A 144,179-nucleotide genomic window follows, 5' to 3' on the forward strand; every position below is an offset into this window, starting at 1 on the left:
CAGTTCTCTTCATCACATGCATGGAGGGTCCTACAGATATGACAGACCAAGGCTGTAAAGAACTTTGTATGTGATAGCCAGTATCTTGAATTGAGCCTAGTAACTAATAGGTAGCCAGTGGAGTGCTTCAGAATGGGAGTAATATGCATGCTCCTCTGTAAGGATGCCAATCAACTCTTAAATTTTTTTCACTATAAGTAGTAAAAGTTCTTTATTGATAAGCTGTCAGTATCATACACTTATGCCATCTTTGCTGGGAATAACAGTTGCAGGGGCGCATCTACATATATAGGCTTTCTCATCCCGGATAGTTTCAAACCTCCTCCCCCTCCCCAATGATCAGCAAAGTGGAAAAATTCCTACCCCCCCCCCTTTCTCTGTCAGCCAAGCAGGAAAAGAACCAGGGATGATGTAGTAGTCTCCGAGTCCAAGGCCATCTAGGTGCCTCTCCTCAGGGAAGGAGAAAGGACTCAGAGAAGTTCATAGATAACAGTGGGAATGTGTTCCTCCCTGGCATAGTTCCACACCTCAGGTTCAATTGACAATGCAAGTAACATGTGCTCCAACACGTATTCATGACATACAGCATAAGCACACAGTAAGCAGACCAGGTATGACAGGTGAATGCAAGCACCTGATGTCCTCCTACCTTCCAATAACAACCAAGCTTTAGCATTCTGCACCAATTGGAGTCTCTGTGTAAACTTAGAGGGGAGACTTATGCATGGCATGGATCCAGGTAGCCAGATCGAAGGTGATGAAGTAGGGGGCTGTCTTCCAGGCTAGACCGAGTTTATAGGAAGAACTTTTTTGCAGCAGACTTGTTTTTCTAGCAGGCAGTTAAGTTTCATAGTACCCCCCAAAGCCTGTGTCCCATATCAAAACTTTAAATATGGGCTAAGGATTAGGACTCCACTGTCTTGGTACTACAAAGAACTCTGTACATGCTCTGATGAACTTGCTACAATCTAGCTAAAGTGTATTTAGCTGAGTTATACCAACTTTTTTGTTTTTATTTGAGAGACTGTATGTGCGATCATCTGCTCTTCCCTGTGTTTTGTATTTTGTCCCCTGCTCCTTTTGAATCCATCCACCATTTCCTTCCTTTATAATAAAGCTTTCTATAAAGACATTTTTTGGCTTCCTTAGTACAATACATTTATCTGATATATTTATTTGAACCTCTTCTCTACATGCCAAACTGCCTGATATTATCTGTATTAAGGTTAGCACTTCTTAAATGGATGTTACTGAGAATAATGGTATTATTTTCTCTCCCAAATTATTAAAACACTGATTTTGAGGAGTTCTGTTGTCTTGACTAAAAAATAATAATCTTGCAGTATTTCACAAATTCTGGATTTCAGCACAGTATATGGCATTTGGAAGGAACAGAAACTTGTCAAATCTTGATCTCTTTTCACAAGGCCACTGCCCTCCATAAATTTTCTCTGTAACTTACTACTGCCTAGGGAAGTGGATAATGCAAAAAATACCAAACACTTTCTCCTCCTTTATATACAGCTTATGCTAACAAAGGTTAAGCTGTATGAATACACACACCTTAACTACAAAATGCATGCTTAGTTACCAATCGCTACATCTTTTCCATATCAAAAGTCTCCCACAAAGAGGTATACATTCCTTTCTCCTGAAATAACTTGTTATATGTAACAGCGAAACGATTATTTATACAGGGAGTCAAAAATTGCTGTTACTTCTAAAACATTCTCATATAAATGTTTCTACAAATTACAAACACACACTTTGGGAAGACTTACAAGACAGGTTGGTTTCTTGCTAGTTCTTTGCAGTATCTCTAATGCACAAAGGTTTTCATAACTAGAACATTTTATGTATTTATTTATGATAATTATATTCTACCTTTCTCACTGAGACAAGGTTGATTACGCAATATAAGTCAATATGATCAACGTCTGGAACACATCATCAACCATAAGCTGTCATGTAAGGTCAAACTTTCCCCTTCTTTTCCTCACACAGAGGAATCTCAGTCTGGCCCTCTCTGATCATCTTCCAAGCTTAGACTCTGTCCTGACAGCCCCCTTCTTGGTTATCATCTATCTTACTGATGGCAGGAGAACCCAGAAAAAGGACTTCTCTTAATGAAAAGGCACTCCTAATACACTGAATGACTTCCAAAGAATGGAATGGTATTAGTAAATAGGGGCAAGAAGATATGCCCAAGAAATCCAGGGTTCACTATGGGAATGGGAATATTTATTTCTTTACATTATTATAATCCACTGAGACTCAAGGTGGATTACACAGTATAAATCAATACAATCATTATTGGACATCCAATAACAATACGATAGGATTTGCATTGCAGAAATCTGAAAGACAATTGAAACAAACCATAAGCATTAACATGACATGTTAAATGATGCAGAAATAAAATGGCAGAATAATACACACAACAACGGACTGTAGAAACTATATACGGTAGTACAGTGCACAAATATATGAACTTTTAAAGAAACTTCACCACTAGCAATTAGGTAGTTTTTCTCTGATTTTTTTTCTAGTTTTGGTACCAAGGAAAAGCTCACTGCCATAGTAAGATTGTGACTAGACATGGGCATGAACCAAAAAAAATTAATGAACCAGTGGATAGTGGTTCGGTGCAGACGACGATCCCGAATTAGTGAACCGCAACGAACGTCTCCTGTTGCCAAACTGGTTCGTGGTTCATGGAGGCCAAAGTGGAGCACGCTGGTGTTCCCAACGAAACAGCCCTGGCACCAGAGGGAGGGAGGGACTAGAGCCCTAGCCTACCACTTTCACAGACCTGAACAGATCAGGCACTGATTAATAATAATGTGAGCCCTCAGCTGAGGTGCCCACCGAGCTTGGCCCCAGGGCCTAGCAGCAGCCTTGGCACCAGAGGGAAGGAGGGACTAGAGCCCTAGCCCACCACTCCCACAGACCTGACCCAATCAGGCTCTGATCAATAATCAATGTGAGCCCTCAGCCGAGGTGCCCACTGAGCTTGGCCCCAGAGCCAGGCAGCAGCCCTGGAACCAGAGGAGATAGATCCCTATCCCCCAAAGCTAAGCTCAATTGTACTCTCAGTCTCTCTCCCCAAAGGCTAGCAAGTGGCAAGCAAGAGCTCTGTCCCACTCCACTGCTTGCAGAAAGTGAAACCCAGCCTGGGAGACCAAGGCTATTTATAAACATGGGTCCCATTCAGCAACACAGGAGGTCTGTGTTTGGCCGTCAGAGCTGCTCATCAGGGTTTGCAGGGACGAGATTGGAGTGCCCATGGCTACAGAACACCCCCTTCCCCCTCCCTCCCCTGGGTGTCTTCTCCCAACTTGTAACTGCTTTGCAGCTCCGTGGTTGGAAGGAAGCCCTGCTGATCAAGGAAAGCTGGGCTTCCATTCAGGTTTCCAGGGCAACAGAAGGAGGGCAGACAGAGCTCAGGCATTCCCCTGGCTCCGTTGCCAGGGGAATAGATTGCTGGTGCCTGAGTGTCTGGCTTCCCGAACCGCGCCCGAATGCAACAAACCAGGCCTCTCCCAACCGCTGGTTTGTTGGCCGTGGACAATCACGAACCGCCGGGTCATGATCACGTGATCGCCATTTTCGTGGGGTTTTGAGGTTCGTAATGCGGTTCGTGCCCATCTCTAATTGTGACATCTCTCTGCACAGCAACTAACGAGATATATAGCAGCCAATCATTTCTCTTTGCCCTTCTGCTCTATTTCTTGCAAGTGGCTTTTAACATTCAGGAAAAAAGAACTACGAGAGGTAAGTTTGACACCCGACATAAATTTTTTTTCATTATTTTAAAAGATAGTTCTTGTTCTTTCTTGCATCCAGACATCAGACATGTTTCACTCTCTTCTCTGCTTCAAATGTATCCTGTAGCTTATCAAATGGCTCACATGTCTTAATATGCTTGGAAGAAGCTTTCTAAAGACCAGACTTGACTTCTGATAATAATTATGCTTCCAAACATAATGGCTACAGTCCAAACCAGAGTTAAGCCTGAATAAGCCTACTGATCTCATTGAGCTTAAGCACATTATTTATAGCTATATCCACTGTGTGGTATAGTGATTAAAGTGTTAGATAAGAATCTGAAAGATCCAGGTTCAAGTCTCCACTCTGCCATGATGCTCACTAAGTGGCTCTGGGCCAACCACTCTCTGTCAGTCTAACATAATTCACAGGGTTATTTTGAGAATAAAATAGAATTGGGAGAACCATGTACACTGCTTCAAGCTCTCTGGAGGAAGGGCAGCAAAAAATGAACTAAAACAAATAAATAAAGGATGATGAATTTCCAAAACTGTTATCTCACTGAAAATGTGAGAACTTGTTAAATTATTTCTGATAATTATCTGGACTTTGTTACAAGGTTTACTAAGCATTTGAACAAATAATGAATAATGAAGGTACACCTTGATGTAGACCTATTATAGGAAAGCAAGGTTTTTCTTGGGGGGGGGGGCTAATCTCAAGAAACTGAGAATCTTTGGAATGTGTGATATCCTTAAAAAGTTTATGGCAGTCTATGACACGGCATCATATACATTTAACCTATTCCGTATAACCCTCCTCTCTTTTTACTGTGACAAATGATAACAGCAGCTTTGCTTTCTCCTGGGGTATAGGACAATTAACAGTGCATTACACGCTGGTTTGTAGTAGGTCCATTTAATCATCTATATCACAAATCTACCATGAAATATTATTAAACATTGTTAAAGGGAGCTTGCTGTTAATTTAAATATTATGTAAGTATTGAAAATTTTTACAGCGGCTGAATAACGCTCAGTCCAGCTATGGCCTGTTTCAAACTGTACCAATTAATTACCAGCCCTCAGAGCTGTATCCCACACAGCTACCAATAACTTGGTTACTTTCCACGGCTGTGTGTTCTGTTGACATGAGAAATAACCAAGTTACTGGTTCCTTCTAGGGTTGTCAACTCTTGGCTGGGAAATTCCTGGAGATTTGGGGGCAGAGCCTGGGGAGGGGAAGGAATTCAGTAGAGATGTGATTCTATAGAGTCCACCCTCCACAGTTACCATTTTCTTCATGGGAACTGATCTTTGTAGTCTGGAGGTCAGATATAATTCTGAGATAACTGCAAGCCTCATGTGTAGGTTGGCAACTCTAGTTTCTTCCTGATGACCACCTTCATTTTAATGTTTCTGGAACAACATGAAATAGAACTGTGGGATAAGAGGGCAGCCATACTACTCCAATAACATAAGAACTGGTCTTGAATAAATTTTTCAGTTCTAATAACTAGCCAACAAACATCCTGAAGTCAGATTAGCAATGCCACCATTTCACGTCTTTGGGATGAGAGCAACATTTAGCCACTAAATATATTTAAGCTACAGAGATAAGCACTCCTGAAACTTGAGCATGTCATGTCCTTAAATGTGGAGGGGCTACTGCTACCTCTTCCCTCCTGAAATGGTACCTCTGCAGGCCAGATGATTGATTCCAGTTCTACAAAACTGTTAGAACACAACTGATAATCACACTTTTAAATAAAATAAATAAAAATACTACTTTGAGCAGCCTTTTTGCAAAAATATTCCATAACTAAAAGAAAGGTTTAAACTGTATTCCTTCATGGATTAACCCTCTCACATCTGCTTCACAGTCATATGAAACCTGTATGTCTATTTCTTAAGTATAAAATATCCACTTTTTTCCAGCATTCTCTTTTCAAACTACTGAATCTATATACTGATTCATTAACTACCACACAATATACAGGGGGGAAATTCCATTTTTACCTATGTATTCATCTCTGGACCCAGCTTCCTATAATTGATATTTCATCTAGGTCAGACCAAATACTTTGAAGATACTGGGAAACATTACAGCTACAAAGGCAGTCACTTATCCATGTTGTTTTGTGAGGACTGTTCCGCCTTTAAATCATGTCATGTTTAATTGCTGCTAATTATAAACCAATGTTTGACTAGGCAATCATGTACCAAAAATGTCATCCCTAGATTTGTCTAGGGTGCTTTCCTGCCACCTGTGAAAAAACAGTGCGATGTGCTTGTAAATCATACTGCTGAATCAAATGTAAATTGTTTTCTGCATTCACATATCTATGGGACCACTTCTCTCCCTCTGTTCCATCATGGCAGCTACGTTCATCTGAACAGGGCCTTCTGCTGGTGCCACCTTGCACATGGGCAAAATCAACAGCTGCCCATACACATGCAGTCTCTGTGGTGGACCCCATCTCATGGAAAAGCCTACCTGAAGATGTCAGGAAAGTTCCCACTCACCTGGCTTTCTGCAAACTATGCAAAACTGAATTACTCAAGATGACTTTTTTTACTCTTGTAAGGAAGTGATCTCAAAGACATCTATCAGTAAAGGGATAGGGAAGGACCATAGACCTTACAATTATTGCTGTAGGTATGATAGACTATAGACTCTATTACTATTGCTCTAAGCATGATCCTACTGGGTAGCTCCTATGTTGTTTAATATGTTAGTCTTAGAATTGCCTATGCTCTTTTTCAATATTTCAGGTCCGAGTTGGATTTCTGCTGGGTTTAAATCTTTGCAAATTTGCATGCATATACCCTATTATGTGTTTATTAAAATGTCTTTGAAAGGGACTGTACTGACTCACACTGTATAATTCGCCTTGAGTCTCAGGGCGAAGCTACAAGTGACGAATGACATTTGAACAGCAAGTGTATTTCTCCCTGTTCACTTGCCCTCCACTCAATCCACTTGCTGTCCAAGTGTCATTCGTCACTTGTAGCTTGGCCCTCAGTGAGAAAGGTGAACTATAAATAATACAAAGAAAAATCATATTTCAGTTTTCCTGTATTTTACAATATACCTGCATATTTGGTCTTACAGAACATGAAAAAGTAGCTTGTTCTGATAGAAGATCACTTTTGCATCAAAAAGAATGGCCAAAGATAGCAGGAAGAAGGCTATAAGGATAGACCAAGTTGTACAGGAAATACTAGTAATGATAAACACTTCTCAAGGGATTTGTTGCCATCACGAGTGAAAATAACTTAGTAACTTGCTTTTTTTAACTAGTACTTTCTCTTTAAGAAGGCTCAATGCAGAAGATAGGAAGTAAGACTTCAGAGCTACTGTATACAGGCCCATTCCCCTTTACTTTTGCACCTGGTTGCCATGTGATTTTGTAAGGTTTTAATGGTTCCATTTCATGATGATGCATTTTGGAAAATACAATCAACTTCTGGCAACTGTAATTTCCATTTTTTTTTAAAGTAGAGGTAGAGATTAGGTGCTAAGTAGATCAGCTCTTCACAATAAGCTCACAATATAGAAAGCCTAACAGTAAGCATAGACTTTAACAGGTGACACCATTCTTGATGGAGTATGTAGGTATATAAAAACAGGCATATTGTCCGCATGTTTCTGTTTCTTAGGGCTGGGGGGAAGGAGGAGGCAAGCTCCAGCCTGCACCATAGACATGTTTTAAGGGCTACCTTTAAGTATATTGCCACCCCAAACAGTTAATGCTGTGTATTATAACAATTTATATATACTGTCCTTCAGGATGACTTAACACCCACTCAGAGCAGTTTACAAACTATGTTATCATTATCCCCACAACAATCACCCTGTGAGGTGGGTAGGGCTGAGAGAGCTCCTAGAAGCTGTGACTGACCCAAGGTCACCTAGCTGGTTACAAGTAGAGGAGTGGGGAATCAAACCAGTTCTCTAGATTAGAGTCCTGTGCTCTTAACCACTACACCAAACTGGCTTATAAGAGTAGGCTAAGTAACATTGGTGCTAGCAGCACTGCAGAGATTTGGCTCAGACCCATGTAGCAGTAGCACAGGTCTTGGAGGTGACAATGGGTGCAAGAGGTTGCCTCCTCCTGTGTTGCTTGTGGCCAGGAGCCAGAGGCACTTGCCTTGGACCTGGCAGGTGGCAACAAGAGGTGGTCACACCATGTCCTCCTGCTGAGCCTCTTTTCTGACTGTCTCGTCCTTTCATTTGCCAGTTCCACACAGGAATTAGATACCACTGGAACATCATAGGATCAAATGTGCTGAATCTTCTGTCACTCTTTGTACTGATATACCACCCTCAAGCATATTAATCAAGGACTGTACTTAGAATATTATGCAAGCAGAAATGTTATCTGATTACTATATAAATTATTAATCACATCACTTAACTATGTAACAAAATATAGTAGTGACTATAGAACATTGTCTTTATGCTAATTGTTTTCCTTGCATTACTTGAGAAGACCTGGATTTTATAAAGTGCATTTGGAGTTCACATACATTATTTCAGTAGCTCAGAAGGAGGCCTGTGGCTCAACTAGTTGAACTGATGGAAGACATGAAACCTGAATGGGATTTACCAGTTTGTATTCTTAGCCACTGTGCTATAACAATTCTTTATGTGAAAACAGAGACTCTTCTCAAATCCCATCAGTTCAGAAAACCAAACAAAAAAGTACGTGCCAATCTCTTGCTGATATCTGATTAACCATATTATGAAATCAATCCAAATCTTGCATCTTGAACACAGAAATCTACATTGTGTCCAAAAAGTGATTTAGATTGTGAACTTAGATGTTTCTGCACAAAAAAGTTTTACAATATACATATATATTCATAGTCACAAAATGAAGCATGCATGTCAACAAATACCACCCTTGTTGCAAAATGACACCATCTCTGGAAGTCTTTATAGAATGACATCACAATGATCCATTCTCTGCTGTGTGTCAGACTTTCAAGGGACCGGTTGGCATCCTAAACCAATAGTTTGGCTACAATTCAAATAGTGAGTTCGGTTTTGGAGATTCCTCAACTGTTGTATTATTTTTAAGCAGACCAAGTATAAAGGAAAGTAGAATGTGATGAACAGCAGCTGCAGTAATCCTCGGGGCTGAAGGCTAAATATGAATGAAGGCCAGTGAAAGGGGAAAGAACGTCAGGTAGTGAGGGGAGCGAAGAATGCAATGACTGAGGTATAAAAGAAGAAAAAGAAATAACCATTAGAGGAAACTGCTAGTAGAAAATCAGATCTGGTAAAGCGCCACAGCCAAGTGCCTGAACCTGAAAGCAGCAAAGCAGCCTAGAAACAGCACCAGAGCCTGCCATAGTGCGGTGCACAAAAACGGGAAGTGCCCGAGTCCAGTCTAGAAACTGCGGTGGGCCCGAAGCAGGCAGAGCAGCAGGATCGGGAGAAATCCAGCAGTAAGTTGGGAGGGGAACAAGGGAAGCGCGCTCGTCGTGGGTCTGGCAGCACTAGCAGCCGATGCTGCTCTCGTCTCTCCGGCTGGGCAGAGCAGCCGGGCCAAGCGGTTCCTCTGGGCGGGCTGTGCCCGACAGAGGCGGCTTGTGAGTCAGCGGGAGGAAGAGGGCAAAGCGGAGCAGATCCGCAGCCTCCCGTGCGTCAACCTCACTCCCTTCCCTCCCTGGCGGAGGCGGGGGCAGCCTTCCTGCGAGAGTGTCCAGCCCAGACCCCTCCCTCTCGGGCTGCTCGCGCGGTGCGAGGCTCTCCTGGGGACGCCCGGAAACGCCGCCTGGGCCCAAAGGCCGCAACTGCCACCCGGGCCGATTCCTTCCCCTTAAACCTCCTTTTCCGACTCCCGCTGCAGGTTCAATGTAGCCCCCGGAATCGGGCGGGGAGGTTTACAGAAACATGGCGGGTAGGTAGCGCCTCCCTTCCGCCCCCTACCCCGTCCCAATCTAGCGCGAGAGTCACCTCAGGACCCCCCTCCGCCGGCTCGAAGCGCCTTGGCGAGCCACTCGCCACCTAGCAGAGCCCCCGCTTTCGAAAAACAGCCCTCGGGCCTTTGACTCTGGCGTGTACAAGTGCGGGAAACTACGGTGAAGGAGTCTGGCGTGAAGAGGGTTTGTTGTTACTGGTGCCGATCGCTGGCCAGGAGCAAACCGAGCCTCAGTTTGGCGGTAGGACGGGCTTGTGGGATTTGTTGCCAGATGGAGGCGTCCCCTTTCCCTCCCCCCCCCCTCCAGCATGAATGTGAGGAGGGGGCTGTAGGATGCTGCAAGCGCGTGTGTTTACGTGCTGGAGGAGGAGAGCACGGCAGCGTAAGGTGCTCTTATGGTTTTCAAAAGGGAGAGCTGAAGGGGCTTAAGGAGGGGCAGGGTCAGACCGACCCGGGGCTTCGATAGAGAACTCCTCCGGCTACAGTTCACATCGTCGGTCTCTCTTTTCCCCCCGCCTGTAGATCTGTCGCTGCTCCAGGAAGACCTGCAGGAGGAGATAGACGGATGTAAGTAGTGCCAGCGGCTTTCCTTTTCTTCTGTCTCCAAGGAGGGTGTGGAGTGGGGGCTCGGAGGGGCAGGGGCGGTCCCATTTCACTCCCACCCGGAAACTCCGAGTATCCCGCGTCCGGAATGAAATGTGGAAATGCAACCCGTCCCTCCGCGGCGGCGTTTCCTTTCATAAAATACAGCGGGGTGGGGAGAGAGACGGGCTGAGCGCGCGCGCACACGTATGCCCAGCTCTTGTTTGGATTTGCTTCACTGAATAAATGGCTTGATAGCGTGGAGGCGCAAATTGCATTGTGGGAGGAAGCAGCCATGCTCAGCTGTCCTTGCTCGTTTTCTCACATACAGACATTTAAGTGTATGGTTTGCAAAGGGTTGTGTTTTTCAGGAAAAAAGTTTTTGGTCTTATTTTCTTACGTTTACGTGCCTGGAGAGCAGGAAGTGGAAATGGGGAAAGCCATGAGTTGGATGGGTTGGTTGTACTGTTATTCTCATCATGTGGTACTTTTTAAGCAGAAGAGGCCAGTAGTAATATCTAATAGAATTTTCTGTATTATTGTTTATAACATACTGATTGTGTCATGTAGGAATGGAGCCCTTTTCAGAATTCTGTTACCTTTTGGACAGGCTGCTGAAGTTAGAAAATTATTTAGATAAAAAACTAATAAGAGTGGTAATGTCTAATATGGACGTAGCATTAGATATTAATATTATTTTGAATAAATGCAATAGTGGGTCTGCAACTAAGCAACAGGTTTGTGTGGTTTTCTGGAACTGCTAATACAATGCAGTGGCAATGGGGCTTCCATGTGGCATTCCACATTTTTCTTGATCCCTGTAGCAACTGTTTCCCCATTCCACCAGTTTCCCTGTTTCACCTGAGCGCTTTTTCAGGGTTTTCTTAAAAAATGGCAATTCGCTTACTGTTATAACAATCTGTATATCAGATTCTTTGGATTCCCCATTTTCAATTTTTAAAAGTATTTAGATCGTTTTGTTGCCAAATTAAAACAGAACCCTTAGGTAATAATGGGGAATGGCTGCTGGGCAAGAGCAGGAAAACCTGGACTTTGCTGTCCGTATGAGCACTGTCCTGAATTTCCCAAAACATTGCAGCATAGCAGGTTTGTGAAATATAGAAAGATGTAGAAAACCTGGAAACTCCATAGAACCACCATAGTTCTGTGGGGAAGTAGAGAACAGCCTGCTTTCCAATAGCATCCAAGCCTGGGCAAACAGCTCATATATAAACTGTATAAGGCTTCAACATTCAAACCATGGTGCTCTGTTAGTTAAAGGTCTTGGGTAGCTTGGCTGTGAGTTCTAACTAAGACTTTGGAGATCTGCTGTCTTTTAGAATGGATAACATAAGGGTGGATAAATTGTATGGCATTAAATAAAAGTGTTGATGTCCATTTAAGCATTCATGTGAAGCTCACCTATGTAATTCAGTGTATTTTTTCTAGTTACTAATAATGTACATGTGGTTTAGGCTTTTTATTTAAAAAACAGCAAATGCTGTGCTAGGTAGTCTATACAGGCTTCTATGTTTGCATCACATATTCTTTGAACTCTGATATAAAAGGTATTCTGAGGAATAAGGATCTCTGTGATATAAAAGGTATTGCTAAGGCTCCTGAATGATGTAAAAACTGTCCCTTATGCTATTGGCTCACATTGGTCCCCACATCCTGTTACTTTTTCCTTAAGTTCCCAGTCTGCATATGTGTAAGTTTAACTTTTAACTTTTGGATTTGAACAACTTCATCATACAGAATTTCTCTTGTGAGGCTCTAAATCTTTCTAGTCAGTGAGGATGACATGAGAGGAAAGCTTAACTTCTGTTGTAAGCTGTGCTGTAGCATTCATTGCTATGCAGCTGTATACAAATTAATATTCATTCGGCTGTTTTCTTCTCTTTTAATGTCCCCAAGAAGCAGTGCTTGTAATATGAGTCCTCGTGCCTTTAATTCCTTGATGGTTAAGATTACAGTGGGAAAGTTTTGTCAAAAAAGAGTACCTTTCAATGAGCAATAGGAGTGTTTAGATTCTATATTAGCTTCATTTCCTGTAGAAGTCCTTTTTTGTGCCAAAGTTCTGCATCTGAGAACACTTCGTTTCTTGTTCTCACATGTTTCCTCCTGAACTTTGTACCCTGTGTATTCATGGAGTAGTGCAGCTGTCTTGTCCCTTCATAGAAGGAAATGAGTTATCAAAAGATCTGATTTTTACCAATAGCTTTGAGGATTGAGATGAACTGGCTATAAACGACATGTTGACAGACCTACAAACTGAATTCCTTGTGAAAAGCTAATGTCTAAGGCTACCATATATCTTATTTTAGGTACTAGCTCATTGTTCTTTCAGTGACAAACTTAAAATACAGTAAGCTATGGTGATCTAGTTTATGATAACTTCTTAAATGCTTGACTGAAAGCAAAGGCTTCAAGTTCTTATATAAACTGTTAGCAACACAGGTAATATTTTAATTATAGCAGTGGAGGAGGAAGCCAGTGATTTGTGATTTTCCTAGATTTCTCGTATAAAGTCCAGCATTTTGTTTTAAGTTCTCTACTTAGGACTTCACTGTTAACTGCTTGTAAGTTTTATAAGCAGCTAAAATGCTTATATTGCTCTAGAAGAAAAATGACCAGTTATGTAATTCTAGCTAGGTGAACCTCTTAAATATAATTGTTTCTTTTTAAGAAAAATGACTTGCTCAGTGGTTGAGTCTGGGAGCAGAAAAGATATTTTTACCTTACAGTAATAAATGAGAAAGGAGGAATTTAAACATGACACATCTGCTGTCTAAATATTTTCCCTCAAGAGAATTTAGAACCATATTCTGGTAAGGTTTTGTAGTTGTTTCTGTATAGAACTTAACAGTTCTTCAAGCTTGTCTTGCTTGCTAGATGCTCCCACCTTGAAGATTTATTTTTATAAAAATCACAGGGAAATAGATTGAAACTGTAGAAAAAAGAATGGATTGTTATGAGGAAGTTACGGAATAAGGGAGTAATGAACACAGGCAATTAAATTTATTTTAGTATTCTAAAAATGTCATTTAATATGGCCACTTGTGGAACAGGAAGCATTGTGTCCATTTGAGTTGTCTGAAACAGTCTTTTAGGCTGAAGCAGTGCTAAAGGAAATTTGCATCTATATAGCATTCTTTTGAACTGTGTGTGTCAGTTCACACTGATACACTGGTCTCCCTTGCTCCAGAATGAACAACTGTTTTCTTGGCATTCCTGGTGCTTCAAATTGGTACCCTTTGCTTGCTCCCCAGAAAGGAAATTATAAATACCCATCAGCAAGCAGCAGAAAGAGCAGAAATTGTACCACGGTCCATAGCTCCCTATCAAACATCCAGGAGTCATGGAGGGGTATGCTGTTGATGCCCCATGACAGACAGATTGGGATAGCCAGTCAGGTCATGGTAATGCACCCATCACTCCCTCATGTGAGAGTGCTGCTGCCAATATGTGGGGAATATACTAAGGGTGGGAAGAACCACCCTCTCATGGAAGGAGTTCCATGGTATGACTGGTAGAGGCTTTGGAGTGAACATACCCCAGGAAGTTGTGCAGATGTGTATTTTGAGTTCCGACCTGCGGCTAAGTTCTATTTTACGACTTGTGCATGCACATACTGGGAAGGATATGTGGCTGCTTCAGCAACAGCATTCATGTGCATCTGTAGCTCGCTCAATAGAGCAAACCCTGATGAAATACTCTGGATTCCTTCTTGTGGGGTTCAGGGACATCCCTACCCTCAGTAGCTCCCTTTTCAATCATGCCTTCTTCTGCTCTGTTTTGGGTTGGCACAGCCTCAGAACTGGAGAAAGGAATAGAGGAAAGGGAAACCTTACACACTTGGGTGCAATTTTCTAACCACTTAACAGATTGGTTGGTGTACGCACAAGGCGCAGCATTAGGCATCCCCCAGCAGTCTTGTCTTTGACAACAGTCATATTGAGAATGCAAAGAGAGGCATAGCACGTGGAAAGGCAGGGTATAGTATATGCTAGGCTCATGATTCAAATCCAAAAGACAGGTTTAACAGAGTAGGACGCACAGCTGAGATTTTTCCCTGTCAAACAGAATAGTGTGAAACAGGCTGCTCATACTGATTGGCTGCTCAACCTGCAATTCCACGCACTGTCTCTGTACTGTACTAGAGAGTATTCCTGTTCACACGTTGGACGACATCCTCGGCCCCCTTCTGGTGTGAGCTGTATGCCAAAGACAGCTGCAGGTTGGAATAAGCAGGGGAAGGAGGGACTGAGCCTAATCTATTGTTTCCCCAATCAAACAGAAACATGGCTCTAGAGGTCTCCACACATTTAGTGAATAGCATCCAGATACACTGAAGGCAATTCTGTTAAATGGGGTTGTCAGCCTTCTTCTTCTAGCAAAGCTCCTGTGTCTTTGCAAGCTATGGTGACAACCTGTAGTTACAGGTAGACCTGGTTCGTTTACTGTGTGCCATGAGAGGGACAACTGGGCTTGTCAAACAATTGTCTATTAAGTAGCTTGCAGTGGTGCAGGAACTAGGCTAGAAAAAGACAGATGGCAACTCCATTGCAGAGTAACTAGATGCATGCTTTGCTGTTGGTCATATCATAGCTCCATTAGATGGTTGGCACTGGTATCCTTCCTAGCTTCTCTTTCCCATGGATAGCTGCCTCTCTCTGCATTCTCCAGAGACTCCCAAAGGCTATACTGAGTAATGTTCTACAGTTATAGCAAAGAGCAAGTAGGATTCTGGCAGGGTTCTCATGCAGCCTTTCTAGGGGAGGGGTCCTATAGGGTGGGCAGTTGATGTTGGAGGATATGATGTAACTGCTGGACTGACACTTTATCCATCTATTGTGGGGAGTAACTCTGGGACTGTGTCTGCATGTTTTGCTGGGGCTGCTCCATGGTGGTCAGATACTTCCAAGGCAATAGGCTTTATAAGTATTCAGCCAGTAATAGCAGGTTGGAGTCATCGCGCAGGAGCATCCCCCTCAGCTGAGGTGGGTGGCAGCAGCAAAGACGCAGGGAGGCGGCACGCTTCCCTGCTTGCTGCCATGCCGCCTGGGCACCAGCCGAGCCGAGGCAGGCGGCAGTGGCGAAGGGGCGGAGAAGTGAGCAGGGACGTGGCCCACTTCCAGATCGGGGGAGTTGTCGGGGGCCAGCACAGCGCCTCCTTCACAGTTCGGCACTCAAGGCGGCTGCCAGCACTGCCTCCATGGACATGCCAGGCCTGGGTAGGTAATTGCCTTATGTTGCTGTTGTGCTCCCTGTGTCCTCTACTTAGAGTGGGGAGGGTTTGACCAGCATGGTATTGTGGTCACAGTAGGGTGCTGGTATATCTGCTAACCCCCTTGCACCCCTGCTGCAGAGTTCATGCTTATTGCTAGCAACTGTTGTGGGAGGCAAGTTTATTGAGGCAATATGCACAGTGGGTATGGGGGGCAGGGTGAAACATCTGTAGCAGCCCCAATATGGGGCAGTGACCTCTGCTCCTCTGCTTACTTCTGAGGGTATGTTGTTCCTTGCACCCCCAGCTGGGGAGCAGAGTCTGCCCTTCAGTATGTCCTAAGGTGAAATATTTGAAAGAGTTCTGAGCAGGGTGGTGTTAGACGTACACAGTATCTGCATTTATTCTCTTCTTTGGCTGTTTGTACTCAGTGCCCATGTGTGTGCCTTTTCCTTGGGGTTAGCATCACCACAGTCTCCCCATGTGTGCCCAAAGTTTGCATGAGGCCACATTGATAATGGCCTGTTGCCATCTACCCTGTTGTCTGTACTATGGGTATCCTGGCTGGGGTTTATGCAGGTTTTGGGAAAGCCATGATTGGCTGTTTTGTAGGGCTGGGATTGGCCACAAGCTTAATCAATATTCTAAGCTGTACTGGTATTTTGGAACAGGCTGGGAAGGTGGCATTTGGTGTCCCCCTCTTCACATGGGCCTCTTCAGGATGTTTTTGAGATTTGTAGGGTTTGGGGTAGTGTAACATAGTGGCAAGTGTTCGAGTGCTGTAGGGGCTTAGTCATTTTCTCACCATGACACACCTGTGATGCTGCCCATTTCTGTGCCAGTATAGGAGTTACACTTTACTTGCCATCAGCTGACAACAGAATAGACATCCTAAGCCCTTTTTGATCCAGGGCCTATGTTGGGGCTGTCAGTTTCTGAATTTGTACATTAGTTAGGCAAAGTGCGATAGATCATGAAAAGAAACTTCCTAGTTAGACATTACAGTAGTATTCTTGGGCAGAGTTATTCCCTTCTAAGTCTGTTGAAGTCAATACACTTACGAGAATGGCACTATTAGCCAAACAACTAAACTGCCCTATGTAATTAGTATATTCTTTTGAGCTTTCTTTATGTTGTAAATTTATATTTTGTTGAGTATTTGCATTCTGTTAACAATACAGTATAATCTCTTTGCTCTTATTCCACTCCTGCAGTGACATAATCATTAATATCATCATTAATAAAGTTCTGTGTTTAAATTTGGATTCATTGTATTGTTCAAAAACAGAACTATTAACAGATTAAGGGGAAAAGATGAAAAGGAGAAACAATTTTTGATCCCTTGAACTCCCTTCTATTTCTCCCCCTTTCTTATGTTTTATTCCTTTCCCATTATAGTCTGTCTGTCTTAGATTGTAAACCTGGGCAGGGCTCCTTCTCTTGCTTTTAAATAGCAGCTTCATGTTTTGAAGTTCTTTAGAAGTAATTCTAAAATATAAGTAATCAACATGTCTAATTCTCAACATGGCCAAATCTGTGGATACTTAAAATTCACAGACAGGAGCCATGAACAAACTAAATAGATCTTTCTACAAACTTGAAAAATGCCCAGGTTTGCAGGAAAATCTGAAATCTAAAAAAGAAAATATATGTTGTGGGTTAAAAACATCCAAAAATAATAGAAACAGCACCTGTACCGTTAAGAAATGAATGCCCTCAATGACCATTGCTAGGCAACCACTACCATATTGCCAACCTTCAAGCCTTTGTGTCTGTCAGTAAAAGTCTGGGAAGGGCTCCTGTCTCTTGAATTTCTAGGACTGGTTTCTAGGGCTGTTTTGGCCTTTAGAGGCTACGGCCAGCAGCAACCACTGGGTAACTTGCTACCACCCAGCGTTTATGACTCATCTAGGACTGATCTAGGATCAGCCACCCCACAAAAGCCAGTTTGGTGTAATGGTACAATCCAGCACACAGTACAGATACAGGCGAAAATGAGGTGCTCCTCACAAATCTTTGCAGCTGGATCTTGGTCAGCAAGTTGACCATAGTTATCCTAGGTAGAGGCTGCAGGGGCAGAGAAGGTGGGAAAGGTGAAGGCAGGCGGTAGATTGGTAGGTTAGCTGGTAAAGTAGGCTAGCTGGTAAGGAGATAGGAAAGTAGAAAAAGGGGGAAAGCTATGGGGTCTTTCAGGGAAGGGAAAGAGTAAATAGTGGGGAAAGGGGATATATAAGTCCTTGTGGGTCCCCCCCCCCTTGTTGTTTTATAATGAAGCTGGAAAGTGAATTGGTCAAGAGATATGTACGTGTTTTCTGCATAATGTCACTCGTGACTGATTGTCCTTCTGGACTCATTTTTGTAATAGCTTTTCCCTCCATTTTTAGTACAAAAGTGTGTATGTATATGTGAAATATATATTTGGACCCTGACAACTAAGAATAATGTTTTATGCACCCGAAAAAGGGGGCCCTGTCATCAAAAACTTATGTAAAAATAGATTAACAAATCTTTAAGGTGCTGTGAGATCTTTTGTTTTGGTTACAACAGACTAAAATGCCAATTGTTTGACATTTCACTATTTTATAGTAGTTTCTGTACAATTGTTAATATTTTTTCCTCTACAGGTGTTGTATTACAGTGGAAAATACTTCTGACTCTTTTAGCATTGTTAAATCAGAAAATCAAAAACACTTAGAACTAATAGTGTAATTTGTCTTGTTGTAGCACAGAAATATAGTAAGAATAAATATTTACACCATTCTCTGAAGATGAGAGATTATGAAGATCTAAGGTGTGACTGTAAATGTAGTTTGTATATTGATAGGTTGGAAATAAATTCAAAACCTAACATTAACAATGTTGGCACTCTCAGAATTTGACTCAGGAGGCACAGGGCCTTCTCAGTAATAAGCAGGTCCACTCTGTTTGACAAGGTGGTTTAAAATTACTTTATTCCAGCAGCATTTGAAATGGATTTTTTTAAGAAGCCCATTAACCATATTACTGGTATTACTAGAGTTCTTTTGACATGTTCAATACGTGCTGTTTTACTAATTGGAGAATCGGTTTTAATAGTTTTACCTGTTACTTTTAGTGATTGGTTTTTATGCATGTTTTGCTATGTTCATTTCCCAGTATCTGATAGAGTAAAAAAACACTCACAGAGCAATCCTAAGCAGAGTTACACCAGTCTAAGCCCATTGAAATCAATGGGCTTAGACTGGTGTAACTTTGCTTAGGATTGCACTGTCAGTGTAGTGCCAGAAAGCCCTAATCCTACCTCAGAGATCCCATTGTGATGTGTACAGTATAAGCAAGTTACAAAGTCAATTGTTATCAACACAGTAGAGAAACTGTAAAATAAGAGAGCATGTAGCAACCACTGGAGTATTAACCTTTTAGAGAAGAGGTTAGATAGGAGAATGACTGACTCTTCTTCCTAGTGTGTAATATAAACAGAAGGAAGCAATGAAGGATGCTTCCTCTGGCTTTCTGCAAATACTGTTGTTGTAAGAAGAATGTGTTGGTCTTTGCAAGATTGAATCTTCCACTGAAGGCAGGGGAAGTAACAGTACAGCTTCTGTTACCATGGCAGAAGAGCATACCATTGATGGCAGACCACTAATGAAGGCAGAGTCGTTTGTGCTTTTGGAGACAGCGGGTACTTTCAAGTCTATCTTAATTGTCTGTGACTGAACTTTGAAAATGCTTAAAACCATATATAGAATTATTGGTAATGAAGCTTAATAGAATCACTGTTGACATGATGCAACAAATCAGAAAATAAAATAGTAGTTTCTATTTTTATTTGTGCTGTTCTTGAAGGCTCAGGCTAGATTAGAATCTACTTAAAACTAGCAAGCAAAGTGAGCTCAGAGGTACAGTCCACCATCTAGATTATACTGTACTGTGTGCTGGATTGTACCAATAGATTGCAGTGCTGAAGGATCATGCATAAGTAATCGGTGCATGCATTTAAAGTTTTTCATAGAATTATCTCTAACATTAGCTCCCAGCTGGTGTATTCAAGAGAACTAAGAAACTGTTAAAGTACAAGTAAGATGGTTGGTAGTGCCTGCCAGAAAAATCATTGCAGAAAGCGTTGTGTGCTTGTGTGTCACTATATATAAAGTGTTACAAGAACAATATCACTTGCAAACATTATTACTATTTAAACTAAAACTATTAATACCATTGTAATGCTGATAATTAATAACCAGTTAAAGCAGACAGTTTCTTATGAAAGATATTGGGGTTGCTGTGACTTTATATGTGGGTTCCATCTTTCTCTGGAGTAGCTCCCAAAAATGATGTTTTCTGCACATTCAACTTGTTCCTTACTTTCTTAGCAGTCAATCCCCAAGCACTGGAATTAGACTGAATGTGGCTCTTCCAGACATCTGTCCTCCCTTCGCAATTTTACAGTTGCAGAGTCAGTTTATTTTTGTTCTGCACGTTCCTTAAATAATCAGGATTTTCAAATGAGGGCACTTTTGTTATCAGTGGCATCATCAGTGATGTCACAACACCCCCTCCTTTTATATTTATGCATAGGCTTATAATTTTATATCGATATAAGGGCTGATTTTTTTACAAAAGATAAAAAAATGAACAAACAGGAAGTTTTTGCATGGGAAAGCCTAAAAGGGAGCAGCTCCACCACCCATACCTAAGTCCTCTCTTTGGAAGTCCAAACCGGAGAGCCCCACCTGGGCTGACCCTGAGCTAGGAGATGGAGGCTGGAACCAGCCAAGCAAATCTACTTCTGTTGGGATGGCGGCTGGAACCGTGGTGTCTATGTTCTTTTCAAACCGCACTGTTTTTTCTGGCAGCAGAAGTGGCCACTACCCCCTTCCGGGGGCCCCAATGCTTCTGCATTTTTTTTAAAAAAAATCATTATTTTCATAGCATTATATCAACCAACTGTTGTAACAATACATGCAGCAGATTTTAATTTTTAAAAAGTAAGTCTCTAGTCCTTCCTTTGTAGAGATATAAAGAAAAAGGCATATCTCCATGATGAAATGGGCTAGAGACCTTTTTTTTTTTAAAGGAAAGCTGGGAAATCAGAGAATCTGCTGTATATATTGTATCATCAACAGTAGGTGGATACAAGGCTGTGAAAACAACAATTTTTAATAAAGCAAACAAAACCAGGAGAAGAGGGGAAGGTAGGTGAGCAGTGTGGAGTGAGTGGTTCAATGATGATGAATGCTCAATCGTCAAAAAATGGGTTGGAGGTTGGTGGGAAGGATTAGGCAGGTCAACTAACATTGGAAAAAAATATTACACACGAGGAGCAAATTGACTCAGAATCTGCTTCCAGAAAAAGATTGGTGTAAAAGTGGTCTCAAAAGAACTGGGAAAAATTGGGGGAGGGGAGCAAAAAAACCTGTAGCAAAAACTAAAGGCAAAAAAATGTGTTTGGAAATCAGGTGATAAATCAAATCAGCATGGGGCCAAAACTGATGGGAAAAACCCATCCAAAGAACTCCAGTATCACTCTGCTCTTATGCTCAGCCTACTTCATAGTTGGTAACGTCAAAATGATGCTCAGTACATTAGATATTTCAGTGGGAGATATAAAGGAAACAGGATTTCGTTTAGAACTGAGATAACCAAAGCTTCTGTATGTGCTGCAGTGAGGACTACAGAATTGGAACTATTTGCTCATCTAAAAATAGAGTACTCTTTTACTTTGTTTCTTTAAAAGAAGATAGTCAAGCATAATAGACATACCATGAAAAACAGATATTGAGCTTATGACTTTTACATGTTATGTACCATGATACCCTGATCTGAATTGTCTACATAAAATGGCAATAGTCTATAAAGACAACAGCATTGAAGCTTTATAACTAATATGAGGTGATTTTAAATCCCTAGAAAGACTCATGTAGCCAAAGGGCTCACCTGTGTAACTTTCCATGAGTAATTGATAAATGAAAAATCTGCAATGTGCACCTGAATAGTACTGCTTCTTCAGTTCTGAAAACATGCAAGATTTGTGTCTCTATTACATGGCTCTATTAAGATGCTGCATGATGGCGTGAACCTGGCTTATTGTCATGCTTGCGTGCCCCCTCCCCTCATGCACAGAACAGGACTCTCTGGCTTCAGAAGTCTTTAATTATAATATGTGTGGTTGCACTTGGGTGAAATGTAGTTGGTTTCTTCCACACAAGCTAGGTTTCTAAACTAAGGAATTCTGGTTTGAGGAGATGAAACAATCTCGTTTATCTAGCACCAGTATTCAGTATTCACAACAAATTGGTGCTAGATTCCTGGTTTCAGTGGTCTTCACTTAAATTCTATACGTGAGGACAGGAGAAATGAAGTGCATGAGCATGACGACAAACCTTTGCTCAAAATATCTGAATACAGCCTGAGAGTAATTTTGCTGTTTAAGTAATAACAGCAGTCTGCTTATATGCCTCAGCCTTTTGACTTACCCAGGGCTGGTTTGTGGGCTGCAGAGGGTGGCGCACAGGGCCGGGGCTTTTGCTGCACTTTCCAGGTTCAGGTGGCTTCCAGAGGCCCTGCATAACTATGGGGGAGCCAGTCAGTTTAAACTGCCCAGCCAGCCAATTGGAAGCAGGTTGGCTGGGCCTGGGGGGGGGGGGGAGGTCTTGGCCAGTGGACCTGAGCTGAGTGTCATTTAGTCAGGTTCACTAGGCAGGCATACAAGGAGGGGCTGCCCATGTGCAGTCGTTGGGCAGCATCCCACCCAGCCTGCCCTCAGTTTTGGTGGGAGACCCTTGCCTTGTATGGGGAATGGCATGAACAAGTGTGTTCTTGGTTACTGTTTGTATTTTGTCACAACTTTGGGGTAGCGGTTTGGGCATTGGGCATGGATCCTTTGGGGGAAAACAAGACCTGTGTGCACTGTTTCCCCATAGCTTGGGATCTTGGGGGCAATGCAGGACAGGGACAAGCGCAGCTCAGGGGCTGTCAGGGCATGCTTGCTCCCAAGTGACAGGGGAACCATACAGAGGCATACACCCAGATGAAATCCCACTTACTGTCACCCCATGGTGCCTCCCCTTACCTGGCAGACTAAGAATGTGAGGGGGTCATCTGCTAGCAGGCAGGTCAGCCAGTCTTGGGTCTGTGCCCTATGCAGCACCAAGGCTCCTGTGAGCTGTAAGCAATAAAGTTGTGATCTTTCAAACTCTAGCTGTGGTCTCCGTGTCTTCATATCCCCTGCCCTTGCCTTCACCCCTTGAGCTGGCCCTGCAAACCACTCTTCTAGACAGATTAGTGTCCAACTCAAAGCGGGGAACAACGTCAGTATTTCACCCAAAATGAATATATAAAAATTAGGTTTTTTGTTTTTTTTAAAAAATTAGCTGTAATTTCTAGTCAAAAAACAAAGTGAAATCTGAACTTCATGCATCTCTTAAAACTGAATTTATGATCTACTTATGAAAGTCTGGTTTTCTTTACAAAGAGAGAGCTATGAGGAAGTGGCTTGGTCTGTCATATGGCACAACAGTTCATGTAACTATAGTTTGATACTGGGGCCAGCAGCTGGCTCATAACCATCTGGCAAGTGTCCATCTAGGTGACTTTTTACTCGTATTTTGTACCCAGCATCTTTGCAGCTGGCTCTGTTCTCTAATTATAACTATCAAAGAACATAGACGTTTACCTTCTATTTCATAAACAACCGTGATTTCCCCAGTAATCAGGTTTTGTTTCTGATTGGGATTTACCTTTTTGCATGGTGAGAGTGGGATAGAACAGGAAAGGGCAGTTATATAAAGGAAAGCACAGGGAAGAAGAAACACCTTCTGTTGAGTCTAACCAGCACCTACAAAGCACCTATCATCGCTGCAAGTAGTAAATGTGTTCCTGTTTGTGATAAGGAACAGTATCTGTAAACAAGCATATTGTATATAATTTTCAAAAATATTTAAGAGATGTATGTTCCCTTTTGAAGTTATATAAAGGACTTACATTTTATAGTAATAGCAAATCATTAGTATGCAGTTTTATTTAGGCAGTATCTAAATATCAGTTATTTAAACAGCATTGACATATATCATTCTACCATGATTTCCCCACTTCAGGTGTTTGTAAACTGTTGGCTAGAGATGGAAATACTCTGTGATTTGTTTTTCCTTGATCAGTTCTTTGATGTCTTATATTTGAGGCGGTCAGTCATGATGTCAAACTCTTAAGTGGTACTGCCACCAAGTTTGTTGCCTGATATTTTTGTTCTCATTTGTTTCATGGTGTAACGAAGCTATAGCAACAAATGGAAAAGTGTGTATAGAATGTGACAGAGTTTTATAGCTACTAGAAAAAGGCTACATGCTTACAAGGAAGGAATGACTGGCTGCCACTTGAGCAAATAAAAGCATAGGGATGAGGGGAATGGCTGGAACGCCACCACCCTGAATCTTTGTTTTAACTTGAAAGCCACCGTTGGCCATGATGCTTTATGGAGGCAAAGTGATGTTACTCTGTTCTCTGGCGTCTTTATGCTGAAAGCCATTATATACTTGTTTTGGAAATGCTAGTGTAGCCCTTTCAGTAACCACAGGTTTGGGTCCTAACAATTTGATGCTAACTCTTAGGAATTCTAAATATTTTCATGACCCATGAAATATTAGTCCTGCTGGATGCTGGTAACTTCTTGCATATTCAGCCATAGGAAAATGTAAATTGATAACTTTAGAACTCTTTATACTGTTTTTTTTCTGTTTTCTGTTTGAACCAGTATAATACAGTATTTTAAAAAGTTTTATAGAAAGTTCAGACAACTTTTTTGTCACTTGCTTTAATAAGCATAGTGTGTAAAGGCCTTCCCAATTTGTGATGGGGGAAAAAGTCAGGGTTAACTAACATTCATGCATTTGTATGTTATTAGTGTTTAACTGAGATTCTCTGTGAAAGGAGGATGGATACATGTGCAAACAGGGCAACAAACTGGGCTTCTGCACAGGTTTGATTAAAGTAATGCCTGAATGTAGTTGGTGTATTTATTTGCTGAGACTAAAAGGTGTAACTCAGTTGAGTGAAGTACAACTAGAAAGTTGCTAGTAACTTGGAGTCTGCACAAGTGTCTTTTCTGTAATTGTTTGGTAAACTGCTAGATCATGGGAAATTAGAGAACTGTATACAAGTGAGCGCTGCTTTCAAGGACAATTACAGAGAGTTGCTTTAAAAAAGTGAAGCATTGTAAAGGAAAATGAGGTTTTAATATTTGCATAGTCTTGCCTTTCATAGCAGTAGACATCCTTTTTGTGATAAATATCATATTGTGACTATTAAGGAATATTTCTGATGTCTCTGATAGTTGGTGTGGATGACTACAGCTCAGAGTCTGATGTGATTATTATACCTTCAGCCGTGGACTTTGTCTCACAAGATGAAATGTTGACGCCTCTAGGAAGATTGGACAAGTACGCCGCAAGTGAGAACATTTTTAATAGGTATGATGTTTAAGCCTATTGAACTGAATGCATATTTTGTAAGATATGATTTTAACATGTATTTAATTCATGTGTGCAAGACAATACTAGTAGCTCCTTTTTCAAAGGGCAGTTATGAATTAAATATATACTATTCCTTTACTATTTGAGATCTCTGCCCTTTAAGGGCTACTTTGTACTTTTTAAAAAAGAATATACATACATATTTCAAATGCATGCTGTGTTCACACTAAAAAGTCATGTTTGAAGAGGCTAAATGCTTCTTTGAACTACGTGTTTGCTTTGGGCATGCACAATTATAGATTGGCAGCTACATCAAATGTATTTTTAGTGGGTACTCAAAGCAGGACTATAACATGTACCCATTTTCAAAGGTGAGTCCATCATATGATATCAGAATAAATATACATTACAAAAACCATCTTGGTCATTGAATTCCATGGCAGAGGGTTTTTGCCGTTGTTGTTTTTTTAATAGTGATCATATGGCACAGCACAGGATTTGATGTAATCTCAGTGAGTCTCTTCAGTAGTTCAAAATGGTTCACTTCAGTTTTCTAATTCTAGATAAACATCTAATTCTAGATGTTTATGGCAATGTTTATCCTGTGGAAAGGAGGCTAAGTGTCTTGAGAGTAGAAAGTGAGGATCAGAATCTTTAAGTCAGATCCCTCAGCCTAACCTATTTCTTACAGTATTGTTATGATGACAAAATAGGATAACTTCATGTTGTCCACCTGGAACTCTTTGGAAGAGACTCAAGACAGAATTGTGACAAGTCTCTCTCAAATCAATTATCTTGTGGTATAAAAGTAATAGAGCTGTCACAATATTGCAATGTGCTTTATTCCCCCCTGTTCTAGGCAAATGGTGGCTCGAAGTTTGTTGGATACTTTAAAAGAAGTGAGTGAGGATGAGAGAGATTGTATTGCTGTACTGGAAAGAGTCAGCAGGCTAGCAGATGATTCCGGTATGTAGTATGAAAAATCATTATGGGCTAAAAAGAAAGCTAGGACATTTAGTTGGTTGGTAGTGGAGAGACAAATGAAAGTAGGCTATTATACAGAGGTATCTGTCACCTGTTCTTCTCTGAGCATGTTTTTCTGTCTCTTTGGTAGTTCTTTAACAAGTATTCTTGTTGAATTGTGTGGACGTTTTTCTACGAAGTCCAAAGAGAGATGGACTGTCCACTCCCACAGACCACTAGGTCACTTAGAAGACACAAGGGAGGGAAGGAATTGGTCTTAACCCAGAATAATGGCAGATCAAGTCAAAATTTTTGAGTAGCCATCTATAAGATTTTTTTTAAAAAAAATCTGTATTAGCATTTGGTCCGATAGCACATAGTTACATGCATATCTGCATCTCGTGGACAATTTACCCTTAGCCTTAATGTTGTAGATATCTATCACCACTATTAATTCTTTTTTTTTTGAAATTTTTTTATTGGATTAGAAATCTCTATAATATCTATTACAATCAATTCCCTTTAAATATTCCAGTTCTAACCCCCTCCCTTCCCCCCCCTTTTGTTGACTTCCAACAGTTTTCCAACCCCTTATCCGTTTTTTCCCCTTACTCATTTCAAACTTACTTTATTCTATTTAACATATACTTTCACTCTCTTCTAAGCTTCTATTATAACACAGTGCTATCTCTATTCCCTTTCCCACTTAACTTATCGACTAAATGTTACATTCCTGGCATATATTCTTTAATAATAACAGTCATTTGTCTACTTTTGTACTCCATATTCTATCTTATTTCTTATCTCGTCAATATGGGGCAAACAATTTGTCCCTTATTCTGCATAACCTTAAGTACTTCTATAAGCATTGTATACATTCACTGTAAGTCAATCAATTTAACTCATACTCTATATATTGCTCTTTACTTCCTTCTATCTTATATTCATTCTATCTTAGTTATATAATTTCTCCATTATACAATTATCTGCCAGAAATAAAATTAGTTAATTTCTATCCTTATAATTCTTATAGTAACACCTCTATTACTTAGTACTATGTATAGTAGTCAAATAAAATATTTGCTTAGAATTTCTCATTTAACTCTCCTCCCCTCAGTAAAGTCACTTCCCTCTTCTTTTGTTGTATTTCAGTAATTTTCAAACTGCTACAGTTCTCCTCCCACCTCCCATTTTTTCACCAAATATTGCTTCAACTTTTCCCAATCCATGTTGAACTGTCCTGGATCAAGGTCTCTCAGTTTCCTTGTCATTTTGTCCATTTCCGCCATGTACAGCAATTTGTAAATCCAGTCCTCGATAGTTGGCACTTCTTTTACTTTCCACTTTTGCGCATACAAAAGTCTAGCCGCTGCTGTCATGTAAAATAACAATGTCCTGTATTGTGCCGGAATATCCTCCATTCCCAAGTTCAGTAGCAGGAGTTCTGGGTTCTTATTAACTTGAAATTGTAAAATCTCACTTATCACTCTTATTATTTCCCCCCAGTACTGCCTAGCTACCTCACAAGTCCACCACATGTGGTACAGCGATCCTTCATGCTTTTTACATTTCCAGCATTTATTAGACATGTTCAAATTCCCTAACGCAATTTTCTTTGGTGTCAAATACCAACGATAAATCATTTTATAAACGTTCTCTTTAATGTTAGTGCATGTCGTGATCTTCAATGTATTCTTCCACAAGTATTCCCACGCCTTCATTGTTATTTCTTTATTAAAGTTTATAGCCCACTTCACCATTTGCACTTTAACTGTCTCATCTTCTGTGTACCATTTTAGCAACACTTTATAAGTCTTAGAGATTTCCTTTTTATCCTCTTGTAAAATTACCTCCTCTAATTCCGAATTCTCCATTCTTACCCCTCCTTTCACACAGTCCGAGTTATAGAGATCTCTAATCTGTCTATATTGAAACCAATCATAGCTTGGAGACAACTCGTCTTGCGTCTTTATTCTTAGTTTGGAAAATTCTATTCGTGTTATCTCCTTATATGTTAAACACTGTTGTTCATTATCGACAGTTCTCGGATCTATTACTTCATAAGGAACCACCCAGGAGGGAATTCCTTTCTGTAGGTAATCTCTATACTTCTTCCAAATTGTGAAGAGGCTTCTCCGAATGTAATGGTGTAAAACCATAGAGTCTGCTTTTACTTTGTCATACCACAGATATGCATGCCATCCAAATATTTTTTTATATCCTTCTAAGGCCAGTAGTTTGTGGTTTTTGAGCGTCATCCAGTCTTTCAGGCACACCAAACAGATTGCATCGTAGTAGAGTCTTAGATTGGGCAGTTGCATTCCCCCTCTCTCTTTTGCGTCTTGTAATACTTTCATTTTCACTCAAGGCTTCTTGCCTGCCCAAACAAAGTCCGATATTTTCCTCTGCCATTTTTCAAAATGCTTAGAGTCCCGAATAATTGGTATTGTTTGTAACAAAAACATCACTCTTAGCAGCACATTCATCTTAACTACTGCAATTCTTCCCAACCATGACAAATTCAATCTATTCCATTTAATCAAATCTTGCTCTATCTGAGTCCACAGTTTCTCATAATTATTCTTGAATAGATCTATATTCTTTGCAGTCAGTTCAATTCCCAAATATTTCACCTTACTTGTTACTTCACAATCTGTTATTTCCGTTAATAACTGTTGTTTTTGTTTGGTCATGTTTTTGCATAATATCTTGGACTTCTTTTTATTTACATAGAATCCTGCCAAATCTCCAAATTCCTTGATTTTCTCTATTACCTTTGGCATATTCTCAATTGGATCTTCCACAATTAACATTATGTCGTCCGCAAATGCTCTGACCTTGTAGGAAAAGTCTTTTATTTTTATTCCACGGATTGCATTATCTTCTCGAATCTGTATCATCAATATTTCCAAAACCAAAATAAACAACAGTGGAGACAACGGGCAACCTTGTCTTGTACCTTTACCTATAGTCAGTTTCTTAGTCACCTCATCATTCACCACAATTGCTGCACTCTGGTCTCTGTAGATTTCTTTCACTGCTCTTATGAATCTTTCCCCCATTTGTAGCTGTTCCATAGTGGCAAACATAAAATCCCAGTTCAAATTGTCAAATGCTTTTTCAGCGTCCACAAAGAAGAAACCAACCTCCTTATCACAACGCTTGTCATAGTATTCAGTAGCATTTATAACTCTCCTTAAATTGTCTTTAATTTGTCTGTTTGGTAAAAAAACCAGCTTGTTCCTCCTCAATAACTTCGGAAAGCCATCCCTTTACTCTTTCTGCCGATATCTTCGCAAAGATTTTATAGTCATTATTAAGTAGTGAAATAGGTCTGTAATTTTTAACATTAGTCAAATCTTGTCCTTCTTTGGGGATCAATGATATATTAGCTTCACTCCAAGTGTCAGGAATCCTTTGATCCCTCAAGACACCATTGATGACTTCTTTTAGGAATGGCACCAGTTCATTGACCATTACCTTGTAAAATTTGGCTGTAAGTCCATCAGGTCCTGGCGCCTTTCCCAGATTTGTTGACTGTATTGCCTTCCTTATCTCTTCCTCCGTTACTTCACTGTTCAGTTTATCTCTCCATCTTTCCGAAATTACTGGGAGCTTCATTTTCCCCAAATACGTCGCTATTGAGTCTTTATTCACTTCTTTTTTATTGTACAGTTTAGCATAAAATTTGTAAAAGGCTCTGCTAATAGCTGTCTGTTCCAGATATACTTTATTGTCCTCACATATTTTATTTATTGTCTTCTTCTCCTTTCTCTTCTTCAATTGCCACGCCAAATATTTCCCAGGTTTATTTGCACCTTCAAACGACTTTTGGTTCATTCTCTTAAGATTCCATTCCAGTTCTTTATTATTCATTGCCGTCAACTGCTCTTGAAGGATTTTAATATCCTGGTATATTTTCTTTAATTGTATTTCTTTGGCTTTTATTTTCTCCATAATCTCCTGTCTCTTCTCCTCTTTTTTTTCCCTAGCTCTTCCATTTAAGTCCATTAGTATACCTCTAATTACTGCCTTATAGGTATCCCATACCTTATTAGTTGGTACTTCTCTATTAATGTTATGTTGTATGAAGAACATCTCCATATTTTCTCCCTCTTGTAACAAGTCCTCATTTATTCTCCATCCTTTCCTTTTGGGTCTTTTTCCAAACTTCCACATAATTGGATTATGATCTGAGCCTACCATGGGCATTATTTCTACGTCCTTAGTCCAAAGCGCTAAGTCTTTTGAGGCCCAGATCATATCAATTCATGATAACGTAGAGTGTCTCGCAGAATAAAACGTATATTGTCTGCCTTTAGGATTCTGTCTTCTCCATACATCTTCCAAAATTTCCTGTTGCATTAATACAAAAAAAGTCTTTGGTAGTAATCCTCTTTTCTTTTGTACAGTTGATGATTTTTTGTCCTGTTCCAAGTTTGTAACTCCATTGAAGTCTCCTGCAAGAATTATCTGGTCGTAAGAAAGTTCATCTAATTGCTTCCTTAAATCCTCAAAGAAGCTTTCTTTTGCTCCATTAGGTGCATAAATTCCAATCACCAACACTCTCTTTAAATTCCATGTACATTCCACTGCTAAAAATCTGGCTTCCACATCTCTCATCACTAATTTTGGCTGTAGCTCCTCTTTTATATACAATGCCACTCCCCTTTTTTTCTTTTTTGAGGCCGCTACAAAGTCATTGCCCAATTTGTTCAATTTAAGATATTTTACATCCTGCTTTCTGATATGAGTCTCTTGCAAACACACAATATCACATTTTTGTTTTAATAGCCAGTGGAAAATACTTTTTCTCTTATTCGGTGAGTTAAGTCCATTTACGTTCCAAGATAACACTTTACACTCCATATTCATAACCTTGTTGTTGGTAAGTCCTTTTCATTGTCCCTCATAAACTTTTCCATTTCTAGTTCCGATCTGATACGCTTTTTCACTCCTGCAAATTCAAAGGACACTCCTTCTGGTAATTCCCATCTGTACCTTATTTTCATGTCCTTCAGAGTCTGGACTAAGGCTTTGTATTTTTTCCGATCTAGCAACACCGATCTGGGTAACTCCTTCATAATAATAACCATCTTGCCATCAACCTCCAATGGTTCTTGAAATTGTTTACTCAAAATCATTTCTCTTATATTTCTAGTCGTAAATTGCACAATCATGTCTCTTGGTAATTTCCTTTGGGTTGCAATTCTTGAATTTATTCGATACACCACATCTAGAATAGCCACAGTTTCCTCCTCCTCCTTTCCCGGTATTCAGCTAACACCTCAGTAATCTGTTCTTGGGCCGTCTTTCCTTCTACCTCTGGCAAGCCGCGAAACCTCAGCTGCTTCTCCATATGCTTGCTCTCCGCAACCGCCATTCTTCCCCTCATCACCCTCATCTCTGTTCGTTGCATGTCTGCAAGGTTCTCCACCGCATTTTCCAATACATTGACTCTTTGATGTGTCGCCTGCAGGTCATTTTGTATTGTTTCCATTCCCTTCTTCACTTCTGCCAGTTCATTCTTTACTGTCTCTTTAACCTCTTTCACCAGCTCAGGTTTCATATCCTTGAGTTCTTTAATCGCTTCTGAAAGTTTTTTATCCAAGTTCTCTATAGCCGTTTGCCACTCTTTTTTCGACATCGTGGGGCTTGCTTTACCTCGCTCCCACGTGTCTGCTCGCTTCCTTAACTCCGTGGCGCTTGGCTTAGTGTTCTTTTGTTTTAAATGTCCCGGTCTTTTTGCAAAAAAGTTGTTTAAAGAGTCCAAAATGTCGGGCGTCTTTTCTCTATGGTTCCTCTATGGTTTTTGTAATCCAGTATGGCTTACTTTCTCTTCCGCTGAAGCCGCAGCTCTTCCCCTTTCAAAAATGGCGATTCCCTTCTTCCTGTCATCCGGCAAGGGCCGCTCCTCTCCAGCAACTCTATCACTATTACGTACTTCCTGTTTCCCGACTTCCCACAGCAGTTCTCGCGATGGTAAAGCTTTCTCACAGCCTGATATCTCCTTGTGACCACAGGTATGTAAAACAATAGTCCAATTTCTTTAATAACAGCGTTTAACTTAGTCTAATATAGTTCTTGCCGGATCCTCCCCTCCTTCTAATCAATCTGTTGCAGTTTAAAAGTCTACTTTAATGTTTCCTTGCTTTAAGTAATCTGTCCCGTTTCAAGAGATAGTGATCTTTACCTTCTCCAGCGCTTTTCGCGGGTTGTAATCGCTGTTTCAATCTCAGATTCCCATCAATTCTTCTTGTCCCTGTTGAAGCTTGGGCATGTAGGTCCTATGCCAACCGCATTGGCTCCAGAACTGCCGCAGAGATTTTAGCCGCCCTGTCTTCGGGTGGGACCTCAAGGGTCGGGAGAGAGTTCGTTGCGTAGGACCCCCCCTTGCCTGAGATCAACGCGCCCTGAGGTACTTGAGCGTTCTATGCCTGTTCTCCGCCTGAGAACAGTTGGCCGCGGGGGTCTTTTTGCCCCGCCGGCCGTTGAAACGGCAGTCCGGTCAGCTCAGCACTTAGAGCTGCGTTAGACCTTCATGGATCCCAAACCGGAAGTCCTCCACTATTAATTCTTTTGATAGTAAGGGCTTCTATAGATAACATCTAGTAAAATAATCAAAGTAAACTTTTCATACTATGGAAATTAGTACCTAATTGATTCGAAGGTTTTCCAAAATATTACTATCGGACTAATAATTAAACATTTGAAATTGTTGTCCTTTCACATATAACTATTTTTTGTTTTATGCAAAATCAGTTCTACAATGGAGTGAGCTTTCTTGAACTAATATACACTGTGCCACACTCTTAGCTCTGTGTCTTCTTTTCCACAGTAACCCATATTTTAGGACTGCCAACAGATCAATGGCTAGTTTGTTGCAATGCCTTCTCTTAATTGTTTAGTCGGTAAATGTTTAAACTGCTTTAACTCAAAGAGTAAAAGACTCGGTCCTCTTTTTAAAACTGAAATTATTAGTCATTGTGTTTGAAAACTTCTGATAAAGTGATCTTTTTGTTGCAAGATGATTCCTTTTTCACTAGTTATAAGTAATTTATGAGTACCACACTGTGCTAAGAGTTTGGTTGTTGACCAGCATCATTATGATGCATACAAATTAATTTATTTCTGTATTTTAACATTCTAATTGATAGAGCCAACAGTTCGAGCTGAATTGATGGAGCAGGTGCCTCATATTGCTTTGTTTTGTCAAGAAAACAGGCCTTCAATTCCATATGCTTTTTCAAAATATTTATTGCCTATTGTGGTGAGGTACCTTGCAGATCAGAATAACCAGGTGAGAATCACTTAAAATTATTGAATGATACAAATAAGTTAATACAAAACTACTAGAGTGGCCTTTGATGTTCACATTTTCCTGCACTATCTTTAATGTGCAACAATAAAACCTATTTATTGCTGTAGATTAGACCTAGTCAAGATTTTATAGGGTAGTCTTTGTTATATTGATGAACCCTTATTCAATTTTCCTTTCTCCTTTGCTGCTTTTTAAAATTAACACAGGTGAGAAAAACAAGCCAGGCAGCATTACTTGTTCTGTTAGAGCAAGAACTTATTGAACGATATGATGTGGAGACCAAAGTATGCCCAGTTCTTGTAGAGTTGACTGCTCCAGATAGTCATGATGATGTGAAGACAGAGGCTGTGGCCGTAAGTAGCCTTGTTTTAAATATTATTTAATTTATTTAAAACGTTTTGTATGCCACCTTGCCTCCCATATAGGGCCCCCACGTCAGTTAACACCAAGGTATTAAAAACATTAAAACATACATAAAATATTTAATAATTTAGTAAAAACAAAAACAACCAGGGAGGAGGGACAATATGAGTTTACTGGGGATATGCTAAACAAAATAGAAAAGTAGTTGGATAGGTTCACATGGGAAAAGGTCGTCCTTAAGGTATGTTGACCCCAAGCTATATAGGGCTTTTCCAGAACCTTAAGTTGGGCATGGAAACAAATTGGGAGCTATTGTAGAGAGAACAGGAGTGGAGCGTTATGGTTCCTGCAACCCATTCCAGTCAATATTTGGGCAGCAGCATTCTGTACCAACTGTAGTTTCCAAGACAGTCTTTAAGGGGTGTCCCTTGTAGAGTGCATTGCAGTAATCTAAACAAGATGTTACTAAGGCATGCGCCACAATGGCAAAATCTTTCTAACCCAGGAAGGGCCATAGCTGGTGAAAGGCACCCCTGGCCAGTGCTGCTACCTATTTATCCAGCAGAGGGCCCGAGTCCAGCAGCACCTCCAAACTACAAAGTAGGATCAAAACTACCACAAAACAGTGCCTCCCAGTCCCAGTCTGAAAGGAGCCCAAAAGGGTTCCATGATCAATTGTCTCAAAAGCCATTGAGAGGTGCAGGAGAATTTAACAGTGTTGCACACCCTCCTGTCCATCTCTCGGCACAGATCATCCACCAGGGTGAAAGTCTGTTTCAGTCTCATTACCAGGCCTGAAACCAGATTGGAATGGAGCCAAAACAATCCACTCCATTCAGAAATCTTTGAAGTTGGCCAGCCACCACTCATTAATTACCTTGCTCAACACTCCAGAGTAGGTTTTGTCAGGAGTGGATGTACCACAGCCTGCTCTCTCAGGGAGGCATTTACTGAATCACTTTCAGAGACTGGATCCAGACTGAATTTTCCAAAGGCAGTATAGAGTTTTCCTGCCTCCTCCCTTCCACTGAGCTCCATGAAATGTTGCTCCTGGGGAGCCAGGGAGCCAGGGAGCCAGAAGAATGAAATAAAGGGGGTCTGCAGCAAGCAGGAGGAATTGATAGAAATTTTCTGTGTAGTTTGGTTCCAACCCCCTAGTATGCAATAAATACGGATATTTTTATCATGGTGAGCAGGATGAAGAGTTTTTTATCCTCAGATATGTCATAATTATGGGAATAAGATTGTTGTAAATATCAACATAATGTTTGCATTGAGAACATTTATTGGAGTGGAAATGGAAAAGCAACAACAGTGAATGTAGTCCTGCATAATAGGTTGCTTAATTTCAGTTAGGTTCCATAAGGAAGCCTTCTCAAAGGAGTCTTCCCCCGATACAAGATGCTCGGAAGACTTTATTCACTAGAGGACAATGTCTCTCCTAGTAGAATGGAAGTGCGGGATCCAATGTGCTATTTCTTCTGTGTGTGTAAAATGCACTAATAAACAGAATTCTTAGGAGGGAATTATGGGTTGAACTGTTTTAATCAGCAGATTGAGTTAAAAACGGACTGGTTTCTCAACTTTTGGCATATTTCTCCATTCCTTTCTAAATTATTTTTATATTGAAAAATAAATTGTTCATATTTTAAACCAGATTGTTTTAGGAATATTAAGGTTTTTAAATTTTCATTTAGGTTTTTCAGTAACTTTTAAAAAATTCAATGAAAGAGTTGTCTTTTAATTTGGATAACTTTTGTAAACATCAGTGTTGCCTGATGTCTTTGTTTGCCTGAGCGATGTAACATAGTAACCTGTAGTTCAAGGATGAAAACCATGGCAACGCTTGCAACAATCAAAATTGTATTTCTGGCTTGCACGGTATGTGCTTACGGAAATGTGGACAGTGAAGATGTGAGAAAACATGAAAACTAGGCCTTGGCATTCTTAGAGTGCAGCATTCCTTTCTTTGTAGCATATAGTAACCATGTATGTTTGTGTGAAGAAAGCACTTCTCGGTATGATTCCTTCTCTTACTAGGTTTGGGCCAGGAAGAGCATTTTATTTTCATTCACCAATGATGCAAGATATATCAGTGATTAAAAGTGTGTGTCACATTTTCATTTTTTTTCTTTTTAGGAATGTAATGTGATTAGCATTAGAATATTTTGCTGAGTTAATGATGTTTGGTAGGTTATCTTGTATTCCTAATTGGTGTTTTTTTACAATTAGATAATGTGCAAAATGGCCACTATGGTAGGAAAGGACATCACAGAGAGGCTCATTCTTTCTAGATTTTGTGAGATGTGCTGTGACTGCAGAACATTTCATGTTCGTAAGGTATTTACCCTTCGTAAATCTCTATTGCTATTTTTCCCATTAATGTTGACCATAATACCTGTGGAAAAGTATTTATACAAATGTGTATTTTGCAGTTGCTCACACGTAGGTTGTTACAGGATAAATAATTCATACCAGAGCCTCGGGGTTTTTTTTTCAAGATCAAAATTCCAGAGGGGACTTGTAAATCAGAGCAGATTGACATACCCCAAGAGTCCTTTTCACTGGTGGTGGTGGTGGGTGTCTCTAGGTTACTACAGACATACCCCAGTCCAAAGAACAGTGTGTATTTTCATGCATATGTGGCTGTCAGAGATCTGGGCTGGCCATAGTGGCAAGGACACTTGAGAGGTGGGCTGGTTGTCAGGATGTCCAGAGGCAGACACAGGGATGCTAAAAGGAACAGAGAGGAACTTTTTAAAAAATCAGTATTTGGCAGGGTTGGAACATATATTTGATCAATTGGTTGGTCAAATATTGGTACAAATACACCATTAATTTATTGGACCTTAACAGAGATGTGACTTTTAGAAACAGCGAGGTCAATCCAAGCTTCCTCCAGGGTGCCTTCCTTTGATCTTTCTCCAATTTGAGTGGCTGTTTCACAATTTGTATCATTAGTTTATAGCCCCATTTTTTGAAAAAAAAAAGCTGGCTACGTGTCAAAGCAAAGACTGTAATGAGCACTAAATCTGAGGTCCAGTAAATAGACGTGATGTTAATTATGAAGTACTGCATGGTGGAACACTGGAGAAATGCAGTCTTATTTTTTTAATAACTTAGAATCCTTAAATAATTCTTTAATGTTATTTGCAAGTCTAATACATGTATTTTCACTCAGGTTTGTGCTGCCAATTTTGGTGATATATGTAGTGTGGTCGGACAGCAAGCCACTGAAGAAATGCTGGTAAGTAAGATGAGAAATTACAGAATAAGGTTCTTGTGCAAGCTTTGGTACTTTATCAACATACTGCAGTCCAATATAATTGCAATGGCCTACAGTCTAAGTATTTGAAACAGTGCTAGATTCAGGCAATGGTGTAATTTGTTTGAGATTTTAAATAAAATGAGAAAACAGGTTTGGGTTGCTCATTTGGCAATTGATCATAAAAGCTGGAGTCCATAGGGAAATTTGGTGGATAGGGGATTAAATTCCCCCCTCTATATCTTCCTTCTCACCATAGCCCTGAACCTCAACAATCCAGATAGAGAAATGCTGTGAATGCAAAGGATTGGGCCATGGTGAGCAGGAAGCTGCTCATCTACCCTGATTGTAACATACATGGTGCAGGAGCAGGATATTTTCATCTCCCTTTTCCCTTGCTGTTTGGGTGGGATTGAAAATGCATATTTCATGGCATGATCCATCTCCCACCATTGGAAGAAACGGTAAACTATTCAGAACTCTTTCAGGAGTGTATTTATGCATGCACACATTATTAGTTAGAATCACAGGAAGTGCATTTCCTTTAATCCTAATTAACCCCACCATTAAGGCTATTTTAGTTTCAAAGTTTTAAAAGGCACTACAAGTTTATAGCATCTAAAAAGACTGGCAGAAAGGAAAGGGTAGAGGGGATTCACACTGGGAAGCCAGCTCCTTAATCTTACACATGTTCAGAAGAGTATAAACTGTGGAGAGATTAGGCAACCCAGTTTGCTGCCTCCTTTTCTCATTTTTTTTCTTTGAACACCAAAATTAACTGATGCTCCATTGGCCTCAGTAGTCCTGACTCTTGGAGGCCAGTGAGTAACTGGGCTGTTTAAGGCAGAGGGCTATAGTGCTTCTGTGACAGAGTGGGCATTAAGTGCAAGAATTACCAAATGTTGTGGAGGTTTGAGAGTTAAAACAGCTGCTTGGAGGAGGATGATTGGCATACTACTCTCCCCTCTCTGTGACTGGCCAGTGAAATGGTAACAAATTGGAGACGACAGGATTGTCAAAGGGAGTCTAAGCTTGGAATCTGACCAGGGAGGGTCAGACTGTGTTTCCTCTCTGAGGAAAAGGAGGGGAAAAGTTTGCCCTTTCTGGGACTGCTTAAGGTTGATAAAAACTTTTAGTTGAAGAACTAAAGTGGGAAAACCAGCACTAATATTACTCAGACAAGCTAGAACTGGAAGTGTGCGGTTGGCAGAGGAAGTGGGTGGTAAAAGGAGACTCCTCTTCAGCCAAAAGAACAGGGTTATGTCTTTAGTGGAAGAATAATTCCTGCCCAGTGTACGGAAAGGGTTTTTTTGACTCTGTGGAGTACCCTGGGTCTGCAGAAAAAAGAAAAGAGTGCTGTGTATAAAAGTCTGTACACCTAAGCTGTGAAGTAAAATCAATGAAGGAACTTTGCTTTAAGTAATTTAAGTTTGTAACTACAAACCTCTCACATCTAAGATCTGTAAATATTTGAAACTAAGCTTGAAGAAGACTATTGTGCCTCATGCTAGTGAAGTATTGTGATCAACAAACAAGAATTTATTTCAGATTTCCTTTCCCTGTCTATCTTCATACCAGCCCTGCCTGTTGAATACATATGCTGTTCCTTTTTGAACCTTACTTAGCCTCTAGTGCCATTTCATTTTAAAGGAGCATGAGCTTCTGTTTTTCCTCTACTTAAACTTGGGCTGGGTAATAAAACAACTATATATATGTGCTTGAAGTGTGGAACAAGTTACACCCAAATACACACTACCACAGGCTTTCCAGCCCCAGTAAACAATCTCGTCGGTTTTGGAGGGAAAATCTATCTCTTAGTGGGGGAGTAAGTGGGGATGGCCAGGCTAGCACGAGCCAGGCCTTTGTACGTTATAGCTTCCTTTTTAAGTTTATAAAGTAATATTTTCTGCGTACTTCAGGAGTTCCTTAAGTGCATTGTCTGTTACTGGCCCTGTTTTGGTATCCTATATATAGCTACAAAGTTAATGTTTGCTATCCAAAGGTGTGATATTGCTGGGAAAAATAGAAATTATCTTGTAACCAGACACTTTTTCATTTTTCATAGACATCAAGTATTATGAACTGAGGCATACTTTCTGTCTTTTATACATACATACTTGCCACAATTACTGGGATTTTACTTGTTTATTCACTAAATCTAGTAGTTGAGTACCTGACCGAGATGGATAATGAAAACTGCTCTGTGGTGCTATCCAGAGACACACTAGGAATTTCTGCCTTGTGTGATATTGTAAATTAAACAAAGAAGAAAAATCCTCAAAACTAGCCTGTTGAGGACCAAAAATGTCCCAGAAGGAATGGAATGAAGAGAACTACTGAATGGCAGTTGAGGATTGGGGCGAGGAAGAAGAGGAGCAGTCAGCCCACTCCTGTCTCTTGAGAGAATCCTAGAAAGTGGGAAATTTCCAGATTGTTCTTCCCTTCCCATGATTTCTTATAGGGGTCAGAGTTTACACTCTTCTTTATCAACATTTAGTGCATTTTTTAAAGAGAGACAACTGTATTATATGTATACTAGTAACAGAGCCCGTTGTGAGAAAAAATACAACGGGCTGTAGAAAACTGCTGCGGGTCCTTGGGAGGGCAGTACTCCCATGCCAGGCCTATCTGCCACCTTTATGGCTTGCATCAGGTGGCTCTGGAGGCTTGAAGCGCTGCTGGGGGCTAAAAGGGCCCTGGAGCACTCCTGTGCCTCACAGCCACCCGATTCGGCCCCATGGCTGGCTGCAGAGGCGGGGAGAGCTGCCAGGGGGGTGGCAAGGGCCCCACTGTGCTTCAGCGCCCCGCAGTCAGATGCAGAACGGGGAGCATTGCAGGTGGGAGCAAGAGCCCTGGCATGCTCCTGCACCATGCAACTGGCTGCGGAGGCAGGGTGTGCTACCGGGGGAGGGTGCAGCAAAGGTCCTGGCATGGTCCTGTGTCCCGCAGCCAGCTGCTGCGGGGGCGGCAAGCACCTTGGTATACTCCTGCTTCCTGCAGATGCCCGATTTGGCTGAGAATGGGGCAGAAACAGGCACTTGGAGAGGTGGGGAGAGCTGTGGGGGGGCAGCAAGCCCCCTGGTGTGCTCCTGCACCCTGCAACCCCCGATTCCACCCGATTGGGGCAGAATCAGGCAGCTGGAGAGGCATGGAGCACTGCCAGGGGGGCAGGAAGCCCCCTGGTATGCTCCTGCATCCAGCTGCAGAGGTGGGAACCACTGCTGGTGGGCGGCAAGGGCCCTGGCATGCTCAGCGTAGAGTTGCCAGCCTCCAGGTAGTAGTTGGAGATCTCCCGGAATTACAACTGATCTCCAGGCCAGAGATCAGTTCACCTGGAGAAAATGGCTGCTTTTAGGGGGTGGACTCTATGGAATTATGTCATGCTGAGGTCCTTTCCCTCCCCAAACCCCACTTTCTCCAGGTTTCACCCCCCAGATCTCCAAGAATTTCCCAACTTGGACCTGGCGCACCCCACAACCGGCTGCAGCGTGGGGGGTGGAAGGATGGCAGGGGCCCTGGTGTGCTCCTACTCCCCACAGACACCCGATTGTGGCAGAAACAGATGGCTGGAGATGCAGGGAGTGCTGTCAGGGGGCAGCAAGCCCTCTGGTGCACTCCTGTACCCCACAGCTGCCCAATTCATCCCCGATTGGGGCTAAATTGGGTGCCTGCAGAGTGCTGTGCGTGTGTGGGGGGCAGACCTGGCTTCTGCAAGTCTGACCCTGTGGAGGTAGGGCTGGCCTCCAGGAATACAGAGGCCAGGTCTACTGGCCCTGCAAAGGAAAGGAAAGGTTGACCTGGTCTCTGGGCCATGGTGGGTAGACCTGGCCTCCACAGGTCCCGAAGCCTGGTCTACCAGCTTACGGAAGGAAGGAAGAAGGTGACCCTGTTCTGAGGGAGCAGAGGCCAGGTCTACAGCACTGACAATGCTTTGGGTGATAGACCTGGTGTCCGGGAGTACAGCGGCAAGGTCTACCAATCCAGCAGAGTCATAGTAGGTAGACATGGCCTCCTTGAGTCCAGAGGCCAGGTCTACCTGCCCAGACAAGGAAGGGAAAGGTTGACCTGGTCTCTGAGGAAACGGGAAAGGCCAGGAGCGGGGAGCGGGCGGGGAGAGAGGAGGCAGGTGCCCAGCGCTCCTGCGCCCAATCTAGCTGGAAGGGCCAGGGGCGGGGGGGGGGGGGGAGGAGGCAGACGCCTGTTGCTCCGGGGCCCAATCGGGTTGGAAGGGTGAGAAGCGGGGGGGGGGGGGGGAGGAGGCAGGCACCCTTCGCTCCGGTGCTCAATTCAGCTGGGCCAGGAGGGTGGGGGGTAGGGGGGAGGAAGCAGGCGCCTGGTGAGCTTCTGAGCTCGATCAGGTTGGAAGGACGGGGGGGGGGGAGGCAGGCAGGCGCACGTTGCTCCTGGGCCCGATTGGGCTGGAAAGGCCAGAAGCGCAGAGGGAGGGGGAAGGAGTCAGGCGCCTGGCGAGCTTTTGTACTCAGCCTGGTTTGGCTTCAATGCTGGCTTAACTCCCAGCTTATCTCCGCTAGGGGCGCTGGAGAGCATGCCTGCGCTGTAGAATCCATGCACATTGTCGGAAAGACAATTATGTTATAGGGTTGTCTTCATTGGGGTGCTATATGAACTTATATGAACTTATCAGATGAACTTATATGAACTTATCAGATACATGTATTGATATGACAGAAATAAGTGGGAAACCCCCTTCCCTCTCCCAGAGGGTATTAGTTGTGTTGAACCACCTAATCATTATTTCCCCAGCAACATCCCCTAAGCCATCCTTCTTTCAGATGTGATTCCTGCCACTTTTGAGAAATTAGAGTGAAATTGTTCCAGTCATTCTTCAATGATATTAGGTGGCACCTTAGAGACCAACAAGACATTCAGAGTATAAGCTTTCAAGAGTCAGAACTCCCTTCTTCAGACATGGGTAGAAATGGAAGTCCCTGGTCCTTTTTATCCCAGCCAGAGGCGAGTGGGGTGTTAAAAGGAAGGGCATCAGGATGTAAAGATACCATACCACTTGATTAGATGGGAGGTGGGTGTAGCAGGGGTGTCAGGATATAAATGTACTATTCAACTTGCTTAGGGCAGAAATAGGCATCTGCAGTGAGATATGAATCTCAAGTCTCTCTTCAGTTGCTGGGGGGGCATTATTCTGAATTTGTGAATAAACTTTATTTCAGCTATCTTTAATTATATTAGTAATAGTTAAAAGCAGCTGTATAACAGAGTAATTCCAGCAGCAATAATCTTAGTCTTAGTATCAAAAACAGATAGTTTGTTGTTCTTAAAATACTTCAAAAACTTATGAGCGATCATTCCATCATAAGAAGAAAATACCAGTCAGTTCATAAAAGTTTATATAATGTCTTGAATTCTTCAGCTGCCTAGATTTTTCCAGCTTTGTTCTGATAATGTATGGGGTGTGCGGAAGGCTTGTGCAGAATGCTTCATGGCTGTTTCATGTGCCACATCACAAGAAGTCCGTCGAACAAAGCTGTCAACTCTTTTTATTAACCTTATCAGTGATCCTTCGCGATGGGTAAGAAAATAGTTAAACTCCCATTATTATTTAAAGTTCTTGAACTGTGTGTGGTTTCAGTTACTTAGAACCCAGTTTTATGTTCAAAGCACAGCTGATATTGTTGACGAGAAAATGGAATGTTGTTTGGATTCTGGAGTAATCTATGTAGATTACATGCTTTCAAATATATCTCTGTAACTATTTATTCAAAAGTTATACTACACTTTTTCCACCCCCCTTCAGAGGGGCCCCAAACTTTAAAAAAAAATTAAAGCTGAACTTTTGCCCTTGTTACTGGATTCTGTTTCAAATATCTTATTCTATGGATTCTGCATGTTTGGGATCTCAGAAGACACCCTTATAATGCCTTTCCAAATGTTAATAGAACAGATACATTGCATTTTTTAAAATTGCTGGATATTTAATTCTGAGATTTTCAGTGTAACCCTAAGCAGAGTTAACTCAATGAGCTTAGAGTGGAGCAACTCTGTTTAGGATCGCACTGTTTGTCCCATAATTTAAAAAAATTAGAAAATGTTTTCAACATGTCTTCAAACCAGCATAAGAGCTGATGGCATCTATTTGGTGCATTTTTATCCCACCCTTTCTCCAAGGAGTTCAGAACGATGTACATTGTCCTCCCTTTGATTCCCAGAATTAAAAGTAAGACTAGTGTTATTAAAAATACCTTGGCTACGAAAGCAAACTGTATAACTCAGAATGAAAGTACTGTTGCAATACAGACGTATTTGAGGTGGTCTAATGAGTACAATGGGTGGAAAATAGTAATCAGAAAAGGCAAACAAATACATGTGTGAGGTTCTTTTTGACCAAATCCAAGTCCTGAAAATTTAATATGCAACATACTTTCCTATTAATTACTTGATTCCAGTATTAATTTTTAAAACCTGTGTGTATATGAGTATTTATGGATTTCTTTTAAAGATGTGTGACATATTGTAAGTTCTTAATATAGTTGTAAATATAATGTGAGAATTTAAATACAACTATATATCACATATAATATAGGTCCTCTGAATGACATCTAGAGCTAATAGGTCTTCTGCTGAAGATTCGTGTGTGTGTGTGTGTGTGTGTGTGTGTGTGTGTGTGTGTGTGTGTGTGTGTGTGTTCAGATACTAGTGTGACTGAAAAACGCATACCCATTCAAAAGCAATGTTGGAGCAATTCTCTATTCGTATTCTTGAGTTATTCTTCTTCTTGAGCACATTCTTATATTTTACTTGTTGGCCCCATTCCAAGATGCTAGATTCCCCTGCAACATACTCTTAGGAACTTACTACTTTTCCACTCCTGACAGCCGGAGTGTTCAGTACAGGCAGCTGTATTTAAAGGAACTCTCTGGAACACATTACTCTAGGTCCGCCAAGCTGCCTTTCAGTCCCTGGGGCCTTTTATATCGACGTTTGCTAACCCATCCAGCAGTGGTCAGTTTTTTAAAGAAGAAGAATGTAAGAATGCTGAGGATCAGAACATTGCAGAGGAACATAGGTATGGATTGATAAATTATTTTCATTTTTAAGTTAAGTTTGTTATTTATTATTGATTTGTTAATTATTAATTTATATTAATTTATAAAACACCAAAGATTTTTGAGTATTGTACAAGAATTAAACATATACTTACCTGCATGTTTATGAAGAATATTTCATATCCCCAGTACCTTTTTTAAAAAAGACTTCTTAAATAATCAAGGTATGTTGGGTTATGGTCCATTCCACATTGGTGATTTCTGTGTTTGTGTTTGAGCCTGCTGGTGTGGGGAGGGCGGAATACAAATCGAATAAAATAAAATAAATAAATAAGTACCTTGACAATTTTGCCCTTGACGTTGTGTGATATAGTGGTTGTTCCTCTTTTTCGTCTTGACCTCAGGGACACTTGTTCTAGAGTGCACTACTGTTCAGATGCAGCCCATTTATCTTGATGTGATATTTATCTCCAGTCTACTGAGCTGGGGAGCATGCAGCAGCGCAAGATAAAACAGACAGGGCACTAGGTGTGACTAAGTCATAGCCAGGACACTTCTGTTTCTGTTTGAGCAGGCCAAAGGTTTTTCCCTTCTTTTTATACTTTGTGACACTTTCTCCCCCAGTGTTATCTGTTGGCCACCTAAAAATTAGACATACACATATTTTTTAAAAACTATAAATAATTTAACATTTGAATTTTTTTTTGTCCAGCAATGAGAAAAATATGGATTCAGAAGATGTCCTAACCCATGATGTACAAAGCCAGACGGAGTTGTCTTTTGATGATGATGACAGAGATTTTGTAAAGACCCTTGAAACCACCAAGGAAGAGAGTAATACTGAGTTGGTTCATTACCAGAATGAACCAGTTTTCCAGCCTGAGATGATGTTACATTGCACTTTGTCTCAAGATCCATCCAGTGAAACTGCAGAAGCAAATGAACAAAGCTTTGATCATGGTAGCATAACAGTGCTTCCAGCACCTACATTGAGTTTCCAGGAAAATACCCTTTCAGAGCAGGAATTATATAACTCATTCCATTTCTGGAGGACTCCGCTTCCTGAAATAGATATTGATTTAGAGCTTCAGGAAACTGCAGAAATACTTGATTCAGAAACTCAGGAAGGAAAACAGGAGGTTGTTGCACAGGCTTATCCAAACATTACTATGGCAAAAAGGAAGGAGTTAGAAGAGATGATAGAAAATTTGGAACCTCATATGGATGATCCAGACGTTAAAGGTATTAGTGAAGCATTTTTCGTTCAAGATATGAATTAAATGCCAAAAAAAGAGGCATTCATACTAACTGCTATTTGCTTTTTTAAAAACTTGTGGTTAGATCTGAACTCCTGTCTCCCTCCTATAGAGACCCCCCCCCCCACACACACACTACATGTCACCCATTCCCTGAAAAGCCTCTACTTAGAATCAGGGAATCCTGAACAGTATGGTATATGGCACAGGGGATTGTAATAAGGAGGAGGAATTTGGCAAAATTGTCCTCTTACTTCTGTGTAAGGAAAGTAATGGCTAGCAAGAGTAATTATTATATTCAGAGTATTCGTTAATTGTAGTGACCTTCATGATCTTTACAGGAAATAGGAGAGATGCACTTGCATCAAGAATGAGGGCTAAATTAGTTGGTTTATAACAAATAGTCAGCCTTTCCAAATATTATCTTCTGAATCTTGGTTTACTCTCATCCCTAATTAAGATAATAATCATATTTAATCCATAGACTCATTTGTTTACATTTTAAAGCACTGCTAGCTAACATTGTGTTGTTTTTATTTAATCAAGCTGGGGGACCTAATGAAGAATCACGGTGGAGGGACAGCGGACAATTTAGAAATTGTCAACTCTCATGGGTTTGAGCAGGCTATGTGCCCCTCCCCTTTCACTTCAACATGACTCTCAGTTGCTCTCAACATTCATTGTCCTGGAACATATATTCAGTCCTTATCAGACTGCCAGGGAGAACTTCATTTTCTTTTTGATTAATTTAAAATGTCACATTTTTCTGCATACCTGGAAGGCCCCCCCCTTAAATATATATGTATTCTCTGGGTGACCTGGTTTTGCTGCTTTTGTGATTGCCTTTCATGAGATTCCCTTTCACAATGAGATATCGTTGCTTAGATTTATTTTTAAGTCATGGATTTAGTGGGCAAGAACTGGAAAATAATAAACTTGAACAGTTAATTGTGTCAGCTTCGAAATCGATGGTTGAGCATTTAATCATCACTTCATTTTATTGCCTCAGCTTAGACCTGTTTAGATTTAAGTACTGAGCCTCAAAATCATCTTATTACCTAACTTGCTGCCTCTGGTTTTCAAGAAGGTTTGTTTTTGACTTGTGGCTAAAATGAGCTTTAGCAGTTGTACCCAGGTTACAGGTTACTTGCATGAGTAAAAATTTAATTTAGGTATTTTTAGTTAGTGCGCAGTGGCTGCATAATATCTCATATTGCATGTTTGAAATATTTTATAAACAATTACTTCAGAGCAGGCTTTAAAAAAATAATTCTGAAATTAATACAGTCGGTAATAGCAAATTGCTATAAAGCAGGAAGGAAAGGGGAGCGCTTTAAGAAAGCAGGAAGGAATAGTTGCAGATGAAGAACAAGTGACTCTTGTGTTGCTATGCAATCATTGTTATGGGAACACAAGAACATAAACAAAACACATGAAGGAAGTAACTTGCTGAGTTTCATTAAACTTGCTTTCAAATACATATCACAGTTGGGGAATACTTAGTTTGGTTCAAACCACATAGCACAATTTTGTTTCAACTATTTGGCTATGTGGGAGATGTTCATAGCATAGCTTTCCCAGGCTCTCCCATAGATTTGATTCCTTGAGATGAATCTTTTTCATGGTTAAAAGAAATAGTTTCCATCCTTTGTGAAATATTGCTTTGAAAACATGGAAAAAGAGAAGAGATAAAAGGAATCCACACTTACCTGACTTTGACTCCTTGTGATTAAGTAATTTCATCAGAATTTTTAATTAAACTCCTTTACATTTTGAAAGAAAACTTTAGAACAGTTTTTTTGTATGTATAGCATATTCACCCAATGCTGATGCAAAGGCATACCTTCCTTTATGACAGTGTTAGGCAAAGTGTTATTGTAGATTCCGAAAATATAAACATTAGCATTTGGAACTGTCTTTAATTTGTTTGTTGCAATTATGTAGCTTAATATAATTCTAATTGGTAAGCAAATTGCCTCTCACAAGCTTTAAAACCTTTGATAGCCAACAGTCAAGTTCCATTGTAGGGCTCTGCCTGTTATCCAGTGAGTTGTATTAGCTGATATTAAGTCTAATAGAAATGAAAAGAGCAATTCATGCTGGAGCAATTATTGTTTCTGGCTGATTTCCAATTAAGACAGAGGTTACTGTGTTGGTTATGCTCAGCGTAGGTTTTTAGAGCTTTCAATAACCTGGGATAGAATCTTCTTTTGAAAAACAAAACAAAGAATGTTGAGTATATGGCTAGAAGAACTGAGACATATATTTATATTATTCAGCTTATACCCCGCCCTTCCCTCAGGGACTAACTCCTTGTGGCTATGCCTAGCACAGCCCAGTGAAAAGAGAGAAGCTTGCTAACTTGACCCACAAATATAATTAATAATAATATAACAGATTCCAAATGTTCAAAGAGCTTCATAATTAGTAACTTATTTAATCCTTCTAACATTCCTCAGAGTTAGGTCATATCCCCATAGTGTGGAAATGAGGTGAAGCTGAGAGATGGTGCTAATCTCAGGCTATCCATTAATGTTGTGGCTGATGTAATACTGGAAATGGGGGCTTCTGTCTTAAAGCTCTCTCACTTAGCTGCTGCACATAATTATGGACCATCCACTTAAAAAAAAAAAAGATGAATGTGTATTGTAGTTTTCAAAAGTACTTGCTTGGTTGCCTTGTGATTTGTAGAATGGAAAGGCAGGGTATAAATGTCACAGTATTAAAAAAATATTCCCATCTTTTGCAACAATAGTTCATCCTCTGTCATTAAAAGCATTAAAGGAGAAAAATTTTGTATCTTCAGCGTCAGTTACCTAGGATATGTAAATCAGTTCTTTCAATTGGAAATGCTTATATTTAACACTTTCCAATCTTTCTTACAGTATATTTTGGACCACCTTCCCTATTCAGTCTTTTAAATTAGATTATATCCTTGATTCTGTCTGCAATATTGACTTTCCTGTATGGAGTGACAGCATCAGTTCTTGTGCCACCGTCAGTATTGATCAAGCTCTCAGATGGAGTCTTTGTTTTGCTTGATTCTGGTCAAATGTTCTGCTCTCCTTACCTAAAATCTTTCAGTATGAACTTGGTGGCTGCAAGGTCATTACTGGTGGATATGTTGTAGTGTGATGTGTACTTTGTCAAGTGTGTGACAAGAAGCAGCAGTTCTCAAGATACCTTGGAGAAAAAGAGACTTCAATATTTAAAAGGATGAATTGGTTTCCTAAACTGATGGGCTTTGGAAGGCATGGTAATTATTTTTTTAAAAGCCTGCAATAATGCCTCAAATTCTAGAGTCCAATAACTCCACTTAGGGAAATATATAAGGAATGCAGTAACAAGGAAATGGGACCGAAAGTGGCAAGGGACAGGAACAAAGAGAAATATATAGTAAGTTAAGATGAATTAAGAAAGGAAAAGAACTTGAAGGGCATAAGGGGATGTGAAAGATTAAAAACAGCTTAATGGGGAATGGCTGCTGCTGAAAGAGTGGTGGACCACTCTTGGGTAGCAAAGGAGGTTTCCCAGTGATGAAAAGAAAGCTTTAGAGTCCAGAGGAAGGTTAAAAAAAGCTGACTGGATAAAAATCTTCCATAGCTGTGTTGAGGTTTGGTGCCTTTGGGAGATTCCACATGGTTGTAGAAAGGAATGTATCCCATCTGCTTACTTTGTAAAACATGTACATGTTATTGAGAGATAACAACACTTCCATTGGCAACATTTGTATACATGCTCAAAAGTCCTCTGTTCCAGAACTGTACCATGTGCCATTCTGCATGTATTATATGTTTAAAACATTAATAGGCTGTAAGATGGTTTAAGATTATAGAAAAGCAGAGAGAATAAACCACATTTAAACAACATAAAATATTGAGATTCCAGTATGAAAAACAGGGTTTCCTGACTCTCAGTTTTCACTTCTTCTGCTTGTAACACTTTGTAAGCCCAACCAAGAGCCAGTAGGCATCCCCCACCCCCGCCCCGTGATTAAAGTAAAAAACGTTTGCACCTCGGGGAAAATTGTTCCGCTGCAGAGCAAGTAATGGAATAGATTTCCTTCTAACCACTGAATCTCTCGCCTCCTGCACTGATTGAGTATGAAGCAGGACATGATTTCAGGAACCCAGTAGTCATGTGTGTAAAGTGCCATCAAGTTACAATCAATTTACTGTGACCCCGTAAGGTTTTCTAGGCAGAGATGAACAGAGGTGGTTTGCCATTGCATTTCTTCTGCATAGCAACTTTTTGCTTCCTTGGTGGTCTTCCATTCAGGTATTAACAAGGGCCAGCCCCGCTTTGCTTTTGAGATATGACAAGATTGGGCTAGGCTGGGCCATTTGGGTTAGGGTACAATAGACTTAGGAGCTGCTGTAGAGAGAAACAGTACCTATATAATGCAGAGCACCTGTGGAATGTGCTGTTAGGTCAGTGAAATACTTGGGGTTCATCATCCATCTTCTGTGCAATCCCACATTAGGACTGCACAGGCCACCCATGGAGAGATTTTCCTAGCTTCTAGAAGGCTTGTAGGGCACCCCTCCTCCAGCATAGTTTCTCACCGAAATGGTCACGTGCCATGAGGGAGAGGCAACTGCTTCCCTCAGTTCTCCTTTCAGTGTCATCAGGAGAGCTTGTCTAACGTTTTGATCGTCGTCGTCCTTCTGTGCAGCCCCACATTGGGACTGCGCAGGCGCAGGCCAGCCGCGGAGAAGATTCTTTTAGCTTCTAGAAATGTGACGGGGACGTTCGGGCCCACCGCGCATGCGCGCCGGTGTTCCCGCCAATTTCGAAGTACAAGTACCCGAACGTCCCCGGCATTCCCTCAGTTCCTTTTTCGCCGCCGTTCGAAAAGGTTCTTCAGCTGTCGCTTGTGTCTTCCGACTTTCTTCTAGCTGTGAGTTGCCGTTTCCTTCTGACTGGGAAACGCCTCCACTATGTCCCATTCCGCTTTATTTAAAAAATGCCAACAGTGTGGCACTAAAATGACCCACTCTGATGGTCATGACCTCTGCCTCATCTGTTTGGGCGAGGGGCACGTCGTGGAGCGCTGTAAGTTTTGCATGGCCTTCACTCCGAAAGCGCGGAACGACCGCAAGGCCAGGCTCCGGGCCTTTCTTTGGGACGCCAACCTTCTACCGCCCAAAGCCTCTGGGTCGTCCGGGAGCAAGCCCAGCTCTGTCGCCCCCTCGCTGGCTCCTCATCACTCGTCGGAACCGCTCGTCTCGGCTCCGACGGAGGCGTCCGCTCCGGACGGTTCGATCGCCTCCGGTTCCGTGAGTGCTCCGTCCAGTCGAAAGGCGAAGAAACGTGCTTCTTCGAAGCCTTCTTCGAAGCCTGTGGCCACCGAGGCTTCTTCGGAGCCCCCGCCGAAGAAGGCAAAGGCCAAGTCAAAGACCAAGCGCCGTGCTCTGTCGCCGGCCCCGGCCTCGTTGGCTGGTTCCTCTCCTGGACCGGCCCCTCCTCCTGAGGACGTCCGGAGTCTCCTCCATACCCCGTCGCCTCCTCACACACCTCCTCCGGTGATTCCCGACGACTGCGAGTCGATCCGTGGATTTTCGGACGCGTTCCAGGAGTTTGAGCGCTCTCTGCCGTGTGCTCCGGTTCCGGCGGAGGTCTCCATTCCATCGCAGCCAGTCTTCTCGGTTCCAGCGCCGTTTCACCGGTCCGTTCCGTTGCCTGCTGCTCTGCCTCCTTGGCAGCCTGTCCCGGGCCTAGGGAACGTGGCCTCCTGGCAGGATTTTGTGGCTTGGATTCAGCAGTCTGCTCCCTTTCTGCCTGGTCCTTCGGTGCCCCTGGCCACGGTTCCGGCGCCCTCAACTCTGCCTCCAGCTCCGCCTGCCACTCAGCCGCGTCGCCATCTTTCGGCACCCCAGCCTTCTACCTCGGTTCCGGCTGACCGCCCGTCGGTTCCGACGCAGACCCCAGCAGCTTTCTCCGACTCCGAGGATGATGAGGGCTTGGCGTCTCCGTCTGAGTACTCGTCGGACGCGGCCTCTGACCCTTCCCCTGATGATGCTGTGGGGGAGCTCCGCTCATCGTCCCCTAATGACGATTACAGGGTGTTTGCAGAGCAGATGGTCCGAATGGCCGCAGCACTGGAGCTCGACGTCGCCTCCACGACCTCCAAACCCAAGAGTAAGCTGTTGGAGCCGTTGTATTCGGGCTCTCCTGCCTCGGTGGCGTTTCCTCCTGTCGAGGATCTCGTCGACAATGCCCTGGCACTCTGGCAGACCCCTGCTTCTGTACCGCCTACGGCCAAGAAGGTTGAGAAATATTATCGCCTCAAACAGGAAGATTGCCCTTACCTCTTTGCCCATCCGAAGCCCTCTTCCATCGTGGCCGAGGAGGGTCAGGCTCGGTTCCGACGGGGCTCCTCTTCGGCTCCATCGGATCGGGAGGGGAGAAAGCTGGATGGAATTGGTCGGAAGGTGTATTCTTCGGCTTCCCTGGGGTTCCGGATCGCCCATTTCCAAGTAATAATGGGCTCTTACAATCTTTTCTTGTGGAAGCGTCTGTCGTCCTACCTCTCTGACCTCCCCGACGATCGCCGTCACTTGGTCAAGGCTCTCCAGGCTGAGGCTTTCCGTTTGTCGAAGCAACAGATGACGGCTGGCAAGGACGCTGCCGACTCCGCGGCGCGTGCGATGGCATCCTCAGTGCTCTTGCGTCGGCACGCCTGGCTTCGATCTACTGCCCTGCCCCCCGAGAAGAAGGCCAAGGTCGAGGATTTTCCGTTTGAAGGTCCTCAGCTCTTCTCAGAGAAAACGGATGAGTCCCTTTCTTTTATGAAGAAGAACCAGCAGACGGCCAAGTCGCTCGGGGTTGCGCCTTCGGTTCCGCAGACGGGTCCGAGATATCGGTACGGCAGGTTCCGGTCCTATCAGTCCCTCTACCAGCAGTTCCACCAGCGCCAAGGACGGTTCCCCTCCGGTCAATCCTATGGCCACCGTTCCTACTCTGGCCAGCAGCGCCACTCTTCGAGACGCTCCGGCCGGTCCAAGGGACGACAGCAGCCTCCTTCGCCCAAGCCCTCGACTTCAGCGCAGAAGCCCACGGTCTTCTGACTAAACCAGGACGCTTCCCAGTTGGTCTCCAAGGACGCTGTTAATGTCCTGTTCTTGGACAGGCTACGGCCTTTCTTGCCCCGTTGGCGACTCATTACTACGGATACCTGGGTCCTCTCTGTTGTGGCCCGTGGTTATAAGTTGTCGTTTACCACTGCACCCCCTCTTTCGCACCCACCCCGTTGTGCTTCTTGTTGTAATGTTGTGTTACAAAATAATGTTTTGGAGTTGGTTGCCAAAGGTGCTGTCCGGGTGGTCAATGTCTCTACTTCCCCTTGGGGGTTTTACTCAAGATACTTTCTTGTGGATAAGAAAGATGGGGGGTCTCGTCCCATTTTGGACCTTCGGGCCCTTAATACCTACTTGAAGGTGGAGAAGTTTAGGATGCTTACCCTGTCGCGGGTGTTGGAACTCTTAGAGTCAGGCGTCTGGATGGCCATTTTGGATCTCAAAGACGCCTACTTCCACATTTCCATCTTTGAGGGCCACAGGAAATATCTCCGTTTTACCTGTGGAGGCGCTGTCTATGAGTACACGGCCTTGCCCTTTGGCCTGGCCTCGGCGCCCAGGGTGTTCACTAAATGTATGGCCACCGTGGTGGCACATCTACGGTCTAGTGGCTGTTTTGTTTATCCCTATTTGGATGATTGGCTCCTGGTGGGTCCCTCCTCTGACTCCCTCCGGGCCTCTATCGCCCTCACCTTGTCCGTCCTAGACGGTCTGGGGCTAGTGGTCAATTTGGGGAAGTCGGTCCTGTCCCCTGGTACGAGCATTAGATTCATTGGGGTCCACTTTGACTCTCTTCTGGGCCGGGCTTATCTACCCCCGGACCGCTTGAGCAGGCTGTCCTCCCTGGCCCGCCACTTCGTGCATAACCGGTTCCAAACTGCCCTCCTGATTCAAACGTTGTTAGGCCTTATGGCCTCCTCCACAGGGGTGGTGTGTTTTGCACGCCTGCGCATGAGGCCTCTACAAAATTGGTTTGTTCGGGTTTTCAACCCCCTCACTATGAGTCAACACCGTGGGTTTTCCGTCCCGAGGGTGATACAGCGGACATTGGTGTGGTGGACTGACCCTGAGAATTTGTCCAAGGGTTGTCCTTTTGGTCCCTTCCTGCCGGAGGTCACCGTCTTCACGGACGCTTCCAATCTAGGCTGGGGAGGGCGTTGTGGACACCTGTCTGCTCAAGGTGTTTGGTCCTCCCTTGAAATGAGCATGCACATTAACCTGTTAGAGCTTAGAGCGATCCGTTACTCCCTTGCTTCTTTTGCAGATGTCATTCGGAACAAGCGGGTGCAGGTCCTATCGGACAATACCACGGCCTGTTACTATCTCAACAAGCAGGGAGGAACGGTCTCGCTCAAGCTCTGCAAGGAGGCGACTACACTCTGGACTTGGGCCATTGCCAACAACGTCCTGCCCAGGGCCATTCATATTGCGGGGGAGAACAACACAGCAGCAGACACGCTGAGCAGGGTGTTTTTGCCCCAGCACGAGTGGTCCCTCAACACGGTTTATCTCCACAAGGTTTTCCGCACATGGGGCATGCCTTTGGTCGACCTCTTTGCCACAGCCCACAACAGACAAGCCCCGCTGTTTTGCTCCCGGGCCGGGATTGGCCATCGTTCACTGGGGGATGCCTTCCAGATACCCTGGTCTCCAGGGCTCTTTTACGCCTTCCCGCCCTTCCCGCTCCTTCACAAGGTCCTCTCCAGGATCAGGGCCTTCCGAACCCATTGTATCCTGATTGCCCCTCGGTGGCCTCGCCAGGATTGGTTCCCCCTTTTACTTTCCCTGTCACAGGGGCGGTGTCTCCCGCTGCCACACGCCCCAGACCTGCTACTCAGGGACGGAGTGTGGCATCACGATGTGGCAGTGCTAAATCTGACTGCCTGGCTCCTCTGCGCCCCAGACTAGGCCTCTCTACTAGGGTGCTTAATGTGATTCTGAATGCCCGAAAACCGTCTACCAGGTTGTCCTACCAGAGGAAGTGGTCACGTTTCTCTAGGTGGTTAGCCCCCAAAGGGGTTTCCCCTTTCACTTGCCCGCTGCCTGTCATTCTGGAGTACCTCCTGGACCTGTGCTCCCAGGGCCTGGCGTTCTCCAGTGTTAAGGTGCACATGGCTGCTATCTCTGCCTTCCATGAGCAGATTGATGGGAGGACTGTGTTTGCACATTGGCTGTCCAAACAGTTCCTGAAGGGCCTACTAAAGTCCTTTCCTCCTAGGGCCCATCCTATTCCTCAGTGGAGCCTGACCCTGGTGCTCTCCCGTCTGATGCTCTCCCCTTTTGAGCCCCTGTCTACCTGTCCCTTGCCTCTGCTCACACAGAAGGTGGCCTTTTTGGTTGCAGTCACTTCCTCCAGGCGGGTTGGGGAGTTGTCTGCTCTGAGGTGTGACCCCCCCTTCCTGCAATTTTTTCCCGGTACGGTCATGCTCCACACTAGTATGCAGTTCCTGCCCAAGGTGGTTTCAAAATTTCACCTGCGTCAAAAGGTGGTCCTTCCTTCCTTTTTTCCTACACCCTCTTCCCCAGAGGAACGTACTCTACACACATTGGATGTGAAACGTGCTTTATTGTTTTATTTACATCGCACCAAGTGTTTCAGGAAGTCTCCTGCCTTGTTTTTATGTTACTCTGGCCCTCGCAAGGGCTCGCCAGCTTCTGCCCAGTCCATTTCTCGCTGGATTGTGTCTGCAATTAAACTTTGTTATCAGCAAGCTGGAGTTGGGTGCCCGTTGTCGATTACTGCTCATTCTACTCGAGCACAAGCTGCCTCTGCTGCCTTCCTGCGAGGAGTGCCACTCCAAGACGTCTGCCAAGCTGCAACGTGGTCTACCGCTGACACTTTCATTAAACATTATTCCATAGACGTGAATGCACGCCGTGAATCCGCTGTTGGCACGGCTGTTCTGCACTCTCTGTTCTCATAGACACTCACACCCGCCCCCATTGGTGAGATGCTAGCTATTCTCCCAATGTGGGGCTGCACAGAAGGACGACGACGATAAACAGGGTTTCTCACCTGTAACTGTTGATCGTCGAGTCTCTTCTGTGCAGACACACATTCCCTCCCACCTGCCCCGCTGTGAGTGCTTGGTTTCTCCATTGTTTCTCAGGCGGCTCAGGTGAACTGAGGGAATGCCGGGGACGTTCGGGTACTTGTACTTCGAAATTGGCGGGAACACCGGCGCGCATGCGCGGTGGGCCCGAACGTCCCCGTCACATTTCTAGAAGCTAAAAGAATCTTCTCCGCGGCTGGCCTGCGCCTGCGCAGTCCCAATGTGTGTCTGCACAGAAGAGACTCGACGATCAACAGTTACAGGTGAGAAACCCTGTTTGCTCTGAGCTTTCAATTGACCTCTTCTTCCATTCCGGTCTATTTTCTCCATAACGATAGAATTCTTCATGGCTCAAAAGACTTTGTTTAAGAAATGTACTGGTTGTTCTACCAAAACGACTCAAACCAATCAGCATAAGCTTTGTCTCCTTTGCCTTGGGGAGTCTTATAATGTTGCCGCTTTGCAACAGTGCCAACTCTTCACTCCTAAGGTCCACAGTGATTGGACTTCAATACTTAAGACAGCCCTATGGGAAAGGGCATTATCCAGCTTCTAGTACCCCAGCAATAAAGTTATCTGCTGCGCAGGAGCAGACTAAGTGGCCTGGATCTGTGTCCTTGATTCTGATCACTGAGCCACCTCGATACTGGTCTTGATTGCCGGTTCCATCGATATCTTCTGAGCCACCCACTAAGAAGGCAAAGGTGACGTAGAAGCATAAGATGTGTTTTGGATCTGAGCAAGCCTTCCTTGGTTTCAGTACAGCACCAAGAGGCATCTAAGGCCCCCTCCACCACCACGCCTTGTTCAACGCTGGCTAGAGGGGAGAAAGAAGCAGCCCAGGTTCCAGCACAGACCCTTTCTCCATCCGAGGTTTGCAAGTTTCACTCAGGGGATGGGAGTTTGGAACTGGATCAGCCAATGGCCTCTCCATCAGTTCCAGAACAATTCCCACCTGTTTCTTCGGTTCTGATATTTCCTTCGTAGGTTGCAGCAAATTGATCTACTCTGCCATCTTAAGCAGCTCCTTCTGCTATGGATCGCTCTTCGTATCTGCTGATTATCCCCTCCATTCTGCAGCTGGTTCCAGTCTCGGCTCCAGGATCTTCTTTCCAGCCATGCCACCAGCTTTGGCAGCATGGAAAGTTTTGTTTGATCCTATGCAACTTGTATCAGTTCCAGGAATGCCCTAGTCGGTTCCACCCTTTTCCATACCAACCCTGCCTTTGATTCCAGTGCCTCCTATTCAGCAGGAATGCATACTCGATTCTGACTCTGAAGAGGAAAACGTAGCATCCAAGTTTGACCAGGCATCTGAGATGACCTCAGAGTCTGTTCCAGGCGAAATCGTTCCCCCATAGAGAGAAGCCTTGAAGTTGTCCAAACATGATGACAGTGGCAAAGCATACTGCAGACACTTCTCCTTGAGCTATGGTTTCTGGCACCTCATTATGCAGACATTGCTAGCTCAGGTCGATGGCCGTGCCACATGACACGAGGGGAAAGATCAAGGATTTTCCCTTCAAGGGTTCTCAGGTATTTGCTGCAAAAACTGATGAGGCTCTGACACAGGTTAGAAAAATTCATCAAACTGCCAAATATGTTGGGGTTCTGGCCCCTTCCCACCACCACCACCAGCAATATAGACAGTGTCCCTCTTCACCTTTCTCACAACAGTACCTGCAATACCATTCCTCCAGGTATTTTTATCACCCTTTCCAGCAACAAAGGTGTTTTCCTGCTTCTCAGCCACCTTCTAGGAAGGGCTCCTACAAGTAGAAATATAAGCAATTGCAGGATCACTCCCCTTGTACCTCATGCTCCACTTTGAAGTCTCTGTTTTGATTAACCCACCTTTGTTCCAGCCCCCAAGTTGTAGTTCAGGAACGGATTGGTTTCCTTCATCTCCAGTTGGAGAGCCATTACTAATGACTCCTGGGGCTTGTCCATAGTTCAGCATGGCTATCGCCTTCGCTTTTTGGAACTTCCACAGCTGACCTGTCCACTATCAGCCACTGTCGTCTGCCCTTCTGAACGTCAAGTGGCTCTCTGCGATCTTTTAAAGAAGGGGACTATTGAAACTATCCCTGCCTCTGACATTTCCCGAGGGTTTTATCCAAAAAAAATTTAGTTCAGAAAAAAAGATAGGACTTCATACCTATCATAGACCACCATGCTCTTAATATTTTTTCCTATTTGAAAAGTTTCATTTGTTGATGTTTACTACTGTTGTTCAACTATTGGAATTAAATTTGTGGTTTTCTGTATTAGTTTTAAGGGATGCATATTTTCACATCTCTTATCCACCTTGACCATCTCACGTATTTGCGGTTCAAATGTGGTTCCACTTGTTATCAATATACCTCCCTTCCCTTTGGGTTATCTTTTGCCCCATGGGTCTTTACCAGGTGTATGGCGGTAGTGGTAGTGCACTTAGAGCTCAGGGCCACATCGTGTATCCTTACTTTGATAATTAGCTTTTGGTTTCAAATTCTAAGGCCCGCCTTGAATCTGATGTACACCTGACTTTGCGGATCATGTCCGACTTTAGGTCTTGTGGTCAATTGGGAAAAGTTTCATCTTAATTCAACAAATTGCATCCAGTTTATAGGCGCTACTCTCAACTCTGTGGTTGCTAGGGCCCTTTTATCAGACAGAGCGATTGCTTTATGCTCCTTGGCCTCCTATTTTCTTTTCAATAGGTTTCAGCCAGCCCTTCTCATTCAGAAACTCCTAGACATTATGGCCTCTCTAACTTCAGTGGTCTTGTACACACAGCTTCGCATGTGACCACTCGAGAATTGGTTTCTCCAGAGATTTAACCCTACTATTCATTCTCAGTGTCTCCACTTGTCCATCCCCAAATCTGTAGTAAGGCCTTTGGTCTGGTGGAGGTTCCCCCCTAATTTGATGTTGGGAGTGCCATTTGGATTCTTAGATCCAGAGGAGACTGTCACCACCAATGCCTGCCCAACAGGTTGGGATGGTTGCTGCGAGCAGTGCTCTTTTCAAGAGTCGTCTTCGTCATCCTCTGAGATCAGACTATATATTAATGTTCTGGAACTTAGGGCCATCCATTACACCCTTGCTTCTTTTGCAGATCTTGTGCGAGGCAAGATCATTCAGGTGCATACGGACAACACCACAGCTATGTATTACTTGAACAAGCAGGGTGGAATGGTGTCCCTGCATCTCTGTACTAAAGCAACAGCGATACGGGACTGGGCTATCACCAACAAGGTGTTGTTGCATGCCATCCACATAGCTGGAAATGACAACTCATGGGTAGATGTCCTCCGCAGGATGGTCCACAACCATCACGAATGGTCCAAAACAGACAAATACATCTGTCCAATTTTCTGTCTCTGGGGAACATCAGCAATAGACCTCTTTGCCATGGCCAAGAATGCCAAAGCACTGGTCTTTTGCTGTCTGGCTGGCAGCAACCCTCGGTCACTGGGGGATGTATTCCAGATCCTGTGGACGGGAGCTTGCTTTGATGCCATCCCACCAACCCAACTCATATCTAGGGTCCTGGGCAGGATGAGATTGCAGGGTACCCACTGCATTTTGGTGACACCATTTTGGCTATATCATATGTGGTTTTTCCCACTACTAGCTACGTCAAGGAATCATTGTACACTTTCTGAAGGTCTCTGACCTCCAGTGCTCCACCACGATGTCAACAGGTTCAAAGTAACAATGTTGACATCAGGTCCTCCTATTGACTTTCTCCAAGGAGGTCATTCTAAATGCTTGTAAACCCTCCACAAGAGTGTCTTATGCTCGCAAGTGGGAGCATTTTTCTGCATGGGTTCTACACAAGGGATTGTCCCCTTTTTCCTGTCCATGCTATTTTTGATTATCGGCAATCTTTCATCCACATCTGTTTGGACCCTCTTAGCAGCCAATTTGGCCTTCCATGGTCCGGTTGATGGGAAGACTGTTTTTTCCCATGCTCCTGCCCATTCTTCTTGTCCTTCAAGACCTGTTTCCTTGTAGCAATTATGTCTGCCAGGCATGTTGGAGAACTTGCCGCCATTAGGGCAGGTTCCCCTTTCACTCTGTCCCCCCTCCCCAAACTGGTTGTTCTAAGACATAGTGCTACCTTTTCCCCTAAGGTGGTTTCCCAATTCCATTTATCTCAGGTTATTTCCTTGACTGTTTTATTTCCCAACCCTAACGATAATGCTGAACGCACCCTTCACAACTTGGATATCTGTAGGACATTACTGTTTACTTAAAGAGATTGAAAATGCACAGTTTTTGCAAGACATCAGCTTTATTTGTCTGTTTTGCTGGTTATTGAAAGGGGTTTAAGACATCACCCCAGACTTTGTCTCATTGGATTATTTCTGTACTTAAACTGTGTTACCATCACAGTGCAGTCTGATGTCCTTTTCCTTTGAGCGCCCATTCTACAAGCGCTCAAGCATCTTCGGCTGCCTCCTCCAGAGGTGTCTCACTTTCTGACATTTGTGCAGCCGCCACCTGCTCCTCTGCTGATAGATTCGTCTGACATTATTCTATAGATATTAATATGAGACAAGAGACTTCAGTAGGACAAGCAGTTCTTCATTCTCTATTTACTTTAGAGACTCAATCCCATCTCCTGATGAGTAGCTTGCTGTTCTCCCAGTGTGGGACTGCACAGTAGATGGATGATGAAAACAGGTTTGCACATATCATAACTGTTGTTCATCAACGTCTTCTCTGCAGGCCCACATTCCTTCCCTCCTGCCCTGCAGCAAGCTTTCTTATTTAATCTATATACTTACGCGGCTCTGGAGGAAGCAAGTGCTTATCCCTCATGACTAGGGGTGTGCATCCCGAAAAGATTTGGGTTTCCCACTTCGGTTTTACCCGAAGTGGGGGAAAAATTTGGAATTATGGTATTTACTCGCTTCAGTATGCTCTATAAATATTCGGAGTATACTGGAGTGAGGAGGAGCAACCCCTCCACCCCCCACCCACTTACCTGGCTGGAGGGAGAGGGGGAGGGTGATCAGCTGGGTGGTGGGACGCAGAAGCATGCACGGCAGCACAAGGCTGCAACGGCCTGGAGCCAATTGGCTCCTCTGCCGCTGCACTGCCTCCTGAGCCTGCAGGGCGGTGGGGAAGGCCGGAGCCGCCTCCTCCGGCCCTTCCTGCCCCTCAAATGGCCATGGCGCTGCGGCGGCCATTTGAGGGGCAGGAAGGGCTTTCTCCGCCTCCTCTGCCGCTCCACAGCCCCGCGGGCAGCGGGGAGGGCCGGAGCGACAGCTGCTGCCGACGCTGGAAAGGTAAGTGGAGCTGGGGCTGAGGTGATGTTTAAAGGGCCCCACCGCTGCTTGCAAGCAGAGGCGGGGCCCTTTAAAATCAGCCCCAAAGCTTTCCAAAGCATTATGAATGCTTCGGAAAGCTTTGATTCGGGATTTCTGAATCGGAGCCAGCATTCTGGCCCCGATTCAGAAATCCCAAATCTTTACCAATCAGGTCTGATTCTGGCATTTTTTCCTAATCGGATTTCTGAACCACACATGCCTATTCATGACACATGACTGTTTCGGCAGGAAACCATGCCAGGGGAGGGTTGCTCTAGGAGCCTTCTAGAAGCTAGAAAAATCTCTCTGCAGCTGGCCTGCGCTTGCCCATAATAAGAATAAGTAACAACAGTCCCAGTGTGTGCCTGCACAGAATATGTCAATGAACAACAGTTACAGGTAAGTGCAACACTGTTTTATAGCTGTGAAGCAACTATCTAACATACTGTACATACTTCTTTTGATGGATAGCACAAGTGGAGGTTCTCTCTGCTGCCCTCCGAGCCTCAGGTCTGGACCCTCTGGAAGAAGCTACAGCAGGTATTGGCAAGTTGGCAGATTGTCAAAATGAACTGAGGATCAAAGACCAGCTGAACTGTAAATTAATTCAGGATGACACTGTGCCTTCACTCAACAATGCTGTTGAGGTAAATGCTTAGTTGCTTTGAATTTATCACTTAAATATTGATGGAGAAATACTTAGAAATAGAAAATAGCTTTATTTTTGTACTTTTGTACCAAGTTATTTTCTGCTAAAAGTATTACTTCAACAGGCAAATACATTAGAGAAATTTGTTTTGTACCTGAACTCTGCATTATTAGGGTAGAAACTGCAAACATGTTGTTAACCAGACAAAAATAAATGTTTAGAGGAGGTACTATTACTCATTGGTAGAGAATATGTTTGGCATACAGAATAGGTCAGTCTTCAGTATCTCCAAATTAAAAAATCACAGATTTCAGAAAAACTACCTGAGGCTTTGGAAATCTGTTGCCAGTCAGAGTAGAGCCAACAAGATTTCATGTATTGAGTTAGTTCCCTGATCTGGACAACTTCGTATAACTGGCATCAAGTTAAGGCCTTTGTATTAGTTTGCTGCTGGTTCCTAAAAAGGTATTATATTATGGCAGAGATGTGGTCCTCTTTCGGTTTTAGCAACAGCTCTAACCACTAGTATCAATTTCAGAAAAAGAGGATAATCTGTAATGTAGCTCCCCAAGATGTTTTGTTTTCAGGTTAATTGAAAACTGGATTATTAGAATTCACAAATCACTTAGACTGTTTTAAATTCCTATTTAAAAACTATGAGTAAAGCATCTTACTCATATGTAATAGTAAGTTGATTCTAAAATGAATTAGCTAATAGGTATAATTAAGACATAAACCAAGGCATGATTTAGCACAATACGAAAGAGCTCTGTGCTTGCAAAAATCCCTCCCCCACCCCAAGTCAAAATCAATCAATGACTTTGGTGTATACCATCATTTTAGCATTGCATTTGAACTACCAAACTCTGGTTTGCCTTCCCCTCACCAAAACATAAAATACAGTTTGGCAGTTTAGATATGCCAAACTACACGTAGGCATTGCTTCTGAATCTTGTGATAGATGCGTAGAACTATATTTGTTTTATGTATTGTCGAAGGCTTTCACGGCCGGAGAACGATGGTTGTTGTGGATTTTCCGGGCTGTATTGCCGTGGTCTTGGCATTGTAGTTCCTGACGTTTTGCCAGCAGCTGTGGCTGGCATCTTCAGATGTGTAGCACCAAAAGACAGAGATCTCTCAGTGTCAGTGTGGAAAAGATGTTGGCAGGTCATTTATATCTACTCAGGAGGGGTGGGGTTGAGCTGAGTCATCCTGTAAGAGTTTCCCAGGGTGTGGAATGCTAATGGAGGGAGGCTTCACTGTATCCCGAGGAGGTTCTTTTGCATATGGATTGGTGCTTGATGTGCTAATCTTCTCTGCAAGGCTATTGTCGGGTATAGAGTGTTTTGTTAGCCTGGTGTTTTTCAGAACTGGAAACCATGCTCTGTTCATTCTTAAGGTTTCTTCTTTCCTGTTGAAGTTTTGCTTACGCTTGTGAATTTCAATGGCTTCCCTGTGCAGTCTGACAAAGTAGTTGGAAGTGTTGTCCAGTATTTTGGTGTCCTGGAATAAGATACTGTGCCCTGTTTGAGTGAGGCTATGTTCAGCCACTGCTGATTTTTCAAGTTGTCCAAGTCTGCAGTGTCTTTCATGTTCTTTTATTCTTGTCTGGATGCTGCGCTTTGTGGTCCTGATGTAAACTTGTCCACAGCTGCAGGGTATACGGTATACTCCTGCAGAGGTGAGGGGGTCTCTACTGTCTTTTACTGATCGTAGCATCTGTTGTATTTTTCGGGTGGGTCTGAATACTGCTTGAAGGTTATGCTTTTTCATAAGCTTTCGCATCTGATCAGTAATTCCTTTGATATATGGCAAAAACACTTTTCCTGTAGGAGACTGTTTTTCCTTGGTTGTTTGATTCATCCTGGGTTTGATTGCTCTTCGGATTTCATTTCTGGAGTAGCCATTTGCCTGAAGTGCGTGGTTTAGATGATTAATTTCCTCATTGAGAAAGCGCGGCTCACATATCCGTCTTGCACGATCCACTAATGTTTTCATTATGCCTCTTTTCTGTCGGGGGTGGTGATTGGAGTTTTTGTGTAAGTACCGATCAGTGTGAGTTGGTTTCCTGTAGACCTTGTGACCTAACTGAAAGTTTGCTTTGCGGATGACCAAGGTATCCAGAAGTTTTGCATAAGCAAAACTTCAACAGGAAAGAAGAAACCTTAAGAATGAACAGAGCATGGTTTCCAGTTCTGAAAAACACCAGGCTAACAAAACACTCTACACCCGACAATAGCCCTGCAGAGAAGATTAGCACATCAAGCACCAATCCATATGCAAAAGAACCTCCTCGGGATACAGTGAAGCCTCCCTCCATTAGCATTCCACACCCTGGGAAACTCTTACAGGATGACTCAGCTCAACCCCACCCCTCCTGAGTAGATATAAATGACCTGCCAACATCTTTTCCACACTGACACTGAGAGATCTCTGTCTTTTGGTGCTACACCTCTGAAGATGCCAGCCACAGCTGCTGGCGAAACGTCAGGAACTTACAATGCCAAGACCACGGCAATACAGCCCGGAAAACCCACAACAACCATATATTTGTTTTACATGTTTAGCCATATAATACATCTTCACTTACAATCCAGCATAATTGGCCTTAGGATCAACTTTGCATATTACTTTTAGAAATTAATACAAGGGAAAAGTAAATATGCATGGATGTATTTTTAAAATTGTAGCATGCAGCAATTTCTACATTTCTAATTAGACAAACATGAGTGTCTGCATAGTGTATTTACTCTAATGCAAGACTGTTTTTTCTAAGTATGCTGTCAAAAAAGGGGATTATCTAACATTTGTAAACATTTACAGTTATAACATTTTTAAAGGGAAGATCATCTTAAATTCATAGCTGTCTTCCTTTTGAGTAAATAATGATGTTATCAGGAACACCACAAGGTTCTTAGTGCCCCTGAATACCCCCCCCCTCTTCTTCTTCATACCTTCATATATCTGCCCTTTGGGGGGGAAATGATGCAGTGATAGCAGAGAAGAGGAAATTCTTGCAACTGTCCTTTTTTCTTCTTCTGTTTCCTCCCTCCCTCCCCCAGTTCATTCTAAGATTCGTCGTAATACTACCTAAGAAGATCCAGTAGTTACTGACAAATTCTGCTAATGTGAATTTCCTGAATGCAAAAGGGGAGGGAGGAAAGTGGAGAAAAGCAGAAATGTGGGAGGATGACATGGCAAAAACAGACTTTTCTTTCTACTACTTCCTGCTGCCTCCTCATTATTCCCTATTAGCAGTGCAGATAAACTGGGGTAGGGTAGAACAGCAGAATTAGTCTCTGGCTCAGATTTAACATCCAAGATAAAGGAATTCAGCAGCCAGGAAGCTCATATATATCATACTGAAGACTGGCTCTTGAAGCTGCTGAAGCTCATACTCCAAGCCAAAAGTACTTCATCAGCATCTTTTGTTTTAACAACAGCAACAAAAATTCTCACCGTGCTTGCATCATCCTCAAAAGTTCATTTTATTCAAGTTGAAATTGGAGGTGAAGTGGGAGGAGCATGCCCATGTGTATTTAAACCTGTTGAATTCAGTAAGATTTAGCCATTCCTCACTGTCTCTTGTTTATGCATATATATATTTCAAATATTTGGTTGTTAATATGTTTGGGGCAGAATGGGGTTATACATATCAAATTATAGTGGTCACATGGATTTTATAAAAGCACTGCAAAAACATTTCTAAAAATTTGATAGAAATTATTTCATTGAACTAAATTACCATTTTTGAATCTTGAGTATTATGTTTTGCTTTCCACCACAGAATATTGTAGAATCTGCTCTTCGCTATATTCACAGTGATTCAGACTTGAGCACTAACAATAGTTTCAGTCCTGAAGAAGAAAAAAAATCTAAAATTCAGGTATTTTAAGATCTTTTTCTGTGACATTTCAGTCTATCATAGAAGTTTTTATATATGACAGCAGAATGTATCAAATAATGCTAAGGCAAAAAATTAGCTGACAGTTTGCTTTGCTTAAAAATGTCCATTGTAGTTTTCTTCTTCTCTTTAGAATACTGAATTTTGATACTTAAAATTATTGTTTAGTCTTCTTGTTCCTTGTGAGCACCTGAATTGCAAATGTGAGTTGTACGTGTAGTTGGGCAAGCACTGGCACATGTGTCGTAAGAGCCAGGCGGTCCCTGGAAGTGCGCAGAGTTTCAGCACGTGAAAGAGTTTGTGGGAGAGTCGGAGAAATACCATCGTGGTAGGAGAAACCACGCCCCGTGAAGAAGTGCTCATGAAACAAGCTTGAGATACCCGGAGGCTTGTCGGGCGGGGAGGTCCCCCTTGGGGGCTCCCGGTTGCTGTTCTCCACCTGCACATTCCATTCTCCTCCCAGTCTTCCAGCTCCTTTCCACTTTGTCCGGAGGGACTTTTCATCTGCCCCCGTGGTTTCAGCGGGAATCCTCAGTGTACTGACTGAAGACAGCTCATAAGAGAACTCTTGGGATTCTTCCCTTTTCTGAGGATACACATGCTACTCAGTGTTGTAACACCTTGCTGTGTGTAATTGATTGTGATGATATTACAGTGATTATGATGTTTTAGAATTTCACATGTTGTATTCACTCTTGTATATTACTCTCAAATTCACTAAATTATTTTTGTGAACATTGTGTGAAGAATTTAGTTCACTGCATCAGTGCTCATTTGTGTTTTTTGGCAAGTAAGAGCCAGGCATGGCTGTACCATGTCAAGCTGTGTACACAGCTAATTTCCCTTTTGTCGTAAGGGCTACTAGTGCTTCGTGGCAAAAAGAAAGATGAATAAGGTGCCTTCAAAGTTAGAAGCTCCTCCAGGACTTGACCATGCATCTTCTAGCAGTCTTTAATTATTAGATTGCTGAAGTAGTTTATGCTTTGGTGTATTTATAAGTGTATAAGTGTTGCATGGGGCAGATGCCCCAGTCTCTATTTTTAAATTCTCCTTTCCATTTCAGGACATTGTACCTCAGGCTTTGCTGGACCAGTATTTATCCATGACAGATCCCTCCCGTGCTCAGACTGTTGATACAGAAATCGCTAAGCACTGTGCCTACAGCCTTCCAGGTGTGGCACTTGCCTTAGGTAGACAAAACTGGCACTGTTTGAAAGACACCTATGAGACTCTAGCCTCTGATATGCAGGTAAAGAAATGGGTCTACAATGGGTCTAAGCACCAAGTGAAATTGGACTGTTATGCTTTGGTTTCTCTAGAATTTGGGAAGGAAGTGAAAGTACCTTGATACAAAAGGTGGTGTATGGTAAATGTAAAGGAAAAATTCAGATTGGTCACTTTGTGTTACTAAATTTCTGAGGTAGTTCTTCTGAGATTAGAAGTTCTTTGTTACCTTAACACACTCTTCTAGTAGTTCATTACAAAGATTCAGTAGCTTCACAAGTTTATAAAGATGAGTGCTGAAATATCAGAGTTGATCATAATATCAGATCAACTCTGATATTTCAGCACTCATCTTTATAAACCTTATGATAGTATTTTTGTGGATATTAAGTATAGTTTCATTCCTTCTAATTTAGTTGTTTTATTAAAGATTCACAACTGTTGGTTTGGCATGATAGCCCCCCATTTCTGGTTATTGAAAAGTCCTCCCTCCCCTGTCTGGCAAAAGCAGGTGAGACTACAGTTTGCAGAGAACCTTGAGGTGGGGGAAGGGATCTTTGTGTTGAATGTTCGGAGCAGACTTGTGCACTGCCGATGGCCTGATGAATGACTTTGTGAACCACTCATACAGCATACCTCATAGTCAGGGAAGTACCCTCTCCAGAGTGCTTTGGACAATGTACATGATACTCCTTACTCCAATTTAGCCTCTCCGTTCTCTGTGAGGTGGTTTAGGCTTGGTGAGGAGAACTGGCCTGAGGCCACTCTTAATTTTATGGTTGAGTAAAGATTTGATCCATTGTTTTGCTGGTTCCAGACCAATGCTGTAATCATTTCACTGGCTTTGCAGTAAACAAACACAAAATCTATTTGCCCAATAAAGAAATTAAAACCAGGGATTAGATAAGAGCTTTGCTCTGTGCTAGTATTATCCCAATAGGGTCTTGTAATATTAATGCAAAGCCAGATTGATTAAGTTCCAAACAAGGATGTAAAATAGGAGTAAGGGCCTAGTCCTATGTTTTGCTATACTGTATTAGAGAGTTTAGGGGATTTGTTGTGTACGGCAGGTGGCACGGCAGGCAGCCTGCCTTCCAGCTCTCCCCCCAGAGCACTCCCGTGCACTGCCCACAGTTGCAGCGAAGAGGTAAGGGGCGGTGAGGCAAGCCGCCCAAACTGCAGAGTGCTCTTGGGCGGGCACAAGTACTGGCACAATAAATGCCTTGTGCAAGAATTTGATACCGCATCCACTACTGAGTTAGCAAACACATAAAAGGGAGAAGAGAGAGGGAGGGAGAGCATCTCCCTTTCCTCTGTTGCCAGCAAAAATGTTAGTAAGAGATTGGATGGGAGCAGATAATGTGTATATTCTGTTTGTGTTATCCTTCAAATAAGAAATGCCCCATCTTCCTGGCAGTGACTAGTTAATGTACTAGGTATTGATTCCATGTTCTTAAACAATTAGAAAGACCATGGTATGTATCATTTATTTGGAAACTGACCCTTAGATTGTCAGCTGTGCTGGATTGATGATGTATGTGGAAAAGTCATTGTTGGTGCTCAGTATAAGTGCTTCTGTATAGTTTGTGGGCTGTAATAAAAACTGTCTGACTCACCACAGTATGTGAAGTTCATTACAATAGTCTTTGTTGCACATTTTCTTGCAAAGGAACTAGACCTTGTGGAAGATTTTGCATAGCTATCACCTATCTAAAAATTACCAAGGAAATAGGAGATGTGGGCATCAACAGTAGTCATAATAACAACATTCGATTTATATACTGCCCTTCAGGATAGCTTAATGCCCACTCAGAGCGGTTTACAAAGTATGTTATTATCCCCACAACAAACACCCTGTGAGGTGGGTGGAGCTGAGAGCGCTCCAGAGAGCTGTGACTAGCCCAAGGTCACCCAGCTGGCTTCAAGTGGAGGAGTGGGGAATCAAACCCGGCTCTCCAGATTAGAGTCCTCCCCAGATTAGAGTCTTAACCACTACAACAAACATGCATAATGCCTAGTTCCCAGCGGCGTAGCATGCCTTAGTGCTGCCTGGGGCAGGAGGTGGTGCCCCCTTCTGTGATGTCATCACGCAAGGGTGCGCCCCCGCCTGCCCAAGAGCGCTCTGCAGTTTGGGCGGCTTGCCTCAGCGCCCCTTACCTCTTCGCTGCAACTGTGGGCAGTGCATGGGAGTGCTCTGGGGGGAGAGCTGGGAGACAGGCTGCCTGCCGTGCCACCTGCTGCACTGCCGGGGCACCTGGCTCGCTGGGTGCCAAACTGGCAGCGGAGGTGCTGGCAGCTGCGGTGATGGAGTGGGGAGGTGGGTCGCAGGGGCACGCCCCTGCCTGCCCCAGAGCGCTTGTGGTTCAGGCTGCTTGCCTCACCGCCCCTTCTTCACAGCAGCTTCCTGCACTGCTGCTGGGTGCTGAGCTGATGGCAGTGGTGCGGGCAGCTGCAGCGAAAAGATAAGGGGCAGGAGATGCGAGCAGCCCTAACTGTGGGAGTGGGGAGGGTCAGGAGATGAGCGGGGAGGCAGGCCGCCTGCTGCACCGCAGGGTCATCCAGCTCGCTGGGCGCCGTTTGGGCAGTGGCAGTGAAGGGGCAGGGAGGCGAGGGGGGGGCGCTCCTGGGGGGGCTGTGGATGTGGCGCCCTCTCAAAATTTTGCGCCCAGGGCAGCCGCCCCCCTGACCCTCCCCACGCTACGCTTCTGCTAGTTCCTGAAGTCAGGTCAAGCCATAGTTGTGCCAGATTTCTACCTGAAATGAGGCATAATAAATATTTGATTGTACAACAAAATTAACTCAGCATCTGAAACCATTTTATATAATTTATTGCAGTGTGCCTAATGGGTGAATGTGTTTTGTTTTCTCTCAGTGGAAAGTTCGAAGAACATTGGCATTCTCTATACATGAACTTGCAGTCATTCTTGGAGACCAGCTTACAGCTGGTGACTTGGTTCCAGTCTTTAATGGCTTTTTAAAGGACCTTGATGAAGTCAGGATAGGTGTGCTTAAGCACCTACATGATTTTCTGAAGGTAAATTATCCTTTACTAAAATAAGTAAGCTTTCCACTTCCATGCTTAAATCTGTGGGTTTTATCAGTAATGGAGCTTGCAGGTTTTTTTTTTTTAAAAAGTTCTGATTGCCTTCGCACCCAAGCAATCAAACACAAAATTGGTCATGTGTTTTTAATTTCTGCTCTAAATTACATTGGAACTGCAGACAGTTCAGTCTGTCTCCCTCTATTGCTCTTGGGCCAGCAAGTGAAGACTTTAGTTTGGTGTTCCCTCACTTATTAGCCCTTCTCCCTGCTTGTATAGCTTTATGTGTTTATACTGTTTTTGTCTTCATATTATGTTTTATTTAATTGTTTTAAATATTTACGTATATTTGTTTTTAAATTATTTTTAATGAGCATAATGTTTTAATGTTCATTGCCTTGGGTACCCTGAATTGAGTGGAAAGGCAGCATAGAAATGTTTTAAGTAAACTTTGGTTCTTTTTTGTTCCAGGATGTTTCAAAGGGATCTGAAAAGCTCTTTTTGGAACTCCTTCATTTATACTAAATAAATTATTCTGATTCAGTTGATCAGTTCTGTTCAGTCAATCAGTGCTGCTGACAGTATGTTCATGCCTTCTTCCAGCTGCTTCATCCTGATAAAAGGCGGGAATATCTTTATCAGCTTCAGGAATTCTTAGTGACAGATAATAGCAGGAACTGGCGCTTCCGAGCTGAGCTGGCTGAGTATGTATCGTTACATTTTTAGTGTGCTTCTTTACAGCTTCAGCAAGAATGCTGCATCAGCACTTAGTTTGTGTGTTTGGGGGTGGGGGAGAGAGGGAGAAAGGAACTTGTAGAAGACATGTATCCTGACAATTGAAAAACCTGCAGAGCCACCATTTTTAAACAAACTAAAGTAACCTAAAGTCACACTTGTAGTGTGAAAAGTTTTTTTAAAATAGTGTATTTTTTAAACAATAAGGAGTACAGAAGGAAAAAGGGAAAGGGAACAAAGGGTTTAAGTTTGCAAGAAAAAACTATAGATACACATTACAAGGATTATTACAAAGATTATTAAAGTGCAGCAGTTACTTAACATTTTTCAGGTATATAGAGTATTAAACTATATAGTCGAATTAAATTAAAATGAAAAAAATATCATTATTACAAGTTACTTTATAATTACCAGTTTGAAAAAGAACAAGCATCTTGAAATATTTTCAAAAATATAATAATGTTCTCCTATAGCTAATTATATATAAATTATTTTATCATATTAAATTTATTAGTACTGATTATACTACATTAGTCAATTATATAACATATATATGTTTAATTGACTATCATGAGTTTAAGATGATTACTATTTCCATAATTCCATACAGATCAAAACTCATATAAAAATTGAACTGTATCACTTATATCCCATCTTTATTTATAATAAAAATAGTACATTTCCCATTTCTTTCCAAAATCTTTGTTCTGTCTTCTATTTATATAGTTTGTTAATTTGGCCATTACCACATATTTGGCCATTTTATCTTCCCAATTTTCTTCATTGGACATTCTTCTAGTTTCCATTGGGTTGCCATTACTATTCCAGCTGCCGTAACATAATACATTATGATATATATAATATATTATAATATATTGCGGGTTCATAATTGTCAAAACCACATTGTCTGCATAGCTCTCCAATTTAAATTCTTCTCCGTCTACTTTTAAGCCTTCAATTTTAGGATTGTCTTTCTTTTGAGGCAACAATTTCCATTACCAGAACAAATAATTGTGGTGATAGTGGGTATCCTTGCCTGGTCCCTTTTCTTTCTTTTTTTTTTTATTACCTACATTAACTAACAATACAGAGCAAAAGAAGGGGGGCAGGGGAAGGAAAGAAAAAAGAACAGCAACATATAACAACACTACACTACAAATAATGCTTTCCCTTCATACTGCCATTATTAAAAAATTAAAACTTTGTAAGATATTGATGGAGTGGTTGACCTTGCAAAATACAGATTACAATCCAAATTAAGTCTTCCTCCCCTCCCGGGCCTCGGACGCAGTTCTCTCTGAGCAACTGCAACCGCAGTGCTTGTTCCCTCCCCCCCCCCTTCAGACTTCAAATCCTTCTTGCTTGGTGTCTTGCTGACATTCTTGATTTTTGTCCTCAAAATCCCTTAGTTGATCTTCTGATATTATCTTGTAAGCTTGATCTTTGTAACTAAACCAGATACCTTCCGGAAATAGCCATTTATACTTTATTCCACGTTCCCTCAGAAGAGCTGCGAACTTTTTATACTTAAATCTTCTTTTCCGAACTAAAAATGGGACGTCCTTCAGTATCTTAACTTTATTACCCAGAAAGTCCAGATCCGCATTGTATGAGTTGTATAGGATAGTGTCTCGGATCCTCTTAGATGAAAAATCGATGATGATCTCGCGAGGCAGCTGACGCTTCGTTGCATATTTTGAAGAAGCCCAACGGACTTCCAAAATGGCACTTTTTACCTCTTCTTTAGTTGCCCTCGCGGGTGTTGCCAATAGTTCCAAGGCCAGACCCCATAAATCCTCATTTTCCTCCTCTTTCACATTCTGGAGGCGCAAAATTGTCTGTGTTCGTTCCACTTGTAGCCCGATCAGCTGGTTCTCCACCAGCTTTAACTCTTTATTCGTTGCCCTCACGAGTGACGCATTTTCCTGAGCAGACTTCTCTACCCCCCCGCTGCTTCCTTAATGGTTTTCACTTCGCTCTCAATTAAGCCCACCCTTTGATCTGTTTCATTCAGCTTGTCAACAAAGGGCTTTATGGCTTCGATAACCGACCTCTTCACCAAGTCCTCGAGCGACTCTCCTTTCCCCTGCAGGGCAGCCGAGATTGACTTGCCCAAAGCGGGTCTCTGCTTTTTCGCTGCCATTTTAGGGGGGGGGACCGCCGACCCAATTCTGAAACTCAGCGAGGGGGACGAACGAGCCTTCTTAGCTTCAGATCCCACCACTCCTTCGCGTGCGCTTGTAATAACAGAAGGGATTCGCTTACTTACAGGCTTTCACCTAGTTCTGCTCTTTGCCATTTTCCATGGCCCGGCAGCACTCGAGGTGCCGCACACGTCTGTCGGCCTCCATAGGGACAAACGGGCAATTTACCCCCTGCATCGATTTCAGGGGGCTCTTCCCGCCGCGTCCCGGACCCTGCCTCCCTCACTGGGAGTCCTGGGGGCTAATCTTCGCAGATCAGCCGCCCGGTCAGGCTGCTCGGGCGCTTCCTCTCAGACCTGCGGAGAGGAGCGTCCGACATGGCCGAGAAAACGAAACCGAATCCTTGCCTGGTCCCTTTTCAATTTGAAATTCCTCTGTCAATACTCTATTAATTATAATTTTTACATTCTGCTTTGCATAAATTCCTTGTATCCAGTTTTCAGATCTAGATCCACAATTTAAATCTTTTAGTACTTTTTGTAAAACAAAAGTCCAGGAAGGATTGTCAAATGCCTTTTCAGCATCTTAAAACATAAATGCTGCTTTATGTCTCTTTTTATCTACAAATTCCATTGCCTCAAATAAACCAAACATTTTCTTTCATAAATTTCTTTTCCACAAAGCCCATTGGATCAGAATGTATTATTTTTGATATATCTTTTCTTAGTCTTTCTGCCATTATTGAAGTAAAGAGTTTATAATCCACATTCAGTAAAGAAATAGATCTGTAAGACTGAGGTGACATTGAGTCGTTACCTTCTTTGTAAGTCAATGTAATATGAGCCTCTTGCCATGTTTGAGGCAATGTCTTATCTTTGCTTATTTTATTCATCACTTTTTGAACTGGCAATATTAGCTCTTCCTTCGAGCACTTATAGTACATTGCCAATAACCCATCTGGGCCTGGTGCTTTTTCTTTTTTCATTTTTGTACTGCTTGTGAGATTTCCTGTATGGTAATATTATGATTTAATATATCTCTTATCTTCTGGTGTGAACTTTGGAATAGATGTATCTTTAATATAATCTTCCAATCCTTCTTCTGTTAAATCTTCTTATAAAGATGTGGAAAAAAATGAAACAAACTGTTGGTATATACCATGTTCCATATGGGTAATTCCATCAGACCTTTTTACTCCTGTTATTCTTCTTCTTTCAATTTCTCTCCTTAAACAATGGACTAAAAACCATCTAGATTTATTCACATGTTCAAAATATTTCTGTTTCAAAAAGCTTAATTTCTTTGGCATTTTTTCCATTTGTAATATGTTTAATTGATTTTCCTTTAAGGTCACCTTCTTGAGGGATTTTATGCTTTCTTTCCAGAACTTGATTTTTTCTTATTATTTCTGTAATTTGTTCCAATTTCTCTCTTTTTTTCCCCCTTGAAGCCATGGCTTATCAGATTTCCTCTCATGAAGGCTTTGCAAGCTTACCAAATTGTTATAACAGAAATATCATCTGTAGAGTTCACTTTAAAAAATTCTTCTAAGTCTTTTTTACATTTCTTTAACGTATCTTCTTGCAATAAAAGGATATCGTTCAATCGCTATCTTCTTCCTTTTATTCCACCTGTTTGCCACTCCATGAATAATGGGTTATGATCTGCAAATTTTTTGGTTGTATCTCAGCCTTTTTTAGATTCATCATTAGAGTTTTAGATATCCAGCACAATATGTATGGTGTCTGACAGAAAAATAAGTATAGTCTCTTAAGATTTGGAGTTCATAACTCTCCAAGCATCTATTAATGTATCAAAAAACATTTTTTGGAAGCCTTCCCCCGTTGCTTTCTTGTATCTTTTTAAAGTCCATTACTCCAATCATATCACCAAAAATAATAATTTCTCCTTCTGAAAATCTAATATTTCAAAAAATGTCTCATAAAATTTTTCTTTACCATTGTGTGGAGCATATATTGATAATAATGTATTAATTTTGCCATCTGGAAATCTAATTGTCAACCTAATATATCTCCCTTTGGAATCTTTCAATTCTTCTACAACATTTATTCGTTGGTTTATTATATAAACCGGCTACACCTTTTTTCTTTTCATCTGCTGATGATAAACGTTGCCCAATTTTTTTGGTTTTTAAAATATATTCATATTCCTTCTTTATGTGTGTTGAATACATACAATATCCACATTTTGTTTTTTTGATAAATACCTTTGATCGCTTTATAGGGGAATTTAAGTCATATTTTTTGATAAAATATTTAGTCTGTCCGTTTTGTTAGAATGCTGCTTCCTGATCTAATTTTCCTTCTTCATCGTCTGTTGTTTTTTTTATTCTTCTCCTCTAATCTCCTCTGATCTTGTTGATCCTCCAAGGTTTTCTCTGCTGACAACTTGTCGTAAAGTTGTTTAACTTGTTCAATCGTTAAAATTAATCTTCTTCCCTTTGGTAATAGCATGTCAAGAGCAAACTCCAGCGATATTTTATATCCTTCTTTTGTAAAGCTTGCATGTGATGAAGAGAACTGTGGTTCTCGAAAGCTTATGCCTCAATAAAGTTGGTTAGTCTTAAAGGTGCTACTGGACTTTATCCTTTTTTGCACTACAGACTAACACATCTAACTCCTCTGATTCTTTTGTAAAATTTGTCTTAAAAAATCAAAATCCTTTCTCTTTTTCAATAAGGTTGGTGAAAGGTCTTGAATAGAGATGGGCACGAACTTAAATACGAACCAAAGTTTGGCATGAACTGGCAGTTGGTCAGAGCCCATTTCTGATGAACCGCCACAAACTTTAGGGCAGTTCGTTTGGTTCATTTTTCAGTTGGTCACGGCAGATGGCTTGGTGCTGATCAATCAGTTTCCTAGGCAATGGGACCAGTTTCTGTACCATGTATCTGACGAAGAGAACTTGATTATCAAAAGCTTATGCTACAATAAAATTGGTTAGTCTTAAAGGTGCTACTGGACTCTTTTTGATTTTGCTAGGCAATGGGAGATGGGCTTTCTACAGACCTTCTGCTGACCCAGAAGTGACCTTCTGCTGGCCCAGAAGTGGTGATTTGCTGGCCCAGAAGTGATATTTTCACAAACCAAATGAACCAGTTCATTAACCGGGGCAAGTTCATGAAAGTTTGTGGTTCATGAAACGTGACGAACCACGAACTTCATGGTTCTCTTTTTATGGTTTGTGCCCATCTCAAGAGTTGAAAGATCTGTACTTCTTTCCCTGAAACTATAAGTGGAGATCCTCTCTGTTTTTTCATTATAAAATCCCTTGTTTCCTTGTGCGTAAATTTTACTAATATATCTTGAGGTTTTCTATCTTTGGTTTCAAATTTTGAATTAACTCTATATATTTGATCAATATGTTCAGTCTTAAAATGTTCTTGTAATAGTTCACGAAATTTCCCTTCTAGATTTGTTTTCCCAAACTCTTCTGGAATAGACCTGAATCTTAAATTAGAGTTTCTGTTCTGAACCTCTAGAACTTCAGTCTTCTGGTTTGCTTCTTCTAATTGTTGAAGTAGCACCTATTGATGTAATTCTCGACCTTTGTGTTCTTGTGTTGTGTGAAAAAAAGGTTTGATAGCAGTTTGGTGGTGTTAAGAAACCGTGGTTTCCTTTCTCTGCTTATTAAGAAGTTGTGTATCCTTATTTGAAAATAAGTCCTCCTAAGTGGCTTACTTGCAAGAAAATTAAAATAAATGAAAACTGCTTCAGATTTAAATATGCTTAGGACTACGGTATGTGGATATCTTTGTTCTACAAGAAAGGGAGAAGAAACCTCTGGGGTGTATTTCCTTTCAAAGTTCAAGAGGGAGGAAGCTGTTTGCTTCTGGTGCCTGACATACAATATCTGGTGGTTAGATCAGGTTCTAGAACCCAGCAGCTGCCTCCTCCTAGCCTTATTTGGAATATTAAAGAATGGGACCCAGCAGTTCTCCCATGACAGAGCGATTTGCCTATTCCTGCAGCACTTGGAGCTGTGGAAGTTGTCTTCCTTATAGTGGGTACCAGCAGTTGAGGCAAATAGCCCTACCATGTAGAGTCAACGCTGGGTTCATAGACTACTTAAGGATGAGAGATAAGAAACTGCTGGTCCCCTGGGAGTTGGCTTCACTTGAACACACCATTAGTTTAGGGCTTTAAAGATCAGTGGCAACCAGGGTAGCCACTAAAGGACCAGAATAATATTGTCCCTATGGTGAATGCTTGTTAACAACTTGGGCTAGCTGAAACTTCCAGACAGTCCTTAAGGGTAATCCCATGTAAAGCATGTTGCAGTAATCTAATGTAAAGTTAACGTGGGGCTCTGATGCAGGCTATTGTATTATATTGATTTCTGAGACAAAAGCTATTCAAATTATAAACACAAAATAGTTTACACAAATACTGGGGGTTTTTTGCTTGGGTATATGAATTAGCCTATCTGTTTCCAGTGGATGGTAACCATCATATCATCTTCTTGAATTCTTACTAATCTTGGTCCTATGTTTATTTATTATTGCAGGCAACTGATCTTGCTTTTAGACCTGTATAGTGCCAGAGACATATATGATTACCTACGACCCATTGCTCTCAGCCTTTGCTCAGACAAAGTGTCTTCTGTTCGTTGGATATCTTACAAATTGGTACAAATTAAAATGAATTTGTTTAAATGAAATTAACATAGTAAATATTTTTAGAATGTTACACTCAACAAGACCCTTTACTTTCTTCTAGGTTAGTGATATGGTTAAGAAGCTGTATAATGCTCCAACACCAACCTTTGTAGTAGATCTCATGAATGAGCTAGTTGAAAGTTTCTGTAGATGCCCAAAGTGGTCTGGCCGACAAGCATTTGTATTTATTTGCCAGGTAAGAATTTCAAGAGTGCTTTTAATTTTTCGGAATGATCTACAGCTTAGTACAATTTTTGTAGATTGATTTTTTTTTAAATTAGTTATTAGAAATGATTGCAGGAGAGGAAAAAAATCAAGTCCTGTGGCACCTTACAAACTAACAGCATAAGCAGGAGATTTCCAGGATGTTGCTTTCTTGACATTTCTTCAACAAGTTTATTAGCGTTCTCTTCTCTAATTACAAGAACTAGTCACATTCAATAATAAATCTACAGACAAATCTCCCAATCTTTAGTAGCAGCTTTTCAAAAGGATCAAAAGGCTTGAGTGGGAATGGGGGGCCGGAAAAACACATTCAGAACTCTATAGATGTCTCTTAGGTCAGGATTAGACATGAGCACGAACCAGGAAAATGGTGGTTTGTGGTGGTGCAAGGTTTGTCATGTTTCATGAACCACGAACTTTCATGAGCTTGCCCAGTTTGCCACCCTCCAAGTTTGGCAAAAATTGGAGTTCGGATGTCTGTAAAAGACCTCCAATGCAGGTGCCCCCAGGAAAGTTCCATCAGATATAAGGGGAGCCACAAATGCCAATTTATTTGCATTGGCTCTATTGAAATACATTGCAGCACCAAAAAGTTGCAATAAAAACGGATGGAGTTAGAGGATCTTTCTCTGAGAATGGAATGACAGCCCCCAGAGTAGAATGACGGTTCCTGGGAGCAGAAAAACTGCTCTGGGGCTGGAATGGGGACAGAAGTACTTTTTGAGGGGACTGGCAAGGAGATGTTCTTGGGGAGACAGGAATATTCTTTCAAAGGACAGGAGGACAGAGATAATCTATGAGAGGAGGTTAATCTTGGGGGGAAGGAGTAGATGTTATTTGGGGACATAGGGATATTCTTATACAAGAAGGGACAAGAGGCGATCCATGAGGGGAGGTTAATCCTGGGGGGAAGGAGATCTTGGAGGAACAGAAATCTTTCCAATGGGGCAGGCGAATGACGGGGAGCCTGGAGGCTAGAAAGGAAAAGCCTTTTAATGTGGAAACAGACCCTGGGTGGGAGTTGCCACAGCAGCCAAAATCCATCTCCCCAACAGGGTGGCTGAGAGGGAAGCCTTCCACCAGCAGAATCTTATCTCCACAACAGGGTGGGCAATTCTTGAGGGGACTCATGAAAAGGGGGTTAAATAGGGGATGGGGTGTGGGGGGTGATGTGGGGAGCTGTATCAGCAAGTGGTTGGGATGTCGAGGCCCTGGATGGTCTAGTGGGAAGGAATTCCTAAAAGATGGGTTCAGATCCTCCTGGAATGAACCCAGCTATGGACAACCCTCTGCTGTGATGCAGCTAGGGGGCGGCAGGCACTGCTGGACTAGGGGACAGGAGGACCCACAGGGAAGGAGCTTAAAATTCTTCTCGTGTGTGTGTGGGGGGGTGCATTTGAACCTGGCAAGGACAGGGGGTGATCCAGAGCCCTGACCCACCCAGACACCTTCCCATCTGGGACAGGTGCTCTAAATAATGATACTGACAATAAGCATAACATAGTATTCTGTGAGTCCTCACAGGAACCCATTAGGCTTGGCCTCTGAGACTGGCAATGGCACAGAGACTGGAGTGGAGCCAGAACTCAACTCTGGACGACTGAGTCTCTCTGCTGGGGGAGGAGGCAGAAAGGGACAAAGGGGAATCCCATCCCCTTGAGGTGAGAGTGGTAACTGCCAGAATCCATTTCCACATTGTGGCGAGTGGAAGGAGGTCTGGGGGAGGAGGCCCAGGGGAAGGTCTTAGGGGTCTTAGGAGAGGGGGATTGAAGGGTGGGGGGGGGGATGTTTTCATGCACACTCAACCCAGGGTGTGCAACCAGGGGCTTACAGGTCTCCAAGAACAAGCGCATCTCTCCCCAGTATGGCCACAGTTAGTCTAGAGTAGTCTTTTCTAGGAGGGTGTTAAGGATTCCCCTCGTGGGGGAGAGTGTCTGCACCTGGCATGGAAAGTCTGTTGCCCCAAGACCCACTGGCCCTGTGTTGGTGTGTGTGGGGTGTTAATAAGGATTCCCCTTGTGGGGGAGAGCTTCTGCACCTGGCGTGGACAGGAGGTGGGCCACAGCCCTGAGACCCCAAAAGTACCACAAATAATAAATAGGGATAAATAAAATGTGGGTCTTCAGGCAAGGAACCCACTTGGTTTTTCCCATGTGCCCAGCTGTGGCACATAGACTGGAGGTGGATCAGAGCCCTGCTACCCCCATACAGATGTTGGGGGGGGAGGTTAACTTCCAATGGGGGGATCCTGGATCTTCAATCTCCAAGATCCAGGGAGGGGTATCCTAGCAGGGGGAGGTTGACTTTTATGAAGGCCAATTGATCCACCAGGGTCAGGTCCAGGCGTGAGTGGCAGGCATGGAGGAAGTCTCCCAGGTGGGAGAATACCTGCTCACTCTGGACACTGGTGGGGAAGGCAGAAGAGGAGGTTCATGCCCACAGACGACAAGTCCGGCCAGATGGCAGCTTTGTGTACCCAGTACTCCAGGATATTGGAATCAGGGGGCTCAGGGGGCTTGACAAGGTACTCTCGCACCATCACCTCTGCCGAGTCCTCCGCAAGGGCACTCTTGGCCTCCCTGATGCTGCCAACCTTCCCAGCTCACCACCGAGGACCAGTAGTGGGGGGGGGGGTCCTCGTTGGGTGGGCTCTCACGGTGTGGGGCGCTGGGCTCATCCACCTCCTCCACCTCCTCCTCTGCCAACAATCCCTCTTCCATGCTGTCTTCCCTCCAGCCACATTGTTTCACCTTCAACCTCCAGACGTCTCTGTGGAGGTCCTGCTTCTACTGCTGGAGCTCACATTGTGCATTGCAATGCTGCCCTTTATAGGGGGGTCACAAATGCAGACCAGTCTGTACGCTCCCTCTTGGCAGAGAGGATGCAAGCGAGCTGCCATGCCTGCCTGCAACGTCCTTACCAAGTCCCTGACCTTGGAGAGAAGAGCTTCCCCCTGCTCCAGTTCTTTGGCCTGCGCCCAGTCCAGCTCATGAATCAGGGGCATGGCTTGCCCCAGGCTGGCTGTATAAGAGCAGAGGAGGTTGATGGTGTCCTGAAATGGCTTCAGGACATGGACCATTTGGGAGAGGGCTAGCCAGTCAGTAGATCTAATGCTGAGCTCCTTCCCCCCCCCCCCTCTTCCTCCTTGTGCAGCTGGTGGGCAGACTTAATGCTGTGGGGAAAGTGGGCAGCTAGACACCGGCAGCTGTCCAACAAGGTGTGCGTGTCCACTGTTCCCTGGTCCCAGGTGGGCTAGATGGTGCTTCTCACCCAACAGCATCCCTCATGACCAGGTGCATCTTGTGCACCAGGCAGACAATGCCCTCAAGGGATGCGGCATTCAGGGCTGCCACCATGTTTCTGCTGGCGTCTGTGACCATGTAGCCACGAACAATATCACCCATGGGTGCTTCCCTCAGTCCAGCCTTGATCGCAGTGGAAAAGTTCCTCCCCATGTGGTCCACATGCATCCTCTGCACCTGGAGCAAAACCACTCTGTAGCCCGACAGCAAGGCTGTCCCCTCTTCCCAGGTCCCTGATTTTTCCCTGTGGTCTGGAGGTCCTCCGGTTGCCACCAATGGTCAGTGAGGGCAAGGTATCCATGCTGATGGCTGCTCCACAGGTCTGCTGTGAAGTGCACAGTCTGCCCTTGTGCTCTGGACAACTGGTTTCTGATCAGCTCTGTCACAGAGTGGTAGGTGGAGGGCAAGACTCACCGCCCAATGGTCGGCCGCAAGGGGATGGTATACCAGGAGCAAAATGATGCAGCAGCTGGCGAAAGCTCACACACTCCACAATGGACAAAGGTAGTCCATCCAGGTCAATCATCTCAGCTAGTACATAAGTGCCCGCCTCTTGAGCCCTCCCCCTATTCCTTTTGTTTGGCAGTGCCACTGACCCCAAGGGAACAAACTCCTGAAGGGTAGCCTGCCTGGAAGTTCCATTCCCACCCACAGTACCTTTGGTGCGAGTCTTCTTCCTTGGAGTGGACTCCTATTCCTCTCCCCCTTCTCCCTGCTCAGAGGCTGTCTTTGTCCCCCCCCCCCCCTCCCCGCTGTTGGATGGGTCTCATTGCTCTGGAGGCAACATACTTGGGTGGTGCCTCTGCAGATGCCTGCAGAGGGTGGTGGATGACAGGTGGTTGGGGTCTGAGCCCCTATGCACCAGGTCATCGTAGGCCCAGTAATGTGCCACACAGGGTTTGTTGGGGAGGGTTAGGAAGTGCTGCCAAAGTGTGGGCCTGAAACGGGGACCAGGAATTGGTGGATCAGGATGGAGGCTTAATTGCCATTGTGTGTGGCTGGGCTGAGAGGACTGAGTGAGGGGTGGACTGCAGGCAGGGGGATCCCCAAGAGATTGGGATGAGAAAGAGCTGGATGTTTCTACACAACCCCCCGATTCATCAGCACCCTGAGATCTCTCCTCCTCAAAATTTTTTAGCAACTGCTCTTCCTTTGTCAACACTAACAACTCTTCTGCCTCCTCCTCAATACCCACAAATGGATATGGAAAAAGAGGCTCTGCCTCTGAGACCTCCCTACTAATGCTGGGCACCAGTGGTCCAGCAGGATGGGCTTGGGACTTCTTCCCCCCACAACCACCCTTGCCCCACACTCTAACCTTCATGATGCTAATGGGCATTGTGGTTGGTAAGGCAGCACTATGTTGGCCCTCAGGCAAGGAACCCACTAGGCTTGGCCCCTGAGGCTGGCAGTTTCGCAGAGACTGGGACGGGGTCAGAGCCCTGACCCTCCACCCAGGCACCTTCCCAGCTGGGACAGGTGCTCTAAAAAAGAGTCCTCACAGGAACCCACTAGGCTTGGCCTCTGAAGATGGCAGTGGCACAGAAGCAGGTGCTTCAGAGCCCTGAAGAACCAGAATCTTGAGCACAAGCTTCAAATACCTCCCTCTGTGACTGAAAATCCAAAAGCAGTTCCTCCCTGACATTGATGTTCCCAAGGCTGCAGAAGGTCTGTGGAAGTCCACCCCACTCCCCGTTGCCTAGGGAATTGATTGATCAGCGCCAGGCTGTCTGCAGTGATGAACTGAAAAATGGACCAAATGAATTGCCCTGAAAATCAGCAGTTCGTCACGGTTTGTCAGAAATGCGCACCGACGAACTGCTGGTTTGCAAACCACAAACCGACCCGGTGCGTGACGAACTTTGGTTCGTATTTCGGTTCATGCCCATTCCTAGTGCCCATCCAAATGCTTAATTGTCTTTAGAGCTGCGTGCGAGGTAAGAACTTGATTCCAGCAGAGGCTGAGTTTGTGCTTCTTGCTCAGTTCCTCCACCCCTTACTGATGACTCCACAGGAGCTACTGCTTTGATGCCTAAGATGTGACCTGAGATTGTTAATGCTTGCAAAGGGTTACGGCATGGGACTATGTCAGACAGATAGAGAACTGATTCATCCAGCCCCCTAAATGGGTTGTTGATTTGCAACTACCCATTAGCCCCATAATTTTTGTTAGCAGATACGCTCTACCAACAACTTATTTGGCTTTTCCATTTTTGCCACCATATTGTTTGTATATTTTCAAAAACTCCTGTGCATGGATAATGTGAGATTATTTAGGAATGTTCTTTTTATGCTATAAATTTCAGTTCTTTTGTTGCCTAATAAAGAGCTTTCAAAAAGTTGACCCCTAGCATATATATCTAAGAGATATTAATCTTGTACTAATAAGCTGTATTCGTTCACAGTAGGACTCCACAGGCTATTCTTGGAATGAATTTAGATTTCCATGGAATCTAAAATGATTGCTTCATCATTCTTTTCAGACTGTCATTGAAGATGACTGTCTGCCAATGGACCAATTTGCTGAGCATCTACTGCCTCATCTGCTGCACTTGGCCTCAGATAGAGTTCCAAATGTTAGAGTCCTGCTTGCAAAAACCTTAAGGCAGACTCTTTTAGAGAAAGGTTGGTGAAATTGTAGCCCTCCAGTTCTCTTACTGCATTTTCTGTTCTGTAGAAAACTGCTGTCCAATGTTTGCCTGTTTCCTTTATGTCCTCTTGCTGTATGCTAGTTGCAAGCAAACAAGCAAGCAAGCAAGAAGCCATTTATGCCATTATATTTTCCTCAAGGCAATCATGAGATTATCAAGTTCTCTTACTTTCAACTGGTCCTTAATACTTGAAACCAAGGGTGTAAAACTTCTGGCCAAATTTAAAGCTCTGAGATTTTGTAGCGGCCAGATTGGAGAGATGGAGACTCCAGCACATCAGTGAGTGGAAGGATCCTGATTTCATTAGTGTGTTCTTCTCCTTCTCCCACTATGGCTACCTTTCTTCAGGGTAGTACTTAATGAGGCAGTTCCAGGGCTCATGCATACCTGTAAGTATATACGGATTGTGATTGCTCTTCAGTAAGTAGAAAGGACTCTGTGTATGAGTTCTAGAGCTCGGGTATCCAGATTATTAATGAAGTAAGAAGAAAGAGGTGTATAAAAAGAAAGGGAAAACAAAGTTGAAAAAGACCAGAAACAAGGAATAAAATATAGAGTGGAAAAGTGGAGAGGGGTCTAAAAGTTGCGTGAAAGAGGAGAAATGTTAAGGAGGAAGTAAAGACGCTGGGAAGAAGAAAGTACAGAATAACAGACGGTAGACAAATGAAAGAGCAAGAGAGGGGAGTACATTCTGATGCTAGGAAGTGGCCAGGTCTGACAAATGGCTGTACATGGGGCAGAAGAAGTTTTCTGCTTCACCAGCCAGGGCCACTATTTAGGTGCAAATGGATTTTGGCAGCCTTGCTTGTAATTATTAAAAATAATAGTGATAGGAAGGAAAAATAGTACACTTTTAATATAACTCAATAAATCAAAGGGATTATTTTGCTGTTATCTCAGTTTCATGTTTTATTTGGTCCATTTTTAAAAATAGTATCATTCCCCACATTTCCTCAAAAAATATGAAACTTTATTTGGTCAGAGAAAAGCAGGATGACTATATTTTTATGTATCTTTAAAATATTACAAAGATGGAAAAACTGAAATACCAAATTTCCTTGGGCATACTTCACAAGAAGCTGTTCTACAGAAGCTTAGATGAGAGAAAATGAGAATGTATTAAAAAGTGTTGTCAAACAGTTGCCACACTCTTTAATGCAGTTCTTACACCTGGAAAAGTGCTTCTGGGTTATGCCTATTAGTTTTTGGTGTTATTTTGATACCCAAAGCAGACCCTATTCGGCAAGCTTCAGTATTCCCGAAGCGGGGCCAGCATGCTGGCCCCGCTTTGGAATACCGAAGCAAAGCTTTCGCTGCTGCTTGCAAACCCCCGCTTGCTGCTTGCAAGCAGCGGCGGGTGGCTTTAAACATCAACCCCCCCCCCACCTACCTTGCGGTAGCTCCGGGCCAGCTCCTTTGCCACCGCCGCACTGCCGCCCAAGCCTGCCGGGTGGTGGGGAAGGCCAGAGCCGCCTCCTCTGGCCCTTCCTGCCCCTCAAATGGCTGCAGCGTGGCGGCCATTTGAGGGGCAGGAAGGGTTGGAGGAGGCGGAGAAAGCCCTTCCTGCCACTCAAATGGCCGGCACTCCGAGGCCATTTGAGGGGCAGGAAGGGCCGGAGGAGGCAGCTCCGGCCTTTCCCACCACCCCGCAGGCTCGGGTGGTGGCAGGGTGGCAGCAGAGGAGCCGTCTGGCTCCAGGCCGCGCTGCCTTGTGCTGCCACCCACCGCCCAGCTGATGACCCTCCTGCTGCCAGGTAAGTGGGTGGGGGTTGGAGGGGTCTCCCCAGGGGAGTGGGGGGTAGAGGGGTTGCCCCAGGGAGGGTGGGTGGTGGTGGTAGGGATTTCCCCCCCTTCGCTTCAGTATGCTCCGAATCTTCACGGAGCATATTGATTCCCGACGCTTCGGATTTGGGGGTATTCCGAAGCAGGAATACCGAATCTCCCCACCCATGCACAGCCCTAGTTATAAGCATTCCATATTAAAGAAAGAAAAATCTTGTTTTTATTTTGAATAGTATTAATAACATGCATTAATGTTGGGGTTTGCATGAGATACAGAACTTCTAAACTGTGCTGCTAGGTTTTAATTCTTTCTCTTTCTCCTCTCTGTCCAGAATATTTTCTAATCTGTGTCAATTCGTATCAAGAAGCTGTGGAACAGACAATCATGGCCCTTCAGATGGATAATGACAGCGATGTTAAATACTTCGCAAGTGTTCACCCTGCCAGTACCAAAATTGCTGATGATGCCATGAGCACAGCCTCTTCAACATATTAAAAGTATTCCGTGAACATTACCATAATTTTATTTTTTTAAAGTTAAAAAATCACAGGGCAGTCCTCAAGTGATCCTGTGAAATGGATGATCTGAAACCTCCTTTTTCACGGAGGAGAGATTCTCTTGTCAGACTTAACTTCAATTGGATGTTATCTAAACCCAAGACCAAGGACTCTAAGAGTCAAAGGAAAAAATAAACATTACCTGTTGCATTTTGACTCTAGAAAAACTTTGCTCAGAGAATTGTATTTGTCACCGAAGCCTTAAATCTTCTGTCTTCCAGAATATGTGAAACTTGAATTGGCAGAGCATTTTCAGTGTAGAAGGGATGTAGTTTCCAGAGACTGGCATTTGTTTTCTCCAAAGGAGTTAACTTAGCTACCCCCCCCCCACACACACACACCTTTAGGAAATGATAGCTGAAATTCTCATGGTCTGTAAAGGCCAATTTGTAACAAATAGCAAGATACACCTCCAGAAAGTTTTTATCTTTGCAGAGACCTAAATTTGTGCGCAGATGAGCACATCCTTAAGTGTGAATAGTTTTCAAGTGTGTAAATGAGGGGAAAGTAGAGATTTGATGTCCCACAACCCTTAAGGGCTCAGTGCTAGCACTAAACCACAACCTGATTTTAATCCTTAAGAACAGCATATTGCTGTACTCATTAGTAGATACCTTTGGTGAGTACCTGTGTCCTAATGTTTTTTTCATGCTGGTCATGACCTGAAGGAAACCCTAGCCACATGTACTTCAAGGCAGGTATTTTTAACTTCATCATGATTGGTTCTGAGGTGCAACTTTTTTCTTCATATACTGTGTACATATCTATAATCACTCTTGAGAGTGCTGCCATCGTTAATCATGGTGTTTCAAATTATTGTGATAAAATGTTCTCTACTTGTCCAAATAAAAATGTATTAATAAGACCAAATGACATTGATTTCTCTTAAACTGAGGGGCAAGGTGGGGACGGGCAAAGCTATATATCTATTGAGCCTAATCCAGAATATCATTACTACTAATAATATCTGAAAGAGTCAGTATTCCCAGTCACTACTCATCTAGTATCTATTGCACCAAATGTTTCGAAACAAAGATTCCCAAGGAAAAGAACTTTGCCAATTGTGGCCCTTAAAAGTTGTGTTCTGTCTATGTAATCCTATTGTGTTTCAGTACTTTCAGTTTGTGCCTTTATGTACTGCATTTAAAAGATTTTCACTTTATAAACAAGACAATTAATACAAAAACTGCAACAGGACAATAAATATAAACCCTTTAAAGTAGTGACAAGCAAAAGCAGCAGAATAGAATCATAGAAACCAAGCTGATAAAAGTTTTAACTGGACTTAACATGAAGGCCTCTTCATTAGTGGATCAGAAGGTACTGCTACAATGGGTCATGCCTCCCACTAACTCTGTGAGCAGGTCTTCTGCAGATTACTTGCATACCTTCCTTTCTGCATTGATAGTGGATCCATAGTTCATGGCTTGCCAAGCTACACTATATGGACAAGTCTCCACCAGAATAAAGGGGTAAGGATAAGGAACCTCAGGAAATCCTGAGGAAAGAGAGAAAAGGCCAGAATCAGTTGACATGACTATTTCAAGAGGGGTTGTTTCCCAACTATTTCCGGACCTCCAACTATGATGGGGAAAGATACCTTCAGATCCACTGAGAAGAAACTTTCACAGTATCATGTTTTGTTTTCCATCAGTGAAGATATCCTTACAATGGAATGTTGAAAAGCACAGTCACCCTGAGTGGAAGACATGGCAGAATTATTGGGGAGCAACCTGTTGGAGAACCTGCTGCCTCAGGTAAGGCATATAGGTCCAGCTTGATTCACAAAAGATGACACAGAAGAGTAAGTGGCTGTCTTGCTGATGTCCTGAAAGGGAGTCTTAGTAGTGAAGGCTACTGAAGTTGCTGCTCCATTAGTAGAATGTGCTGTGATGCCAGAGGGAATGGGTAGATGCTGAATCTCATATGCTAAGGACATACAGGTATTAATCCATCTGGGTAAAGGGGACTGGAAATTCTCTTGCCCAAATTCCCTGGGTTATAATATACAAGGACGTTTTTGCAACCAAAGGGAGCTGTAGATCCAGAGGAGTTAGCCGTGTTAGTCTGTAGTCGCAAAATAGTAGAGTCCAGTAGCACCTTTAAGACTAACTAACTTTATTGAAGCGTAAGCTTTTGAGAACCACAGTTCTCTTTGTCAGATGCAAAGAGCTGTGTGTTTGATGTATGTCTTGAGGGCTTGCTTGACCTCCAACTTGTGCCACCTGGATGCTTGCAAAAGGTGAAATGAATTTGGGATGAAAGATTTGTCCTAAGGGCAATAGAGTCTTTGGAAAGAACAAACCTCTTTGATGGATAGAGCCAAAAGCTCTGACATGCTCCTGACCAATATGATCTTCCTGGCCCACTAGGAAGGCTTATGCTGAAGGATTCTCAGGGGACTGGATTTGGGTGGCCAGGAAGGTGATGTGAGAAAGACCTGAAGAATCATATGACAGTCCCAGTAGGGGAACCAAAGGCACATGAGGGGGTTGAAGGCAGTCCCTGCCTTGAGAAATCACTTCAAGTGAGGGTCAGGAGACGGGGTATCTGTCCATAGGTTGGAGCACTAAGACCAGTGCCATAGGCTCTTGATGAAAAATGTTGGGGGTGGAAGCCTTGAGAGAAACTCTTGTGAGGAAGCAGACTTCTTGGACTCCTGTGCAAAAAAGTCCCAGGGATTTTTCAGCATGCCTGACTATTTGAAAGCCTTCCAGAATGTTCTGTAAATTGAGTGTTGAGGTCCTCATCATGCCAGCATTACTTCCATAACCTCAAGTCCTCTGATAGCCCCAGTTCCTTGAGGATTTTCATTCAGTCTCTGAGATAAGAGATGTAGCCATGTTGGATTGGGATAGAGAAAAGGTCTCTGGATCAGGAGAGATCATGAGCAGGAGGGGATGATCCATGGGTTCTGGCTGTTAAGGGAGTCAGAGGCAAGGTGTAAAGTAGGCCTACTGAGCGCCTCTGGACTGTCAAGGCATTTGCTCCATTTGCCTCTTCTGACAGGCATATGGAGAAGAATCTAGGAAGCTTGTTATTGCTGCTTGGGGGAAAATAGTAGTGCAGGCTGGGGATATGTAGTTTCTGTGTCACAGTTGTAAAGACCTGGGTTACAGAATCCATTCTCCCAGGTCTATGGCTTGCTGGCTGAACTAGTTGGCATTTAGATTCACAACTCCTAGCAGCTGTTATGCCTGAAGGATGGCTGGAGGGACATCTCCCAGAGAAGGGCTCTGTACCTTGTGCTAGTGTGTGGTCTAGGATGAGAAAATCCTTTCCTGACACCAACTTGTGTAACTTGAGGAAAGCAAGTTAGATTCCCTGTATTTCCAGCCAACTGATGCTGTGCTTGGTTTCCATCATGGTTCATTTGTCTTGGGTCAGATGGTGTTCACAATGGGTTCCACAGCCGAGGAGACTTGTGTCACTGGTAATGTGTATTCTGTGTGGATCTGGAAAGGGTCCACTTCTCTGATGGTTGGCATTCCGTAGCTGCCAGTAGAACGATCTGTCTGTAATCTTGGGGGATGAGAACATGAATGTGTGGGCATTGTAGAATGCTGTCCTGAGGGAGGGGCCCACTGTAGGAGGTATGACAGGATCTGAGCCTGAGGGACTGTGTCAAGGCATGAGATCATTAGGCCTGAGGTTCAGATTAGGCCCATGAGATCAGCTGAGACAGACTGTTAGAGTGAGTTGTCAATTGCCATGCTGAGGTAGATTATGACTTGAATGAGAATCATGGGTTGCTGATTCCATCTCTAGCTGTGTTGCTGAATGCATGGCTTGCCCATACTCCTGGACTTAGATTGAATCAGAAGGTTGTCCTGGTAAAGATAGACATGCATGCCCTTAAGTCTAAAGTGTGCCGAAAACTTGAGGAAGAAGATCCAAGCACCCTGTATGGAAAGTGGCAGGATCCATAGGCAAAACAGAAGAGACTCCTTAAGGAAGAGTGGATTGGAATGTAGAAAATGTAGAACATGAAGACAGGCCTCCTTGAAGCCATTAAGCCCTGTGGCTGAAGTGCTTCTACTATGAAAGACAGAATTCCATGTAGTATTGCCTCTTCCTCTCAGGACTATGTAGGTGCTTCAGGTCTAGAATCACCCTCCTGTCTCTGCTTTTCTGGGTCTTGACAAACAGGATGTAGAAAACCATTGTGGTATAGTGGTTAGAGTGCTGGACTAGGATCTGGAAGACCCAGGTTTGAACCCCCATTCTGCCAATGAAGCTTGTTGTTTGACCTTGGGCCAGCCACTTGCTTTCAGCCTAATCTATCTGACAGGGTGATCATGAGATAAAGTGGAGGACAGAAGGATGTAAGCTGCTTTGGGTCCCTACTGGGAAGAAAGGTAGAGTATACAAAATATATAAATAAATAGGATACAGCAGGTCCTAGAAATATATTCTTTCTTTGGCACCCTAGTGCCCCAGATTGGAAGGAACTGTTCAAAGGATAGGTGCATGAGCACATGATTCATCTCCTTCTGAGTGACAGGAGGAACCTGTCTCAAGGTAGCTGGGAGAATTCTATCCTGTGTAATCTAAGGTGGTAGTCTTGTGTATCCATTTCCCATGGGAGGCTGGAACCAGACTGGAGCAAAGGACTGGAGGAATGGGACTGTTTTTTCCTGAAGGCTGGAGCTGCCCTAGGATTTGGAGAGGAATCTGGATTAGTTCCAAGATGACTTGGACAATTCCCTTGCCCCTCTTGTCACTGTGTGGAAGGAGTTTCTAAAGGAATGAAAGAAGCCAAATGGACCTGGTGTTTAAATCCTCCTTCCTAGAAGAGGAAGGCAATGCTTCCTTCTGTTTAGTCTTGATTGGCACTACATCAGGAGCTGAATCCCCTAAAAGGTTCTCCCTCGAGAAGAATAGGCAGAAAGTTTGCTGCTAAATTCTATTTTCCAGTGGATTGGCCATAAGGTGCGGCACCACACTGTCTTTGTCCACAGCACATGCTGAGAATTGAAACTAGCATTCACTGTAAATGTAGAAGTTCCCTGAGTCTGCTTGAGCCTGACATGGTCGGGATTTGGATCCCATAGGAAGTTTTTCATATACAGGAATGTGGCCCTGGAAAAGAAAGCAGATACGGAGCTAGTCCAGATAGCAAAGGCCAAAACCTTATGAGCCTTCTTCCAGTAAATCCTGTTTTCTAATCTCCCAGGGTTTCTATTTTGGGGCACAATAGCAGAGATGAGAGCAGTTGCCAGTGCATTCACTAGAGGGGGCCCTCATGGTTAGCAAGGAGAGGGGGAGTTCTGAGGCAAACGTCATGTTAGCTGCTAGCACCAGCTTTTCCTAAAAAGCAGGAAATATGTCTTGCTGAAACAGTCCTGTGGATGAGAGGCCTAAAGAAGAAGCCTCTCCCCCCACCTCCTCCTTTCTGAATGTATTGATTCTGAACAGAGCCCTGATTGCCACAATTCTTTGTGGCCAGATGGGGCTGTACAGTGCACAACATGCAAAAGGGCTACTGAGGAAATGGCTTCCAGGGCTGGTAAGTGGGAATGAAGGAGACAGTGTCCACTCCTGGAGTCCCTGCCTGCTGCTGAGGTCCTAGAATCTGGTGATCCAGTTCAGAATCATTGAAGGAATGGGGTCAAGATGGCTATCTTCTGTACCTTTTATATCTAGGAGGTGTGGAGGGTGAACTTGAGGAGGAGCTCCTTTCACCTTCTGTGACCCTTTTCCTCCACATTTATCACTACCTTCTGGTTGAGCCGTTTACAGATCTATAGGGGGAAGGAGACTCAGTCAGGTGAGGATTGGGAAGGATCCCAAACACCACCTAGGATGTCTGATAGAGGATCAAAGCCTCCACCCTTGACTCAGTTGGGATTGTTCATGGACTCTGACCTATTCATGAGTTTACATGTGGGGCTGAGACTGACCAGCACAAAACTTCTGTGATGGGAACCCCTGGCTGGGTAGGGCAGTTGCTCTGACTCATTGTGACCTCTTTGCCTTGTGAAGTGGGTGAGATGAGGCATAGTTAATGAGATTACTGGGAAAGTCACCCTGCTGCATAGCTGGGCAGGGCACAGGCTGGAGATTGCCCCCCAAATTTTGCAACTAGTTTGAGTAAGCATTGTCTAGGGAGAGAATGGCAAAGATGCATTCCTCTACTACTGGAAAATGATGCAGTACAGGGGAAATATAGTCCCTGCAGCACATTCTGTACCCATCTTCTGCTCCATCTCATTTTAATTCTAGTCCACTCCTTACCATTACCTTCACCATTCTGATACCAGTGCTGGTAATTCACTTTGCACTGTAGGAATGTGTTTGTATGGAATATGTTTGTATGGCATTGTTCACCCAGAACACAGTGGTTTGAAGAATTGTAATAGTCTCCTTGAATTGGCATAGGTTTCTAGTCTGCAGGCTGCTGCTATCGTGTTGTGGCTTGTGGTTACTTCTTTTCCATGAGCTAAGCTTTCTTGAAAGAGAGTATTCTCTTAACACTAATTAGGTGCACTATTTTAGACTTCAGAAGGTCCCCTACATGGTCACTGTGACAAAAAACCCAAAAACTTTAATATGGTTCAATTCCCACCACCCCTCACTCCAAGCATCCAGGATCTACATTAGAATAACCTATTAATTCCCATTCCACATTGGACCACCTTGCCAGACTTAATCTTTTTAAGACAAAAGACAAAGCAGTTTGGATAGAACAAAATGTTTGTCATATAGTTCAGAGTCATGAACAGCTACTTGGCAGAAGGAACTATAATTTTAGTAATTTTCTGCTTGATAACATTAGCTTCTGACATCAGAGATAGGGCTTTACATTAGATTGGCTAAATTAGTTTATCACTCTGAGAAAGAAGGCATGTTTAGATCAATTCCATTGCTCATAAATATCTGAGGATTTGCATCTTCTCATGTCTCTGTTGGAACCATGTAAATTTGGTGACTACAGGATGGTGGGTGGAGGTTAACAACACTCCTGACCTCTTGTTACAAGGAACTCTGCACATGCTTTAAAGAACTTAGTACAGTCTAATTAAAAGTGTAACTATCTAAGTTTGACCAACTTTATTGCTTTTTATTTGAAAGTCTGTGTGCTGTGATACTGTGTGCTTTCCCTTGTATTTTTGTTTTGGTTCTTTTGGAATCTAACCAACCTTTTCCTTTATTTTTTCTTCTTTTATAATAAACTTCCTTTTTATAAAGTTTTTTTGCTTTGCTTAGTGCAATATATATTTCTCTTAATCTCTTCCCTCTGTGCCAGACCACATAGTTTTCTATAAGGTATTCTTGACTCTTTCCTCACTGCATAAGGGTTTGTGCAATAAGGTTTAAAGAGGAAAATGTGGGTGAAAGCAATACATTATTTCTTAGGTATCTAGAAAGATGCAATAATTCTAGCTTAAAGCTTCTGTCCTTTCTATGATAGCAGTAGAGATTTTTTTCTTCATAACAACTTAATATTTAGATAGTTTTCCAGCTGAAATGGACTCCCAGGAATGACAAAGTCAATACAAATGCCTTTCAAATACAGGCCCTTTTGTGATGCCCACCTAGCTTCTACTTTTTACAAGAGGGTGTGTGACAACTTGGCCTCCTAATCAGGGGTAGGGATGTGTGATTCGGGTTCGGTAAAAATACCTAATTTTACCCAATTCGGTAAAATTCAGCATTACCAACCCAGTGCAGTATTGCTGACATGATTCAGCAATACCAAAGTGAAGTTTATCAAGAATCACTGCTTCCCGCCTGTTTACTATCAGCCACCTCAATTCTCCATTATTCCCTATGGGAAAAATTAAGGGTGCAATTCAGGGGGATGGGGGTAGCATTTTACAAAAACAAATCTACAAAATTTTTAGGGGACTGTGCTCTAAGGATTCCTCAAGTTTCATGAAGCTTGGACCCTGGGCACACTTTATGCCCCCCCCAAAGAAGGTGCCCCCAGCCACTTCCAATCTCCATTATTCCCTGTGGTGAAATGTAGGGGAGCTGAGGTGGCATTTTGCAAGCGAAATCCACCAAATTTGTAATGGACCTACTCCTGTCCTCTAAAGACACACCAAATTTCAAGGAGATTCGAAGGTGCCTCCAGCCACCCCATTTGTTTATATAGTGGGAAAAAACTGACTCACTGCAGAAACACATGGCTCATGGCTTCCATGGCCACAGACACACACCCAATTACAATCTTCACACCAGACAGGCCAACAGAACCAAAATGAAACGTGCACCACCAATAAAACCAGCACCGCCTGAGCAGGCTGACCAGCCACTCTCCATGATGTGAGAAGAACTTACTAAAAGTGCTTCCTCAGGGGTACATATGCACAGGGCAGGGATGCCACAGCCAAGGCACATTTCCAAATGCAAGCTCATCCCTGGGGAATCCAAACAGAACTTAACTGACACCTGCCCCCCGCCACCAAAAGCAGGCTGACTAGTCACTCTCCATTATTCTGTATGAGGACCAACATCACACCAGAGAATCATCCAAACCAAATGAAGGGAGGGGCAGTCTAGCAACTGGAAATACAGTTAAGCAAGTCTAGGCAACAACAACAATTTTCAGTCCAATTGATTTCAACAGAAAAGATGCAACACAGACTTAAACCTATTACTGAAACCAATGACTAGAAGAGCTTAACTTGGCTGGACAGAGCCTTGAGCTTTTAAAATAAATATGTTGACCCTGGAGTTCTATGTTATTCCACATGCTACAAAAGAGAAAAGCAAAACAGTCTAGCTAGATTTGGGAAGGGAAAAAGAAGGTCTTAAAAACAAGCATTTGCTAACTTCAAAATAGATCTAGGAAGATGAGCTATTGTTTAATAACCTTAAAATTACTATTCTAATTTTCTGTTATTTATTTGAAGTGCTACCTTGCAACAGTTTGGGCGGGGGCGGTGTCCATTCCCTTGCTTCAGTTTGCTTCTATTTGCAAGACTGTCCCTTGCTTCTTTTGTTTTTGATGATTCACTGGTGTGATGTTGGTCCTCATAGAGAACAATGCAGAGTTGCTGGTCAGCCTACTCAAGGGGGCACTGGGATTTTTGGGAAGGCTTCAGTTTGGTTCTATTGGGCTTGTTGAATGCGTAGATTGTAACTAGAAGTCTGCCTGTAGTCATGGCAGCCATGATCCATGTGTTTCTCCAGTGGGAGTCACTTTTTCCCCATAATAGAAACAAACGGGGTCCACGGGGCACCTTCCTTGAGGGATGATAAAATGGCCCCCTGGGGTCCAATCTCCTTGGAGGGTCTTTAGAGTAGAGTTAAGAGTAGGTCCCCTACAAATTTGGTGGATTTTGCTTGCAAAATGCCACCCTAGCCCTCTAGATAGCTTCCCTAGTTTTCCCTATAGGGAATAATGGAGATCAAAAGTGGCTTGGGGCATCTTCTTTGGGGGCCCATAAAATGCCCCCCCCCAAAGTCGAATCTTCATGAAACATGGGGATTCGTTAGAAGACAGTTAGGAATAGGTTCCCAGCAAATTTGGTAAAAATCGGTCCAAAAGTGGCCCCCCAGCCCCCCAGAAAGCCCTGAATTGTGGTTCCCATTGGAAACAATGGCCGAATTTTACCGAATTTGCTGTTTTGCTGAGCCGAACTGGAGAATGAATTCAGTATTTGGGGAATACTGAATTCTTTTTCCAGTTTGGTATACCGAATCCAAGTCAGCCAATTTTTTTTCAGTGCACACCTCTAGTGACATCACAAATTGTTGCAGCTTTCAGATGCACAATGGATATTAAATTTACTACATTAGTGGTATACCGCTTGGTGCACACCATCCGGCCCAGGGGATCTGTATTCATCCAGTGCAGCCAGGTGCCTCTCCACAACCTCTCTGTCAATGTCAACTAGCCCCCCAGGTGTCCTGTCATGTCTACTACCATCTCTAGATGGGCTCAAATTCTTCAGGGAGAAAACAGGCCAAAAAGTCATTAAGCCTGTCTGCTTTTTCTCTGTCCTCCATCAGAGTTTCTCCCACCCCAAACAGCAGTCCAATTGCCTCTTTTACCTTGCGTTTGCTTCTCACGTATCTGTAGAAGTTTTTCTTGTTGTAGTGAACCCTGCTGGCCAGACCAGCTCATACTGAGCTTTGGCTTCTCTGATGGCTGATCTGCAGTACCTAGTAACCCTCATATATTCTTTAGAGGTCTGTTCTTCTCTCCATTTCCTGAACATTTCCTTTTTCTCCCTTAGCTTATTCTGGAGCTCTCTGTTCATCCACATTGGTTTCTTGGAGCCCTTATCATGTTTCCGTCTTGCTGGGATAGTGAGGGCTTGAGCTTGCAAAAGCTCATGTTTGAGCTTTTGAGTCAATAAGAGGATACCTTTTATTTGATGAATTGTTAGTTTAACCATCTTATATTAGGTTTTTGAATTTGTGTGGTGTAGTGGGTGAAGTGTCAGACTAGGATCTAGAAGATCCAGGTTTGAATGCTACTATGCCATGGAAACCTGTTAAGTGACCTTGGGCCAGCCACACACACACCGACTAATCTACCTTACAGGGTTGTTGTGAACATAAGATGGAGAGGAATATTCATATTCAAGTTCATAACGGGGCAAGTTTGGAATAGAATCCATTGCCTTTAAATCTTTTACTCAAGTATCATTTGCATTGTTAAGGCACTTTTTACAAAGACATGTATGACCCATGCTAAAGAATTCATACAGAAGAATTCATAGAGAGTCATACCTCTGTATGACTACAGAGTCAGAAGTATGACTCTCAAACACACATTAGTCACATCAGGTGAAAAGATTCTTCAGGATGTGGCTTCTGCTGAAAAAGGTAAATTTTTCATGTGCACTGCACTGTAGGAAAAATACCACCTGTGCCTCCATCACACTGGTACCAACAGCAGTGCAGCAGGTTCTTTCCATTAACTCTTGACACTCATCAGGGAAACAGATTTAAATGCTTTTACAGTTGCACAGGACTGTAGCATATATATGCAATTTTCTGCAGCAGCCACACTGCTGTGTGGTTGAATTGTGGCAAAACCCACTTTTTATACACATCTCCTCAAAATACATTTGGACTAGCTCTGTAGTAAAACAAGAAAAGCTTCTTATTTCACTGAAGGCAATGGACCCCTTTCAACACTGAATCAGCAGTGTCATAAAAGGCATTACTATGCACAAGAAACTCTGTGGGTAAACAAATCTAACTATTTGCATAAGGGTGAATCCCATAGCAAAATTAATAAAACAATTGGCAGATGGCTGTTGAATTTATTTACTTGATTAACATGGTCTTGTCAAAACAGCAAGAGATTGGTCTGATGAACATTGATTATATAAAAGTTTGACAGCTTAATAGAAATTAGCGTGAATTTAAACAAAAAAAGGTTTAAATACTGCCAGCAAATATAAAATGTATGTAACAGGCTAGGACAAATGCTTTTTGCACACAGAATCATCATCCAGCTAGTCCCCATATACGTTCTTCAAAGGTTTAAAAAAATATGCTGTTCTCTGTAACATATCTCAAAACATTATTGTACAAAAAATTAAATCATGGCCAATGATTCACAACAGTGCAACAGGTAAAGACAACAACGACAGTGAAAAATAAATATGCAGACGAGAAACAAATCTGCTGACAACCCTGCAGAGTTCTATTCAGCAATTCTGATATGATAACCCAATTGAACTAGGTGTTAAAAATATGAGTGTCTTTGAAAGACAAAGAGGACCCTACCAATGAATTCCTGGCAGCACTGCAGAAACATACTGAACCCAGCTCATCATAGCTGTGCAGGCAGGAAGTTGCCCTGCAACATACTACGGAATTAAGAGGGGCAGCAGCAGATGCATACATAGCCTGTCTGGCCAGCCTGTTGAAGGGGAAGACCATGCAGCAGAGGAGTTCCATGTGTGGGTCAGTCTCTGCTCAGTCACCTTCACACCCATACAAATGATGGATCACACTCCCCATCAGGAACCCTTTGTCTAGCTCCTTCAGAGCACACAAATAGCTTGAACTTCTTGAGAAATATACTACCTGCTTGTGGAAAGGGAGTCTTCCTCAAGCAAGCAATAAATACGCTCCACTCTCTTCAGTCATCAAAGCATTATTCACAGGGTTTAACTATTATAGGAATCAACTTCAAAAACAAACTTTTAGTCTGCATGAAGAGGCTGTTTGCTATGCACTTACCAGTGAGTATGAAGACACAATAGAAATATTTTGCATTCCCTAGTTAACCTATAATTAAGTGCACTGCTGAGGATTAACAGCTCTTAGTTGAACAACTTTTTTTTTAAAAAAAATGGGGACATACTCATCTATTTGCATGATTTTCCATGCATTTTCATTATAGTTTTAGGAATAGTAGACAAAAAGGGGCACATGTTAAATAACGCTAATGTTTAGCACTTGAAAAACTTTCCAGCTTCTCGGGACCAATCTATTTTTAAAGCTCCTTTGTATATCATCTGTTCTGAAGGCACACACACGAGTAAGTAAAAGCAGAACTTGTGAGAGAGAAAGCAAAGAAATACACAAGGCAAGTAAATTTATGGTTATGGGTTGCATCTCCTCACCCCACTACACAAGGGCCACTTCATATATGACCTTTTACCTATACAGGCACAGGGGGAGGGGTGAAGCAAGACCTCTGTTATATGGGATTTTTGTGCACAAATATCTGTTTTGCTGCTGCCAATAGTAGCTTCCTAATGTGTGTACACAGAGCCAAAAAGATGCTTGTATGATCTACACATGGCACATGTGCACACACAGAGGTTTTCTCCCAGTAAAGATGTCTGGGATGAGGCAGGCCTTAGGCTGATAATGCACAAGAGGATTTCTGGGACTGGTCCAGAGTGAGTAACCTATTATGGGATTAAAGTAACCTTCCACTGAGTCCTTTAAGGTCACCTGAAACCAATTTATGACATGGCCAAGTAACTGCTGTGCTGCACCCGTTCCTCTCTCCTCATGCACCATCTCAAATTGCTTTGTCCTTCCAAGTAACCTGAGCCTGATAGGCAGAAGCCACAGGTAGGAAGGAGACAAAATGTCTCCATAGTGTAAAAGATTATTTACAGAATATACAAACCTCAGATTTACAGTAAGTTGCACAGTCCTGGATTTGCCCAGGAGATATCCCAAATACCTGAGGAATCCAATTAAATTGGCGTTTCCTTTCTGTCTTTGCTTGGCGATGGCTTCACTGGCTCCTTGGTTGCCTTTGGCTGTTCTTTTGCTGTTTTCATCTCTGGGAGGACAGAGTCTCTTGGCAGTGGTTGCTGTGATGTGCCTCCCCACTTCTCAAACTCTTCTTCTTCCTGCACCTGCTGCTCTGATTTTGCTCGCTGCATCTGTAAAAGCCGAAGCTGCACTCGCAACTCAATGATGGCTTCCCGCTCTTCATGAATTGCTTGGTTCAGATGGTTGTTCTTAATCTGTATCCAGAACAAGGAGAAGAAAAGGGCCACTTCAGCAGCAATGAAACAGCTACTTATGTACTAATGAATCATTAATAGGGTATCGCTCTGTGTCGCTTTTCCTTGGAAGGGAGACAAATGTGTGTGCAGGAGGGCAGAAGATTTAAAAAAGGCCTGGGAAGACCTAGTTCTAGGAAGAACAGAAATTTATAAATAAGACATCAATAGCACCTTTGAATACACTCCTAATTCCCTGTCTCTTAAAGAGGGCTTTGTTATGATTAACACATTTTGGACAAATATTGTGCGTGTTATGGCTATGCATTAGCAGCATATAGATTTATCAAATGAATAAATAAAAGCCTTACTTAGTGACTACCTACCACTCACAGGGGTTAAGAGGATTTTTAGGTGGACATTTAGGTTGTCTATCAACAATATATTTTTAAATGCCTATCTATAAATTCTTTTTTGGAATATGTTTTTTATTTTTAAAAAACAGAATAATAGTAAGAGGGGATACAGAAAGAAAAAAGGGATTATATAACATACCTGTGTAAATCAGAGATAGTTATATATAACAGAATATATAAAATGCAAAATAGTTTACCTCATCATCTCCTTCATTAAATGTTTTGACTTTTTATGAGATATTATGATACTTATGTTAGGATACATTTATATTCAACGTTTTAAATTACAAATTTCATAACTAACATATTTTACTAATGGTTATTAGTTATTCTTAGTTTTCAGCTTTCCATTTTTCCTGAAATTCTAGGATTAGCTTATTATGTATATTAAATGTTAATTTTGTATTGACGCACCTTCGTATAGCTTATTCATCCATTCTGTCAAATCTGGACAGCATTCTGCCTTCTATTTTGCTGCATATACTACTCTTGCTTCTGTCATCATATATTTAAACAGTTTGCTGGATATTTTTATAAGATTACTTGGTAAGATATCCCACCTGTAAATTCTTAAATTCAGGCAGAGGCCTGGGGCCCTCATGAGCGTTCCAGGCCAGTTCTCAAACTAGAGGCAATCCCTAGTCCACTCTCTCTGCTGTTTTCAAGATACTTGAGAGATCAGCGAGCAGCTTGGTCAGGGATTACAGAAATGATGCAAATGGTATGCTTTCCCTGGGATGGAAAGTCATTGTTATTATGCAATTCTCTCTTGCATCCAGATAGTCAGCTTGTTACTGTCATGAAATAATGTCACTTTTTCCCTAGCACTTGGCAGGCCAGCTAAGAGATCAAAGAAGTGCTGCATATTAAATATTCTCATTAGGGGGGAGAGCAAGACTCCATGTGTGAGGAAAACCCACTTCAGGCCTCTTGCCCAGGGGACTCTCAAAAACCTGTAGATGATTGTGCTTCTTGGATGGGAGAAAAGAATCAGGGTTGGCAACCTCATCATGGTTGGTGGGGGGCGGGGTTCTGTTCTGCTCTGAGGAAAACAATATAATCTAGTATAAGATACACTTTAAATTGTTTTATATTACAACAGTTCTACAGTAGATTACACACAACTTGTATTCTTTTACATTATGATTATTTAAGGTTGAAGATTCAGAAATATTTCTGTGGTGAGAGCAAAGCATGCCACTTGCCCATGTTAGGTGCATCAGCTCCTGGCGGCTCAGTCCTCCCACTTACTCTTGTGTCTGGGCAGTGAGAGAAACAGTGGGAGGGGGTAGAGTGGACATGACATCACACAATGCATTGATGTCACATCCAGGTGAAAATTTAGATGTGACATCAGCCAACACTCTGGAAACCTTATGGCAGCCCCCCCCCCCACTCTACATGGTACCTGTGTGAACCATAGTTCCCACTGACACCCTTCCTGGCAGCCACAGTGTTGATTTTATTCTCTCTCTCACTGCTCTTTCCTAAAATATTTTTAAAAATTACTCTTCTTCTCCCCTGCATTTGGGCACCCTCTGTGTGTCTGGTTCGAAATTCTGAGGACTCATTTGCCATATCACTGTGGAACTAATACTACGTAGTAAATATCTATAGTCCACCTGCTGTGCAAAGATAAACTGCTATTTAATCATGGATTCTAATAAAGTTTATGCAGCTTAATATTTTTAGTTTTTTTCACTCTACCCCCTCCCTCAGTAAAACAGGCAGCAGACCAGTAAAAAAAGTTTTTAACAAGTTTCATCTATAGCCTGAAAGCTACTACGCCCTTACAGCACCACAGATACTAAAGACATTTGCAATAGGAAAAAAACCCTCACACTTGCCAAGCAAGAAGCTGTAATTGAAATTCAAAGCATTACATCTTGTTCTAATACTCATATTTCTATATTAAAAGTTCTTCTATTATTCAACAGAAAAAAGTAGGGGAGGAAAGACATTCATTGAACTAGAAAGCTATTAAGAGACAAAAGCCCCAGCATCTGAGGCTGTTTTGCCAGTGCACACAAACCTGCCATACACTTGTTACCAGCAAGAAAAGAGAGGACACCTCCGGTTGTAACAGAAACCAACAACTACTGAGTAATCCGGAGAAACTCACAAATAACTCGCAATAACCAACAATAACCAAAAATATATGTAATAAATGTTCTATACAGTGCAAATTGTGCTTCAATACATATACAAGCATAAATACAAAAGAATATACATGTAAACCAACTATCCAAAACAGGTACAGTCAAAATTCCAAGGAAAGTGCACGCAGGCACTTATCAGAACAATCAATATACAACAATATAGAGGTGCTCACAGGCACTCCAGTACAATCAGTGAGTGCTCCCAGGCACCCTATGAAGAACAATCAAGGAAAGTGCGGCACAACTATCACGAGAAAAACGCATGGTGTTTAGACCATCGAACTGATATTAACATGGTGGAGAAAGATAGATATATGAACATGTAATATGAGAATAACGTGCCTGTGAAGTGGTTCTCACGAAACGGGTTGGAATATCATATGCTGGCAAATCCCGTAGGCGTGCCTGACATGGCTTCGGACATCCATATCCACAGCCTCATATCTTCAATGAAGTTTAAATTTTCTCGTGATAGTTGTGCCGCCCTTTCCTTAATTGTTCTTCATAGGGTGCCTGGGAGCACTCACTGATTGTACTGGAGTGCCTGTGAGCACCTCTATATTGTTGTATATTGATTGTTCTGATAAGTGCCTGCGTGCACTTACCTTGGAATTTTGACTGTACCTGTTTTGGATAGTTGGTATACACTTGTTACCAAGCAAGCACTGTCATTCTTGATTAAATACCACGTCACTCACTATTTCACAAAAAGTTCAATAGATACATATTATGCTGGAATGCAAGCTCACCTCCAGTTCTTCATTCTGTCTTTGCAAGTCTTCCAAGATGATCTGTAGCTCTTCCTCATCTTCACTCTCACTCTCACTCTCAGAAGAATATTCCTCAGTTTCACTTCGACCGTGTTGGCGGCTAAAATGGACAAGCAGAAATTCCTAGCAGGTACTGCTGTTAGGCTAGTCTGTTGCAACAACAGTCTTAAAGACTCATTAAGAACACTCTCTGGAGAACAGCTCCATGCATTTAAGGGCAGAGCCAGTATGCAATCCCAAGTAGGCAGTTTGGAGTGCCAAACTGGTAGGAGCTGCAGCATAGGAAGATGCAATAGGTGTGGCTCGTGGCTAACATTCCTTCTGTGTTGCCCCTGCTGGGGGGGTCCACTTCTACAGCCTATCTTGGACTCTGGCCAGGGTGTCGCAGAAGGTACACTTCTCCCTTGCTGCTGCTGCCCAAGATGAGCTACAAAGGTGTTTCCTTCCTACCCTGCTAGGAAAAAAGGTTAGGAGGATTCTTGTGCTGAGCAGGTTGAAGCAGGCCTACTTAAGTGGATATCTGAGAACCCTGATGACATGAGCATGTATGCTTTCACAAATCACCCCTTTCTTCAAACAACTAGACTAGTTAATGGGTTAAAGCTAATTACAGAACTACCAAAAAATCCCATTCTGCTGATGAAATAGAAAGACACAGGACTGTCAAGTAAGGTTACTAGATTTTATTTAGATTTAACTCTTAAGTGTACCATCTTAAGATGATCTAACAATGTTTTCTTTCAGCTGCACTCAAATGGGACTAATATTTGATGTATTGTTTTAAAATGTTTCTTCACATTTCCAACAAAGGTTGTACTTGATCAGACAGAGGTTGCATTACCTTTGAATTTCTACTATTTCTGCTCTGAGGCGATCTATTTCTTCCTTTTCAGAGGCTATTTGTCTGCGCAAGAACTGCTCCATTGCCAGTAGTTCTTCTTGTTCAGTCAAAATCTCATTCTCCTGCAAAATTAGATTATTTCACTTCATAAGCTAGGGACATCACACGGCAAGCACTGGGAATAGTGATTAGGGTTGCCAACCAGCCTGGAGGAAAATGTCCTGACCCTTTAATAGAGGCTTAATGGGTAGAAATAAGCAACTAAAAATTTTAATAGCATGGAAGTAAATATCATCTGGTAAATCCGTTAAACCTCTATTAAAGGGACAGAACACTTTTTATCCAGGCTACTGGCAACCCTAACTGGAAAAAGACATGCCACAACTTGACATGACTTCACCCCCACCCTTGCAATTCAAGTGACGTAAGACATGAGAGAGCTGTTGATGAACATCTCTTCAAATGATCTGTGAGAGAGAAAGGCTCCTTTCAATTATGAGCTGCATTAAGTTTCTCCCAAAGGCACTTGGGCTGCATTCAACCACCACCTAATGGTATGGTCAAGAAAGGGAGCTAGAAGAGGAAAAAGAGTCAAAAGGTGGGCTGATAATTGGAGCTACCTGAGCGAGCAGAATATTGATAACTTCTTCATTCTCATTCATTTCCTCTTTGGAAACATCCTCCTTTGAAAGACTGGCAATCTCCCGGGCAATTTTTGTCTCACACTCCTGCGTTAAAAAGAACCTCAATCAATGGGTGCTGGCATAGAGAAAAAACAGGGAAATGTGATGGTATATACGTAACAGTCTACCTAGTTTCTGCACCCATAGCGACACTGAGAGAAGATTGAGGTTATTTCAAACTTCCCAGAGCAGCGCTAGTTTGCTAGATTAATCATTTGTCACTCTTTGTATGACAGGCAGTGGTTAAATTAGTGCAGCTGCTTTTGATTTTTCAGAAACAAGCAGGCTGTGAGTTCTAACTAGCAGACTTTTCAGCTGATTTATACCCAGTGGCAATTTGAGACACTTCCGCATCCCTGAACACAGATTGATTGAGCACAGAAAAGCATCAGATAAACACAACATCAGTCTGCAAGGCAACCATGGCAAAAAGGTCACACATCAAACTGAAACCAGAAGCCAGAAACCAAAAGCCTTCCCACAAGGAGAATGTTCAGCTAGTGCAATGGGTGAACCTCTTACCATCCCAACAGAAGCTGAACAAGCAGGAACAGTGCATTATCAGGACTCCAGATCACTGTTTCACCAGATCGGGTGTTCTGCTGGCACACCAGACTGTTCATTAGACAGGACAGGGCATGAAGGTTCTCAGTAATGCTGTGCTCAGACCAAAGGACTTAAATCTTACCAACTGGCAGCAGCTGATTGTGTTACTTCACCGTTTATTTATCCCTTGTCCCTGAGACAGTGCTAGGTACAGGTAAAAGTGAGCCCTTTCTCCCTCAGTCTACCTTAAACAGACTAAAAACACTTTCCTCAATCATAACTACAGAGGTCCATGCAGCCCACACATTAGACCTAGGTTTTTCTATCAGGATGGAAGGGTTGGACAGCCCTCTCATTTCTCCTAGGGACAGCAGAGCACCTTTGCTATATTCACACTTTCTGTAGCTACGGCAAAGCGTGCAGCATGGAAACTAACAGTTATGGGGAAGGGGGAAAAGGTATCATACCATAAATTAAAACTGCAGTACACTCACTTGTCTCTTAGCTTCCCTTAGCTTCCTTTTGAGAGCAGTCAGAATTCTTTGCACCTCCCATAATCTCTCCTCTTTGGATAAATCTTTGATCCCCACCTGCAGGTCTCGGTGCAAACAGTTCAAAAGGAACTCCTGGTAAAATAAATGCACCCTGTTCAGCACTTCAGTTCACTCTCTTGTATTAACCCTCTTTTTCCTTTAACCCCCCCACGATATTAATCATCTGCATATACTGCCATTTAAGACACAGCTCAAAAATAATTTCATCAGATAAACATTAAAATACATTTTTGTTTCTTGTTTGTAAATAAAAATCCAGCAGGAATGCTAGAAGGGTTAACAGCACTTCCCATACTAAAGCAGGGATCACCAATGCAGTGCTTGCAAACACCTTTCCTAGTGCTTGACAAGTGTTTTTAGAAAGTGGAGGGGCCGGGGGGGGGGACTTTTTCCCATCAGGACTCCTGATTGGCTGTGCAGATTTTTTTTAAAAAATGCTTCGGCAGCAACTGCCACCACAGTACAAGGATCTTCACTATGTGACAGAAAGTACGCTGTGTGTAAGCAAGAAAATACTTCTAAGCAATATGTTTGTTTTAAAAGGCATTATGTTAAGCGGAACTTCTGCCTAAAAATTTGGTTGCTATCAGAGTTATGCATAAACTCACTCCCTGACATTTTGTAGTTGTGCCCATCACCCTGAGTGAGAATTCCAGAGGCTCAAAAAATGTTGGGGGCCCCTGTTCTAAACCACTCAGAGTAACCCCAGATCAGCCTGCAAGAAGCTTACAACAACAAGAGAACTGAAAAGATGTAATTTAGCTATGCATGAGTGGTAACTATGTGCCATTACAGGGGATAGAGAATGTGTGGGGAGGGTATACTCAGGGTGTGTTTGATTTAAATCACTAGTCAGTAAGACTAGATTTAAATCATAATTTGGTATAACCTTAATATACAACTAGATGCAGATTTCATTTTTAGAATAACAACTGTTCATATTAGTTTTACAGTTATATAAAAATATTGATTTTTAATACTATTAGAAGCACATTGTAATTATGAAATTATTGTGAGGTGAATTATCTCCAGTTTCACTTTCATTTTTACTGCTTGCCCCTCCCTCCTCACACTTAGTTTCTTCTTGTGCAGATCTATTCCACTCCAAACAATCTTTTTCTAGTCAAGACCACAGCTATACAGCCCGGAAAATCCACTCCAAACAATCTTTTTCTATTCATTGAACTTTTTGAAACTTAGCACTTAAGGGGTTGATTCTGTGTACATAGGTTTGTAGAACAATGGGATTAAGGTTTTTCTCAACTCTGTTCATTTTATAACATTTTTGCTGTGAAGAGGCATGTGATCTCTGCAGACACAAATTCACATTTTTGAGAACTGCAAAACCAAACATCTGTGATAATATCTTGTAGCCAGAGAAACTGCCCAGTAATCTTACAGAAACCTCTGGAACAGCATGACGTGAATGGATTAATGGAATTTATTTACCAAAAAATTTAAACATATACAGCCTTATGCTACATAATTAAAAACTAATCCTTATTTCATGATGGAATTACCGTTGGATGATAATATATTTTCCTCAAAAAGCATTCTATTTAAAAAATCCTATTTAAATCAAAAAAATCCAATTTAAATAAAAAAAATCAATGTTTTCAATTTTTTTAAAAAAATCATTGATTTTTATCCACCCTGGGTATACTTGAGAACATTAAAGGGCACTAAGCAGTTAACACCTTACAAAGGCAGCTCAGTTTGCAAGAACTGAAACTTAACCCAAGGTGAAAATAGTTCCATAAATTAAGTGCCCAGCTGCCATAGTAGGTAAAAGAAGGGCTTGAAAGAATTGAATGCTCTTATAGATGGAAGTATAACAGGCTGTAAATACTGACTCAATAATGTTCACAGACTATTTTTTACCCAGGACTTAACCAACTGATTAATTTTTACTAACCAAGCGTACCAAAATATTCTCCGCTGTACTAAAAAAAAAACTTTTGTTTTTCCTAGTTATTAGTTTCTGTTTCAAAGCCCCAGAATTTTAATTCAACTTGAATTCAAAAATTAAAAATTTAAAGGATATCTTTTAATTGAAATGGATTTTCCTTGATTGTTTGGTGGTGAAGCTTTATTTTAGACTAGTAACAAAGCTCATTGTGTGAAAAAATACAACGGGCTCTAGAAAACTGTTGGTCATTTTTTTTTCTTTTCATGAAACATAACAATCAGTTATCAACGTTGAAAGATTTTGTTCTGCTTTTAACTGCCTTTTGGGCTGTGGCATTGTTTACAGAAGTAAACTAATGTGTCTCTCACATATGTACATGTATATTGAGTGTGAGAGAGAAGAAAAGAAAGCAGTGGAATGGGGAGATCCCTAAGAAGGTCTGCTTGGATGTAAGGACCGAGTTATTCAATAGAGCTTACTCTGAAGAAACTACCTTCAGGATTGCAGCCAGGCTTCTTTAGGGAGGGAAGAATAAGACCCACAGGATTCAGCGGGCCCCCCTCCAGGCAAGCACAGACAGATGTCCAGCACCACCAGGGCTTCCACCTTCTCCTCAGTGACCCTCAGGTGAGCTGTGGGGAGGAGTGCTTAGGCCGTCAATTTGGCGAGCCCCCTTCCAGCAATGTGTCTGCACAAAGATTAATTTGTATCCCGCTCCTCTTCCCATCTGCGCCCTCCAGCTCTGGCCTGGGGGCCACTGCGAAGTGTTCGCTTGTTGCCACAAGGGGGCCCAGTGAATCGACGGCCTGAGCACTCCTCCCAGCAGCAAGTGGGTGCTTCACAGCAGCCAGGAGGGCGCTGAGAGGAGGCACAGGCGAGGAGTGCTTAGGCCATTGATTCAGCGGGCCCCCTCCCAGAAGCAAGTTGGTGCTTTATAGTGGCCTCAAGGCCAGAGTCGTTGGCAATGCACCTGTGCAAGGATAAAAAAGTTGTCGCCAAAATAGCTTGCCTTTTATATAGTAGGATTAATTCAACAGACCCTGAAACTTTTGGAACCTGTGCTCTTCTAACTCCTCTTCTTTGTTTTAGCTTGCCCAGTCATCAGGAATCCCTGATTCTCCCTTTGTCAACTTGTGCATGTGATGGTCCTCCCCCCAAATGTTACTTGTTGTTCTTTTGTGCTGCCTGGTTCAATCCTTCTGGGCAAGATCTTATGCTTTTCCTGTTGATGTGCCCATTCTTTGGAAAAGTTTCCCAGAGGGAGTATGTAAAGCACCTTCATTACCTAGATTTCCGAAGTAAGGCAATGAATGATTTTTCAAAGCATTTTTCTTGATTAAGCAACTTAGTCAGAATTATTCTATGATGATTAGATGGGCTTTGGGCTGTATTAATGGGTAGTGCTGTGTTAAGATTATTTGTTGCTGGCTACCGTGATTTTCTGTTTTATTTAACGTTTTAAACATGTTGTAATCCACTTCAAATTTGGAATGAATGTGGGATGTAAAATGTCCACAGAAATAAACCTGGCCCTTCCTCCCATGACCCATCTTAAGACAGAGCTACATGAGTAGCTTGGCACTATAGCTAAAGCCTAGCTCTATTCTATGAGAATGTCATTCCTTAGAAAACTGAGATCATCTTCCAATCAGTATGAAATCTGTCCTCAGCTTCAGTGTTAGCACAACTTGAAAAGAAAGACAACTTGAGTAGAAACAGCAAGACCAAGTGTGGTACAAGCAGCAGAAATTTTAAGCAAACACAACATACAAGGTCTTTATTGGTTTCATGGTGCAAAAGTTAATTTCCACACTTCTTAGAACATGAGTGAATTTATAAAAGCCTCATTTCTTCCTAATTAAAAATCATAGAATAAATCTACTGCTTCCGGTTATTAAAATTTACCACAAATGAATAATGTGACTATAAGTCACTAGGGGTGTGTGCTTCGGGTGTCTGATTCGGAAAAAATACCCGAATCAGACACTATTTGTAAAGATTTGGGATTCCCGAATCAAAGCTTCCCCGAAGCATTCGGGTTGCTTTGGGACAACTTCAAAGGGCCCCTTGTATCAGCTGTCAGGCGGCAGGGTGGATCCCCCCCTCCGCCGCCTGGCAGCTGATAGCTTAAAGGGACCTGCTTCTTAGAAGCAAGTCCCTTTAAACTATAAGCTGGCTGGCAGCAGGGGGATCTCCCCCTGCCGCCTGGCAGCTGGTACTTGAAAGGGCCCTGCTGCTTGCAAGCGGCAGGGCCCTTTAAACAGCCCAGTTTCCCCCCCAGCCCAGGCCCCCCCCCACTTATCTTCCCTCTGATGCTGGGGTAGAGGAGGCTTCCTCCGCTGTCCTGCAGGTCCGCACAACAGCGGAGGAGGCGGAAAAGGGCCCTCCCACCCCTCAAATGACAGCCGTGGCTATCATCCCCCCAGCCACCTGCCAGCTGATAATTTAAAGGGCCCTTTCTTGCCGCTTGCAGGAAAGGGTCCTTTAAACTATCAGCTGGCAGGCGGCCAGGGGGATCCCCCCCAGCCGCCTGCCAGCTGATGGTTTAAAGGGGCCTGTCCTTTAAACCGGCAGTGGGGGTGGGGGTGCTGGGAGAAAACCCAGCACCCTGAAACACTTTGGAATGCTCCGAATCTTCAGGGAGCATTCTGAAGCGATTCAAACACCCGAATCCGAAGCGGCTTGCCACTTTGGGTTTTGGGTGTTTCAGAATGTTTTTCCTGCTTCAGGTAAACCCAAAGCAGGAAACCTGAATTTTTTCAGGTTGCACACCCCTATAAGTCACAACTGCCTCAATTAAGGCCACTTGTCAATACAACATTGGATTTAATAATGAGAAGACCAACCTGTCGTCTAATTTCTTCTTTGATGCTTTCTTGAGTTTCTGGCAGTGCTGGCATCGTTGCCATGTTAGACCAACGAAGAGGCTTTGTCACTGGCTTCAGAGTTGTATTTCCAAAGAACTCTTGAACATGAGTAAAAAAAAGATACAGGACACGATTGCTGATCTGAAAAAACACAAAGTCAAAACACCACTTCAGAGAGGAATGCTTTGTCTGCAAACACCTATTTTATGGATGCCAGAGAACCCTACAATACCCATCATGCAACCAGTTTCTTAATCTTGAAAAAATTGTTCTTGCATGAACTAGCTGACTATCTAAAGACTCAGAAAAGAATCTTGTATGAAATAATCCACTGCTCAAGTATGATTATTTATTTGGTTATTGGCCAATTCTGCATTTTCCTCTCATTCATTACATTGTTACTTGGACATAGACAAAATTTACAATTAAAACATTAGCAGACCGTGCAAGACGAATATGTGAACCACACTTTCTCAACGAGGAAATTAATAATCTAAACCACGCACTTCAAGCAAATGGCTACTCCAGAAATGAAATCAGAAGAGCGAGTAAACCAAGGACAAATCAAACAACTAAGGAAAAACAGTCTCCCACAGGAAAAGTGTTTTTGCCATATATAAAAGGAATCACTGATCAGATGGGAAAGCTTATGAAAAAGCACAGCCTACAAACAGTATTCAGACCTACCAGAAAAATACAACAGATGCTACGTTCAGCAAAAGACAGTAGAGACCCCCTCACCTCTGCAGGAGTATGCCGTATACCCTGCAGCTGTGGACAAGTTAACACCGGGACCACAAAGTGTAGCATCCAGACAAGAATAAAAGAACAGGAAAGACACTGCAGACTTGGCCATCCTGAAAAATCAGCAGTGGCTGAACATAGCCTAACTCAAACAGGACACAGTATCCTATTCCAGGACACTAAAATACTTGACAACACTTCCAATTTAAGAATGAATACAGCATGGCTTCCAGCCCTGCAAAACACCAGACTAACGAAATACTCCACATCCCACAATAGCCCTGCAGAGAAGATTAGCATATCAAGCACCAATCCATATGCAAAAGAACCTCCTCAGGATACAGTGATGCCTCCCTCCATTAGCATTCCACACCCTGGGAAACTCCCTACAGGATGACTCAGCCCAAACCCACTTTCCTGAGCAGATATAAATTACCTGCCAACATCTTCTCCACACTGTGACACTGAGAGATCTCTGTCTTTTGGTGCTACACCTCTGAAGATGCCAGCCACAGCTTCTGGCGAAACGTCAGGAACTACAATGCCAAGACTACAGCTATACAGCCCGGAAAATCCACAACAACCAAAATTTACAATGGCCAACACTTCCATCTTCAACATGTTACACACTTTTTTTTCCAGGTATAATCTCAGGAAATCAGTGTCAACTTGACAACACTAAAAACTGCAGGATGAAAAGATGTCCTAAACTATAAATACTAGATCCTTACTAGATTCTTGGGCCTTGGCTTTCTTCAAGCTCTACTGTTGGATTCTGGAAAGCTCTGGTGTTGAGGCTGAAAAAAATTCCCTACCCAGATGAAATTAGGCAAGTGATCTTACAATTTTTCATACCATTTTTGGCGGGAGGCTGTATAATCTTCGGCTTGACTCATTTGTGCAAGTAACACTGAGCTCTCTGCAAACACCTTTCTGCAGTTCACTTTCTCCGAGATTATGGCATAACATGCCTTGACTGTTGTTACCTATACAAGGCTGATGTGTGAAGAATTTCTGTCATGAGGCCATGGTTAGGTTTAATGACTTTCTGGTACAGAGCTCTAGGAGTCTGATAAGATCAAAAAGAGAACTTGCAAGAACCTTTCTGACAATCTTCTCTTTCTCCTCTCAACATCTTTCAGTTTTTTAATCTTTACCTAAAAATCACCATTGGATTTATGTTGTTTGGGCTGTCATACAGTTTTTCCTACAAATTTATATAGAAACTGTTAACATATGAAATATGCTATTAGTCACATATCTGAAGGTCACAAGGTCCTTATAGCTGTATCATATTCTGATTTTTTTTTGCATACTAGAAGTCCTCAGAGATTCACATGCTTCATACACATGATTGAGAAACTGACGTTCAGACAACTGTGTCAATTTTATGTTTTGAAAAATCAATACATCAGGAAGCGCATGCAAAATATTTTCTGAACATGCTAATCTTCACAATACCAGAATCTCCAGATACACTAAAGTTCTAATTTCATGATATTACTTTTACAAAGCCTTTTAAGTAACATACTGTATCTCTCAAGATGACATGATGAAACTGCCCTTTTAAACAATCTTCTATTAGAGATTATTCCAAAAGATCTTTCATTGATTGTCAGGCACATTAAACCCCACGGGGAAACTACCAAAAAGAACTACTCATCTTGAAATTTGATTTATGTTGATACCTAGCTGCCATATTAACATCTAAAAGGGGATCTGAAGTCAACAGAAAAAGCTGACTTTAATTGCACTTGATATCTTAAGCATATATAAGCAGCAAGACCTGACAAGGCATGACCATGCTACATTCATTTATGTCATCTCTGATAAGAAGGAAGGCAGGGCGAACTGTAGTTGGCGGTGAAAAGGCCTCAAGGAACATCACCTAATCCTAAGTGCCCAAAGGGGCCTCACTGACACTGAATCCCAATGAATTCATCACGCAACTTCCAAAAACAAATCCTACATGGATGCCAGTACTGAACTGGATATCATTTAAATTCTAACAATGAAAAGCATTTATTTTTTTAAAAATGTAGTATAACATAATCAAATTGCATAAAACAGCAATTTATCCTGAAGACTTTCTTCAGCACTGTTGATTTTGCTAGTGAATAAACAGATTAAATAAAATTACTAAAACAGTGATTGTTTAGAGTCAGATATACTTAAAAGCTTCTATTTTGGACACCGCTTATTGCCGGGTTGCTTAAATCCCTCCTACAAAAGTGTCTGTAGTAATGCTTTGGCCTAGATTTTCTTTTAAATCTTGAGTACTCTTAGTTCTAAAAATAATTTTAAAAACTTGAGTGTTGAAGGTTTATAAAGGGCACAGATTCATTTGCACAGGATTTCATCATCCTCTGATTATTTTCATTCCTATACTGTTAACTACCCAATCTCTCCTTATGCCATTGGCTAACCTTCTATGATATCACCATGAGACTGGGCAGGCAGATATAATGGTTGCCAATAATCTGGGCTCCAGTATATGGTTTAGCAGCTGAGTTCTAGCTGGAAGTGAAAGGAGCTTAAAGTCTTAATTTATAGGCAATGAACAAAGTTTGTTTAACCTTTTAAGATGTGTGGTTCTGGAACATTTTAATTAAAAGCGATAATAATCCTTATGTATGTAACTTTATCTAGGACTAGTATTTTGCGGGGAACCCAGATATATAATTAAGGTGCTGCAAAATAAGTGCCACAAATTCACCTACTCCAATATTTTTCTGCCTGACTCATGTCAGGTGATTAAATTTGCAAGTTACACTGTGACCATCCAGCTCAGGTCATTATGTCCAATATTTCTTTTTTTAACTGAAGATATTTGCACCAAATGATTTAAACGTAGGACTTCTGGTGGGGTATAAAACACAGCAGAGTGTCTGGGACTAGGGAAATCTCCAAGATCAACTGGGAGCCACCAAAAGACAAGGCTGCTGCAGGTGACTGCCTCTTTAAGAAATCACCACCCACACTAGAGCTGATAAGCAGCATCTTCAGAAGTAGCTTGGGGACAGATCCCAGATGCATCAACAAGTAAGTTGCTTCAAGCATGCATGAGGAGTAATGCTATCTTTAAAAGGGCTAGAAGGAGGCCCCCAGCTACCCACTCCAGGCTGTGAAGGGAGGGAAATAGTTCAAGGGAGAATTTGGAACTCTCAAGCCCCTTTCCCATCCCCCTTGACATTAACTGGGCACATCCTAGGACTAATGTGACAAGGAAGGCAGAACCCCCCCCCCCACCCACCCACACACACACACACAAATCCTCAGCTCCCAGGACAGATTAGAATGTCAGTGAACCCATTAAGAGTCCAGCTTCTGATTTAAGTGTGCTGTGGGGTTCTACCACATAAAAAATTTTCTGTATCCCCTTCTCATGCCTGCATGCTTTTAAAACAAAAGCTGAAAAGAAACCAAAATAGCAGAGGAATCTGACTCTGTTATGGGAATATTAAAGATAGTGGCCTTTACTATTGAAGCCATCTCAGCTACACTGTGGAATCCACCTTGCGTTTCAATGACAAAGGCAGACCTCAAATAATGTAAATAAATACATATTAAAGACTAAATTCACTTCGGAAGTTTCAGCAATTTAGAAAGCAATTAAAAAGTACACACTGAAGATTTAGCTGTACTAAATAGAAAACTTTGAAAGGAAGGTGACCGAATTGTGGACCTCCTTTAAAATGATACAGGAGGAATTTACATTATTCAGAACTGATTTTACTTTCATTAAGATATATAACCAAACAAAGAATCTACTTTGTCTCATTCTCTATCCCCAGGTGAAAATAAGTGAAAAGATTTGCTTCACACTCCATTTAGCATTGGGTGGCTTGGCTCATCTTCCTAATCAAGATGTTTGCAGAACATCTGCTATCTGGCAGTGCCACAGTGGTCTGAATTATGCAAACTGAAGCCAAAAGATAGATGGATGGGTCCACCCAAGCTGTCCTGTTGGCACCTGTCAACATTTCTAGGGATGGTCTTATCGTTGGTACATGACACCAAAGAAGATTGCGCTAGGGAATTTGAACACTTCTAATAAATGCTGGAAATGTAGGAAGCATGAGGGCTCCCTCTATCATATGTGGTGGTCGTGTGAGGTAGCTAGGCAGTACTGGGGGGAAATAATAAGAGAAATGAGTGAAATTTTACAATTTCAAATAAATAAGAACCCAGAACTCCTGCTACTAAACTTGGGAATGGAGGGAATTCCAGCCCATCATAGGACGTTGATATTTTATATGACAGCAGCAGCTAGACTTTTGTATGCGCAAAAATGGAAAGTACAAGAAGTGCCAACTATTGAAGATTGGACCTACAAATTGCTGTACATGGCAGAAATGGACAAGATGACAAGAAAACTGAGAAATCTGGACTCAGGGCAGTTTAACACAGATTGGGAGAAGCTGAAACAATATCTGGAGAAGAAATGGGAGGTGGGAGGAAAACTGTGGCAGTTTGAGAACTACTGAAGTATAATAAAATGTAGAGGGGGTGACTTTACCGGGGGGGGGAAGAGATAAATGTGAATTTATAAGCAGTTAGATTAACAGATTGATATATATATAGATATATATTGGTTAATAAATAGAATATTGATAGAAAATAATTAAGGATAAGGATTAAATATACGGATTGAGTAATCAACAATATTTTCTTTCTTTGATAAGATTTGTATAATGCACCAAACTGAATGTATAGACGAGTCAAATTGATTGACTATGTGACGAGAGTTATATAGAATTACCATAAAAAGATAGAATGAGTAATACATAGAGAATAAGTCAAATTGTTTGATTTAAATGTGTAAGATTTTTATGGTTTATGATATATAGGTTTATGATATATAGAAATATTCAAAATTGGAAAATGGGATAAATTGTTTATCCAAGATGGAAACAAAGACTTACAGTTTGGGTATACAATAAGAAAAGTAGTTAAGGATGTACTGCTTAGTATAATGGAGAATATGTATTTGTTTTAGATAGAGAAATTTAATAGAAGTAAGGGAAAAGGGACAAAGGGTTGGAAAACTGTTGGAAGTCAACAAAAGGGGGGGAAAGGGAGGGGGTTAGAAATGAAAAATTTGGGGAAAATTGAATGTAAATGTAAAAATAACGGATTCTAACCCAATAAAATTTTTTTCAAAAAAAAAACATTTCTAGGGATGGTTGTTGTGGGTTTTCCGGGCTGTATTGCCGTGGTCTTGGCATTGTAGTTCCTGACGTTTCGCCAGCAGCTGTGGCTGGCATCTTCAGAGGTGTAGCACCAAAAGACAGAGATCTCTCAGTGTCACAGTGTCTCAGAGAGATCTCTGTCTTTTGGTGCTACACCTCTGAAGATGCCAGCCACAGCTGCTGGCGAAACGTCAGGAACTACAATGCCAAGACCACGGCAATACAGCCCGGAAAACCCACAACAACCATCGTTCTCCGGCCGTGAAAGTCTTCAACAATACATTTCTAGGGATCATAATTCATTTATTCCACTTAATGCCCCTCTTCCTTTGAAGAAGCTTTCAGAAGCTTTCACATAGTTCCCAGGCAATTTCCCACCCAGCTCTGCTTCGTTTTGGCAACACCAATGCATTACGCATATCTAGGGCTTCTGGACCACTTGTGACACATGCAGAATATTAGGCAGAGTGATTTCTATCACCATGGCAGACAGCACCCCAGATTATGCAGGATGTTGTGTGTACCTGAACAGTAGGGCTGAGTACTATGGAAATGTTCTGGATGTTCATTTTTGTTTCCAGCTCCTTTGCAATGACGTGGTCCATGTGCACAACCAGCCAGGAAATCAGGAGAAGGTTACACTCAGGCAGCTCTTTCAGGAGGCGCTGGCACTCTTGCACTTTCTCAGCCTCCGAGCTCTTCCCACAGGCATCTTCAAAGCGGGGCATCAGCTCTTTGGTAAGCAAGTTTTCAGGCAGTTCTCGCAGGTACTGCTTCAACAAGCTGGCTACAGTGTTGGGCTCATACTCCTCGAGATTTGGAGATTCTTCTCGATCATAGGCTGCTTTCAGCTCATCCACCTTTGATTTAATCCCTTTTAAAATATCCAGAATGAGTTTTAGAGAAAGTTAGCCAACCAAAGGTACAATACACTTATGCGGCTTTTTACTCCGGACAGCTGTCATCTAAACCAGGCTTATATAACACACCTTAACCGCAGAAGCTTAGAGTGGGGCAATAACCTTATTAAAAACTAATCCAAATACTATAAAAGAAATGTAATACACATGAAATTGCACCCCTTGTTTACTAAGCCAAGAAGTCTTACAGTGCCCCCAGAAAGAGTTCAGACTTTGCTGAAAGAGGCAGAAGAAAGCTGCGAAGCAACCACTGAGAATCTCTCTCTGCATCTTCTTTTTCTTACAAAGATAGTGTCTGTTTCAGTTGCAGAGCAGCAATCACAGCTTTGAGAGATTCTCATATACCTTTTATGAATCGTCTCCAGCCACAGTTTAGACAGTGCTGCTAAAAGATTAAAGCAGCAGTCAGTATTGCAATAAGAGATAACACCTATTGTTTGCCTAATGCTTGGTCGAAGCTACACACTTTTTCCCTATCTCACACTTACTGCTAGGCACACAGCTGTTCTTTCCAACCTAATTAACTAGAAGAATCCAGGAAATCAACACAGCAAAACAAAAGGAACAGTAAATTGCTTATATGATCAGTGACTATTAAGTCTTGCAGTAGCTGAGATTTTGATTATGCCTATAATAAGAGTTCAGTTGAGGGCTGTAAAATCTGGTTTTAGGACCCATATAGGAATTTTTTGCTATCTTGCAGGTTACTGATCAAATACTCTGTGAACATCTTTTGGTCCATGCTTCTAATTTGTAATAAAATATTTCCATTTAATCAAAGTGTCTTGCTTCTTTGAATAGTTCTGACTTTGCCTGAATGGTTTCTGATGCTCATGAATTCTCTCACAAGCCTAGAGAAGGAGAAGTACCCAATTTTGTTACCAGCAGAACCATACTTTTCACTACCTTGCACATGCAAGAGCAGGGACTGGACAAAAGATTAGGAAACTCAAAATATTAAAGACCATAGAGGAAAAATGATGGGTTTCCAAGTACAGTGACTGCCTTCGCATTTATGTAGCACTAACCTAGAATGTTCACACATAAGACATCTTCAAAACATTTACTTCCAGTGCAGTTTTATCTCTAAATTCTGCCACCGAATGTGGCGTTCATTTCTTGTCAAAACAAAATGTGCATTGCATTTAGATCACTTGCATGATTTGTCTCTCACAGGTGGCATTCACAATTCCAAATACAGCTGTATAATTGAATAAATGACTGAAATCATTGTTACTTTTATGTAGGTCGAGGCTATGCAACTACTGAAAATGCTAATTATCTTGGCTTTACTACCAGGGTGTTTTCTTCAAATTCAAGCTGTAATCTTCAACTGCTGCTCTACATTCTTCTTTTTCAAGATGCCTATGAACAAACACTTTGGATATAAATTTCTTTTGGAAGAAATAAAAACAGCAGCACAGAAGCAAAAAATAAAATAAAAATACGTTCTTTCATTCTCCTGTCTGTCAGATCACTATTTTACTTAAGGCATCTTCACAGACAAAATAAATGAGAATTTATGACAAGCTCCACTAATAAAATATGTAGCCCCACAATATCTCTAACTACATGCCTATGGCTATGATCCTCAAACAATTTATACCAATACAGTCTCAACAAAGCCACTGGGACTACTACAAAATAAGTGTTGTAAGACTGCAGGTAAGAGGAGCCACAGGTTTACACTGCAATCCTGTGGAGAGCTCCTCTATTCTAAGCCCACTGAAATTAATGAGCTTACTCTGAAGAAAATCTGCATAGGACTGCACTGTAATTTTCCTTGTCACAAAGGATAAACTGTTTATTTTTACAGCTGCATTCAGCAAACAGATGGCTGAGAAAACTGCTTGAAAATCACAAGTGCCATGCTAGGGAATGCAAATTTCAATGAAGTCGATAAACTGCTCTATTTTTTCATTTAACCACTTCTGCTGTTCTATTCATGGAACTTTTCCAATTATACTTTCAGGTCAATAGCCTTTCAGTCTCAAATTCAGAGCTAGTAATAAATGATTGGAAGTATATCATTTAGAGTAATTGCAAACATCTATGTAGTTACATAAAGCTACACCAATTACTGAATGTAGGGAGTGGAAGACCTAGAGACCCCAACTATGTTACACTATGAGGAAAAGCATAGAAGATCTTCCATCAAGTGGGCCACTGTACCTGAAACTCTGTAGATGCCTTCACATTTCATGCCGTATTTCTCTACATAATCTACACATTCCCGGAAAACAGCAGGCAGGCGGATGCCATCATATAACATGGTCCTTTCTGCTGCATCTGCCAGAGGGATGCCAAACACAGGTCGATACCTAGGGACATCCACCTGGGGTATCTCTGTCTCCTGAGTTGGTTTTTTCTTTTTCTTCTTCTCTTTCCACTGTTTGACAACATCTGCTGCTGTTAAGTCCTTTGATTTTTTCTCTTTATGCTTTTCCTCTTTGTGCTTTTCCTCCTTGTGCTTTTCCTCTTTAGGTTTTTCTTTTATCTTAAAATCCTTTTCCTTCTTTTTCGAAAAGCTCGGCTTCTTGAAGACATGGATCCCTTTGGAGCGCTTTAACTTGGATGGACTTTCGGCTTCATCTCCAGAGCTGTCTTCCTGGAAAGCTGCATACCCTTCCGCTGTTTGAAGAAAGAAGGTGAAATGGTAAGAAATAACAAATATTTAATTAATCCAGAAAAGGTAAAAAACAAAACAGCAATGCTGAGCAAACTACCAAACACTTTACCTTTTGCAACATTAAACAGGACAGTTTACTTAAGGCCAGTTCTAGTATATTTACTCCACAAAGAAAATACATTGGGGGGGGGGAAGCATACACCGATACAAACACCTCTAGAGATTTCTCAGGAATGATCTGTTAGGTAGAATCACTGGATTATCTGTTGACATCTAAGCATGGATGTTTCCTGCAAATTTGCATTCCAAGCTATAGAACGTATTTCAGATACTAGTATGAAGTTAAATCCAACTGATTTCCATGGGATTCTTTTTTAATAATAGGTTTGGGATTGCAGTCTTGATGTTTTCCATATGAAGCTGGAAGATATATATCACTAAATACTTCAATATATACTTCAAAATCAACCAGGAATCAATGCTACATACAGGTGACAGGTACAAACCCTACATATCTGCTCTTTTTAAGCCCCTGGAAACCAGTATCTAGTATATGCTCTCTGCTCCTACTGTTATATGCTCCTGAAGTAAATACTAAAGTTTCACACTGCTTTAAATCGGTTGCTTTTGCAAGCATACTTGAAAAAAATGTAAAGGATACTGATCAATCCTTAAAATCAATGGCAGTTTTGCTTTCAATTTCAATGAGATGTGGAAGACTGCATTTGAGAGTACTTAACTGTCCGCTCATTGAGAACAGGCTAATCCAGATATTCTACAATATAAATGCACACCTTCTAAAGAAAGAAAAAAAACTTACTTTTCAATTCAACGGGCAAAGTTGTCCCAAGCATCCTGACACATCACCAACTACTTGTGTGGATTATTAAAGATTTCATTTCTACTGTCATAAGACAAATATTACTTTCGCTGCAAATTACCGGGTACTATATTGCCTCTGAAACAGATGCATAGGAATCTAAAAAGCTACACCTCTTCTGTATCTAGCCCTGCCTATCCTGTAGGCAAGAACAGGAAAATAATTACATGGGGTTTTTTTTGTAAATACACACCCATCATGAAACACAGCACATGTGCTAAAATAGGAAAGGGGGAGGGGAATTGCATGCAATGTTTAATTTTGAATGCTCTTAACATCATGGATAACATCATAGGGCTATTTTAATGTTGCAGCATAGTTAACAAGCTGCCAAAGTGATAGTAAGGATTCCATATTCACTGTAGATATAGACCTCCTGGAATTAAAAGATGGATGTGTGGCTACAACTGTACAACCATGGCACACCTTTGCAGAAGTATGCATAATAGAAGATGAAAATCAAGATGCTTTCAGACCAACCAAGACTCGAACTGTGATTTTTTTAAACTCCCCACCCCCCCCCCCTTGTGCCAGAGGTCTAGTTCTTGCCACTGTCCCAGTTCTTCCCTAGTCTCTACTTCCAATTCTCTTTCTTCAGTCTGCAACAAAGAGTTAAACTCTCCTCTTAACTCATAGATTCTTATCCCTGCACATAAACTGATGGCACCTGCTGCTGACCACCAAGTGTTTTCCCATCATCTCTCTCCATAAATTTCACCCTCCTTGTTACTGTTCCTTCACCCCCAAACGCATTTAACGTGATATTAAGGAAGGTAAACTGAGGGAAGAGGGATGTAGGCTGAGTGTTTTTTTTTTCTCTCTCTCCTGATACAGGTATTGATAGCCAGATTGTGGCTGGGAGTATGAATCTAAGGACAAGAACCTCTTGATCAGCTGAATTGACCTGGTAGACACACCAGGATGTCTTGCTTACTTCTTTGGGGTTTTTTTCTACACTGTTTGTAAATTTGTTTAAAATATATTTTTGATAAGCTGCTTTGTGTGCCCATTGGGGAGAAAAGCAGGATAAAAAAAATAAAGCTGTACTCTGACCTTTCTATAATCTTCACCTCTGTCCTTCTCTAAAGATGTCAGACTTTGAACCAACAGCTGTAAGTTATCTAATCAATAAACTCAGTAAGTAAAGTGACAGTGAAATATTACACCCATAATTTGTGGCTCAAAGTTTTTATTATTCCTGAATGCCTATTGGCCATTCTGGTAACACAAAATTATAGCTGCATTTTGATGGCCTGTTATAAAGGCACAAGATGAAAGGCAACTTTTTACATTTAAAGTAAAGATCCTATAATGTCAATGTTCCCATTTGCAACTACTTTTAAAACTTAGGGGTTATGAAAGCTCTAATATTTTACAAACAGGAAATCTGATGAATGGTGAAACAATTTTTTTAAAGACTGGTATAAATATTTCATTATATTTGATATTTCATAGACATTTCATTGTAACTCAAGCAGTCCTATCAGCTTAGGCTCAAGGATACTGACAAAAGTTCTGAAACAAATTCACATGCATTAAAAATGCATTTCTATATTATAATAATTTTTAATAACCATTATGAATCAGTGTTATATCCATATGATTATATTCAGCTAAGTATATTGAAAAGTGGTATTTTTTTCTTCTCAAAGTAATTAAATGAAAACCAAATTTCTATTTACATTGATGGTACCATGTACATAGATAAAAATCAATTAGTAAAGAGAGCATTTTTTAAAACCGCACACATTGGGACAGGGTCTTGAAGCACACAGTAAAGTATTAAAAAAACACTACTGTTGCATAGAACTATCATACAAATGGAAGAAAATGACCTACTTCTTTTCTCTTTCTTCTTAAATTTTCCTTTTTTCTTCCCATGATCTTTTTCATCATCAGATACAATATCTGGAGGTTCATGCAGGCTGTCATGTGGAGGTGAAGGTTCACCAGTTCGATATAATCCAGGGAATTTTGTTGGGCTGATTTCTTCAGAGCTTGGGGTCCGGGCAAGACTCCCACTATGTTCTACCCTGCGGTGTTCACTGGGGCTGCTGGTGGGAGGCAGGAAGCACTCCGTCATTCTTACTCTCTGACCCCACAGCAAAGCAATATCCTGTTACCTGTCCATACTGCCTGCAACAAAAGAACACAATACATTAATTATTATTGTTATTATTACTTCAATTTATAAACCGCCCATCCTCAGGGTCTCTGGGCGGTGAACATCAGTTAAAATCAATAGAAAGTATTTAATCAATGTTAGAAATGCTGAAGGTTTGCTTAAATTTTCTTTTATAAACAGCTATCAATCCACACTCTTATTCCACAATATACAAATGTACATTGAAAAGAAAGTGCAACACCCTAGTACAAAACACCCTAATACAAAATATTCTGCACTACAAGTAGATTTGTCCCTTATTTCAAAATAACAGAATAAGCCACATCATATCAATAGGACTTCTCACAATAACACACAGCTGCAAGATCAGAAATCTGTAATTAAACTGCAACCATGCACTTAAAACTGGAGACACAGGAATGAATTTTTATTTTTATTTATAGTTTTATCTGATGATTATTATTTTAATGGAGCAAACTTTAAGTCCCTCTTGAGCTACAAAGGAAAAAGCAGGATATAAATGTTTCAACACATTCATAGAATCATAGAAATAGAATCAGAGTGGGAAGAGACCTCCGGCATCATCTAGTCCAATTCCCTGCACAATGCAAGAAATTCACAAATATGTCCCCCTCGCACCCCCAGTGACCCCTGATCCATGCCCAGAAGATGACAAAAATTCAATTAAATGCAGCTGTAGTTTTCATAATTGGTTAGAGCAGCAGTGTGCAACTTCCTGAGAGGTCAAATATTGTTATACTTTGATATATGCTCTGTGGATGTGGCAGGATATGTACTCTCTTTCCTTCTTAGCACAGTTCTAGCCCTGCCACTTGAAAGCAAGCACCATTTTTTGTTGGCAACACAATGATGATTATGTGGTGGCACAAAGGGGGTATGCTTTGTTGTGAGAAGCGAGCAGAAGCACAACCAGACAACATCTTCATTGGACAATATAGCGAAAATCTTGGATCTGTCATCAGGCTCCAAATTTGGAATTCATAGGCCACATCCAGCTCATGGGTTGTAAACTGCCAATCTCAAGTAGATAATCACTTTAAATCTCTGTCAGATTGTCCAGACAGTTTCGGCCACAGAAAACACTCTGCAACTGACAATTTCACTAAAACCAGCCAGTTTCACAAGACAAAAATGTATCAGAAAATCTGTACCTAGGTCAAGCTAGAAGAGTGTAATGTACTATCACCCACATTTCCACTTCCACAATTTCCCAGATATTTGATTCTAGATTCAGATACCCTACTCATGTTGTTTTTTACTGATTTTATTTTAATTAGGTTTTTGCTGGGACAAAATGCCTAAAGCTGCATCCAGATGTCACAACAAATTCTGGTTTGTTTAAATCAGTTTGCTGAACAAACCCTGGTTAGTCTACCAAGCGTATGCTACATACCAGAGTTTGTTCTTACATCACAGTTGCCTACTTTTCTACCTCCAAGAAGAATTTCCAGATGCTATCCCAAACTTTCTGGTATTGCCAGGCTTCTGACAAAGCCTCACTAAGTATACAGCCCATTTCCCATTAGACAGGTACAATAAGGGGGAGGGGGTGAAGATGGGGAGACAGTGGAGGGAAAAACAGGGTTTCTCACCTGTAACTGTTGACCGTCGAGTCTCTTCTGTGCAGACATACATTGGGACTGCGCAGGCTCAGGCCAGCCGCAGAAAAGATTTTTCTAGCATCCAGAGATGTGAAGGGGGCGCTCGGACCCACTGCGCATGCGCGCCGGTGTTCCTGCCAATTTTGAATGTATATATATATCCGAGCGTCCCCGCCATTCCCTCAGTTCACCTGAGCCGCCGGAGAACCAAGTTAGTCAACCAAGCACTCACAGCGGGGTAGGTGGGAGGGAATGTGTGTCTGCACAGAAGAGACTCGACGATCAACAGTTACAGGTGAGAAACCCTGTTTATCGTCGTCGTCCTTCTGTGCAGCCCCACATTGGGAGAATAACTAGCATCTCACCAATGGGGGCGGGTGTGTCTACTTGAACAAAGAATGCAGGACAGCCGTGCCAACAGCTGATTCACGCCATGCATTCACGACCACAGGATAATGTTTGATGAAAGTGTCTGCAGTGGACCATGTTGCGGCTTGACAGACGTCCCGGAGCGGCAGTCCTCGCAGGAAGGCAGCAGAAGCAGCTTGTGCTCGAGTAGAGTGAGCAGTAAGCAACAAAGGACACTGGACTCCAGCTTGCTGATAACAAAGTTTAACTGTAGACACAATCCAACGAGAGATGGACTGGGCAGAAGCAGGCAAGCCCTTGCAAGGGCCGGAGTAACACAAAAACAGAGCAGGAGATTTCCTAAAACATTTGGTGCGATGTAAATAAAACAATAAAGCACGTTTCACATCCAAGGTGTGTAGCATCCGTTCCCCTGGGGACGAGGGTGTCGGAAAAAAAGAAGGGAGGACCACCTTTTGCTGCAGGTGAAATTTGGAGACCACCTTGGGCAGAAATTCCATACTAGTGTGGAGCATGACCGTACCAGGGAAAAACTGCAGGGAGGGTCACACCTCAGAGCAGACAGCTCCTCTACCCGTCTAGATGACGTGACTGCCACCAGAAAGGTGGCAGTTACTCTGTGTGAGTAAAGGCAAGGGACAGGTGGATAGGGGCTCAAAGGGCCGGAGCATCAGTTGGGAGAGTACCAGGGACAGACTCCACTGAGGAATCGGAGGGGTCCTAGGAGGGAAGGTCTTGAATAGGCCCTTCAGGAACTGCTTGGAAAGCCAGTGTGTAAAAATGGTCTTCCCATCAATCTGCTCATGGAAAGCAGAGATCGCAGCCATGTGTACCTTAATTCTCGAGAAGGCAAGATCCTGCGAGCACAAGTCCGGGAGGTAGTCCAGAATGATAGGTAAGGGACAATCAATGGGAGAAATCCCCTTGGGGGCCAACCACCCGGAAAATCGGGACTACTTCCTCTGGTAGGATAGACGAGTTGATAGTTTCCGGGCATTCAGAATAACCTTAAGAACCTTTGAGGAGAGGCCTATGCCAGAGCGCACAGGAGCCAGGCAGCCAGGTTCAGAACCGCCACATTGTGGTGCCTGACCCCGTCCCTGATCAACAGGTTCGGGGCAGGTGGCAGCGCTAGGCATCGTCCCTGTGAAAGGGAGAGTAAGAGAGGGAACCAATCTTGGCGAGGCCACCGAGGGGCAATCAGGATACAGTGGGTGTTGAAGGCCCTGACCCTGGAGAGGACCTTGTGCATGAGCAGGAAGGGTGGGAAGGCATAAAAGAGACCTGGGGACCAGGGTATCTGAAAGGCGTCCCCTAGCGAGCGACGGCCAACACCGGCCCGAGAGCAGAACAGTGGAGCCTGTTTGTTGTGGGCCGTGGCGAAGAGGTCGATGAGTGGAGTACCCCATGTGCGGAAGACTTGGTGGAGGTAAGCCCTGTTGAGGCAAAAACACCCTGCTCAGTATGTCTGCTGCGGTGTTGAGCTCCCCAGCAATGTGAACGGCCCTGGGAAGGACGTTGTTGACAATGGCCCAATTCCAGAGAGTCGCAGCTTCCCTGCAGAGCTTGAGCGAGACCTTTCCTCCCTGCTTGTTGAGATAGTAGCAGGCCGTGGTATTGTCTGACAGGACCTGAACCCTCTTGTTCCGAATGACATCTGCAAAAGAAGCAAGGGAGTAACGGATCGCTCTAAGCTCTAAGAGGTTAATGTACATGTTTGCTTCAGTCGGGGACCAGATGCCTTGGGCTGACAGCTGCCCACAGCGACCCCCCCATCCCAAGTTGGAGGCATCAGTAAAGACAGTGACCTCTGCCAAGAAGGGGCCAAAAGGACAACCTTCGGACAGGTTCTCAGGGACAGTCCACCAGGCCAAGGAACGCTGTATCACCCTGGGGATGGAGAACTTCTGATACTGGCCCATAGTGAGGGGGTTGAACCTCCGGATGAACCAGTTTTGTAGAGGCCTCATGCGCAGCCATGCAAAAAAGACCACCCCTGTGGAGGAGGCCATAAGGCCTAGCAATGTCTGAATCAAGAGGGCAGGCTGGAACTGGTTGTGCATGAAATGACGGGCCAGGGAGGAAAGCCTTTTCAACCGATCCGGGGGTAAGTAGGCCCTTCCCCGTGGCGAGTCGAAATGGACCCCTATGAATTTAATGGCTGTGCCCGGAGATAAGACAGACTTGTCCCAATTCACCACTAAGCCCAACCTAGTTAGTACGGACAAGGTGAGCGTAACATGATCCCGGAGAGAGTCAGCCGAGGGTCCCACCAGGAGCCAGTCATCTAAGTAGGGGTAGATAAAGCATTCCCTTGGCCTCAGATATGCCACCACAGTGGCCATGCACTTTGTGAAAACCCTGGGTGCCGAGGCCAGCCCAAAAGGCAATACTGTATATTCATATACAGAATCCCCATAGACAAACCGCAGATACCTTCTGTGGCCCTCAAAGATGGAGATGTGGAAGTAAGCGTCTTTCAAGTCTAAAATAGCTAGCCAGACGCCCACTTCCAAGAGCTCTATGAGCCTTGTCAGGGTCAGCATCCGAAATTTCTCAACCTTTAAATAGCTGTTAAGGCCCCTAAGGTCTAAAATGGGCTGAGACCCTCCATCTTTCTTATCTACGAGAAAGTATCTTGAATAGAATCCCCAAGGGGAAGTAGCGACATTGACCACTCGAACAGCACCTTTGTTTACCAACTCCATAACATTATTATGTAAAACAATATCCCAACATGAAGAACAACGGGGAGGGGGTGAAAGAGGAGGTGCATCAGAAAACAACAATTTGTAACCACGGGCCACAATAGACAGGACCCAAGCGTCAGAGGTAATAAGTTGCCAACAGGGCAAAAAGGGCCGAAGCCTGTCCAAGAAGCGGGCAGTAACAACAGTGTCCTTGGAGGCCAACTGGGGAGCGTCCAGGCCTAGTCAGAAGACAGAAGGCTTCTGCACGGATGTCGAGGGTTTAGGTGAGGGGGGCTGCTGCCTCCTCTTGGACCAGCTGGAGCGCCTGGAAGAATGACGCTGCTGGGTCGGGTAGGATCGGTGGCCATATGACTGGCCCGAGAAGAACCATCCTTGACGCTGTTAGTATGGCTGGTAAGGGGTCTGGTAGGATCGGAACCGACCGTAACGATACCTCGGTCCTGATGGCTGAGCCGAAGGAGCGACTCCCAGGGACTTGGCCGTTTGCTGGTTCTTTTTCATCAGCGAGAGGGACTCATCCGTCTTTTCTGAAAAAAGCTGGGGCCCCTCAAACGGGAAATCCTCCACCTTCGCCTTCTTCTCCGGTGGCAGGGCCGTGGACCGGAGCCAGGCGTGTCGACGCAAGACCACTGAAGTCGCCATTGCACGCGCTGCAGAGTCGGTGGCGTCCTTGCCTGCTGTCATCTGCTGCTTTGACAGCTTCATAGCCTCAGCCTGAAGGGCCTTGACCAGGTGGCGACGATCCTCTGGGAGGTCGGAGAGATAAGAGGACAGCCGTTTCCACAAGAACAAATTGTAGGACCCCATTATAGCTTGGAAATTTGCTATGCAGAATCCTAAGGAAGCGGATGAGTAAGGCTTCCTGCCCATGCCATCCAGTTTCCTGCCCTCCCGGTCTGCCAGAGCCGAAGAGGAACCGTATCGGAACCGAGCCTGACCTTCCTCCGCCACGATGGAAGAGGACTTAGGGTGAGTGAAAAGGTACGGACAGTCCTCCTACTTCAAACAATAGTACCTTTCGACCTTCTTTGCCGTCGGTGGCAGGGATGCCGGGGTCTGCCAGAGCGCAAGAGCATTATCAACAAAATCCTCCACAGGAGGGAACACCACCGAGGCGGGGGATCCCGAATACAACGCCTCCAGCAGTTTGCTTTTAGGCTTGGAGGTCGTGGAGGCAACATCTTTCTCCAGCGCCGTGGCCATCCGGACCATCTGCTTGGCGAACATTCTGTAGTCGTCATTTGGGGACGACGAACGGAGCTCCCCTACGGTGTCATCCGGGGAAGGGTCAGAAGCCACATCCGAGGAATAATCGGATGGGGATGCTAGGCCTTCCTCATCCTCGGAGTCAGAAAATTCCGCCGGGTCTGCGTCGGAACCGAAGCTGGACGTCCCGCTGGAGCCGATGGGCAAGGCCCGGGAACCGAGGGATGCAATTGCACTCTAGCCGCAGGAGCAGGTGCAGGTTGCATGGTTGACTGAGCCGGAGCGGAAGACAGCGGAGCCGATGGATGTTGCAGGAAGGGAACGGATTGCTGAAACCAAGCCACAAAATCCTGCCAGGAGGTCATGTTCCCCAGCCCACGGACAGGCTGCCAAGGAGGTAGAGGAGCGGGCATCTGAGCAGGCCAGTGAAACGGCGCCAGAACCGATGGGGTAGGCTGCATCGGAACGGAGACCTCAGACGGCGCCGGAGCGGATGGCAAGGAACGCTCAAACGACTGGTACGGCTCCGAGAGTGGCGGGAACGGGACATAGTCCTCCGATAGTGCTGGAGGAGGTGTACAAGGAGGCGACGGGGTGTGTAGACTCACCACGTCGTCGTCAATCAGAACCGGCCTGGATGGCGAACCGGGTCGCACAGTCGGGGTCGGAGATGGGACACGACCCTTGGTTTTTGACTTGGACTTGGCCTTTTTAGATGGGGGCTCCGAAGAAGCCTCGACGGCCGAAGTCTTTGACGATGGCTTCGAAGACGATTTCAACGTGGAACGCTTCTTAGCCTTCCGGCTAGAAGGACGATCCATGGAACCGGAGTCAGATCGGCCCTCCGGAACGGGTTGCCCCGTCGGTTCCGAGGGGAGCGGCTCCAGCGATTTCCGAGACGGTGCCGGCGATGGAGCGGCGGAGTGGGGCTTGTCTCCCAATGAACCCGACGGCTTGGGGGGGAGAAGGTTGGCATCCCACAGGAAAGCCCGGAGCCTGGCCTTTCGATCACTTCTCGCTTTCGGGGTAAAGGCCATACACACCACACAACGCTCCACAATGTGCCCCTCGCCCAGGCAGATGAGACAGAGCTCATGGCCATCCGAGTGGGTCATCTTCGTGCTGCACTTCAGACATTTCTTAAATAAAGCTGTCTGAGACATCTCGGAATGATATTTCCCACAAGATGGAACACAGGAAAATATCGTACAGCACAATCCACGATGAACAAACTCCGAAGAGACACAGAGAGAAAACAAGTAACGCTAGAATAAGAACCTTTTCGAACAGCGGCAAAAAAAGAACTGAGGGAATGGCGGGGATGCTCGGATATATATATACATTCAAAATTGGCGGGAACACTGGCGCACATGCGCGGTGGGTCTGAGCGTCCCCTTCACATCTCTGGAAGCTAGAAAAATCTTTTCTGCGGCTGGCCTGCGCCTGCGCAGTCCCAATGTGGGGCTGCACAGAAGGACGACGACAATTGCCAAGCTACCACCTTGCTCGCCTTGTTCTTGTCTATGGATACCTCAGTCTCCCTTCCCTTTTAAGGTTTTTTATTAACAAAAAATGGAAATATATAAATGATACCTATATATTAAAAAAGTTTATAAAGTACCAGTTCCCTTTCCAGTGCTAATTGATTAAATATTATGGCCTTCCACCTCTCTTGGTCATTGCCAGCCACCCTCCTCCTTCCTCAATTCTATCCAACATGACTGTTCTCTGAGAAAAAAAAAACAGATCTTTTACACACACAAAGATTTTCTTTCTTGTCTTTTAAATTTGCCTTTGGGAGAGGCTGAAGTCTCTGAAACATGTTCTTGCTTGATGGGTCATCACTAGCAAGGAGGAAAAGCATGCAGAGAAGGTGGAGCAGCCTGAGAAAAGCATCATGAATAGCTGAATGTAGTCAGAGTGACAATGATTTCTACTGGTCTGTACTTATTTAGAATTTTTTGCCACCTTTTTACAAACTTGTCAGAGATGGGTTACAAAATAGAAAAACATTAAAACATATTAATTAAAATCAATCTTTAAAAACCCAGCCCAGCATAAAAACTGACCACTGACAGCTTAAAATATCAGTTCCTGATTAAAATTGTTTTAAAAAGTCAATCTCTTAATTAAAAGTCTAACTAGAAACATTTTTATCTGGCACCTAAAAGAAAAGCTCTGAGGGGAAGAACATTCCACAAGTGAGATGTCAATACTGACAGGAGGAATACCATATTTAGGTACTTGCAACTAGTAGCTTGCAACTCAAATCCATCCTCTCCTGACTTTTCTAGAAGGGAAAAAATACCCACAGAGAGAAAAGTAAAAGACTACACGAGTGGCAGAGCTTTCTCAGAAGTCCCCTATCCCCATACATTGTTGATTTAAAAAAATACTACACAGGCAATACAACACAGATCTGTCCAGGATCCTGACAAATGTAAATTGGTTTATTACTGAAAGTGGATGGGAATAACATCAAGATAGAACAATTTATCCTCTAAATTCTAATGCATGTTCTATGGAAGACTGTGATTTTTTTTCCAAGCTGGTTTTAATTGATTTTTATGCTTTGTTTTTAATTAGTGTAAACCTGACAACCCAGAGCAGAGGTCCCTAGTACTGTTGCATATATGGACTCTTTTGTAATGTGAAAATGTGCAGCACGCATTACCACAAAACGGCTGCCTTGGGAAGTGGGCAATCTCAAAATATTCACAGATTCCAACTTCCAAACCAAGCATCCTATTATAATAGGTACAGCTATTTCTGAATAGGTGCTCCCTAGGGGAGCAATCTGAATCCAAGATTCGGGGGGGGGGGAGTGAGGGGTTTGCTGATCAGGCTAAATCCTTCTTTCCTGACTCAAATGAGAGAATCTCAGATCTGATCCAGGAACCCAGATCCAGCTCCCCAGATAAATCTGGGAAACATTTCAACTGCTCTGATTTTATATGGTTCTTTGGTTTGATGATGGTCCCCTTGTTTCACTTTGGTTCTGGCGGGATTCCATCCATTCCCTTGCTACAGTTTGGTTCTGCTGGAATTCCTCTTACATTTGGGAGTGTGCCTTTGGCCACTGACAACCTTGTCCCTGTGTGCTTCCCCCTGAACACCTGCTTGGAAATGTTTCCCCCATAAGAGAGTGACCGAGCAGCTTGTCCAGGGGGCACTAGGGTTTTGGAGGTACTTCAACTTGGGTCTGTCAGGCTTTCTCTGGGTTGAGCTTGCATTTGGTATTGTGCCTTTGGACACTGACAGTCTTGCCCCTTCTAACTGTGCTTGAGAGCTCAATTAGAAATGTTTCCCCCATAGGCAACAACAGAGAATGGTTGGGGACACCTTATTCAGGAGCCCATAGAACTAGACCCCAGGGTCCGCTCTTCCTGAAATTTGGCAGGTCTTTAGAGGACAGTCAGGAGTAGGTTCCCTGCAAATTTGGCATTTGCTTGAAAACTGCCCCCTCCAGCCCCCTTGATAGCCTCCAGACAGTTTTCCCCTAGGGAATAATGGCAAAATAAAACCAGGTTTCTCTGCTCTGTCTTAACAGGATTAGAGAGTCCTGGATTTTTTGGGGATCCCTGAAACCCAGATCTGGAGTTTCTGGATAGATGGATAGATACACCCTTGCCACACTGGTCATCACTGACCTAGAGATATTCAAACAGGCCTGCTAAATTTTCAGAGAGAAGAGATAATTTTAGCAGTTCTTCTAAAGATCAAGTTAGAATTATTTAACTCTCCAAACTGCCCCCCTCCCCAGTATGTTCTTCAATGGTGTCAAAAGGGTGTTACATTGCTTAGGATGGCAGTGTAAAGCATATATATTTTAAAATTCCATACCAAATACATATGGAACATTATAAATTACACATTTTATGTTGTTAAAGCAGTAAAGTAAGTTTGACAGGAAAGTAAGCATTGCATATTCCCCCCCCCCCAAAATATCTGCCATCCCAACAGTACCCATACCCATTCCTCAACCCATACTTTCCTCATGGCTTTAAAATTTGAAGACATTTGTACATCTCTGTCTCTGTGCACAGTCTATTTCCACCATGGAACCTGGAAATTCTCTTAAGGCAAACTAGAAGCCTGCTTGGAAGCGCCTGCCTTCAGGCTGACGCAGTTATGTAAAGTACACTCTGTCTTCTTGGTTCAAAAAGTACGGCATATGTAAACTACATACTGGTAGAACAAGTTTCATTTAAAAAAAAAAACAGCATCATTGCATAAAAATTACTAAGGCACCTCCTAATTCCCAGATGAATCACACTGTAAGTATTGCTAATGAAAGTCCCACAAAGGCCCTCTACTGAAGTTTCACAGGCAAGGGTGAACTCAATAATCAATTTATAGAGAGGCTGAGCTCTTTGGGAAACATAGCCATGTATTTCTATTTTTAATGGATTTTTTCTTTATTTAAACTATAAACAATAACATAAAAGTTACAGACAACAGAGGATTAAAAAAATTCTAAAAAGAAGACACACTAACAATACATAAACTAGTGAAAAAAGAAAAAAAACCCTTAAACTAAACTACAGATTAATAAAATACTCTTCTCCTTAGACACCAACCAGCCTGCCACCGCCTACGTTTTACGCATGCGTAAATAATTTCCCTTCCACGAATTAGCACTGCTGACTTGAATCCCTCTACTGCCATGCTCAAAAAGTGGCCTTGGGTAAGCCTCTCAGCCTCAGCTCCCCAGCTGTATTGTGGGGATAATAATAACTTTGACTATGTTCACAGCTATGTTCTAGACTAATCGGTCTAGAAGAGCAGTATATAAGCACCGTGTTGTTATTTGTACTAGTATTTTATATGAGTTGGCTGCACTTAAGGTATGTTGCAATATGCATGTTCTTAAAACTGGTATTTCATACAAATATACAAATGTATAAATATGAAAAAAGAGTTGCAAGTGTTTGATTACATATTTATCACGCTACAAAACTACAAATGTAAAATCTCCAAAAACTGAAAACCATACAGGAAAAAAATGCCTTTACCCTGGCAGGGGGAGGGGGAGAAATGTTGGGGGAAAGTGCAATATATACAGTACTTACTTCTTTATCAAACTTAAAATTCTTTTACTCATTTAGCAATGTAACATGTAGCACTTAGGTAAAGCATTTATAACTTAGCATTTTAAATTGTACTATTTGGTATATTTATGGAAGTAAAAAATATAATTGCAACTTTACCCAATACTAGTGAAAGAACTGCAATCTACTGCACCCTATACTATTTTAATTTTTGCCTAGAGGCGGGGGGGGGGGGAGCTGAAGGCGGAAAAACGCTCTCACAGAGTCACAATAGTACCAGCATATTTGGATACTACTACATTAAGGTTTACACCACTGAAAACACTGAACTCTTTAACAATGTAGTATCATTGAATACAATATAGCATATTATTGTTTATTCTTATAACACAGAATAAAGATTCTTGCATGTTTCAGGGAATCCAACTACTTTTTTATTATTGCTTGTGAGCTGGTGATCAGCTGTTTATGATTTCGCACTTGCCAACTTGCTCAAGTTCATGAAATTGTTAGGGTTCTTTCATAACACATTTTTGAAACATTGTTTATGAGTAGCTCAACACATCCTGATTAAGAGACAAAACTGAAAAGGGACTATGTTTCCTTTTCCCCCAAAGCCGTTATGCCAAGTGTCTCATAGTCATCAGTACTCAAGTACAAAGGAAACTAAGATCCATATGGGACAGAATATTGAGTGTAGGACTTCCAAATCCACTCAGTTCAAGAAGAGGGAGGGAGATCCACAGCCTGATGTAAACAATATAGGTGGAGTGTTCTTGCTTCCAATGTGATTCTCTAATTCAAATGTTAGTGAAGCTGTGGGAGATCCAGCCATGAGGGAAGAGAAACAAGACAGCACTGGCAATATACAAATTAGTCTACAGTTTGATGTCCTTCCAAAACTTCAGAAAAATAGCTGCAAATTACAACCAAGATCACTGTGTGTGACCAGAACAATGTTTTTTGAGGGAAAATCTCTCGAGGATCAAACAGAACATCACGTATCAAAAGAAGGCAGTCTTGGCAGGTTCTCTGTGGCACTGCAAGGTTACAAATACCTCCCCTATACAGAGACAGACCAACTGTATCTCTCTCATCTAGTGCAAGAGTTTCCAGTATCCCAAGTAGGACTCTTTTTCAACCTTATTAGAAATGCTGAGGAAGCTATCACATCTTCCACTGCTGATAATCAGCATAATCACAAACTTAAAACATCTTAAACAACTGATGATAAGGTTTATCTCCCTAACATATAATGGTAAGTTTGGGTTGACACCAAATTCTGTAACAGACAATAAGAAAACTGGACTGGAAGTATTACATGTGTATAGTATTGTATATAGTGTGTATGATATATAAGAATGTGGAGCTCCATGTACTTTCACAGAATGTAGTAGGAAAGGTTGTAAATGTAAATTTCCTGAGCTTGGCCAATTTATTTGTACCTTTGATTGTCTCTTGTTGCAACAGACCTGGGCTACAGATGACTCTTTTTTTGTCCAGGATTTTGATACTACCTCTATCAGCAAAGATTCCGCTAGAAGCAGACTCCAAGCTGGTAATGGATGCCTCACTAGCTAAAATGACAAAACTAAAGCATGATGTGTACTTTGGTCACATAATGAGAAGACAAGATTCTCTGGAAAAGTCAATAATGCTAGGAAAAGTGGAAGGCAGTAGGAAAAGAGGAAAACCTAAAAAGAGATGGCTTGACTAAATAAAAGAAGCCACATTCTCCCGTTTGAAGGATCTGAGCAAGTCTGTTAACGATAGAACGTTTTGGAGGTCTTTCATTCATAGTTGCCATAGGTCAGAGGTGACTTGACAGCACATACACACACACACACACACACACACACACCCTAGAAGCAAATTGGTTTCAGCTTCCTAGTTGCCTTCCTATAGCTCTGGCAATCCTCCTTCAAGCTTTCAATTTTTCACTGCTTATTGTAACTGTGTATATTCTGTTGTTTCCTACTGTTAGGGTTTTTCATGCCAGCTGCAACAGGCTGGATGCCATTCTGAACTATGTGACATTCATTCACTAAGGAGTTCACCGATTACTGTATGGAGACTTTAATGCTAGCTTAGGTGCAAGACATGAGTATTTGCTTGGCTCTAAACTTTGGAGGGGAGAACAGGATGTGGATTCCCCTTTTTTTATAGGTAGCAGTCCAAAGACAATAAGGTTAACTTTGTGGGATTTAGGATAACCCAACTGTCATAGAGAAGGGTTAGATGACCAAAGAGACTATACAATTGTCACAGGTTTTTCAAGGAGCCCACGAAGGCTACACAGGGTAACGAACTGCCACCAGTTCCTCTTAACTAAGCATATGCTTAGAGGCTGAGGAACAAAGTCTCCAGCCTATCTGGGTGTGTTGGTTGTTAATCAAGAAGTCAGCCCTGCAGGGTTGGATGTTTGCAGACTGAGTTCCACAAAAACAATTATTTAGTAGCTGTAGGCAAATAGGCCAAAGTAACGGATTCAGATTGAACCCCCAAACCCAGTAACACCATAAAAGTATCCTGAACTAAAACTCTGAAACCAAGAAACATGCCAACAGAGGCCAGTTTCTTGACAACTTACTGTTCTTGGGTGAAGTGTTACTAATTATGCTTTAATTTCACAATCATTTTGGGATGGGTCAAGAGTTCTAAAGTGGGAGATTTTCATAGAGGTAACCATCTCTCCCTCCAGATAGTATTGGATTTCACCCGGGTGGTCTGCCCTGTCATGTCTATTGGACCACCAGTGGGGTTTCATGGGACTGTGACTAAACTAATTAAATTGACTCAGGTACACCCACACCAGGCTAAGGCTCTCCTTTTAATTCAATCTTGCTGCTTGCTGAAAGCTAATGTTATTGTGTCCCTACAGTGGAACATGGGATGCAGAATTTCAAGGCATTATTGGATGTTTTGCGAGCCCTTTACATTAGGGACTTGAGCCCCCCCCCCACCTTTCCTATTCTTTTAGGTCTGACAGGGGTTGGTTTGATGATGAGGTTAGGCAAGCAAAGAGAAAGGTGGAGGCTGCCCATCACTGTTTTCAGTGAGTTAAGTCAACACCAGCATTGCAGATATAGTATCACAGTTTAACACTACAAACACATCCACATACCTCCAAAATAGGTAATATAATACAACATAATCCTATGCAGAGTTACTCCAGTAAGCTCACTGAAATCCTAAACCCATTGAAATTCTGAATTGGATTGCACTGATACAGTTCCATAGAGAATGGTGATGGTACAGACTGCACCTTGTGGAAGACATCCATTTAAAGGAAATATTAACATGCTAGCTTCTAAAGAAAGAAAACAGGATCATTTACCAATTCTTATTGTGTCTGCTGCTAGGTGTTATATACAGAAAAGTACTGCTCCAGGTTTCAAAGCTCCTTAAGAGAAAAAGACACCCCTGGTTGTTTCCAAAGTACCCTCTCTCTGTGTCTGTGTGTAAATACCGCTCCCCCTACAACACACTATCTCAAGATGTCCCAGAATTACAACTGATCTTCAAACTACAGAAATCAATTTCCCTGGAGAAAATGGCTGCTTTGGAGGGTGGACTTTACAGCATTATAATTCATCAGGCTCCACTCCTAAATCTTGAGGAATTTTCTCAATCTAGAAATAGAAATCCAACTTAGAACATGCAGAGAAACAGGTCAGTATTTGAACTAGGGAAATGGGAAAGGATTGAAAAGATGGTTGAAGAGTGGGGGAACCGCTGAGCCCAACTCTGTCGACCTGCAAAACACCATCAGTATGACTTTACAGGCCTTAATGAACACCCAGATCCCCAGCCTGCAACACACTTCCCACAGGAACTCCGGCAAAAAGCTCTTTTCCAGTGAGAGTAGCAACGGACACCCAATTAAGCATCCCTCTTGACTGCATATTCCAAGGGCCTGCTGTTGCAATGTGTCCACTTTAGAAAGTACGTTGACCACCCAATTAAAATTCACAGAGCAGGGCAGTTAAAGGGCATTAACGTCTGAACCAGCTCTAAGTCTGTTACACTTTAATCGTCCTGTCGAACTGATGGGAGAAGGACCTTAAGAAGCCAGCTTTAACTCAGGAAAGCTCATATTGAAATAAGCGCTGTTAGTTTTTCAAGGAGTCATCGGGCTTTTATTTTCCTCACTGGGAAGTCAATGTGAGCAGCCACAAGATACAGCGAATGAAATTAAGAGGACTATGAAGCTTTCATTGCGTGGCCCTCGAGCAATCCTACGCCTCCAACCTTTAGGACAGCCGGAAAGAATGGGGGTGGCGGAGAACGACTCAAGTCTGCGCAGGCCTCACAGCTACGAATCTCACCCCGTGATCTAAGAGGGTGCTGAGGGGATCTCTGCGCGCATGCGCATTTGTCAACCATGATCAGCGCCCAGAGGCAGTCACATTAGACCCCCCCCCCCCAGGAATGGAACTACTGTGGGAGAGAAACCTTCACGCGTGCACCATGGCCACGATACTGACCTGAAAGGGGAACCCCGTCGCTCGCAGGGCGGCTATTGGAAACTAGGATGCTACTTGGCCCCAGACGCACCCCTCTTCATGCCCCATCCTACTGTTACCTGTTCACAAGGTCGGGAGTAAGGACTACAAGGAGGCAGTTCTTGGGCGCATGCGCATATACCCTCTTCGCTGCTTCGGGTCCGTTTCCTCCAGCCTCTAGGAGACCAAAGGCAGAGGTCGTAATTAATCGGCGCACGCGCGTTACTCACTGGGAAGGAGGGCGCTCTTCCTCGGAGAAATAGAAAACGGGAAGGCGTTGTTGCGCCTGCGTGTCCGTGCCCAAGAGGAGCAAGCATGTTCGAAGTGGTAGGTCTTCCTGTTCTCTACATAAGCGGTAGGAACCTCTGTTCATGCTTCGTTCGCACCTTGTCTTTGTAGTGCATTCCGGGAAATGTAGTTTTTTTTACCTAAAGTAGTGTGAGGCGGAAGGGAAATAATTTACGCATGCGTAAAACGTAGGCGGTGGCAGGCTGGTTGGTGTCTAAGAAGAGTATTTTATTAATTTCACGGCCTAGTGAGGTGGGATTACTTCACACTGAGGAGCAAGAAGTGGCACGTTTTTGGCAAAGCACTATGACGACCTCTTTTATTTTTCCTACGCTTCCTTCCAAACTTGCGGTTGTGGATTACATTGTAAATAAATAGGTAATCAGTGAAAACATTTTCTAAAAAACGTAAATAGAGTTTCTAATAAAATCGTATTCTGACCATTCCAACAGCACTTACTACTTTGTTTCTCTTGTAAAGAACCTACTCAAATTACTGCGCTGTAGCAGTTATTGTGCTGGGCTACAGCATGGAAATCCAAGGTCAATCCCCCAGTCTGAAATAAAGCTTATGAGGAGTGGGGCCAATCGTATCTCTCAGTGCGACCCACTTTATCTTACAGGGATGTTGTGAAGAAAAAAAGGGAAGGGAGGCATTTTTATGCTGTTTATAAGAAGGCTGTGATATAAGCGAATTCACTGTCAATAATGGCTGTGTAGTCACCCTCTTACACTGTGGTGTGGGTTTTCTGGGGGGAAATGATTGAAAATTATATGGTGCCAAATAGAGCAGAGTGTGCATATTTATTTTGACTTGTATTTGGTAAACAAATTGTGAAATACCCTATGTTAATTTTATGTTCCAAAAGCAAGAAATGCTTGAACTAGAGAGTTAGTGGTTAGGGTGTTGGATTAGGATTTGGGATCCCCAGGTTCAAATTCCCACTCTGCCATGGAAGCTCACTGGGTGACATTGGCCATTCACACACTTGTAGCCTAACCTACCTTACAAAGTTGTTTTGAAGATAAAATGGAGGAGAGAATTGTGTAAACCATCTTGGGTCCTCATTGGGACCCAATATATATTAAAATGTTTTATTGGAGGAAAAAAATCAAGCATGATTTAAATGTTATGTTTGAACAGATTTAAATCTTTATATGTATATTATTTTTATTGGAGTAATTCTTGCTACGTTGTCTTTACATTTTTACATGTATCTTCTTTATGTCAAGGGAAAAAAGAAGGTCCTGAAAACTACTTTTATCATTCTCAAAGAACTGTGCATAATATGCCATGAAGATCCATTAATCCCTTTCAGAGTATTTAACTGTGATCACTGGGGCACCTAATCACCAGCATTACATGATAGTTTCATATCAGGTTGGTGATTACAGTATCCCATCTACCATGTGAGGGGAGACAGATAATAATAATTTTAACTTTGGTTTTCATAATTCATAGCTTGATTTTTAAAATGTAGATTATTATATATATATTTGTGGTCTTCTCCCCCACTTGTTTACATATCAGTGAAACATGCATGAAGCCTGTCATACAATCATCTAAAAACATTGATGACAACTTTGAAACTGCTAAGTATGCCTAATATTGCATGTGGCAATGGCATCCATTCATTAATTTTATGAAGCAATCTTTAGAAATGGAATATTTTCTACTGAAAATTGTACTGGAAAACTTTGCATCCCACATTTCTTCTTTCTCATCCAAGAAAGTTTCGTTCATCCATCTTTCTTCACCTTGCCCTCTTGAGAAAGAATGGTCAGCCAAGCTCCCATGGCTGGTTTTATTTATGATGGTTGTAAGTAAACAGACTGTGCAATAGCAACAAGTCTATGCAAAATCTATTTTGAATCAGCGTTGGAACAGTGCCCAAAAAGCCAGCATAACAGGTATGATGCATAACAGGTATGAAGAAAGTCAGATGAAGATACTGAAATGTAGTCTAAGATAGCTGTATCTAATTTTACACATAGTGTGACTCTACTGAGAGAATAAAATCACTGTTTGTTTATCATTATGCAACCAGTCAAGGCCTTTAAGCACTGTGTAAACCCCAGCTGGAACATCTGTACCTCAGATGATAGGATCAGCAACATCAGACTATCTCTCTGGCTCCATGTTACTTACATTTGTAACCTAGACACAGGGTGACTTCAGTGACAGGAACCCCACAGAAAGGGCACTTTGTATAAACAGCCAACAGAGAGAAGAAACGCTGCCATATCCAGTTGGTAATACGGCTTTCCTCAGAACCCTTACATATATTCCATTTCTGGACACCAGCAATCCAGTGGTAACCTCCATTCCAAACTGGGGTTGTAAGGACAATGAACCCCACATAACTAAGGATGAGATTAGGAATCCTCTGCCTCAGTGTAGCCCTCTGTGTTGCCCCCCCCATACCTATTCTGTACATTGCTACAACCACCCCTCCTCCCATTAACAGTTGCTAGTAATAAATATAAGAACATAAAATATCTGCTGGATCAAAACGGTTATAGAGGCCAAATTCTCTCCTGGATGTTGCCCTTTAGCTCCAGTATTTAGAGGTTTACTGCCTTTGGACATAGAGGTTCCCTTTAGTCATCTTGGCTGGTAGCCATTGATGGATCTATCCACCATGAATCTATATAATCTGCTTTTAAAGCCATCTATGCTAGTGGCAATTCTTATATCCACTGGCAGTGAATTCCACAATTTAATTACATATTGAATGAAGAAGTATTTCCTTTTCTGTGTCCTGTATCTATTTGCCATCAATGTTATTGAGTGCCCTGTTCTAGTCATATGCCTCTGGTGGAGAAAGTAAACGGCAAAACCTTTTTCTCCATTTTCCCCACCTCATCCATATTTTATAAACCTCTTAGCCTCCAACTATAAGTCATTTTTTTCTAAACTGAAAAGCCCCAGAATTTTCATCCTTTCCTTTTAGGAAAAGTGTCCCAGTCTCTTAATCATTTTTGCTGCCTTTTCTGCAATTTCCCCAGCTCTGTAATAACTTTCTTGAGGTGTGATAACCAGAACTGTATACAGTATTCCAAATTATGCCACACATTACAGTATTGTCTGTTTTCACTCCCTTTCTTAATAATCACCTGGACAGAATTTTCCTTTTTCACTGCTACGATGCACCAAGTTGACATTTTCATTGAGCTGTTTGGTACAACCCCAAGATCTCTTTCCCTTGAAAGTATGAACAGGGAAGAAAGCAGAGTAAAGATGGGGGTTGCAGATGTAGTATATTATTGCTCCATCAGTGTGCTGTCATGCTGGTATAATCCCCCCCTTCAAGTTGGGGACACAGGGAACTGGATCACAGATCAACATGACTACCAGCCACCCCACTCTGAACACTGCAACTGCTTGCCAGACACTGATGGTCACTATTGATTTGTAGGCTCAGAGTGCTTTGGAGAGACTTACCAGACAGTTCAGACACAGTTGCAATACAGGTCCTAAAAAGAATGGATAAGTACTGGCTACATTATGACCCCCCAACAGGTCATACAACCATGTGGAGGCCCCAAGAGAGAAATTGGTGGGGAATCTCAAGAGTGCCATGTGTACAGTTACAAGATTCGGGTCCAGTAGCACCTCAGAGACCAATGTACTGTTACTGTGCAACATCGCTGACCACTCCCTTGTGTCTGTTTGGACACTTTGTAGATAGCTCCCCAAAAAAGATAGAGGTCCAGGTGGACCCCATTCATAGTACAATAACAACTATCAGCTAAGCTAGCTTGTGACATGACCAACAGCTGCAGTGTGTATCTAGCTGCTCTGCACTTGGGTTACCAACTCTTGTTCTAACTTGAATCTTGTACCATTGCAAGTTGTTTTATCATCAGTTGCCCCTCATATGGGCATGCAGTGATAGAGACACGTGATTCTGTAGTCTGTTAATGCAACTTACAAAGAAACAGGAACCTCATTGGAACAGGATTGTTGACACCTCAGTGCATTTGTCTTGCTGTCCAGATGCCTGATGTTGTTTAATAAATTTGAGGATTGTCTCACAGCTGCGTTTCTGGGGTTTGGTAGGTTGGTATTAGCTCCTGCCCCTGTTCCTGACTGACATCAGCTGTCTTCATCTTGGTACTTACATTGGGAGGTACTGAGGGGATTGTCCAATGTTTGTGCAGCTATGCTCTTGCATGAGGGAAGGGATTGGTCATAAGGGGCACACATCCCAGCTGCTGGCATATGATAAGTAAGGATGTACATCAAAACTAGTTTAAATATTAACAATCATTCTCCCTCTGAGGCGGAGGACATCTTGGGTGTTTCCTTTTGCCCAATCAGGGAGGCAGGAAGTAGAAAAAACTTTCTTCCTCTTCCTATTGGCGTCTGGAACACCCTCTCTCCAGTTCTTTCCTGCCTCCAGGGAGAGCAGTCGCTCCGGCAGTTTCTCTCTCTGCCTTTTCTTTCCTGTTCTTCAATATTCTGCTATTTCCTTCTCTCAAATTCTTCCTTACTTGTGCTAACCTCCTTGCCTTGTTAGTCTCCCTTCTATTCCTCGCTCCCCTCCCTTTTTCCGTTCTTTTTGGCTACAAATCTCCCGTGTCCCACCCGAGATGGAATCCAGGGACTCAGACGGGAGCTTCATGGAAGCCGAAGAAGAGACCGCAGCGGCAGCGATCCCTACAGAGACCCTGGGCAATCTTCCCGGTACCGTCCTGCCCCTGGGGCTGGTACGGAATCCCGGCACCTTTCCGGCTAGTCAGCCGCGTATCCCATCAAAAAAGCAGCGGAAAAGAGCCCAGGAGCCGGGATCGTCGGGGAGCAGCTGCCCGGAAGGGGGAAAAGGCGCCAAAACGTCGGCCGCGAAAAAGGAGGGAAAAAGCAGCAGCACCCGCGAGTTTACCCACGCGGCAGGGGACAACGCGCTTGCCATTCTCCCACCAGGAGAAATGGCTGAGAATAGCTCTGGATCTGCCTCTCTCGCCCCTGCATCGGAGAACTGCACAGAGCCAGGTATTGTCCCTAACGACCTTGGGCCGATGCAAGTTTATGGAGAGCCCCAAGCAGGGGACTTTCTCCCACTATTAAGGCAGATGATTAGGGAGGAAGTTGGAAGGAATCGCCAGACTGCCTCCAGGCCTCCTAGCGACCGGTCCCCTGCCCCTGCTTCTCCCCCCAGCAAACAGAGAAGAACTGAGGCCCTCTGGCCGACCAAGGCTGCCCAAAAGTCCACCCCAGTGTACATTAGGGATGACAGGGGCCCCTGGGGGGACGCATCATCCTCTGATAGTGAGGAAGGGGAACAAGGGGACTTCCTTTCTGAGGAGGAGGAGGAAGAAGAGACTTCCATCCCCGAACAAGCTAATAGACTGTTCAAGGCAGAAGATTATCAATACCTTCTAACTAAAACTCTGGCAGCCTTAGAACTCCAAGAGTCTCCGGAGAAGGGGGAGGAGGAGGACCCCAAGGGAAACAAGGGGCCCTCTAGACCAAAAGGCTGTAGGGAGTTCTTCCCTAGGGATAGTAACCCAGAAAGGGTCTTCCCTTTTCCTGAATATTTCGAAAGGCAACTGAGGGCAGAATGGGTGAAGCCAGCAGCTCCCAAACAGTACCAAAGCTTGATTAAAAAACTTTATGCCTTACCTTCTTTCACCAATGAGTTCTTGCAGGTACCCAAGATCGACGCTCCAGTGGCGGCACTCCAGTCCTCTGGTCTGCTGACCGAAGATGGCCAAGGTGCTGTTAGAGACAATCTGGACCGGAAGGCGGAGACTGCACTCAGACGGGCGCACGAGGCATCGGCGATGGCGATCCGAGCAGCTTCATCTGCCTCCATTGTTTCCAGGGCGGCGATCGTGTGGATACGTAAACTTGTCCAACTCCTTCCAGGTAACCGTAGGTGTCTGTTAGAAGGAGCTAACAGAGTGCTGAAAGCCAACACCTTCGCCGCTGACGCTACCTTGGACGCTTTAACCTTTTCTTCCAGGGCTATAGCTGCCATGACTGCAGCTAGGAGGCTGCTCTGGTTGAGAGCCTGGCCCACGGACCTTCACTCAAAGTTTATTTTAATGGCTTATCCGTTCCAGGGTGACATGTTGTTTGGCGAGCCCCTGGACAAGGTCCTAGTCGAGACTCGTGATAAGAAAAGAGCACTCCCTAGGACGCTCAGAAGGTCGGACAGACGCAGCTACCCCTCTCAGTCCTTTCGTTCTCAACACGTGCTACCCAGGTTTCGTCAAGACAATAAACGATCATCCTGGAACTCATCTAACTCCGCGCATAGAAAGGGATCCTTTGGTTCCAAACCCTACAAGACAACCCAACACAGAGGGGACCGACAGGGGCTCGAGCCC

General features: G+C 42.8%; 2 protein-coding genes across 8 annotated transcripts; one reads left to right on the forward strand and one right to left on the reverse strand.

Moving 5' to 3' along the window:
• Positions 1 to 9,508: 9,508 nt before the first annotated feature.
• Positions 9,509 to 85,872, forward strand: PPP4R1 (protein phosphatase 4 regulatory subunit 1). 3 transcript variants are annotated; one of them, XM_054984635.1, is made up of 20 exons: positions 9,509 to 9,679; positions 10,223 to 10,267; positions 24,817 to 24,952; positions 25,815 to 25,921; positions 33,076 to 33,218; positions 33,446 to 33,592; positions 35,835 to 35,942; positions 36,784 to 36,849; positions 42,257 to 42,415; positions 43,779 to 43,909; positions 44,602 to 45,131; positions 61,052 to 61,227; positions 65,017 to 65,115; positions 66,197 to 66,382; positions 69,230 to 69,391; positions 70,001 to 70,101; positions 76,804 to 76,924; positions 77,016 to 77,150; positions 82,965 to 83,106; positions 85,247 to 85,872. In XM_054984635.1, exons 1-20 carry the CDS (start codon positions 9,673 to 9,675, stop codon positions 85,408 to 85,410), a joined length of 2,865 nt encoding a protein of 954 aa, XP_054840610.1. In that variant the 5' UTR covers positions 9,509 to 9,672; the 3' UTR covers positions 85,411 to 85,872. The 3 variants fall into 3 exon arrangements, with proteins under 3 accessions (XP_054840610.1, XP_054840611.1, XP_054840612.1); XM_054984636.1 differs by lacking the exon at positions 42,257 to 42,415; XM_054984637.1 differs by lacking the exon at positions 82,965 to 83,106 and having other exon boundaries at positions 85,247 to 85,306.
• Positions 85,873 to 96,680: 10,808 nt separating this feature from the next.
• RALBP1 (ralA binding protein 1) lies at positions 96,681 to 137,888 on the reverse strand. 5 transcript variants are annotated; one of them, XM_054984392.1, is made up of 10 exons: positions 137,787 to 137,888; positions 121,807 to 122,103; positions 118,631 to 119,089; positions 116,063 to 116,412; positions 109,582 to 109,743; positions 104,767 to 104,898; positions 103,664 to 103,771; positions 103,044 to 103,165; positions 102,182 to 102,302; positions 96,681 to 98,878 (listed from the first exon to the last, which is right to left on the reverse strand). In XM_054984392.1, exons 2-10 carry the CDS (start codon positions 122,048 to 122,050, stop codon positions 98,603 to 98,605), a joined length of 1,974 nt encoding a protein of 657 aa, XP_054840367.1. In that variant the 5' UTR covers positions 122,051 to 122,103; positions 137,787 to 137,888; the 3' UTR covers positions 96,681 to 98,602. The 5 variants fall into 5 exon arrangements, with proteins under 5 accessions (XP_054840367.1, XP_054840368.1, XP_054840365.1 ...); XM_054984393.1 differs by lacking the exon at positions 137,787 to 137,888 and adding an exon at positions 137,637 to 137,764 and having other exon boundaries at positions 121,807 to 122,099; XM_054984390.1 differs by lacking the exon at positions 137,787 to 137,888 and adding an exon at positions 137,637 to 137,764.
• Positions 137,889 to 144,179: the final 6,291 nt, after the last annotated feature.

The sequence above is a fragment of the Eublepharis macularius genome, chromosome 7 (assembly GCF_028583425.1).
Source record: "Eublepharis macularius isolate TG4126 chromosome 7, MPM_Emac_v1.0, whole genome shotgun sequence".
In the NCBI taxonomy this organism is placed as follows: domain Eukaryota; kingdom Metazoa; phylum Chordata; class Lepidosauria; order Squamata; family Eublepharidae; genus Eublepharis; species Eublepharis macularius.

Coding starts and splice junctions, on each gene's coding strand:
- PPP4R1 (XM_054984635.1), top strand. Junction 43,910..44,601: donor AACATTGCAGAGGAACATAG/GTATGGATTGAT, acceptor TTTTTTGTCCAG/CAATGAGAAAAATATGGATT. Junction 65,116..66,196: donor AAAAAAAATCTAAAATTCAG/GTATTTTAAGAT, acceptor TTTCCATTTCAG/GACATTGTACCTCAGGCTTT.
- RALBP1 (XM_054984392.1), bottom strand. CDS start 122,050: ATGACGGAGTGCTTCCTGCCTCCCACCAGCAGCCCCAGTGAACACCGC. Junction 119,090..121,806: donor TAAGAAGAAAGAGAAAAGAA/GTAGGTCATTTT, acceptor TTCTTCAAACAG/CGGAAGGGTATGCAGCTTTC. Junction 104,899..109,581: donor AAGAAGAAATTAGACGACAG/GTTGGTCTTCTC, acceptor TTATTTTACCAG/GAGTTCCTTTTGAACTGTTT.